At 40.2% G+C, this 144,179-nt stretch overlaps 2 protein-coding genes across 3 annotated transcripts in view; both read right to left on the reverse strand.

Moving 5' to 3' along the window:
- Positions 1-17,149: 17,149 nt before the first annotated feature.
- Positions 17,150-82,285, reverse strand: pdgfra (platelet-derived growth factor receptor, alpha polypeptide). 2 transcript variants are annotated; one of them, XM_069924657.1, is made up of 23 exons: positions 82,030-82,285; positions 68,609-68,684; positions 66,852-67,166; positions 58,298-58,564; positions 57,220-57,350; positions 55,502-55,664; positions 43,614-43,803; positions 40,926-41,041; positions 40,077-40,203; positions 39,661-39,857; positions 38,118-38,212; positions 36,220-36,352; positions 34,889-34,993; positions 34,067-34,177; positions 33,688-33,841; positions 31,978-32,144; positions 29,291-29,409; positions 28,737-28,859; positions 28,043-28,154; positions 26,863-26,962; positions 26,630-26,735; positions 23,275-23,513; positions 17,150-21,714 (listed from the first exon to the last, which is right to left on the reverse strand). In XM_069924657.1, exons 2-23 carry the CDS (start codon positions 68,667-68,669, stop codon positions 21,567-21,569), a joined length of 3,279 nt encoding a protein of 1,092 aa, XP_069780758.1. In that variant the 5' UTR covers positions 68,670-68,684; positions 82,030-82,285; the 3' UTR covers positions 17,150-21,566. The 2 variants fall into 2 exon arrangements, with proteins under 2 accessions (XP_069780758.1, XP_069780757.1); XM_069924656.1 differs by lacking the exon at positions 82,030-82,285 and adding an exon at positions 81,329-81,611.
- Positions 82,286-141,825: 59,540 nt separating this feature from the next.
- LOC138756179 (pancreas/duodenum homeobox protein 1-like) overlaps positions 141,826-144,179 on the reverse strand; it is a 3,713-nt gene continuing 1,359 nt past the window's right edge. The window contains exon 2 of the mRNA XM_069922799.1: positions 141,826-142,252. Coding sequence (XP_069778900.1) covers positions 141,876-142,252 — 377 coding nt within the window. The 3' untranslated portion in view covers positions 141,826-141,875. The remainder of the gene's footprint in view (positions 142,253-144,179) is intronic.

The following is a 144,179-nucleotide window of genomic DNA, read 5'->3' on the forward strand; positions in this document are numbered from 1 at the left end:
GCTCGTTGTAGAATAGAGTTGTTGTTGATTTAAATTGCACGTGTTTTATTCCAATATTATATAGCACTATTTATTTAACCTGGTCAGATGCTGGTTGTATTTCACTGGCTGGTTTACTGGTACAATGACAATAAAGTGAATCATCATCGTCATCAATGCCAGGACATCACGACAGCAGGTTATTTGAGCAGTATCCTAGGCCCATTATCTTCAACTGCGCTATCAATGACCTTGCTTTCAACAAAGTGCAGGGTAAGGATGTTCTCTGATGATCACACAACATTCAAATCCATTGGCTGCTCCTCAGCGAATGAAGGAGCCATTGCCTGCATGCAATGAGATCAGGGCTGTATTCAGGCATAGGCTAAAAAGTGACAAGAAACACTGATGCCTCCTGTTGACATCTTAAGGCAGTGGTTCTCAACCTTTTTTTCTTTCCACTCACATTCCACTTGAAGTGCTACTCCCTATGCCTTAGGTGCTACGTGATTAGTAGGGGATTACTTAAGGTTGTATGTGAGTAGAAAGAAAAAGTTTGAAAACCACTTTTTTAATTGAACCTAAATGACTCATTATGGGCATGGTTTCATAACTCCAAAGGAAATGGGCCAGTGACAATTTTTCTCAAGCAAAATATTTCAGTAACAATTGGGTCTAGAACAGTGATTCTCAACCTTCCCTTCCCACCCACATACCACCTTAAGCAATTCCTTACTAATCACAGAGCACCGATGGCATAGGGATTACTTAAAGTGGAATGTGAGTGTGTAGATCGGATCGAAAGAACCAAAGATTTGTTGATCCAAACCAAGGCTTTTATTAACTAAAAGACTGGAGCATATCACAAGTAGGTCGAGCAGTTCAGAATGACCTGGTCTGGCTAGGAGCAATCCTTTAAGACCTGCCAGTAGGTGTGGCTACACTCTCAGCCAATCACAGTCATCCTACACTACATTCTGTACATATACACATTGGTAATAGAATCTGTACTATCACATTCACCCTTTCTTTGAGAACTGACCCCGGGGTGGATGGAGGTTAGGGGCTGTACCGGTTAGGACGCCTGACCATCCGGCGTGATCGCTATGATGCCGGGACTGGGGTTGCCAGAGTCATGTTGCCAGCAGGCCAGTAGGGTGCAGCCACTGCAATGGGGTTGTCGACAGTTTGGCCTGAGCTGGTGGGGTGGTGCTGGTCCCTCTGTTCAAGCACATAATGTGGGGGAGAAGGAATAGGGTGAGGTTGGGTTAAAGGCACTGCCATGCTTGATCCGGCTTAGGCTAGGTCCCTTACAGAGACTGTGTCCTCCCGCCCATCCGGGTACTCAACATAGGCATAATGCGGGTTCGCATGGAGCAGAGTCACTCAGTCAACCAAGGAGTTGTTCTTTGAATACCAGACATGGCATCGTAAGAGGACCGGACCGGGAACTGTGAGCCACGCCGGTATGGTCGTTCCCGATTCATATTTCCTCAGGAAAGAGAACATCCTTTCATGGGGGGTGGCATTGGTCGTGGTGCATAGGAGGGAGCGGATGGAGTGTAGGGCACTAGTGAGCACGTCCTGCCAGTGAGAGGTGGGGAGACCTTTGGACCAGAGGGCAAGCGTAACCGCTTTCCAGACGGTGGCATTCTCTCTTTTGACTTGCCCATTACCACATGGGTTATAGCTAATGGTCCTGCTTGAAGCAATACCATGCTCCAGAAGGTACTGCCGCAGCTCTGCACTCATAAATGAGACCCCCTGTCACTGTGGATGTAACTGGGGTACCCGAAGATGGCGAAGATGCTGTGCAGAGCCTCTATGACTGAGGAGACAGTCATGTCCGAGCAGGGCACAGTGAACGGGAACAGGAGTACTCGTCGATGGCCGTAAGGATGTAGGTGTTACGGTTGGTCGACAGTAGGGGCCCCTTGAAGTCTACGCTGAGACGCTCAAAGGGGCAGGTGGCTTTGATGACATGGGTGTTCTCCGGACGGAAGAAGTGGGACTTGCACTCAGCACACACTGGGCAGGCTCGCGTCATGGAGCGAATCTCCTCGATCGTGTAGAGCAGCTTGCAAGCTTTGACAAAGTGCGCGAACCTAGTGACCCCTAGATGACAGAGCTCCTCGTGGAGTCTCTGCAGCCTGTCCAGTTGTATGTTGGTGCAAGTCCCCCTAGAGAGCGCATCTGGCAGGTCATTGAGTTTACCAGGCTGATACAGTATGTCATAATTAAAGGTAGAGAGCTCGATTCTCCCCCTGGCGATTTTGTCATTCTTGATCTTACCTCGCTGGGTATTGCTAAACATGAAGGAGACCGCACGTTGGTTGGTCAGCAGTGTAAAGCACCTGCCAGTGAGGTAGTGTTTCCAACGATGTACTGCTTCGACTATGCCTGGGCCTCCTTCTCGACAGAGGAGTGTCGGCTCTCAGGACCCTGGAGGATTCTGGAGAAGAAGGCTACCGGCCAGCTGGCCTGGTTCAAAGTGGCTGCCAGTGCAAAGTCAGACGCATTGCTCTCGACTTGGAACGGAATGGACTCGTCGATGGCGTGCAGCATTGCAGCAGCGATGTCCAATTTGATGCGGTCAAAGGCCGCTCTGGCTTCAGTTGACAGGGGGACGGAGGTGGTCTTGATGAGTGGCCGTGCCTTGTCGGCATAGTGTGGAACCCATTGGGCATACTAAGAGAAAGAGCCCAGGCAGCGTCTGAGTGCCTTCTGGGTGTGGTGGGGGGGGGGGGGGGGGGTAGCAAGTCCATGAGGGGATGCATGCAGTCAGGGTCCGGTATGACTACCCCATTCTCCACCACATAACCTAGAATTGCTAGCTGTGATCCAGAAGAAACACTTGTCGAAAATGTAGGTCAAGTTCAGCCGAGTTGCATCTGAAAAAATTTCTCAAGGTTGGCATCATGATCCTCCGTGTCATGGCCGCAGATGGTGACATTGTCCAGAAACGGGAAAATAGTAGTCAGCTCGTTCTGGTCCACTATCCAGTCCATTTCCCGCTGGAAGGCCGCGACGCCATTAGTGACCCCAAAGGGTACCCTGAGGAATTGATACAGCCGCCCATTCGCTTCGAAGGCCGTGAAAGGTCGGTCTTCTCGGCAGATTGGGAGCTGATGATAGGCCGAACGTAAGTCAATGGTGGAAAATACATGGTATTAGGCGATCTGATTCACCACATCCGTGATCCATGGAAGGGGGATACACATCCAGAAGCGTGAAGCGGTTGATTGTCTGGCTGTAGTCAACCACCATCCGCAGCTTCTCCCCGTTTTTAACAACCACCACCTGGGCCCTCCAGGGACTCAAGCTAGGTTCGATAATGCCCTCATCTAGCAGTCTGCGCACCTCGCTTCAAAACTATATTGCCGGCTTTTGGTGGCCACAGGCTTCCAGCCACGGGTGAGGTTTGCGAAAAGCGCTGGCAGAGCAACTCGGAGGGTGGAGAAACTACAGGTGAGGCCCCGGGGCGTGGAGGCGGGTGGCTCGGGCTGCCACTGGCAGGAGGCTTCCGGGGTGGAGTGGTTACAGACAGAGAGTGGAGCATGAGGCCCCCCAAAGTGCAGGGAAATGGTTTGAAGCTGGCACTGAAAATCCAGACCCAGCAGTGCAGGGGTGCAAAATTGGGGAAGGACTAATAGTTTGAAGTCTGTGAACAAGATGTCCTGGACTTTCAGGGTCACCACACAGTACCTTATACCAGTCTTATACCAGTCTGCAGCTCCCTCAGAGGCTGTAACCCCTCACTGCCTCTGCCAGGGTACAGAACTCACAGTTGCAAGATTTTAATTCAAAACACCATCAGCTCCATTAACAGGCCATTTAAAGCCTGTGCAAGCAGCCGCCAGGAGGACCTGTTGGACCCTAGAGAGTCTCCGCTCCCCACTCCCACTCTCCTAGGCAGCAACACAATTTCCCAGCTTTAAAGTTTCCCAAATTCAAGAGTAAACACTGAGCTGGCCCAGAGTGGTCAAATTTAAATCCTTATGATTTGCCTTCCTATTAAGTATACATCATTGGAATCACTTTATCCTGCAGTAATCTTTTAATTGATTATCACTTTTTTGAATATTTGTTGGAGTGTTTAAATATTTGACTTGATTGTATAACCATAGTGCTACATGCTGTGTTATCTGCTCTCAGTGAAGTTGTGACAAGAAGCAATTTCACAATGAAGAAAACAGCTGTTTACCGTTGACCCTTCTCTGCAGGACAAGGTGCCAGCACCTCACTATTCTTCATGAATAATGGAAAGCCCCTTAAAAGGCATTCATCACAGCTTCATGAATTATTAATCCAGTGCTCTGTTTGAATTTCCACACCTAATTTGCAAATAATTGGTAATAGCCATTCATGCAGGCTGGGTTCAGGAAGTGAACAAACTGGTGCCAGAAAAAAAGATGCCTTGACGAAGTCAACTAGGGCCAAAACTTTGATTATACATCCTTGCCTCCTCTGGATGCTGCAAGTCCCACTGAGTTGAGTCAACACTTATGTGTATTTTCTCACAGCGTCAGACAGACTTTCTGGTTTCACAGGATACATTTGTTACATTTAGACATATTGTCAGGCAGAGTCAAGGCACTTTTAATCTGAGATGAGAGCATCACAAGAACTATGAGCAGACAATTAAATTTTTTTTTTAAACATTATGATACAATGTGGTCAGCACCTCTATTTCCTCAGGAGTTTGTGGAGGTTAGGTGTGTCATCGGAAATCTTGGCAAATTTCCACATATGTGTAGTGGAAATTGTGCTGACCAGCTGAATCATGGCCTGGCATAGGGGCATTAATACTTCTGACAAAAAGTCCTGCAAAAGGTTGTGGCCTCAGCTTAATACATCACAGGAAAAACTCTCCCCACCATCAAGAATATTTACATGGAATCAGAATCAGAATTTATTGTCATAAACATATCATGAACTTCATTGTTTTATGGCAGCATTATATTTTAAAATATTGCTATCAATTATATTTTTTAAAAATAAATTAGTGAAGAGAAGAGAAAGTGAGGTAGTGTCTGTGGTTTCTTGTCCATTCAGAAATTTGATGGCGCAGGCAAAGAAGCTGTTTTTGTTCTATTGAGTGCTCATCTTAAGTCTCCTGTCCCCCGTACCATTGCCATCAGAGGGCAGCAGCAATTATGTGTGCTCAGCCCACTCCTGTTCATGCTACTGACCCATGAATGCATTGCCAGATCGAGCTCCAACAGTGTCATCAAGCTTGCTGGCCTCATCAGCAACATCGAGGTCATGGTGCAAGAGTAACAACTTGAGTGTCAACATGAACAAGATGAAGGAGATAATTGTGGACTTCAGGAGGACCAGAAATGACCACCCTCTACTGTACATCAACAATTCTGTAGTAGAGAGAGTGGAGAGCACCAAGTTCCTTGGAGTTCACCTAACTAGTGACCTATGTGGGCACTCAACATTTCCTCAGTTGTCAGGAAGGCACAACAGTGACTTCAATTCCTGAGAAGACGGAAGAGGGCAAGGCTACTGGGCACCATTATGTCAACCTTCTATAGGAACTCTATCGAGAACATCCTGGCCAGCTGAATCACAGTGTGGTACAGTTGCTGCAGAGAAATTGATCCACAGGACCATAAAAGTGGCAGAGAGAGTCTCCTCCCCCTCCCCATCCCCGTCATCGATGTGATCTACCTGGATTGTTGTCTGAAGAGGGCGCACAAAATCATTGAGGACCCCTTCCACCCTGCACATAGCATCTTTCAGCTGCTCCCATTGGGAAAGAGATATAGGAGAATCAGAGCCAGCACCGCCAGGCTGCGAAACAGCTTCTTCCCACAGTCAGTGAGAATACTGAATGACCAATTGAACTGTTCACATTAACCATTTCAGAGACTCTCACATTCATGAAACAAAATTTATCTATTTATTTATTTATTTATTTGTGTTAATGAAATACTTATCCTGCACATGTATTGTATGTGTGAGTTATGTCTGGCTGTGTCTGAGTGTTTTGCACCGAGGACCGGAGAATGCTGTTTCATCGGGTTATACTTGTCCAATCAGATAACAATAAACTTGATTTGTCTTGACTTGATTATCAAGGATCCACAACACCCAGGACATGCTGTTTTCTTGCTGCTGCCATCAGGAAGGAGGTACAGATGCCACAGGACCTGTACTACTAAGTTCAGGAATAGTTGCTACCCCTCAAATATTAAGACCATTTCAGTTTGGGCCTCCACCTGGAGACTGGCTAAGGGGCAGATCGAAAATCTGGAATTTACCATTCAGTCTGCAGCCCAAAAAGGCTGCTCCAGCGTCCCATTCAAAGAAGAGGCCCCTCGTAGCACCCTCTGGATCCCTGTGGAGGTGGGTCGAAGGATGCCATAGAGCCACCCATCATCAATACTCGGAAGAGAAAGGCCATCTTCCCTACCCATAATCCCCCATGCAGCTGAAACCGCTCTATGGTTCCCAGAACAGTTCCAGCTGCATAGGGGATTTTGGATAGGGAAGATGGCCATTGTTCTGCTGTGTTTTGAACAACAGGGAGTGGCCCCGAAAGCCAAAGCAGCCCAGTGTAGCGGTCTCAGCCCGCACCGGCCGCCCCCCCCCCACCACCAGTCCCTGATGCTCCGACATTCTCCGTTGCTCCAACAGTCCCCACTGCCCCACCTGTCCCCACTGCCCTGATTGCTCCCACTGCCCCGCTGGTAGCCACTGACAGCTCCTGCTGCCCCAACTGCCCCCGCTGACAGTTCCCGCTGCCCCGACTGCCCGAGGGCTCCCCACCCCCCCTGTCTTGGAGGGAGAGGGGAGAGTGGGAAGATAGGTCATGGGCTGACAGCATCATCAGCCCGCGCCTAAACAGCCACCGAGCACAGCTGCCAATACAGATCAATCGGCGAAAGGCTGCGCTGCGGAGATTATCCCTTTCGGAGAGGATTGGAATATGCAGCTCAGAGACCATCTCTGCACATTCAGAGAGGTAGGTGATTATGCGTTTCGGTGGAGTTTCTCCACCTTTATATCCTGACTTTTGGGCTATCTGAAATGGCCTTTATTAGACTCCTGAATAATAGGCTCATTCAGAGACCCATTTAAGGGTTCTTTATCCTATTTAGCACTGACATGAAGGCTGATATGGTAAGTATTCTGAATCGCCAGCATTGCTATCCTTCCCTCCTTATTGAGAGACAGTCAAATGCATTCATTCATGTAGAACTGAGTGAACACTCAGTTATTTTCACCCAGACCAACCCAGTGGCTATAAAATTAATTGGCAGCATGTGATGCTGAGTAGTGACATGTGCCAATTCATTTAGCAAATGCATGAAGAGTACTCATAACATCTGTAAGCTGCAAACACCTGCTGCCACATTAAGAGTTGCTTTGTCAGAGGAGTCACGTGATGGAGTAGTGGCCGGACGGTGAACTCCAGCCCTCTCCAGAAAAGTCGGGAAAAACAAGGGAAAATACAAAGGCACAGAAATAAAAGTTAAAGAAAAGTGAGTATAAAGGTGGAAAGAAGATGGCGACAAAAAAAGAAAAATCAAAATCAACGGTAAGAAGAGAGGAAGAGAAGACAACGGAGGAAGAAGGAGAAGGCCTTACCTGTCCGAAGAGGCCCGCTGTGGAGAGAGAAGCCCGCTTCCTCAGGTCGGTAGAAATAGGACTACAAAAATGGCTTGCTGATCCAAGTAAAAGTGCGCAACCGCGCATGCGCGAGGAGTCGCGCATGCGCGATGCGCATGAAAAAAAAACACACCAACAGGAGGGGGGACCAGCTGGGGAGTCGATCTCCACAGCCGGCAACGACAGCTGCAGAACACCTGCAGCAAGAAGAGACCACAGAAGACAACGGAAACAAGAAAGAAGAGAAGAAAAGGGCAACAAAGAAACAACAGATGGCCAACCCAGAGGAAGAAGAAGAGGAAGAGTACAGTGAAATAGAAGAAGAAGGGAAAGGCAAGATAAAGGATATACTTTCTCTTGTTAGAGGATACATGGAGTCATTTAAAGAATGGCAGACACAGGAATTTAATGATTTAAGAAGAAGAATAAACAACACAGAAGAGAAAATGAAAAAAATAGATATGACCTTAACAGAAATGGGAAAGAAAATGGACAAGATGGAAGAGCGGGCAGTAGCAGCAGAAATGGAGGTAGAAGACTTAAAAAAGAAATTGGAGGAATCTAATAAAAAAGCTATAGAGACACAAGAACTGCTAGCTCAAAAAATAGATATAATGGAAAATTATAACAGAAGAAATAACATAAAGATAGTGGGCCTTAAGGAAGATGAAGAAGGCAAGAATATGAGGGAGTTTATAAAAGATTGGATCCCTAGGATCCTAGGATGTCCAGAACTACAGCAAGAAATGGAAATAGAAAGGGCACATAGAGCATTGGCCTCTAAACCACAACCACAACAAAAACCAAGATCTATTTTAGTAAAATTCCTAAGATATACTACAAGAGAAAAGGTACTGGAGAAGACAATGGAAAAAGTAAGAGAGGGCAACAAACCACTGGAGTATAAAGGACAAAAAATCTTCATTTATCCAGATATAAGTTTTGAACTCCTAAAGAAGAGAAAGGAGTTCAATACAGCAAAGGCGATTTTATGGAAGAAAGGATATAAATTTATACTAAAGCATCCAGCGGTATTGAAAATATTTATTCCAGGACAACAAAACAGACTATTCTCGGATCCAGAAGAAGCACGAAAATTTGCAGAACAATTACAAAAATAGACTGAGGGATGAAGACGGGTAATGAGAGTAAAAATGATCACGATTGATATGTATGTGGGTAAAGAGGTATAAGAGTGAATAGATACAATGTGCATACGTGAATGTATCTGTACTTAGAGGAAAATATAGATAGTATAGACAAGAATTAATAAGGGAAGGTAATGGAATAGAGAGAATAAGGAGGGAATTAAAAGAGTGACCTTTGTTACATATGAAAAGCGAAATCTTTTCTGGGGGGGGCTGGGTGGGGGGGAATAGCGGTCACTGGAAAATCAGTTGACGCTTGCGAGTGAATTCGCAAACCCAAATGGAGAGGGGAGATGTGGTTGTCCGACAAGGGATAAAGGACAACTCAGGAGGGGAAGGGGAGATTGGGGATAAAGAAGATATAAATAGGAGAATAAGGAAAATGTTGGATGTTGTAGGAATGTTGTCAGGTAAAGAGTTGAAAATAAGAAAACAGAAATGGAAAAGGAGGAAAGGTAATGACGGAAAAACAGAAAGAGAAGATAAACAAAGTATAAAATGGCTACGCTGAACTATATGACTTTAAATATTAATGGAATACATAACCAAATTAAAAGGAAGAAACTACTAAATTTACTGAAAAAGGAAAAAATTGATATAGCATTTATCCAAGAAACACACTTAACTGAATTGGAGCACAAGAAATTAAAGAGAGATTGGGTAGGACATGTAACAGCAGCATCGTATAATTCAAAAGCAAGAGGAGTGGCTATATTAATTAGTAAAAATGTGCCATTTAAAATAGAAGAGGGAATAATAGATCCAGTAGGGAGATATGTTAAGATAAAATGTCAGATATATTCGGAGTTTTGGAATCTACTTAATGTATATTCACCTAACGAAGAAGATCAAAAGTTTATGCAAGATATCTTTTTGAAGGTAGCTAATACGCAAGGGAACATACTAATAGGAGGGGATTTCAACCTGAATTTGGATTCAAATATGGATAAAACGGGGAAAAAAATTAACAGAAAGAACAAAGTAACCAAATTTATAATTAAATCAATGCAAGAAATGAAACTTTTGGATATATGGAGGAAACAAAACCCAAAAGAAAAGGAATACTCATACTACTCGGCTAGACATAAAACATACTCAAGAATAGACCTATTTTTGTTATCAGCTAGTATACAGGATAGAGTAAGAAAAACAGAATATAAAGCTAGAATACTATCGGACCATTCACCCTTAATATCGACAGTAAAGCTAGAGGACATCCCTCCAAGAATGTATAGATGGAGATTAAACCCCATGCTACTTAAAAGACAGGATTTTAGAGAATTTATTGAAAAACAATTAAAAATGTATTTTGAAGTAAATACGGAATCAGTGGAAGATAAGTTTATACTATGGGATGCAATGAAAGCATTCATTAGAGGGCAAATAATAAGTTATGTAACCAAGATGAAGAAGGACTATAATCAGGAAACAGAGCAGTTGGAAAGGGAAATAGTAAATATGGAAAAAAAATTAGCAAAGAAGGAAGATACAACTAAAAGAAGAGAATTGGCGGATAAAAAAATAAAATATGAAACATTACAAACATATAAGGTAGAGAAGAATATAATGAAGACAAAACAGAAATATTATGAACTAGGTGAAAAAACGCACAAAATCCTAGCATGGCAGCTTAAGACAGAACAAGCTAAGAAAATGGTATTGGCACCAAGGAAAAAAGACAAACAAATCAACCAGAATGATGAAACACAAAGCTTACCAGATTCATGTAAAACAGCAATAATTACAATAATACTAAAACAAGGGAAAGATCCACTCTCACCAGCGTCATATAGACCAATATCTTTGCTAAACACAGATTATAAGATAATAGCTAAACTATTAGCAAACAGATTAGCAGAACAGGTACCGAAAATGGTAAATTTAGACCAAACTGGATTTATCATAAAAAAACGCACAACAGACAATATTTGTAAATTTATTAACTTAATTCATGCAGTACAAGGAAATAAAGCACCTGCAATAGCAGTTGCTTTAGACGCAGAGAAGGCCTTCGACAGAGTAGAATGGAATTATTTGTTCAAAGTATTGCAAAAATTCAGTTTACCGGAGAAGTATATTAATTGGATTAAAGCATTATATAAGGGACCATTAGCGAAAGTGACCATAAAAGGACATGTATCAAAGCAATTTAACTTAAGCAGGTCAACGCGGCAGGGATGCCCACTATCACCTTTATTGTTTGCGCTAGCTATAGAACCACTAGCAGAATTGATAAGAATAGATAATAATATAAAAGGAATAAAAATAAAAGACAAGGAATATAAAATCAGTCTATTTGCGGATGATGTTATAGTGTACTTAACAGAACCAGAACTATCAATAAAAGAATTATATAAGAAATTGAAGGAATATGGAGAAGTGCCAGTTTACAAGATAAACGTAAATAAAAGTGAAGCAATGCCTATGAATAATGCGGATTTCTCAAAATTTAAGAAGTAATCTCCATTCAGATGGCAAATGCAGGCAATAAGATACCTAGGTGTACAAATAAACAAAAACCTAGGCCAATTATATAAACTCAATTATAATCCACTAATGAAAAAATTACAGGACGATTTAGAGCATTGGAAAGATCTACCACTAACACTAATAGGAAGGATAAACTGTATTAAAATGAACATTTTTCCAAGGATATTGTACTTATTTCAGGCATTGCCAATACAACTGACAGAAAAATTCTTCAAAGAGTTAAAGAAAATAATAAGGAAATTTTTATGGAGAGGGGGGAAACCGAGGATAGCACTAGATAAATTAACAGAATGGTATAAACAAGGAGGCTTACAATTGCCAAACTTTAAAAATTATTATAGAGCCGCACAATTAAGATACCTATCAGATTTTTATCAAACAAGGGAAAAACCAGACTGGACGAGATTAGAATTAGATAAAATAGGGGAAAAGATACCTGAACACATATTATATAAATGGGATGAAAAATTGGTACAACATAGAACTTCTCCAGTATTACATCATCTCCTCAATATTTGGAAGAAGATTCATGTAGAAAGAAATAAAACAAATTACCAATTACCAAAACTAATATTGATGCAAAATAAGCTACTCCCTTTTACAATAGATAACCGTTCCTTTAGAGAATGGGAAAAAAAAGGGATTAAAAGAATAGAAAATTGTTTTTCAGGAAGTAGATTCTTATCCTTTGAACAAATGAGAGATAAGTACAATATAACTGGAGATACAGTGCTGGCATATTACCAACTGAGATCCTACTTGAAGGATAAATTAGGAAGCAATTTGAGTTTGCCAGAGGGAAGTAACCTTGAATATGTGATTACAGATACAATGTTAATCAAAAGATTTATAACAAATATGTATATTAAACTGCAAGAAAAGGAGAATGAGGAAACAAATGGTAAAACTAAACAAAAATGGGAACAAGATTTAAATATAAAGATAAAAAAGGAAACATGGGAGAATTTATGTTCTGGAACGATGAGAAATACAATAAATATGAGGCTACGTATGATACAATATAATTGGTTACACAGACTATACATTACACCTCAAAAGTTAAATAAATGGGACCCAACAGTATCTGATAGATGTTTTCGATGTAAAAAAGAAATGGGAACAACAATTCATGCAATCTGGACATGTGAGAAAGTAGAAAATTTTGGGAAGATCTCAATCAGATATTAAATAAAATAACAGAAAACAATATACCAAAGAATCCAGAGATCTTTCTCCTAAGTAACATAAAGAACAAAGAATTTGGAATTGATTTGGAGGATGCACAAAAAAGATTTGTTAAGATAGCCCTAGCCGTAGCAAAAAAATGTATTATGTCAACCTGGAAATTGGAAGATAATTTGAAAATACAACAATGGTATATAGAAATGAATAAATGTATTCCATTAGAAAAAATAACATATAGTTTAAGAAATAATATTGAAATATTCGAACAAATATGGGAGCCTTACATTAAATACAATAGCGAAAACCTACCGGGGACAAACATTACCTAAGTTGATGGAAGGAGAAGGAAAGAAAAGAATGGACTCAGTAGAATTGCTGGTGTATTTTTGTTGAATGACAACATTGTCTGACGGGTTTAATGCAACCTAGATTGTATACCTAAAATGGATGAGAGGGGGGGGGGTGGCTTGGGAGGAGGGAGGGGGGGGAGAAAAAGTCACTGTATATGTGTGAAAAAGAAATAGTGTATATCATGGCTAATGTGATTTATGGTGTGAAAAATAAAAAATTAAATTAAAAAAAATGTACAAGGTTTGTGGTTAATTTGGGTTTAAGTGGGCAGCCGGCGTTAAATGGAATCTGCTGCAATAAAGAAAAAGCTAACTCCTGGAGCAGCACAAGAACAGCAGATGCTGGAATCTTGAGTGAACAAAGAAAAACTGGAGGAGCTCAGCAGGTCGAGCAGTATCCATGGAGAGAAATTACAAGTCGATGTTTTTGGGTTGAAACTCTTTGTTCTTCAAACAAATTTCAGAAACCTGACTTCATACCAATTTACTTCATGCAGAAGTGACTAGACTGTTCAAATAGAAATATTTTTGGTTTAATCATTTTTGATAAATTAATATTGGAATCGAAAACTTCAATGAACAATCTATCATTATCTCATGAAGTCAGAAGAGACTGCAGATGTTGGAATTTGTCCCTCATCTTCTCCATTGCTATGGAGAAGCCAAGGACAAATTGGAAGAACAACAATTTTTCTCCTGAGGTAGCACATACACATGAACCCTCTCTGGGAAAAAATGTAGAAAAACTCTATATCAATGCAGTGGAAGTGGTGGATGCGGGCTCAATTTCAACAGTTAAGAGAAATTTGGATAGGTACGTGGATTGGAGAACTATTGTCCCAGTGCGGGTCGATGGAACTCAGTGAAATAATAGTTTGGCCTGGATGAGATTGGCTGAAGGTGCCTGTTCTGTGCTGAAGTGTTCAGCGGTTCTACTTTGTATTAAACAAATTCCTTTTCCATCTCCTCGAATTCCACCAACTATTAAATTACATTTTTAATTCTTAAAAAAAAAAGAGTTGCTTTGTCCCTGATAGAAGAAGACAGAGCTGGCAAGTCAAGGCTTCAATCAGTGCCTAAAGTGAATACTTTGACAAATTTGTGGCTAACAGTCTCAGGGGCTTTGTGTCTCCAATGCTGTCTCTGCTATAATCACCGGAGGAGACCTAGAAGAGCAGGGGGCAGAGACATTTCTTCCAGCACTCTCCCAAAGTGTCCTAGCGCCGAGTCAGACCACCACATACAGGTTTAAATCTGCACCATGATGGTGGCACCCATGCTTGGCAGCTCAAACCACAAAGATTGTGGGCTCCAGGGGTTCAGCAGACTGGCGCAGGGCATCAATGTGGGAGAAAACCACCCTTCCCAGTAGAAGCCAGGGAGAAGCAAAGAAACAAAATGCTGGAGAAGCTCAGCAGGTCAAACAGTATCCTTTATGTAGCAAAGGTAAAGATACATCACTGACGTTTCTGGCCTGAGCCCTTTATCAAGATAGATATGTATTTTTACACTTTGATGATGGGCTCAACCCAGGAACGTCAGTGATGTATCTCTACCTTTGCTACATAAAGGACACTGTTTGACCTGCTGAGCTTCTCCAGGATTTTGTGATTTTACTTCAACCATGGTGTCTACGGATTTTTGTGATTTACTTGAAGCCTGGGAAAAGTTCCTTAAGGGTAAAAGACCATAGTAGCAAACCAAGGAGGGGCTCAGTGGCCAAAGGGCTCACACAACAGGCAGCTTCTGCTGGAGACTGGCTTACAGAAACCAGGTATCAAGACCAGGATTGGTGAGGGTGCCCAATGATGAACAGGGCTCCTGAAGGACATTGGACATTGACATCTTCCTAATTGTACCAGGAGGTCAAAACCAGGATAGAGGAGGATGATGTGGATGTCTGGAGATTGGGATCACCACAGGAATGGACAGGAGGCCATGTGGCTATGGAATTTATGGGAGCACAGGAGCTGGTGAGATCCATGGATAATGGTGTCTCTAAAGGGACTTCTCTTTCTCATTACTTGGGCACTGGACTAGCAGGGCCTCTTTGTGTGTCTTTCCAGGCAAACAAAAACATGGTGTATTTATGCACATGGTACCCCCTCCATAAATCTTCGTCCGCGAAGCCAAGCCAAAGAGAAAATAAAGGAACATTAAACCTTGAAGAGGAATCTACCATTTCCAGTTGGTTGCTGATTGGTTTCTAGTCAGTGTAGCTCAATCCAATAAATTAATGGTATTTCCTTAATGATGAACACAGAATGAATGCTAACAGAATTGTCTCAACTTCAATGCATCAGCACAAGCCAATTTCACCCAAACATATGTGAATTAATAGACATCCCCTGGAAACACAGCATGACCAAGAATGGGCAGAGGTCATGTGCAAAGAAGAAGAAGGGATGCAATCAGAAGCTGCACTTACCATGAGCATCCAACCTGAAACTCAGCAAGGAGCCATTCCTGAGACATCCAGGCCAATCACAATGTCTTCACTGAGATCTGCCACATGCTGCAGCCCCAGTGCCAACTGCAAAACCATGGGAGAACTGATGTGACAGTGGCTCTGAAGATCTTGATGCCCTTTAACTTATATATTTTGGTTTCTTCCAGCCTGGCGACGAAAAGTCAACAACATCCTCAATGCTTGCATTAATTATGCATCTGTCACTCAGCATATATCACATGACATTTTTGCACTACAATTTCTTTCCAACTGTGAATATTTGTCATTAATTTTTCCTCTTCCTTGTATATTTTTTTCTCTCTTCTTAAGTGTTGTATGTTTTATGTGCCTGAGGAACTGCCGCAAGTAAGAGTTTCTTTGTGTCTGTAGCTTATATTTACATTATGTATATGACAATAAATAATTAATTAAGTCATTCATTCATTCAAGCTACTTTTATCACAATTAGAAAGTATTCTACTCACTGAGTGACCAGCTGGTGTGTGATTCTTCACATCTTTCAGCTTCCTGGCACCAGTCATGGTTCCAGTCTGCTCTTCCTTCTGCACTTGACAATCCACAACGTAAAAAGTGGCTATTGGATGAGAGGGGCCCAGCGGTATTCTGCAGAGGATTCTTGATGTCTGCCAAGAGCTGCAATTAATGATGTTGGATTCTGCTCTGGAATAGCTTTTAATATTCGGCTCTCGCTGCTAATCACTGACTGCACCTGGCCTCACAGGACTGTTTACTGATCATTGGAGTATGGATTTCTCCCACATTGTTCACATGGACAAACTAATAATGAAATGAGCATCTGTAATTGAGAAACACAAAACCTGCTGCTGCTGTTACGTTGAGAAACAGGGTGGTGGGGGGGGGGGGTTGCAGTTCTCAGCAGGTCAGACAGCTTCTGTGGAGAGAAAAGGTCTGAAAACCTTTCTGATCAGAACTTTTTATCGAGACTAGAGCAGATGTGAATAGGCTCTTCCCCTTGAGGGTAGGTGAGATTGGAATGAGGGGTCATAAATTAAGGGTTGGGGGAAATGTTTAGAAGTAACATGAGAGGAAGCTTCTTCACTCAGAGAGTGGTGGCTGAGTGGAATGACCTTCCGGAAGAGGTGGCTGCAGCAGGGTCAATGTGGTCATTTAAGAGAAGGTTGGATGAGTGCATGGATGTGAGGGGAGTGGAGGGTTATAGAGAGAGAGCAGGTAGGTGGGACTAGTGGAGTTCACTTAAATCAGTGCAGACTAGAGGGGCCGAGATGGCCTGTTTCCGTACTGTAACTAACTGTTATACAGTTATATCTGATTGACTTTCTGAAGGCACTTATCGCTTTCTCTTATTGATGGGAGTGCTGGACTGGGCTACTGATGACTCTTTGTGTACCTTTATGGGAAGGAAAAGTTCACTAATTGTGAATTCATTATACGATAAAGGAGTCTTGAATCTACCTATGGATGCTGCCTTAACCATTGAGTCCCTCCAACTTCTCCTCTGTGAGATTTGCTTTGTAAGAATGAGAGTGAGTGCAAACTCAGAGGTATTCATGTTTCACAACTAGTATTTTTTTTGCTCTCAGACCTGGTCTTATTTCACTGGCATCAATGATGTTCAGATAAATCATTACACTATTATTGATACAGTACCATACAATATTAGCTTTGTGAGCCAATTGACATCCTGTATGAATCCCACTTTCCGGAGTCTACTTTTAAAACTCTATGATCACAACTCCCTGAAGCTGTTTGTAGCAATTACACTTCCATTGCCCAACTCACAACTACTGATCATTGGGTCATTCTCAAGTTCTAAATTTATTTTTAATAATCTGTTCACAGTATGAATTCCTGGAGCTCCAATAATACATTCAACCCCATCCATATACAAATGAGAGAGGGAGAGAAAATACAAAATCAGTCACTAAATTCATCTGAATTTATTGAAATAGAAATTCTGAGTTTAGACATTGTGTATTCGATGTAACATAAAGAAATTATTTTTAAAAAAGTATTTAAAACTGTGTAATTTTATCATAATAAAATGTTTGAGACTTCAACCTTCATACAGTCCAGGCACGCATTAACAATTCAATTCCTTTGTAATCATTTTGCTTTTTTTAAATTTTAAAATATAATTTTAAAACATTCAAAAGTGCAACATGTAACGTTCCTGTGGATAACATCACAGTCAAAAATATAAACGTAGGCAGTGATACAGCTAAACATAAATGTATGGCAGTAACTCAAATGACTACACTGAAATACACATATATATATGTATATATATACAGAAATGATGTATAACATCATCATATATATCCATGGTGTCTGGTAACCGAGTAGAACCATTGGATAAAATTCAACCACATTTTAACATTCAAGCCATTCAAAGATAAAGTCATGATTCTGAGACAATGCTACATCATTTTGACCTGCCTCAGTAACACGCTCATTTAACGTTTAAAATCCCATTTTGAATAGAAATGCTGAATCTAAGGTACTTATTCTTTTCTTTACACTGTACTAAAGAAAAAAATTCATCAGGATTCCAATTGTCATTCTTTACTCTATTTTTACTGTTGGGTATGGAGAAGCGTTTGGTGATTTCCAATGTTCATTGGAACAGGAAACGGTGTGCAGTACCACCAAAGTCAGGATGAGAGAGGTTTTAAAAATGATTCCTAGTCTGTTTCCTGTCAACGTTATTTTCTCATGTTACGCATAATACAATAATTATAAATATGCCATGGAATGTATACTATTTTGCAGCATGTTAATGTCATAACAGTTAATAGTTCTGAGCAAGAAGGGTTGATAATGCATTTTGCTCAATCAAAAATGCAAGCACAGGATGTGGTATTTCAATTGGCAGAAAGAAATAAGCTCAATAGCATCCAGATTGGACACTACTAATACAATCAAACTAACAATATCTAATTGAAGTCATTCATTTGTGAAAGCCTGATGGCCAATGGAAATCAAAATAAAACTCTGCAATAAAACATCCTGGAAGTCTAAATTACATATTTATTTTAAAATTGAACAATGCAGCACAGTAGAAGCTCCTTCGAGCCCATAAAATCTGTGCTGCCCAATTACACCCAATTAACCTAACAACCCTGTACATTTTTGGAGGATGGGAGAAAACTGGAGCACCCAGAGAAAATACATGCAAGTTACAGGGAGAATGTACAAACTCCTCACAGACTGCATTGGATTTGAACCCAGGTCGCCGGCGTTCTAATAGTGTGTGCTAACTGCTACTCTAACTGTGCTGTCCCACAGAAAAGGTTAGAAATAAAAACAGAAAATGATGGAAATACTCAGCAAGTCATGCTATATCTGTGGGAAGAGAAAGAGTTAATGTTTCAGGTCAAAGACACTTCATTGGTGCTCACAGTGTCTTAAGCTTCACCGAGGGTGGGGGCAGCTGATAGACCAAAACTGGCCAATAAAATACTAGGATCAGTTTGAGACTGAGAACAAAGAACTTTGGAGTTGTGAAATGCAGAGCAGGAAGGACCTGCCGGAGAGGTCAGGTTGGGCACATCCTCCACTTCCAAAGAAAAATATTCCACAACTTCAGGTAACTTAATTTCTCTTTCTCTCTGTCGTTCAATTATTTGTAATATTTTTTGCAGTTAGGTTTTTTTGTTTCCCTCTGGGAATGAAGGGCACATTGTTCAGGTCAGAATTCCCTTTCTGCATTCTGAAACTCCTACATTCTTTTTGCTTTGATTCTTTAGTCTGTTTTCTCTTTTTGATGGCTCCCACTCATTCTTTTATCTTAATTTTGTTTTAATTGTTAAATTTAGACATTCAGCACAGTAACCGGCCCTTTCAGCCCATGAGCCCGTGCCGCCCAATTACACTCAATTGACCTACAACCACTGGTATGTTGTGGAGGGTGGGAGTAAACTGGCTGCCCCAGGGGAAACCCACGCAGACACAGGGAGAATGTATAAATTCCTTACAGACAGCACGGGATTTGAACCCAAGTTCTGATCACTGACACTGTTGAGCTATCTGCTACGCCAACAGTGCGGCACCAGTTCTTCTCAATTCTGACAAAGGGTCTTCCACTTTATCTCTCTTCCCACAATATCAACATCACATGCAGAATATTTCCATTTTAACCTTTTGGCTAAATTAAAATTGACAATTTAGGAAGTATTTAAGTTTAATTTGACAAATTTGACTTGATTTGAGTTGACAGGGATTTTTTCAAAAGTTTTTAAGCTAATAACTCGCCTTTATATCTATCTATCTTATCTATCTATATATATATTTATATCTTCTCTGTGGATTGTTACCTTGTCATGGTGGAGAAGCTTGTGTGGTCCTGTAATCCCGAGAACAATGCCGTCTGTAAAGTCGAGGGTGAGATCCCGGACAAAGAACAATCCAACCAAGACCTCAAAGGTGGATGAAGTTACTTCAAACTCAATGGCTGTGAAGGCAGACGAAGACTGCAACAAATCCATCAGCTCCAATCGTCGAGGTTTCCATGATATTGGAACTAGTTAGCTGATTTGTGAAGTATCGTGTGCGTCTTAGAGTGCAACATTAAGTACACGTTAAACTAATACTCACACAGGCATCTTAACTCAGTGGATCAACAGAACGAAGACCATCATCCCTGTCTTGAGGGATAGCCATGAGAAGATATGTAAATATATATATAAATTACAATACATTCCCAGGTTAGTCATTAGTTCAAAACCTTTGAGAAAAAACATCCCTGTCAATTCAAACCAAGTCAAACTTAACATTATATAGAAAATCAGAATGGTTAATCCAGATTGTGGATAAAGGACTTTGCTTGTGGTCCATAAAAGTAATCAATGACTCCATTATATCTGGCATTGATTGTTTGAAAGTGTTAACAAATAATTAACTAGTTTCCAAGGTAAATCAGCAATTCTGATTGCTAGCTAGCTATTACTGATGAATTATCCATTCTAATGCCCTATACCACAAGAAAACCATGCAATAGTAATTCTGTCACTATATGTTAAGCTTAGCATGAAGTTAATATACTGTAAAGAGTTCAGTTTTGAAATACATTTCTTTCATTCCTCCAGCTTGGGATCCTAGAAAGTTCATCATGTACTTTCCTTGCTGGTGATAGGCAAGTTCCATTTGATAGCTCGTTACCACTTCAATCAACAAGTTACCATGCCTCAAAATTAAATGACATTCAGCACATTGGTAAGACTGAATTTATAATATTTACACAATGGATTTCTGTGCTTTGTGACATCCTCCTTAAGTTGCATTAGCATTTGTGGTATTTGGCCCATGAAGTATTGATAGCATTTGTTTACTATTTAACCAGAGCTCCTCCATGACCAGATTCATCCTTCATTTTCTGGTTCAAAAGAAGCCATTTGCTTTTCCTTTGAGTTCACTTTAATGAAAATTTTCTTCAGCAACTCCTCTTCATAATGCTTGGCTTCCCTTCGTCACAGCCCTACCAGGTCACTTACAACTAGTTCAGTCGCACCAGCTATTCAAGCTCAGCAAATCCTTTGATTTTCTTATGGATGCATTTGCAAACAAGTCAGTTCAGATGTTGGCTCAATCCTCTAGGCCTAGTTATTATGGTGGATTCTAAGCTCTTAGCTTTTCAATCATGTAGTTCACGTTTGTAATGTTTTCACGAATTTATACAAACATTTAAAATATTCAAGTGTCAGATCTTTCAAAGATTCGGTCCATTCTTTACATGTAGTTACTCCCAGAAATTGTGCTTTGCAAAAATAGAAGTTCTTTGTGATTAGGAAGTAAGCACTGAAAGAACACATGCTGAAATAAAGGTTTGCACTGGTATGGAAAAACAATGGCAAACAGCTTATTGTCATGAACCTGGAGAATGAGAGTCGTCAATCTAGTGCTGCAGATATAATGATATGATACAACCTTAAGTACATTCTTAGTAATGGTTATCATTATGTGCATATGAAACAGTCTGATAAATGTGGTCAAATATTCAGATATAGAGGCATTCTACCATGTAGCAAAAAGTCTTTGAAACACACAAGTAACTTCGTACAGCCCCATGTTCAGTTCCGAGAAATGGCAGTGCGTACACATAATAAAAGAAACACAATAGAGTGTACCATAGTAGAAAATTAATGCACTGAATTAGACATATGATATGTACTATATAATACAAATCACATGTTGTCCCAGGCTCTATCTCCAAATTGGTCCTGTTTTTAGATGTACCATCAATTTTCCTCCTCAAACTTCTCTCCTTGAGCATGCCTCAGTAAGTGGTTATAGAGAAGGCCATGTCTGGAATAGGTTAAATTCATTTTCACACAATAAAGCTGGTTACAGGAAGCTGTCCTCCACCAAATCTGAGGGATCAATTGCTACATCATCCATCATTTCCATATCTTCTATGGTTTCATCCTCTCGCTTTATAAAAGTTGAGCTGCTGGAACCGGTCTCTATCGCACTTTCTTCAGATGTTTGGGAACTGAAAAACAAAGGGGTGTCTATTTTAAAAATGCCAATGCCCTGGCAGAACAATAATCTGATATGACCTGTGTTGAGTCATAGAGTGACACGAAATAACTAGTAGGTTATGATTCATTCCATAGTGAGCACCAACAAAGAATTAAAGTAAGTCTTCTTGGGCTGCCTTTACCTGTCTATCAACATTGGATATTTAAAAAGGATGGGAAACAGGTTGCTTCCTCCTCTTTAAACCAGAGAATGATGCATGACATTCTGAAAGAAGGGAAAAGTAAATATACTTCAAAACTTGGGTGGCACGGATGCCTCACAGCTCCAGTGAGCCGGGTTTGATCCTGTCCCCTGCTCTCTCTGTGTGGGTGGAGTTTGAATATTCTCCCTGGGAATGAAGGATTTTCCCTGCATGCTTGGTCTCCTCCCACATCCAATAGATGAGCTGGGGAACAGGTTAATTGGTTAATGTGTACTACCCCGAGCATGGGCAGTGATAGGAGAATCAGAGAAGAATTGATGGGAAGGTTTGGGGGAAACAGATTAGAGGACAATAGATGAAGGATCTGCTGTAAGAGCTAGCATGGACTCAATAGACTGAATGGCTTTCTTCTGTTAAAATATGTAAATATATTGAAATTCTACTGACATTTCTAGAGTTGCTTTCTCTGAATATTTTAACAGAACTGGGCAATAAACTTTTCTCCTATTTCTAGTCATTCTTTTCCTGACTATTTCAGTTACATTTCCTAAAAGTTTTTGTGTGAATTTTTTTAGCCGATATCTAACAAATGCAGAACCAATGACACTGCTGTGATGTCTTGTGTATATTAAAGCAAACCCATAATCGATATTTCTGTGATGGGCATCCTGTGAACTTGGACTTGAACTTGGACTTGACTTGGACATATGCATTTTTATCTGCAGATTGCATGCAACTCTACTGTGCACCTCAAAATGTCTCACCTTGTCCACGACATCTCGACAAGTTGACAGATTTTATTTATGGGGTCAGTCGAGACACTTCTGACTTCTACCCAAAACATTTCTGTGCACGTAATATTCCATCTCTTACTTCCTTCACTTGCTTCAGGTCTTCTTTCACTTACAGCTCCTCCAGTCCATTCCATTATTCTACCATGTTGTACGTGACCCATCCCTCAACTTTTATCAGGCTTCATACCATCTCCATTAATCCACCCACTATCCCCCACCACTGCCCTCCCCCCCCCCCCCCCCCCCCCACGGCTAAAAGAAACTCCTTATCTTGAAAATCTCCCAAGTTTCAAATTTTTAAGCATCCTCTCTACTGTCCACCCTCACCTCAACTATTCATTTACCAGGCAAGATTATGAGATAGTTCTTGATATCAACTATTCTGCACTGGAAAAAAAATGCTTCCAGAATGTAGTCTCCCATAGTGGGATTTGAACTCATGTCACAATCATTTATCTGCATTTTTAGTCTTCTAAACCAATTACCTTATTACTTTATGGCCACATCTGCACATCCACTAGGTTAAACCATCTGGGTATTTTCCTGAACATTCAGCATCTCAAGGGAGATTTACCTGTGGCGGTTCCTTGAAGAACCAGGATCACTCTCTGTGACTGGATCGATATCAGGCAATGGGATAATGTAGCCACTGTCAGCACTTAGCCTTTGCTCATCAATTCCGCTCTCCCAGTCCTTTTTCTTATCTTCATTGCTGTAGTTAATTCCAATGTAAGGGTCAGAGGATTCTGACCGCATACGAGCAACGGCTGGATGGTCACTCTTCAAAAAGTCATCATTCATCTGTTTGTAGCTCTGTTCAGTGAGGAAGAAAATGTAATTTAGAAGGTTTAAAAAGAGGGTTTAGTGTGAGCTTGTACACCAGATGTCAATATGGTTCAGATGATAGCACCCTTGTCTCCATGACATCAGGTTATGGGTAAATTCCAATCCAGAGCACCTGAATCCCAAAACTTACACTTACGTTTAAGATGCTCACTTACTAATGAGAACACCATGCTTATAACCATATAACAATTTACAGTATGGAAACAGACCATATTGGCCCTTCTAGTGTACACCGATTTATGTGAAACTCCACTAGTTCCACCTACCCACTCCCATGTCCATAACCCTCCAATCCCATCACATCCATGTACTCATCTAGCCTCCCCTTAAATGACAAAATTGACCCTGCCGCAGCAACCTCTTCCGGTGGATCATTTCACTCAGCCACCACTCTTTGAGTGAAGAAGCATCCTCTTATATTATTCCTAAAGTTTTGCCAACAACCCTTAACTTATAACCCCTTGTTCCAATCTCCCCTACCCTCAGGGGAAAGAGCCTATTCACATCTACTCTATTTATTCCCTTCATAATTTTAAATCAAATCCCCTCTCAACTTTCGACACTCCAATGACATAGAGAAAGACATAAAATATCCTCCAGTAATACATGCAAGGTGAACTATCCTTACCAATATCCAACCCCAATCAACATCATCAATATAAATTATTTTGTAATCATTGCATTACTGTTTGTGGGAATGTACTCAAATTGTTCCCTATGTTTTCTATTTTACAGAATCACTTCAAAAGTGGTTCATTGTTTTTAAATTCATTATGAGAAATGACATACAAATTCCAATTTTTTAATGTTTCCTAATCATGGGAGATATTCAACAATATTTCAGACTGTTACGAGCCCAGGGGACACCAAAATCCAGCAGCAATAGAAATTCACCAAGACAAATGGTTACTTATAGAAAAGTTGCTTTTAATTTTCTTTAAACATAAAAAAGGATCAAACTTTAATTTATTACTATTAACCTAACTTAACCTATCTTAACCCCTTTCTAATTCTAAGCGCACATGTATGTAATGTGCATACGTTCAGGAAAGTTCAATCATTCACTTTTCACTTCTCCAAGTTCACTGGTATCAGGCAATTCTTCTACTGTCCACAGAATTTAACATCTATGAATTTTCACCAGGCTCTGATGCTTAAAGGTAAAAAATTGAGTTTTTCCACAAGCCTGCCAGCTTGCCATTTTGCAGCCTTAATTACAGAACTGTCTTCTCTCTCTCTTTCTCTCTCTCTCTCAGAAAGCCTGTTTGTTCTTTCATCTCTCTCTGCTTTTAAAAAAGCAACTTCCTCCAAAGGCTCCAAACCCAATCCTTGAAAGATCTTTATCAGCATTTGAGCTTGGACTTTTCCATTTGCACCTGCTTTTGAAATTCTTTCCAAAGCAGTTCCATTGTCTCTGTAAAGTCACGAGCCGCAATATCTGGCTTCAGCAAAGTTCTTGCATTTTAAATGAGATATGAAGTGTAAGTATCTGTTTGTGAAGTGACCTACAATAAACAATTTGCAGTGTCCAGATCAAAGATTTGTTTGGGACCAAAATAAAAACCTGGCCTCAAGTGGAAAAATTGAACCCAAGCAAATCTGAGGATTTCTCAGAGTTTTCAAAGCCATTTCAATCCAAACCTGAAAGATGTATCTAAATATAATTTTTAAAATGACACTAGTTCCACCTACCCACTCCCATGCCCATAACCCTCCAATCTCCTCACATCCATCCTTCAGCTCATCTACTCTATGCCAAACTATTATTCTGTTTAGTCCCATTGATTTGCACCAAACCACACTCCCCATACCCCTCCTATCCATGTACCTATCCTCACTTTTCTTAAATGTCAAAATTGAGCCCACATTCACTACTTCAGCTGGCAGCTCATTCCATATGTATCTCCACTTTCTGCATGAAGAATATTCCCTTTAAATATTTCACCTTTCACCCTTAACCTAGCCTCAGTGGAAAATGCCTGCTTGAATTTACTCTCTCTAGACCTTCATAATTTTATATACCTCCATCAAATCTCCCATCTTTCTCCAAACCTCCAGGGAATAAAGTTTACCTTGTTAAACCTGCTTAACAGGTTAAACCTGTTTAACCTTGCCCTGCATTTCAGATTCTCAAGATTATAAATCTTCTCTACGCTCTTTCAATCTTATTGCTCTGTTTCCTATACTTGTAGTTAGGTGACCAAAATTGCACATAATACACCAAATTTTCCCTCAGTTATGTTCTTGCACAACTTAATCATCCCAATACTTTGATTCATGAAGGGTAATGTGTCAAAACCTATCTTTATGACCCTTTCCTCCCACTTCCCAAAAATGTGCCAATTGGTGACTAGCCATCTGTCTTACCCCTCTCCCCTATTGTGCAGATAAGTGGTAAAATCTGAGGATAGTGGGAAAGGGAATAAAATGTGTTTAGGGTAGGATGGAGTTTTGAATTGTCAGCATGAAATTACTGGACAAAAGAGTTTTTATCTGTGCTGCTTGTTTGGGCTCTTTGGGGCTCAGGTTGGTTGGCTAACCCAGTCTAAATTTGGCATTGCTGATGCCCATTAAATCAATATTATTCTTATACATCATTCTACCTGCTTGGCCACACTGCCATCAACACACCTTTTCCCATATAGAAGGATGGTTTAAAATGGTTGCACTTGCTTATACATGGTCTACATAACTCAAAGAACAGGGTAGTCATAAATTTGGCTCATTGGAGAATTATTTTCTTTAATTCTGCATTATAACATACAGATTCTCCATGTGACAAATGAAACACGGCACACAATACCTGCAAAGTAGAAACTGCAAAAACGGAGCCTAGAGGTTCTTTCATATCAGTAAAAGGCAAAAAAAGGACATATATTAGGATGGTCATGCATGAACAAAATACCGAGAACAAAGAAAATGATTTTCACATGGAAAACTGAAACAGGTCTTGAAAGTATTTCAGAAAGTGCTGGGGGTCTTCCAGAGATGTATCTCCCTTGTGATCTGGTGAGCACTCTTTCAATTATAGAAAGACAGCAGTCATAAAATTCAGGTGTCGTGTAACATGCAAAACCACATACCTTCTTATAAGCCTCTGGTAACAAGCCACCTATAATCTCAGCCAGGCGTGTAAAGGAAGGCCTTTTCTCAGGCTCACTGTTCCAGCATTTCACCATCAGGTCGTAACTAAATGGAGGAAGATGGAAATAGAAAACATAAGATTTAACTGCACGATGCAAGACTTGGGTAAATTATTCATGTTAAATAATTTTTGTAGAAGTTGAAAGCTGGAGCGTGTTATCTGCAAACGTACACATCTGAAGAGGCATGTTCTGGTTTAGTCATTCTGTAACCACTCTTTATCTTATTGTAAAAGTTGGAGTCCACCATCATTCCTGGATATGGTGTACCACCTAAAATAGAGAAATTAACCCAGTGAGAAATAGCGAGAGAGGAGCAGAATTTATTTATAGAGAGTTCATATAAAACACCAGAGAATCAATGACCTTTTGAATAACGACCATAGATCATACAAAAAAGTTGCCTTTGCCAGTTAAAACAAGCTTATTAAAAAATCATTTAATTTAATAAATTTTGCAAGATTGCTAAAGCAGGAAAAATCAAATGCATAATGAATAAAAAATTATGGTGTGCTTTTAAAACATAATTACTAAATATCATTTCAGTTCAGAATTTTTAAAAATTCAATCAGGTATCATCAACCAAGTTTTCTGAACTGACCTCTTCATACTCTTTTGCAGTGCCAGCATTTCACTAATAATACTAATGCGGGGTGATAGTTTCCTCACAGTGACATAACTCCATTAATCAGATCCAAGAGAATTGGTGCAGAACAGCGACATGGCATATATATGAGGAAAGTCAAGGCAACATTTCCTGGGATTGGTTAATGATGGGAGTTAGCAATAATTGATTCACATGGATCTTATGTCTCAGGTTAAAACCATGGTCTTTGCTATCAGTTTTCGGTGAGGCCAGCCGTAGGTGCACTACAATTCAACGAGGGTGAGAGGCAAGTAACAAAGAGCAATTCACCAGCCATGTCACCTCCCCAGCAGTGTTCCCTCTAAGTGGTGTGTGCGTGCACAAAGGACATCAATGAGCACACATTTGTGCACATGTGCACCCACGCACCGTCTGTTTTGTGTGAGTGTGTGTATGCACTGCTTAGAGGGAACACTGATCACTCCTAATAATCATTAAGGATATGCACATATGTAATCATGCATGACCTTTTTGAGTTCCCTTCTCAAAATGTCACATTTAAGTCATTTGATCAGGATCCATGACTTTAATTGGCAATTGTTGATATCAAGGTAAGAAACCGCACGATTGGCCCTTCCAACATATTGCTGCTAAAACCATGGATTATGCATTTAATTTTATTCCATCAAACAACTATTAATTCAAAGTAACTTATTGTTGGCTTATAAGAATATCCAGAACGATATAGTCAACATAGTTGCACCAACCCAAGGAGAATATTTCCCACAGAAGAATGCCATAAGACCAGACATCACTTAGTGTTGTGTACAGGTTGTCAAATATGCTCTCAGGAGCCATCCACTTCACTGGTAGGAAAGTCTAAAATTATAAATCAAAAAGAAACAAATCATTTTAAATTGAATATTGTTGAGAAGACACCTTAAAACATGAATACATTGCCAGATCTTGAATTAAAATGAAACAATTACATTCTATTCAATTCTTACACTTGCAGTTATTGCAACCAGAGAGTAGTTAGAGACAGTATATCTAAACATACACTCAAAATGCCAAACCATTGAAGGTCGTGGACAAAGTTCCTGTAAAAATTATTCATAAAGATGGTCAGAATGAACAATGTGGGCCACAGGGCCTTATTCAGTGTTTTATGACTCTGTCTCCATAATAGCAGTACGTTGAAGTTGACTTTTTGATGGCTGATCTGGAACCCAAATGTGTTTGAATGTTCCTGATCTTTTGGGGATGGGGAAGGTGTGCGTGTGTGCGCGTGTGTGCAAGTGTGCGTGTGTGTGTGTGTGCGCAAGTGTGTGTGTGCGAGTGTGTGTGTGTGTGTGTGTGTGCAAGTGTGTGTATGCATGTGTGTGCGAGTGTGTGTGTGTGTGTGTGTGTGTGTGTGTGTGTGTGTGTGTGTGTCTGTGAGATGACTCTTCTAACACTCACGTTGCCTTTAGAAACATAGTTGGAATCATGCATGATGTCTCGAGCCAGACCAAAGTCACAGATTTTGACAATTTTTCCTTGTGCCAAGAGGACGTTACGAGCTGCCAAATCACGATGCACACACTGTGGAAAAGGAAAAAAAAGGAAAATTGAATATTCACCACAAAGCAGCATCAAATTATATCAGATTATGTGCAAGAGTAAGATGTGAGTGTAGCGTTTGCACTACGCGAGCATGAAGAAGAACGACACACACACCAAAGCCTTGGGAAATGAGACTGGTTTATTGCACTGGCCATCACACTTATATGGGCACTAGGTGCTGATGTCAGGGCCCCACATCATTGGAGCACCGGCCTGGGATTGGCCAGCGTTCCCGCCAGAGTTCCCCATCTTCCCACCATGCAGGAGGTTAGCTGAGATGGTGGCCAGTGTCACTCCCAGGCCCGTGCAGTCTTCGCATTCATCGGTCATTCTGTGGGCTGGTCCACAAGCCGCCACATGAGCATCCATAGATCGCAATGTGGTTTCTAGTTAACAAAATGCACACTTACATTTTTAGAAGCCAGAAACTCCATTCCTTGTGCAACTTGAAAGGTGAAGCTGATTAGATCCATGAAAGAAAGCCCCTCTGAATTGTCATCTGAAAGAGGATTCCAAGTTTCTGTTGTTTCTATTGGATGAATGGTAAGTGTTAATTGTGGGACATGATGGTTTCCTACCATCTCTGTTGTTACGGGTTATATTATATATAAATATGTCTTTAAAAGAGATAGATTGTGGGGGTACAGTGTAGGTCACTTTACAGAGTAAAAAAAAAACATTGTTCAAGCTAGACATTGAGGCTCTGAGTGATTTTGCAGAGACAGTGGAACTGCTTTGGAAAGAACTTCAAAAGGAGGTGCAAATGGATAATATCCACACTCAGAGGCTGATAAAATCTTTCAAAGAATGGATTTGGAGCCCTGTAAATAGTCATTTAGTTTTTTACAATCAGAGAGAGGAAAAACCAAACAGGATTCTTCTCTTAGAGAGTGAGAGAAGTCAGTTTTGAAGTCACTTTTTGAGGCTGCAATATGGCAAGCTGGTAGGCTTGATGAAAACCCCATTTTGAAGATGAGTTGTGAGTTCTGAGTTCAGCCTGTTCAAAACTCTTGTAGTCCTTACAAGAGGAAATGGCTGGCTAGAGTGTTTCTCCCGAAATAAGGGAAACAAGAAGAATTCAGTGGTGACCTGGAAGAAGAGGTTATCATTTGGAAAACCCATGATGGGGCAGGTTTTTTCAGCAAGACACGAAAGTGACTGATCAGAGGAAATCAGTTTGTGTGTGTCCAATGAGCAACAAATCTCTCTCTGAAACCAACAAGAACCTTCCTGAGCAGTAACCATTTATTTTTCAAGCACCAGAGCCTGGTGAAAATTCATAAATATTAAATTTTGTGGACAGTAGAAGAATTGCCTGATACCAGTGAACGTGGACAAGTGAGAAGTGAATGATTGGACTGTGAATCAAAGGACTTTCCTGAACATATGCACATTACATACATGTGTGCTTAGAATTTTAAGGGCGTTAAGTTAAGTTAATATTATTATTAAACTTATTATTATAAGTTAAAGTTTGATCCTGTTTTTATGTTTAAAGAAAATTAAAAGCAATTTTTGTTTAAGGAACCATTTGTCTTGGTGAATTTCTATTGCTGCTGGGTTTTGGGGTCCTCTGGGCTCATAACACTATAAATAACAATACAATAAATGTAATTGAATTGAAAAGAAAATGGCTAATGCAGTGACTTGATGCAGGATTTTTCATTTTTGCAGCTGGATACAAATTTAGCACAGACAATTTGTCTCGTGGTAAAAGATGCCCTCAATGAAATGAATTTGAGCATTCACTATCCAGCTAGAAGTGAGCAAATGGGCATGAACATGTACCATGAAGCTTCACTCAATTCAGCACTAAATGGCTATCTCACTTAGAGGAGCCACACACTTGTTTCTGTTCAGAAATCAGTTCAGAGAAGGTTTAGTCTTCATCTAACTGTGACACACCTTATGCCAGAATTCTTGATTCTGGCACCATTTGCCTCATTTCCTTGCAATAAAATCCCCTCCATTAACCAAAAAATTCCAAATGTAATTAAATCCTGAAATACCAAGCCACTGCTATCTGATAGGACGTGCTCACTGAAACCAAACCTTTGGAAATAAGGAAAATGACAAAGTAATGATCTGAAAACAACACTTTTGAAGATATAATTTGCATGTAATTAAGTCATGCTTTTCACAGTGATAAACTTCATGATGTATTACAATTGTAAACAAAATAATACAAAATTGGGAGAATTTTCTTTATTGCCAATGGCCAAATAAATTAGTACAAATTACATTATTTTGTTGTATATATTCAAGGAATAATTTGCAAAGAATCAGTAGCTTGATAACAGCCCTGACCTGCTGCTGAAACATTCTTCCTTGCTTTGCAATCTCCAGATTGGATGATTGCAATGTACCTCTACATGCCTTCCTGTACATACTCTTATTAACTAAAACACTGAAACATCATAACTCTTGTCCATTCACTGGTGCTTGCAGGTCAACATTGATTGGTGGTTATTTCAAAATACTCATTTTAGTTTTCAAATTCCTCCTTCCTTTTTCTGCCAACTCCTCTAGTCCTATACACCACCAAGGTGTCTTCATTGCTCTAATTCAGGCTTTTTGTTTGCCCCTGCTTCCAATTGTTCCACCTTTGGTGGGCACATCTTTAGCTCGCAATGTTCTGAACTCTGGAATTCACACTCCAAACATCTCTTTATATTTCTGTTCCATCTGTTAAGACATTCACCACTTTGACCAACATTTGAGGAAGGGAAGTGAGGGAGAGGATGATGTACCCTAAAATTACTTAACATCTTGCAATGTTAAGAAAAATTTGATAATTCTCCTACGAAGTGCCTTGGATGTTTTACTATTTAAATATCCTTCATCAATGCAAACTCCTGTTCTAAGAAGTTTAAGAGAATCGTTCAGGTAAGAATGGGATGGTATTTCCATCAAAACACCAAAATGTTGCTTCTTATATATTTAAAGATGGTAATTTTTGTTGAATAATTAACAGTAATTCAGAAGACATGAAAAATCCGGTCAATTAATGAATTTTGCTTTTCTCTGCCAAAGTATTCCATAAATTGACCTTGCTTTGACTATCACAAAATAAACGAGAACAAAAGCTAGCTCTTACCTGTCAAGGACTTCTTTTTCTGCGATGGTGGATGATCATATAGGTGCTGCTGGATGTCAGTGTATTTGAAGCTGGCTTTCCTTTCCAACATTGGCACATACTGGGTGCTTTCTGCTTGTTTCATGTCCATGTAATCCCCATTGCTCTCAAATGACAAGATCACGTAACTATAGAAACAATACCATGGAGTTAACATTCAACAAACTAACTTGACTTGGTCTGGAAATTATATTGTCCACTATAGGAGTTTTGTATTAGAAAATGAAGAACCATTGCCTCAATCTAGTTGTCTCGGCAAAACTTTTTATTGCTGATTTTCTGAAATTAAATTGGATTTCTCTATTACCACAAAATGCACAGAGCAAAATATTTTAAAACATGGTCAATTTTCCTTCAGCTGCTTCACTATGAGCATTATCACCAAGAATATGCCTACCCTCAATATATGCTATTTACCCTATCAAGTTAATTTTTTTAAAATTTAGACATGTAGCATGGTAACAGGCCCTTTCGGCCCATGAACCCATACTACCCAATTTACACCCAATTGACTTACAACCCCAGTATATTTTGAATGGGGGAGGAAACCAGAGCCACCAGGGGAAACCCACACAGTTACAGGGAGAATGTACAAAGTCCTTACAGACTGCACGGGATTCAAACCTCTGGTCCTGATCGCTAGTGCTGTAACAGCATTGCCCTAACCACTACATTAACCGTGCTGTAGAAGCCTATCAAATAAGATCTCTTTGCAATGGGGGTTGTTGCGTACATAAGTACAGCTGCTATTTTATGAAAGGCAAGATCCACAAAGAGCAAGCCACACATGAACAGTTAATTGCAATGATTGCTGTGGAACGTTAGCCATGACACCAAGTGAATTTTTCATCCTAGTCTGTGGAGAACAATGATACCAGAAATATTCATTTGAGCCACTAGACAAATAGGTTGATTTTGATTAGCATCTTTCTTAAATTCTTGACACTCCTTCAGAACTGAATGAGACTCTCTGCCTAGAGCAGTGATTCTCAACCTTTTTTAACCCACTCACATACCATGTTAAATAATTCCTTACTAACCACAGAGCGCCTATGGCATCCACAGTTGATTTGTGGTTTGTAAGAGATTACTTAAGGTGGTTATAAAACACGGAAACCTACAGAGACCGTGGTTGAAGTAAAAACACACAATGCTGGAGAAATTCAGAAAGTTAAAGTGTCCTTTTTATAGCAAAGATAGAAATACATAACATACCTTGATAAAGAGCTCTAGCCCAAAATGTCGGTTATGTATTTTTACCTTTGCTATATAAAGGCCACTGCTTGACCTGCTGAGTTTCTCCAGCTTTGTGGATGGTATATGAGTGGGGAAAAAAAAGGTTGAGAACCTTCGACTAATTGTTTTGCATTTAATAACACTTAACATGGAAAGGTTAGATATAACTATTGACCTTAATAATTATTTATAATAATATACTGTACATATTTATTTTGAATATTATGAATTTTAAATATATTTTTAAATATTTTCAAAAACTACAGAATACAATAAAAGTGATTTTGTTCTGACAAAATTCAATAAGTCTACAAGGCTCACTATGAAAGGAAAAGGAATTGAGCACGACTGTGGTCATTTTCATGGATCTACTTTAAATTGATAAATTAATTTGATTGTCATCATAACCAGTAGTAAAATAGACAAAGAATTTACCTTCGTGTGCTTTCATCAGCAGGGTTTATGCCAAAAATATCCACTTCTTTCTTTCCTTTTTCAGAATATCGATTTATATAACTGTCTCTGTTTTTATGCAAATAGTTGACCAAATCACCATAAAAGCAGAATTCAGTAATGATGTAAATGGGACCTATATGTTAGAAAAATAAAATAAAATTAGCATGCTGCATACAAGAATGAAACAAATTTTCCTCAATGTTGGACTGAACAGGGAACATATGGATTACTTGGGAAGGTGTTTTGGAACTAAAACCCTATCCTTTGTTCTGTTTAACAATCCCATTCCACAGATGTTAGTTTCAAACTACAATGAACTAAAAAAGCTGAGCAAGTTAAAAACCAAAAGTAATCTCACCTGCTTTTGTACAAGCCCCGAGCAGATTAACTATGTTTAAATGTGGGCCTAGATGGGTCATTATTTTCAGCTCTGACATCAAAGCCTGCTTCTCACTGGAACGAGCTGTAGCTATGAAAACAAAAATTAGAAAGAAGAATCAATAATAATTGCTCATTGAAAAACAATAATTTATGATGAAATTCAAATCTGTAATATAATTTTTATTCGAACAAATTCTGGAAGTTTTCAATTTCACAATTTTTTAGATCACGTTTAATATTATTTTCTCCCTTTCTCCTCTTCGTTTACCAACCACAAGAACCAAGTTGCTCCTGAGACTCTACCAATCCCATCCTAGGGCACTAAATGAGATGATAAGGTAATACAGCCTCTATTCTTCACACAGTGTATGAAAAAAGGTATGTATTCCATTTGTACTTCTGCTGGACTGATACAACATATTACAATGTTAAGGGTCCTTAAAGGAGGTGATTAGGTAATACTAAATCATTTTATAAATGACATCCATTCAATCATAAGTTGCCACTGGAAAACCTCTGGGTAATATACAATTATCTTCTATGTGATAGTTATATTCATGGCAAAAAGATTTCATGTAAAATGTATTGCAAAATTGACAGGATTTCTTCATGATGCAAGGCCAAGTTTATGGTGAACTTGATCTGAAACGGGCCAGCTGAACATTCTGGAAAAAAAGTAGCTGATGAAATCAGTACCAATGGATTAAATTGGCAGTGTTAGCAATTGAGCTCGACCGTTAGAAATGGTTATTTTCACCATTTGGCCACGCTCAGCTGAACAGTGTGTGAGTAAACTTACGCTTCAGCATTTTCACTGCCACTTTCATGACAGGCTGTGAGCGACTTAATCCGTACGCAGTTCCTTCGACTACCTTCCCAAATGCCCCAGAACCAAGGATGCGTCCTTGAAAAACCAAAAAGCACAAAGGTAATTAGTGTAAGCATTATGACAAAAATGGTGTGGTTTGAGGCAAGTTCACAGAGCAACAGAAAAGTAAATCAGAATGGGCAAATTTCAATCCAGGTTTTTAAATATATTTACATATTTATTTTGAAATATATATGTGCACTGGTCGACTTTATGTAAAGATTTCAATTCCAATAGTATTTTCCATTAATTTGAATAAAATAGTCAAACTTTGTTCATTACAAAGATATCAATCATAAGGTGTGATATACTTGTTGTTTCTTATAATTCTATGGTGATATGGTGATATGATTAGCATAGTGGTTTAGCGCAACGCTATTACAGTGCCAGTGATCCAGGTTCAAATCTGGCGCTGTCTCTACTTAATCTGTGGCTCTGATTTCCTCCCACCCTTCAAAATGTACTGGAGTTGGTGGTTAATTGGGGTACTTTGGCAACACAGGCTTGTGAGCTGGAAGGACCCATTACAACATTATATGTCTAAATTTAAAAAAAATTAAATTACAAATTTTAAAAGTTACAATTCATACTTTTTAGTAATTATAGTGACATTGTCTTGGAAAAAAAAAGAAATTGCATGAATGTAGTCCATTGCAACATCCCAAGACATTCTAACTTGTTTTAGAGCTATGAAAGTATATAAAATGGGGAAAATAGCAGCAAAGTTGTGCACACCAGGGTTTTACAAAAAAGACGGTTACATTTTAGTTTTATTACATTTAGAGATACAGTACAGTATAGGCCCTTCCAGCCCACAAGCCCATGCCACCTAGTTCCAACCTTCAGATCAATTAACCTACTAATCCATGCATCTTTAGACAAACAACCAAAGAGTTTGGTTCAATGGGTTGATTAATGAACTGGGAAGAACTGTAGAAAGGATTCCATTGTTCTTGCTCTAATAATGGTACTGAGTCTTTTCTATCCACTAAAGAAATCAAAAAGAGCCTCATCTTAAACATCTCATTCCAATGACACCACCTTTGACGATGTCATCTTGAATTCTGTACTTATTCTTTGGATGGGATTTGAACACATATGAAAGCTCTCACTGAATCTGGACTGAAAGCATTAGAAATAATTTTTGATGATCTGGATGTTTGCTTAGAAGTCCAATTACCCTTGTGAAATTATAATTTATGGTTAGTGGAATTTGTATCTTTTACCAAAATGTCTCTGAGCTCCAAGAAACAAGTACTTACCAAGGACAAGTCCATCTCTCGGAAACTCCCATCTAGTGTCATATGGAAGTTGCATGGGATCAACATAAATATATTCATGACCATCTGGACTTATTGATTCAATGACTCTCCATCTTATCTCATATCTTGGTTTCTATAAAACAAATATATAATACAATGTTTTATATTACTGAAGAAATGCAACTTTTTCTTAATCATTTAAGATTTATCCACTTTTTACATTAATTATATTAACATCATTGTGATCTGAAAAGTCATCATTTTGAATTAGATTAAAATATTTCTAATAAAACAGAATTATACTGTTGGAGAATGCAAAATGTATGGACAATAAAATGGGAGAGCCGACAGGTATAACTGCATTTACTTCAATACAAAGAGTCTCACAGGTAAGTCAGATGAGCTTAGACTGTGGATCAGCACAAAACTATGATATTATTGCAATCACAAAAACATGGTTGAGGGAATGGCAGGTTAGTCTGCTTAATATTTTGGGGTATAGAAGCTACAGACATGACAGAGGGGAACACTAAAGTGGAGGGAGAGATGCCCTACTGATTAGGGCAAACACAATGATTATACTTAGAGCAGATATACTGGAGGGATATGTAGAGTTTAGAAATGAGAAGAGGGTTATACCATTGGCCTCATAATATTTAGCAGTTATTGGAGGCATGGATAGTTAAGCAAACTACAGAATGGTGTAGAGAGCAACAGGGTTATAGTTATTGGAGCTTTTCATTTTCCCAATATTGACTGGGATTCCACATTCAGACCTTAGGTGGGGACAAATGTGCTAAGTGCATCCAAGAAAGTTTTGCGAAATATGTAGAATGCTGGTAGATACAGGGTAGTACATGACCTAATCTTATTAAATGAAACCAGACAGGTGGTGGAAGTATTGTTGGGGGAACACTTTTGAACAATGAACACAATTCTGTAAGTTATAAAATTGCTACTCAAAGGGATAAGATGGGTGGTCAGGTTAAGGACTTCAATGAGGGAAGGATGATTAAAGTGTAAGTGTGTGTGTGTTTGTCTGCATGTGTGTGAATATCAGAAGGTCAGATACAATAAATGGTACGGAATGTTGATAAATAAATGAACTTGGGGCTCAAGTCCATAGTTCCCTGAAGGTAGGTGAAGAATGTTGATTTCTTAGGTCATACCATATAATATACAATTTTGGGTATTCTGTTGTAACTTTACAAAACACTGATTTGGCTGCCCTTGATGTATTATGAACAGTTCTGGTTGCCATGCAATAGTAAGGGTATGGTTGTACTAGAGAGAGTGCAGAGGAGATTCGCCTCCAATTGCCTGGAATGGTGGATTTTAGTTAGGGAGAAGAATTGAATAGGCTGCAACTGTTTTTACTGGAGCAAAGGAGGCTGAGGAATGACCTGATAGAGATATATAAATTTATAAAAGGCACAGATAGGATAGATGGAATCTTTATCCCATGGTAGAAGTATCACAAACAAGAGGGCTATGTTTAAGGGAAGAGGAAGGAGTTTCAAAGGGGATTTGAGGGAGAAAGTGATTTATATCTGGAACTTACTGCCACCAGAGGTGGAGGAGTTAGATACAATCACAAAGTTTGAAAAACATTTAGACACTCACTTAAATAGGCATGGTCTCGAAAGATACAAACCTCATGTAGGCAAATGGGATTATTGTAGATGGGAAAAAAATATTGTCATGGATGTAATAGAGGCTGAGATCTTTGTGCTATATGACTATAATTAAAATTTAAACTATTGAGCTTAAAAGTTCAAGATTACCTTCATCATGGGTCTTTTGGATAAAGGATTTTTATTTCTGCCAAAGAATACATTGATATTTCTTTTAATTTCAGGAATTCTATGACTTCCCAGCTAGAGCAATTAATTGCTTACCTGTTTCCAAACTACAACGAGCACTATCGAGGAAATTATTACGATAACTAACAGCACCAAAACTGCTGCAGCCACAGTTAATTCAGAATGTAAATCTGTAAATCCAACAGAAAAACAGTCATTGCAAATATGCTCTATTGATTATTTTGATTTGTTTTTAATTTTCAATGATAATTTAAGAGAATAAAGCCTTCTTATGAGGCCTCACTTTCAGTGTGAAACCATTTTATGGCTCTAGTCCTTTACAGAAACAATTGCCAAATTATGAACTTCTCAGAAAGTTCTAGAGTTGGAATCAGAACAGAAGCAAGACTTTGATTGCCACTGAATACTGATACACTCACAGATCAATTTCAATCAATACATCTGCATTAATTTGTTATGTTGCAGTAAGATCATTGTGGCCAATAGAAAAAAGCAAATAATCTGCTGCGTGGATTGTCAAGAAACTGGAGAAACTTCCTGCTGGCAGATGAATGAAAGGCTTCCTCGTTCAATAATTGGATGAGCTAAAGGAGCTGTCCTCTCAACAATGCTGTTGATGGCTAAATCTAGAGGACATATTGTTAGTACATAGCTCATGATAAATCCACTTAAGTCATTTTCATTCCAGAGACTGGGTGAAACTAGATTAATTGTCCGACGGAAAGCCAAACGTTAGTCCAAGTCTCAGTGTGGTCTAATTTAGCAGCAGCCGGTTTGGAAAGGTTCATTCCATGTTTATTCCACCAGAATGATTTTCTGATTCTTGGAAGGTAGTTAAATGGATGTGAAGTCAATGGCTTTACATTATTAAGGAGGTTTGAACTAATTAGCTCTGGTTTAAGAACAGGGCAAACTGATACTTTACTGTTTTCCAAACTATTTTTGGCAGGTACATAAAGTTTATTTTGTTGCAAAAGATGCCAGGATGGTTTTAAGGAATGGTAAGGCACAAGCAAACAATGAGTTGCTGTAGATCAGAAAGAACAGGGGTGATATGTGAATAGCACTTAATGCAACTTAGCATGTGAGCAGCAGAGTTTTGGATGGACTCTATTTAAATACTTGGTCCAGCAGACAGAAAAGACTGTGAAAACCTCATCCTTTGGGGTTTTACCAAAATTTAAATAAATTATTTTCATTATATCAATTACAGAAAACGCTTGAAGTATGTATCGATCGACTGACACTCATCTTGCCTCTCAATAGATATTTTCCATTTAAAATGGGCACCTTCTCTAGATGCAACTAAACCAAGGCCTTGTGTTAAGTCAATCTTGAGATTCATAGTTAATTGTCCCAGATATACAATACAGTACATGTGCAAAAATTTTGCCACCGAGAATTGGACCTTCAATGTTCAATAATTCACGGATCCTTGTTAAGCATCCACAAAGCAGTTTGTAAAGCATGATGTTTATATACTTCATTTTTACACTTGGAATTATTCCAACTCAAACAAATAATTACCATTTATTGGAAGTCATTTTGCCACACCTTGGTTTATACTTTCAGTGAATCTTTTCCTGTCGAAGGGGGACAGAATAAAACTATTACTTACTGTGAGCCACCAGTTTGACTTCACGTGCAACAACTGCAAGCTCATTCTTTGCAATACACTTCACAGCCACTGTATTGTCCACTTTCTGAAAGGTCAGTTTGCTCTCCACGGTGTTTTTCTTTGTCTGATGTGTCTCAATACTTATATCACTTGAATTGCTGTGAAGAACATTCCACAGCAAGGAATCATTTGCGCACCTAAAAAGAAGGCACAAAGGTTATTGAGATTTATTTTCGTTATCTATTAGCAATGCATTGGATCAAAAAAAATGTATTTCTGACTAAAAATGTATTGGGTTCTTAGAGTCAAAAAGAGCTCAGTGGTACATTTTTAAATTGATAAAATAGAACTTGTTATTCAAAGTAAGTTGTTTCCTCACTTAAGAATGCTACATGATTGAATGATTAAGGCCTCACTTTTTTAGATCTGTACAAATTAGCCATTCAACTTCTGGGCTGGGTGTTCCATCTGCAGAACATGAAACAATCTGGCCATTCGCAGAGCCATGGTGCAGGTCAACAAGATTGATGATCTTTGCTGGCACTGGAACAGCAAGTGGAAAAGCGACATATTAAAAAACAGAACCCTTCTCATCTGCCAAAACTATTGAAGTATATCAATATTTAAAATTCTGTACAGGCATCAATGCTTGATATAAGATGTTGCCTAATTTTATACTGAGTTAAATGGTTTTGCTCATTTTTTAAAAAGTTAGATTATTAAATTTCTTGCACGACCATCAAGCCAGAATCTCTAATGTCCATGTCCTTTGTTCTTAACCTGAAAGAGCTTACATCAGCACAGAAGACAATCTGTTTAGCTAATGAGAGTGAAAATGCAAATTGACATCCAATCAAATCTCAAAACTAATCAGGGGATTCACCAAGCCCAATGCTAACCTAACCTTTGCAGTGTCAACGAAGTTAGCTACTTCTTTGCCCCGAAGCATTTTCTTGAAACCTATTATCTTAACCCACAGATTTAAGTGGCAAAGACCTCATGGACTTGTGTTAATCGCATGTTGGACGAAATTACACTTTGGCTCAGATATGATCTCTGTCATTGGTAGTGACTGACCACGACTAAAGCAATAGCTTCTGCTTCATCTTGAGATGTTAGTAGATCTGCTAGATGCTTCAAGAATCTATTTAATATTTGGCCATTCTACAGATTTGCTTTTAATCCTTTAAATTTATGAGCATCACTGGCCCAACATTTCACAAAAACCAGCTAATGGACAAACAACATGGAGCTTGTGGACTTACCTTTCACTTGCAAAAAGAAGGTAAAGATAGTACTATTATCTTCATTTTCAACAATGATGCTGTAGGCCCCACTGTCCTGTCTCTTTGCACGAATCAGAGTTAGATTACTTTGATACCTGGGGAAAGACAAGAAACAAGGGGTAAACTGAGAGTTCGCAAATGGAAATGGCAAGAGTATGCACATAGCAAAGAACAACATTAGGCAATAATTTCAGGAGTCAATGAAAACACTCCAAGAAATATGAAATAGCTTGATGATTTCTGACAAGACCAGTAGTTTGAGAATCTCTCTGCAAAGGGGTTAATCTACAGAATTCTTTGCCCAGGGAATCAGTAGTGCCTACCTCATTGAACGTACCTTAAAACACATACAGATATATTTTTGAAAAGTAGGGGAATTAAGGGTTATGGAAAAAAGGCAGATATGTGGAGCTGAGGTCCATGGCCAGATCAGCCATGATCTTATTCAATGGCAGAGCAGGCTCAATGCCAAATGGCCTACTCCTGCTCCAATTTTTAATGATTTATATTATGTAATTATTTTTGCTGCATTAACACCAAAAACCTTTCACATTACCCTCCTATCAAAGGCAAGAGACAAATGCCTGCCCTTTGAACAGTTCCCTTCCCAGCTTCCCAAAACCCAAACATTTCTTCAAGGTGAACCAATAATTTATGTATATCTCTTCCACTCTGATGCACTGCATTCGGTCCTCATGCTATGGTCGCATTTACACTGATTTCCATCCACCCACCTCCCCCACCCCCCCCCCCCAACAAATGCAGATTGGATGACCACTTTACAAAACTCCTCTGTTCAGTGCATCTAGTGACCCTGGCCTATCACTTTAATTCTTCGTCCTTCTCTCACTCTGACCTCTCTAGGGTCTCCAAATCATTCCAATTAAGTTTCATGTAATCTTGAGGAGAAGCACCTCATCTTCCAATCTGGCACGTTAGAGCTCTAACAACAAATCAAACATTTCAAATAATCAGCCGTTCCAATCTTGTATCTCACGTTTCGCATGTCGAGTCCTTTTTCTCTCTTCCCTTCTGCTATTTTGAATTCTGTTCATCTCCTCCTTCTACAGGTCTCCCAACATATTTTGTCCACTCTCTTGCAGCTGGCACCACCACTTCTTGTGTCACACAAGAAGGACTCCATCCTATTCTGCCAATCCACTTTGTTCTCTTCCCTCCTGTCAGCTTAAACCTGGTTTCATCTCCCAGTTCTGAAGAAAAATCATCCCGTCAAGTGTTAAGTAAAAACAGAAAATGAAGAAAACACTCAGAAAGTCAGGCATCACTTGGGGACATGGGACATGCTTTATATCTGAAATGTTAACTCTTTTTCTCTTTCTACAGATGCTGCCTGATCTGATGAGCCTTTCCAGTGCTTTGTTTGTTTCAGGATTTCCACATTTACAACATTTTTTTTTAAATTTCCAACTTAAAAAGTTGAGCCTGATTCTATTTGCACATTTGATTTTGCTACGTCTGCTTCCAAAAGTTTGATGCTACATTGGTTAAAAAAGTAACACCCAACAATATCTCATGTCACAGAGTTAGAGGAGTGTTCACACTTTTCCTACAGGGGTAGTGTCTTGAATACTTCCAGAGACAAAAACCCAATTCATCCCAGTTCCTTGTCCCTCACTGACTACCAGCTGAATTCTGCCCAAGTAGTACAAAACTAAGTAGAGTTGTCAGTGGTGATGACACAGCAGAATGTGGATCCAGCTGAGGTTATCCATTTCAGCATTGAAAAAAGAAACAGAAAAGATGGTGAGAAACTGGCATTGAAATTAAAACAAACAAGGGCAGCAAGCAGTTAGGCGTACAAACACTATAAAAGCAAAACATTAAAACTGAAGATGCTGGAATATTGAGCAAACAATGAGATGCTGGAGGAACTCTGAGGATCTGTTGGCTTGAGCTGCAAGAGGATTTGAGAACAGAAGTACAATTACTAGGAGCCTTATTGAGATCAATCCCAGAGTAAGGTACACAATTTTGGTTTCCTTACCTAAAAATGGATATACTTATTCTATAGGGAATGCAAAAAAGACTGATTTCCATGTAGCTGAGTCTGTCATGTGAGGAGGCATTAAACAAATAAGCCTCTAATTTCTACAGTTTAGAAGAATGAGAGATGACTTCATTGAAGTACACAAAATGCCTAGATGGCTCAACTATGTAGATATGAGTGGGCACCTACACCTGGCTGAAGAATCTAGATCCAGCAGTGACAATCTTAAAATATTGGGGAAGTCAAGCCAGAGATCAGGCGAGATTTTTTCATCAGAATCCTTGAAATTCCCTACACCAGACCCTTGTAGAGACTTGGACACCAAGTTCATTCAAAACAGATTTCTAAATATTAAAGGAATCATGGGACATGGAGTTAGGGCAGGAAAATTATCAAGGAAATAGAAGACCACCCATGATCTTGTTGATTGGCATAGTCAGTGCGAAGGTGGCTTCTTATATCCTGAGTGGCAGAGGCTATTTTCTCTTACAAAATTAAACATGACATAGCAGCAAATGAATAAAGCAGCCATTGACAATTAATTGGACCCTTGAAGGATCTTAACATATTGATTCTTCTTCATTATGGGATTTCATCCAACAGGTATGTCACACACTATTGATTATATATTGAATTGGAGTTATGGTGTCTATCCTTACCTAATTTCCTGGGTTCTTACTGTGTTGATCATCACTTCATTGTTATCCTCATGCAGAGTGACATTGTTTTTCAGCCACCGTACAGTGGGTTCTGGGTAGGCCTCAATGTTGACCACAAACTGCTTAACTTCATGTAGGTCTGCAAACTCTTCTGTTCCAAAACTGGGATCCAAATGTATAAACCCCTTCTCTAAGAAACAGAAGAAAAGCAAAGAATTACCATTGTGTTAGCCCTTAATTGTAATTCCTGATGTAATAGTTTTGATTTTGGACAAAGAATCTTGTGTAGGAACTATTACTTTTAACAGTAAAATCAGAATTATTGTTAGACATTCAATTAAGAAATATTTGTACTCTTATCCTCTTCAGAAATTCCTAACACCACAACTGCAAAATACTTTGATTCTTCCAAATAGCACAATTAATAAAACATGTGGGTAAAAATTCCACCCACTCACCAAACACTGACTTGCCATTGAAACAAAAATAATGATTTTTTTTAGTTTATCTCATACCTTTCACATTCAAGATACCCAAAATGTTTTAAAGCCAATTATAAACTCTGAAAGAAATCAATATTTTAATACGGGAAAATAGGCAGCTATAGGTTCCAAAGAACATCATGAATGTTTAGTGATGCTATTTAAGGGATCAATATTTGCCAACACATGGTAAAAAATAAAGTAAAATTGAATCATTGTACACTTGTCCAAAAGGACAATCTTAGCCATCATTTCACAACTCATCCAAAATGCAAGCCCAAGCTCCCCAAGTTTGTAATTAAATAACAATCTTGATTTTGTGCTCAGGTCTCGACACCATTGTCTGTTTCCCCATTCCATAGGAAAGTGCTCTGGCTTTCATGGGAACATTTAACATGTTCTTCAAAAATACTGATAAAATCCAAGTTTCTATAGAGCCAAAAAATGTTGTCTTTCCCAGAAAATTGTGTAAGTGGGGGATATATCAATGGAGTTTCCCCTTTTACCAAGCCAAATGATCTTTTCCTGTTTGTCACTTTCATGTTTCAGTACATTTATTGTTAACCAATTTAATGATGGTTCAACAACCACATTTTTAGGCTCATTTTCTGCTCCTGTTTAAAGTGTACTATTTATGACATAAACATACATCCAATCAGACAATCATAGAATAGAATATTATCCAATTCAAATTTTGGTTCTTCCTAATTTCTCAAAGCGATCATATCTCTCTTCCAACAACATCTGTCTCATGAAGTCTTAACTTTATAGTGCAATAAAAAATATTATGCACAGGCAATATTTCCAGTCACGAGACAGAAACCTCAATGAACATACACAGAAGGAATGTCTGGGATTCACCTACATAACCTCAGCGATCACTACCCTAAATTAACATAGGTTTCAGTTCCAATGACATATACAGGTAAATGATTTCAGAAGTTAGCAGCATTGAATTCAGATATGAATTTAGTACAACTTAAATCTGAATCAAACATTTATTGGAACACTGAATGATAGAGTGATCATAAAATAAAGCTTCTTCCATGGCATTGTATCTGTATTGTTACAGAGATCTGTGTTATGTATTGGCCTATGTATTGTGTGGTTTTATGTTAAAAAGTGACAGTTTGCCTTAGAGAGTCAAGGTGAAGGTGGACTGTTGAGAGAGTGGGAGACAGACTGAGCATGTGCCGAAAATGAAAAAAAATTCTGGACTTGGATGATAAACCACCACTGGGTGGTGCTGTGGAGTGGAAGAAGGCCCAGAGTATGAGTGATGGTTTGGAAAACAGTTTAGAATGTTGGGATTTCAAAAAAGATGAACATTCCGAAGGCAGCCAGAAGGATCCAGACCAAGCCAGTTCCTCTCTCTGCAAGCAACACAAGACAACTTTGAATTTGGTGCTCTCTCTCTCTCTCTCTCTCTCTCTCTCTCTCTCTTTTTCTCTTCTCAAAGATCTTTTGGCTTCAGTTTAACAAGCAGACTGAATTTTGTTTATGATCTTTGCTTCAGTTGAGATTGAAGTATCTTGAGTCTTGTGTGTTTTGTGTTTGTTTTGTGTCTAAGTTTTTCTGTGGGCTGGTTGGAAATATAACTTAGACTTTAATTACATATGTTATATTTATGCTGGGGCATATATTAGTTTTACTCTGTTATAGAGATTTACATAGTAACCAGTGGGCATTGTTATAAAAGGGGGGATTTTGAATTAAAGTTTGAAGGTGAATTTTTTTGTTAATAAGGTAATTGTTCATCTTTACCCCTGTGTGATATGCCTTCTTTGTGGTTGCTGGTTTGATCTTGTAACATAATTTGGGGGGGGGGTGGGGGGATTGTCTGGGATCTAACCAATTTGGAAGCTTTAGGGGCAATTGACTTGTGCTTAGTTATTAGTCGTCTGAGTTGGACTCAACCTCCAGTTTGAAATTAAAAATAAACAGTGAGTGTATAAATCACCAGCAGAAAAACCAGCAACTATGAATATTGACCAGTTCATAGCGAACCCTTCAGTGGTTAATTTAAAAATGGCTAAAAAGTCAGAACTGATGGTTAAAGTTGGCAAGTTAAAACTTCTTACAGTAAAAACTGGGATGAAAAAAAATGAAATTGCCCAAAAGATTGTTAAGCACTATGTAGGAAAGTGGGTATTTGAAGAAGCTGCATAAGAACAGTTTCCAAAGGAGAAAACTTCAGAGGAAGTAAAGTTGGCTTTGAGAAAACTAGAGTTAGAGGAAAAAAGAGAGGCAGAAAGGAAAGTTGAACAGGAAGCAGTAAGGCTGGCAGAAATGGAGGAAAGAGCAGCCGCAAGGGAGGAGAGAGAGAAAGAACGGAAACATGAGCTAGAACTAGCTAAATTGAGGCAGACCCTAGCCCAAGGAGAGGGAGAAGCCCAAAACCCACGTGCTGGTCAGGAGAAGAGGTTTCTGGTCGGTAGAGAAGTGAGGTTAGTTCCTCCATTTGAGGAAGCTGAAATAGACCAGTATTTTCAGCATTTTGAGAAAGTAGCTGTAAATTTAATATGGCCACCAGACCAGTGGCACTCCTGCTACAAAGTGTTCTTAAAGGGAAAGCCCAACAGGTATACTCGTGTCTCACTGTACAACAAGCAGCTGATTACGAATTTGTAAAGCAAGCTATACTCCAATCTTATAAACTAGTCCCAAAGGCTTATAGACAAAAGTTAAGGAATTTTAAAAAAGCAGCAACCCAATCTTACCTGGATTTTGCTTATAGGAAGGTTGTGTGTTTTGATCGGTGGTGTGCCGTAATGAAAGTAGAAAATAACTTTGATTTATTGAGGGAAATCATTCTCATTGAGGAGATTAAAAATTGTGTTCCTGATGATATTCAAGTGTACTTGGCAGAGAAAAATATAAAAACTTGGCAAGAATTGGCTAAATTCGCAGAGGAATATGCTTTAATCCACGAGTCGAAGGGAAAACCTTTCAAAGGAATACTGCTGATAATCCAAGTAGAGAAGAAAGAAAATCTAGAAGTGAGGTTAAAGGAAGAGAGGAAGAGAAATGGGTGAAGGAAAAAATTTTCAAGTGTTATTTGCCACTATTGTAAGAAGCCAGGGCACATAATAGCAAATTGTCTTGTACTGAAAGGGAAGAAAGAGAATGGGGTGGTACCAACTGCCTGTGTTCAGAGTGAGAAATTTAGGGATATTTTTAAACCATTCATGACTGAAGGTTTCATTTCAGTTAAAGAAAGATCCAATCAAGTGCCAGTTAAAATCCTGCGGGATACTGGAGCAGCCCAATGGCTTGTATTAAGCAACGTTTTGAATTTTGGTGAGGAGACCGATACTGGAGATGTGAATTTAATTAAAGGCATTGATAGTGAAGTAGAACCTATACCTTTGCATAGAATAGTGATGAAATCAGACTTAGTTAATGGGCTGATTACAATAGGGATAAGATCAAGTCTGCCGGTGGATGGAGTTTCTCTCTTGTTAGGGAATGATTTAGTAGAGGGTAAAGTCATACCTGCAGTGAAACTCACAAGTAAGCCATTGGTTTATGAGTCTGAAAAGGATTTGGAAATCTACCCTGCGTGTGCCATTACTAGAGCCATGTCTAGAAAAAAGGTAGAGGTAGAGAAAGTCTGTGATGATCTTGTAGCGGAGGCAACCATCGAGGACAAACCTAAAGATCCAGCTTTGCTGTTGTCAAGAGAAGAATTAATAGCCAGACAAAAGCATGATCCTGATCTTGTTGGGATAAGAGATAAGATTCTGTCTAACCAAGAAATTGACACTGTGCCAGTAGGTTACTTTGTTCAAGATGGAATATTGATGAGAAAGTGGAGACCACAAGTGATACCTGCCAGTGAAAACTGGGTGGTAGTAAGGCAAGTTGTAATTCCAAAAACTTACAGGAATAAAATATTAAAATTGGCTCATAGTACACCTTTAGGAGGTCATCTTGGATTGAAGAAGACAGTAGAAAAGATAAGGAAACAGTTTTATTGGCTGAAATTAAGAAATGATGTTGTGAACTTTTGTAGAACCTGTCACACTTGTCAACTGGTGGGCAAGCCTAATCAAGGACCACCAGTGGTACCTTTACAACCCATCCCTGCTTTCGGGGAGCCCTTCTCAAAAGTGATAGTGGATTGTGTTGGCCCATTGCCAAAAACCAAAGCAGGAAATGAATATTTGTTAACACTCATGTGCACGGCTTCAAGGTTTCCAGAGGTTATTCCCCTGAGAAACATTAAAGTGAAGATGATTGTGAAGGCTATGCTAAAAATTTTTACCAAGGGAAATTCAATCGGACCAAGGGAGTAATTTCATGTCTGGAATATTTCAATAGGTGGTGTATGAAATGGGAGCCTATCATCCTGAAAGTCAATTGGGCCTTGGAAAGGTTCCATTTAACTGTGAAAAATATGATAAGGGCTTATTGCATGGAAAATAATAAGGATTGGGATGAAGGAATCCATTTCTTATTGTTTGCTCTTAAAGAAGCAACTCAGGAGTCTCTTGGCTTTAGTCCATTTGAGTTGGTGTTTGGTCATGAAGTCAGGGGTCCATTACTATTGTTGAAGGAACAGTGGATACATAATGATATACAATCAAATCTGTTGGATTATGTTTTCAAATTTAAAAACAGATTACATCAGGCTTGCGAGATGGCAAGGAAAAATTTGAAAACTGCTCAGGGAAAAATGAAAATTTGGTATGATCAAAAAGCAAAAATTAGGGACATTAAACCTGGTGACAAAGTATTGGTTTTGTTTCCAATGCAGTCAAACCCTTTGAGGACCATATAAGGTGAAATCAAAAATTAACCAGGTCACCTATGTCATTGAGACGTCTGATCATCAAAGAGAGACACAAGTCTGTCACGTGAACATGCTTAAACCTTACTTTGAGAAAATGACTGAGGAAGAGTCTAGGATTCTAACCAAGGTGCTAGTTATAGAGGTAAATAAGGAGGAGGTAAGTTTTGTGGAAAGTGATAAGCCCCAGCCTGGAAAATTCTATAGTTTTGCATAACTTAGACACAGAGTTAATGCATTTGACTAAATCAGAAAGGGAAGAAATGAAGACATTACTTATGAAATTCAAGGATATCAAACAAACTGAATCTTTGCTTCAGCTGAGATTGAAGTATCGTGAGTCTTGTGTGTTTTGTGTTTTGTGTTTGTTTTGTGTCTAAGTTTTTCTGTGGGCTGGTTGGAAATATAACTTAGACTTTAATTACCTATGTTATATTTAGGCTGGGGTATTTATTAGTTTTACACTGTTACAGAAATTTTCATAGTAACCAGTGGGCATTGTTATAAAAGAGGGTATTTTGAATTAAAGTTTTTTTTTCACACCATAAATCACATTAGCCATGATATACACTTTTTCTTTTTCACATATACAGTGACTTTTTCTACCCCCCCCCTCCTCCCAAGCCACCCCCCCACCCCGCCCCCCTCATCCATTTTAGGTATACAATCTAGGTTGCATTAAACCCGTCAGACAATGTTGTCATTCAACAAAAATACACCAGCAATTCTACTGAGTCCATTCTTTTCTTTCCTTCTCCTTCCATCAACTTAGGTAATGTTTGTCCCCGGTAGGTTTTCGCTATTGTATTTAATGTAAGGCTCCCATATTTGTTCGAATATTTCAATATTATTTCTTAAACTATATGTTATTTTTTCTAATGGAATACATTTATTCATTTCTATATACCATTGTTGTATTTTCAAATTATCTTCCAATTTCCAGGTTGACATAATACATTTTTTTGCTACGGCTAGGGCTATCTTAACAAATCTTTTTTGTGCATCCTCCAAATCAATTCCAAATTCTTTGTTTTTTATGTTACTTAGGAGAAAGATCTCTGGATTCTTTGGTATATTGTTTTCTGTTATTTTATTTAATATCTGATTGAGATCTTCCCAAAATTTTTCTACTCTCTCACATGTCCAGATTGCATGAATTGTTGTTCCCATTTCTTTTTTACATCGAAAACATCTATCAGATACTGTTGGGTCCCATTTATTTAACTTTTGAGGTGTAATGTATAGTCTGTGTAACCAATTATATTGTATCATACGTAGCCTCGTATTTATTGTATTTCTCATCGTTCCAGAACATAAATTCTCCCATGTTTCCATTTTTATCTTTATATTTAAATCTTGTTCCCATTTTTGTTTAGTTTTACCATTTGTTTCCTCATTCTCCTTTTCTTGCAGTTTAATATACATATTTGTTATAAATCTTTTGATTAACATTGCATCTGTAATCACATATTCAAGGTTACTTCCCTCTGGCAAACTCAAATTGCTTCCTAATTTATCCTTCAAGTAGGATCTCAGTTGGTAATATGCCAGCACTGTATCTCCAGTTATATTGTACTTATCTCTCATTTGTTCAAAGGATAAGAATCTACTTCCTGAAAAACAATTTTCTATTCTTTTAATCCCTTTTTTTTCCCATTCTCTAAAGGAACGGTTATCTATTGTAAAAGGGAGTAGCTTATTTTGCATCAATATTAGTTTTGGTAATTGGTAATTTGTTTTATTTCTTTCTACATGAATCTTCTTCCAAATATTGAGGAGATGATGTAATACTGGAGAAGTTCTATGTTGTACCAATTTTTCATCCCATTTATATAATATGTGTTCAGGTATCTTTTCCCCTATTTTATCTAATTCTAATCTCGTCCAGTCTGGTTTTTCCCTTGTTTGATAAAAATCTGATAGGTATCTTAATTGTGCGGCTCTATAATAATTTTTAAAGTTTGGCAATTGTAAGCCTCCTTGTTTATACCATTCTGTTAATTTATCTAGTGCTATCCTCGGTTTCCCCCCCTCCATAAAAATTTCCTTATTATTTTCTTTAACTCTTTGATGAATTTTTCTGTCAGTTGTATTGGCAATGCCTGAAATAAGTACAATATCCTTGGAAAAATGTTCATTTTAATACAGTTTATCCTTCCTATTAGTGTTAGTGGTAGATCTTTCCAATGCTCTAAATCGTCCTGTAATTTTTTCATTAGTGGATTATAATTGAGTTTATATAATTGGCCTAGGTTTTTGTTTATTTGTACACCTAGGTATCTTATTGCCTGCATTTGCCATCTGAATGGAGATTACTTCTTAAATTTTGAGAAATCCGCATTATTCATAGGCATTGCTTCACTTTTATTTACGTTTATCTTGTAACCCGACACTTCTCCATATTCCTTCAATTTCTTATATAATTCTTTTATTGATAGTTCTGGTTCTGTTAAGAACACTATAACATCATCCGCAAATAGACTGATTTTATATTCCTTGTCTTTTATTTTTATTCCTTTTATATTATTATCTATTCTTATCAATTCTGCTAGTGGTTCTATAGCTAGCGCAAACAATAAAGGTGATAGTGGGCATCCCTGCCGCGTTGACCTGCTTAAGTTAAATTGCTTTGATACATGTCCATTTACTGTCACTTTCGCTAACGGTCCCTTATATAATGCTTTAATCCAATTAATATACTTCTCCGGTAAACTGAATTTTTGCAATACTTTGAACAAATAATTCCATTCTACTCTGTCGAAGGCCTTCTCTGCGTCTAAAGCAACTGCTACTGCAGGTGCTTTATTTCCTTGTACTGCATGAATTAAGTTAATAAATTTACAAATATTGTCTGTTGTGCGTCTTTTTTTGATAAATCCAGTTTGGTCTAAATTTACCATTTTCGGTACCTGTTCTGCTAATCTGTTTGCTAATAGTTTAGCTATTATCTTATAATCTGTGTTTAGCAAAGATATTGGTCTATATGACGCTGGTGAGAGTGGATCTTTCCCTTGTTTTAGTATTACTGTAATTATTGCTGTTTTACATGAATCTGGTAAGCTTTGTGTTTCATCATTCTGGTTGATTACATCCAGGAGGGGCGGAATTAATAAGTCTTTAAATGTTTTGTAGAATTCTATTGGAAATCCATCCTCCCCTGGTGTCTTATTATTTGGTAATTTTTTTATTATCTCTTGTATTTCTACTGTTCCAAATGGTTCTGTTAATTTATTTTGTTCCTCTATTTGTAGTTTTGGTAGTTCAATTTTAGTCAAAACTTCATCTATTTTCCCTTCTTTCCCTTCGTTTTCAGTTCGGTATAATTGTTCATAGAATTCTCTAAAGTTTTCCTTAATTTCTTTTGGATTATATGTAATTTGTTTGTCTTTTTTCCTTGATGCCAATACCATTTTCTTAGCTTGTTCTGTCTTAAGCTGCCATGCTAGGATTTTGTGCGTTTTTTCACCTAGTTCATAATATTTCTGTTTTGTCTTCATTATATTCTTCTCTACCTTATATGTTTGTAATGTTTCATATTTTATTTTTTTATCCGCCAATTCTCTTCTTTTAGTTGTAACTTCCTTCTTTGCTAATTTTTTTTCTATATTTACTATTTCCCTTTCCAACTGCTCTGTTTCCTGATTATAGTCCTTCTTCATCTTGGTTACATAACTTATTATTTGCCCTCTAATGAATGCTTTCATTGCATCCCATAGTATAAACTTATCTTCCACTGATTCCGTATTTACTTCAAAATACATTTTTAATTGTTTTTCAATAAATTCTCTAAAATCCTGTCTTTTAAGTAGCATGGGGTTTAATCTCCATCTATACATTCTTGGAGGGATGTCCTCTAGCTTTACTGTCAATATTAAGGGTGAATGGTCCGATAGTATTCTAGCTTTATATTCTGTTTTTCTTACTCTATCCTGTATACTAGCTGATAACAAAAATAGGTCTATTCTTGAGTATGTTTTATGTCTAGCCGAGTAGTATGAGTATTCCTTTTCTTTTGGGTTTTGTTTCCTCCATATATCCAAAAGTTTCATTTCTTGCATTGATTTAATTATAAATTTGGTTACTTTGTTCTTTCTGTTAATTTTTTTCCCCGTTTTATCCATATTTGAATCCAAATTCAGGTTGAAATCCCCTCCTATTAGTATGTTCCCTTGCGTATTAGCTACCTTCAAAAAGATATCTTGCATAAACTTTTGATCTTCTTCGTTAGGTGAATATACATTAAGTAGATTCCAAAACTCCGAATATATCTGACATTTTATCATCACATATCTCCCTGCTGGATCTATTATTTCCTCTTCTATTTTAAATGGCACATTTTTACTAATTAATATAGCCACTCCTCTTGCTTTTGAATTATACGATGCTGCTGTTACATGTCCTACCCAATCTCTCTTTATTTTCTTGTGCTCCAATTCAGTTAAGTGTGTTTCTTGGATAAATGCTATATCAATTTTTTCCTTTTTCAGTAAATTTAGTAGTTTCTTCCTTTTAATTTGGTTATGTATTCCATTAATATTTAAAGTCATATAGTTCAGCGTAGCCATTTTATACTTTGTTTATCTTCTCTTTCCGTTTTTCCGTCATTACCTTTCCTACTTTTCCATTTCTGTTTTCTTATTTTAAACTCTTTATAAGACAACATTCCTACAACATCAAACATTTTCCTTATTCTCCTATTTATATCTTCTTTATCCCCAATCTCCCCTTCCCCTCCTGAGTTGTCCTTTATCCCTTGTCGGACAACCACATCTCCCCTCTCCATTTGGGTTTGCGAATTCACTCGCAAGCGTCAACTGATTTTCCAGTGACCGCTATTCCCCCCCACCCAGCCCCCCCCAGAAAAGATTTCGCTTTTCATATGTAACAAAGGTCACTCTTTTAATTCCCTCCTTATTCTCTCTATTCCATTACCTTCCCTTATTAATTCTTGTCTATACTATCTATATTTTCCTCTAAGTACAGATACATTCACGTATGCACATTGTATCTATTCACTCTTACACCTCTTTACCCACATACATATCAATCGTGATCATTTTTACTCTCATTACCCGTCTTCATCCCTCAGTCTATTTTGGTAATTGTTCTGCAAATTTTCGTGCTTCTTCTGGATCCGAGAATAGTCTGTTTTGTTGTCCTGGAATAAATATTTTCAATACCGCTGGATGCTTTAGTATAAATTTATACCCTTTCTTCCATAAAATCGCCTTTGCTGTATTGAACTCCTTTCTCTTCTTTAGGAGTTCAAAACTTATATCTGGATAAATGAAGATTTTTTGTCCTTTATACTCCAGTGGTTTGTTGCCCTCTCTTACTTTTTCCATTGTCTTCTCCAGTACCTTTTCTCTTGTAGTATATCTTAGGAATTTTACTAAAATAGATCTTGGTTTTTGTTGTGGTTGTGGTTTAGAGGCCAATGCTCTATGTGCCCTTTCTATTTCCATTTCTTGCTGTAGTTCTGGACATCCTAGGGTCTTAGGGATCCAATCTTTTATAAACTCCCTCATATTCTTGCCTTCTTCATCTTCCTTAAGGCCCACTATCTTTATGTTATTTCTTCTGTTATAATTTTCCATTATATCTATTTTTTGAGCTAGTAGTTCTTGTGTCTCTTTAGTTTTTTTATTAGATTCCTCCAATTTCTTTTTTAAGTCTTCTACCTCCATTTCTGCTGCTACTGCCCGCTCTTCCATCTTGTCCATTTTCTTTCCCATTTCTGTTAAGGTCATATCTATTTTGTTCATTTTCTCTTCTGTGTTGTTTATTCTTCTTCTTAAATCATTAAATTCCTGTGTCTGCCATTCTTTAAATGACTCCATGTATCCTCTAACAAGAGAAAGTATATCCTTTACTTGCCTTTCCCTTCTTCTTCTATTTCACTGTACTCTTCCTCTTCTTCTTCCCTGGGTTGGCCATCTGTTGTTTCTTTGTTGCCCTTTTCTTCTCTTCTTTCTTGTTTCCATTGTCTTCTGTGTTCTCTTCTTGCTGCAGGTGTTCTGCAGCTGTCGTTGCCGGCTGTGGAGATCGACTCCCCAGCTGGTCCCCCCTCCTGTCGGTGTGTTTTTTTTCATGCGCATCGCGCATGCGCGACTCCTCGCGCATGCGCGGTTGCGCACTTTTACTCGGCTCAGCGAGCCATTTTTGTAGTCCTATTTCTACCGACCTGAGGAAGCGGGCTTCTCTCTCCACAGCGGGCCTCTTCGGACAGGTAAGGCCTTCTCCTTCTTCCTCCGTTGTCTTCTCTTCCTCTCTTCTTACCGTTGATTTTGATTTTTCTTTTTTTGTCGCCATCTTCTTTCCACCTTTATACTCACTTTTCTTTAACTTTTATTTCTGTGCCTTTGTGTTTTCCCTTGTTTTTCCCGACTTTTCTGGAGAGGGCTGGAGTTCACCGTCCGGCTACTACTCCATCACGTGACTCCTTCCTTGAATTAAAGTTTGAAGGTGAATTTTTGTTAAAGTAATTGTTCATCTTTACCCCTGTGTGATATGCCTCCTTTGTGGATGCTGGTTTGATCTTGTAACAGAATGTCTACACACATGAACCAGAATAAAAACTGAAAGGGAAAACAAATACATTAATTCATACATACCACTAACTGTGATGTGAACCTGTTTCTTACGGAAGGTCTCTTGAGTTGCATGTGATACAGAACATTCATAGGTTCCAGTATCTTCTAGCGTGGCTTCCTCAATTTCCAAGGTCTTCATTATTTTTATGAATGGTCGTTTTACTTCTTTGAGATCTTCCTTGCCCTTTTGAAATGAATCAAGCAATCTACATGAATATTTATGATCTTTCCTATAGTTTGCCATAAATAGTATTACAACAGTCCTGAACTTTCTTTGAACAATAGAACAAGTTTAAAGTCCAATAATATTCCTGCTCTTGCTCCACCTGATGTTCAAGTCCTAGGGGGATGGATGTATCAGATCTCAATTATGATTGGTAAATAGCCTCTTATTTACACCATAAATTTCTATGATTCTATGCAAGTTAGTATCAAGTGCAGATACTTACCCTTGGATTGCAAAATCCAGGTGATTTTGTATGCAATGTTACAATGTATTTTGGAGTTCAGACTTGTGGGCCAGAACCTATGTTACTACTTCACTGTGGAACTTCTTTTAAATTTTATAAGCCAAGTCTAATACCAAGAATCAATACACTTTCAATTTTCAATTTGATTCAAGAAATGATTTAAAATCAGAAAGTCACCATGCAGAAATATACGAATATATAATTGAAATAAATGTTTTGTTATGGCTATCGATTGCTAATTCATAGTTTCTAGATATCCATTTGGTACCAGACCTTGTGCTGTGGTCGGCTTCACTCCATCTCATTTACATCATCGAGCTTACAGTGCCCTGGAAGATGCAGTGGAGGAGGCCTCTGAGCATAAGAAACTGATGTATACTGAGCTTGCAGCTGATGTGCAGCAACTTGGCTGGAAGGCAAAGGTCCAATCGGTTTAAAAGTAGCTTACAGAGGATTTGTAGTCACATCGATGTCAAGGCTACTCCGGAAGTTGGGAGTGCGAGGAAAGATACACCAACAAGCAGTCAAAGGACTCTTCAGACCTGTTGAAAAGGCTAGTCACTGGCTCTGGGTGAGGAGAAAGAAATCTAGGGGGTGAGCCCGGGACACTGGGATTCACTGCTGAATTCTCCGGAGGTGTCGTGGGTCTATCAACAAAACCCTGAGGAAGGAGGGCACCCACTTGATAACCCAGAAGATGCCACCACTCACTCAGCTACCCGCAGAGTCTAGGCAGCAAGTCTCAGGAGTGCAATAGGGATGTTATCATCTAGTTCTACATAACATATCTTGGTAGAATCATAACTAATTTGGTATTTTCTGGTCCATTTTGCTCCTTGAATCCATGCATAAATAGACAAGGTCTACTTATAATTTTGGTTACTTTATATTACTAACATGTTCATGAAATTATAATAGTTTGTATTACCCTAAGAGGAAAGATGTGTATTTACACAATACCTGTTATAAATTTCAGCAGGAAAAATTAGGTGAAAAAGACTACGAAGAGTGGAGGAGGCCAGTTAGAAAGTCTTTTCAAAGGGCACAAAAAAATAAATAATTCCCAGCTTAAATTCATAATAAATCAAAAGCCATGAATTAAATCTTATCCTTAGTTTTATATAATTATAATTCACTAAAATATTAATTTTACCAGCAAAAAATATTACATCATTATAATACTAAATAGATAAAAATGTTTTTCCCAAAAAATATTTTAATTTAATTTTCTGTTATGGAGGAAAGGTAAAAGATAATTAGTTTACTGACATCTGTTCCTGGGTAATTCCAGTTGATGGTCACGACTTCATTATCCATTACCACACAAGTCACCTGAATGCTCTCTCCCACTTTAACTACTGTTTTAGCAGCTTCGATTTCAACTTTTAGATCCTTAGCCACTGAAATATGAACACAAAAAAATATTATTAAATCTCATCTCAGTGAGAACAGATTTAAAATACTTTTTTTTAGAAGTGGAAAGAATTTAAGTTCCATTTTTTAAAAAAGATTATGCTTGTTATTTGTAATAAAGTTGAACAAAATTCAATAATTTATGAATTTACTAAATAGAGAAAAAGTTATCATCAAAAGAATTATCAGAAAGAATACAAACTTTTCAGTATTAGACTAAAATGAGACCTAAAATATTAAATGTTATTTGATACTCTGGCACATCCCCAATTATACAAAAGGAAATAATGACTAGTCATAAATTTCATGATTTGTGCTGGTTGATCATTATTGAATTATACAGGTAAAATTGTTATGTATAATTAAAAATGTTGTACTAAATCAGTGCAATTTTTAAATTGATTTTAATTTTTAAATTTAAATTAAATTACATTTAGACAGTAACAAGCCCGTTCAACCCATGAGCCTGTGCCACTCAATTACACCTAAATGGCCTACACCCCATTACATTTTGAACAGTGGAAAGAAACTGGAGCATCCAGCAGAAATTCATACAGGTTACAGGGAGAAGGTACAAACTCCTTACAGACAGCACCAAATTCAAACCAGGGTTGATTCTGTTGTAACAGCATTGTGCTAACCACTAAGTTATCCATGCCACCCTGTCTTTTAAAAAATTTAAATTGTTTTCATCTTTCAAAGGTCAAGTAAACAAAAAATAAGACGTTAATTACTACCTTTAATTGCCTTGAAATTTAGTCACATGAGAAACATTTTATTTTCTCATTAAGCTTTCATACAATTATTCATAGATATAATGTACTGGAAATATATGCTTTCACCCTACAACCTGGACTGGATACCTAAAGCTCAGAAAATGAGATTCTTTAACTTGCATTGATCTAGTGAAACACAGCATCAAGTGTTGCCATACCTTTAAATGTATAAACAATATACTCCTCTGATCTGTGCTCCATGCCATTTATTGTTGTGATGCAGACATATATTCCTTCCTTGAAGAGTCCTCTGAATCCTTCTTTATTATTATAGTTAACAGAGATCATCTTCTCAGTGTTAAGATACCTCAGGGTGACGTGCATGTCTGGATTGGATACTCGACACGGAATCACAGCAACTTCGCCCTCTGCTACTATCACTACGTTTTCAAAATGCATATGTGGGATAAAAGTATATTCAGGATCTGTAAAAAGAAAAAGCCAAAGTATTGAACAATAACGCCACTTCAACAATATTTGAAAAAAAAATTTCAAGCTCTGCAGTAAACTATCTGGAATATATTTTCCAGGATATCAAATAATTGTAGTGATAGAGTGCTAGTGTCCTCCTGACCACTAGAAGGAGTCATAGGCTAGATTGTTACAGTTCAGTTGGATTCAAGCTGGATGTCTCCATGCAGTTTTGAGTTTGTCCTGTAGCTAATAAAGTATAGTTCTTATAAAAGAATCCATGTTTCTTTATTGCAATAAAAGAAACATCACATGATACCAGGAGTGGAAGAAACACCAGCAGTGTGCAGAGTGTGTATCAGTCATTATCAGCAGAAGTATGGAGAGTGTAAAGTCTCCTGACACTGTAAATTGGACTGGAAATATCAGCCATGAGTGGAGGTTGTTCAAACTAAGAATCATGCTGTGCCTGCACTCATTAGCAAACCTGATGCATGGAAGCTTGTACTGCTACTTATCGTGTTGGGATATCATACACTAAAGATTTTAAATACATTTGTTTTTGCCAAGGCAGAAGACCAGTGAAAGTTCAACAAGGTTATCAAACAGTGTTTACCAAACAAAAATGAAACTTTCAAGAAGTATGTGCTTCACTTGTGCACACAGCTGGAGGGAGTTGATAATTTTTTAATGGACTTGAAATTAAAAGCAAGAACATGCAATTTTGGATTGCTGCAAGATTCAATTATCCATGATCAAATTGCATTCAGGATTAGTTATAAGTAAATGAGAGATAGGTTGCTGTAAGAGTCAGTGCTTACCTTAGCTGGAGCTGTGAAGATATGCCACACCAGTGAATTAGCTCTGCAGCATGCAAAAAGGTTCGGTGAGAGTGCAAAAGCCAGAGAAAATGAAGGCATAACCACAGCCAGAATGTGTGTCCACACACATAAACATAAAAAATGAGATTTAAGAAACAACAAAAATAAGATGTTCAATTGCAAACTATATGGCACTCAACATGCACCAAAACAATGCCCCACCTATATAAAGTTTGTAATAAGTGAAAAGGGCAGAATCACTATGCATAGCAATGTTTTTTCCAAAGGAAAGTAAAAGTGTACAGACTATAAAACACACCACAGAAGAAACTGCTCTCAGTGGTCAAGGTAGTGCAGAAAGACTATAAAACAACAAAAACTGAACACCCAAGCATGACAGAGCTGAGCATGAGAAGTTGAGCATAGAACAAATATTCCTTTCAAGCTGGACACAGGGGCAAAGGTCAATTTGATCTGTGAGCACGACATAAGGGCAATGAAGATAAAGCCATACATTGAGGGTGGCCAAACATCCAGGTTTAGGCTGGTCAATCCGGCTTTTGAACGCTCTGTCATCCATCTGGTGACACCTCAAACCAGGCAGAAAGGGCAAGGGAGGGGGCACTTACTTTATTAAATGCAGCGTCCAAGGGTGCATTTAAAACTTTTTAAGTTTTAAATTAAACAGAAAACATTCTTTAGTATACTGCTATATTTCACACAAGATCTGGACTATGGTATACCCTTCTGCTGCAATGCATAAGAGAACAACATTTAAAAACTGGAATGCAAACACCCATGTTTCTTCTAGCATGCATGCACAAGTGCTGGCTGGCATAGGATGAATTGGACTATTGGGGCTGGCCAGCACATGTGCGGTGGATTTGTTTACTGGGGCCAGTTGATATGCGCACAGGGGGCCCGCAGACGGGGGGATCACATCATTCTGGTGTGATCATCAGCGCTTCAATGTTGAGTGGAGTAGTGACGGGCTTTGAAGGAGGGTGAGTGAAGCTCCATATTCATTTCCTTCAGTTCTTTATTTATGGAATATGCAGAATGATAAATCATTGAATAGAAAAAAGGGTTCTACCAGAAAATCACAGATTTATGTTCACATGGCTAGGTTGTTGCTGGATTTATATAGGCAAAAAAAAAAGTTTCATGCTAGAATTTAAATTTAATACAATAATTAAGGTGATCATCTGCTTGTATTTCTGTTTTTGCACTATGGTTTATATTTTATTTAATTTTTTTTAAACTATGAATGTATGTGTGTGTGTGTGTATATATGGTAACCTATGACCATGTCCTCAGGACCGGCATCAATGGGGGGGGGGGGGGGGGGAGTGGCATTTGTGGGCATGGCCTCCCAAATGAGTTATTGTGCACCCCCTACTTACAGCACTAGCATCACTAGCTTCAGCACACGACATAACCACGGCCCCTCTCGCCACCACTGAGAGTTTTCAAACATCAGTTTGTGTCCCCCTGCTGTTATATTAATGCCACCTATTAGACGGCTCTGACACCAACCCTACATATTCTCCTTTTTGAAAATTTGGAAATGGTGACCCTACATACATCCATGCAAATCTTGTACAGCTTAAAGCCTATAATGGACAGAGCATTGACATGAAAGGCACATGTAAACTTAAGATGAAAGTTAAAGGTAAGGAGCACCACCTCAGGTTCGCAGTAGTCCCAGGTGGACATGAATCACTGCTTGGTGACAAAGCATGCAAAAACTTAAGCCTAGTCCAGGGGGTGTACCACATTAACAGCGCCAATGCACGGAATGGCGTAGAGGAAATATTGGATCAATTTCCAGACATCTTTATGGGGTTTTGAAGTTCCACCATTCACCTATAAGATACAGTTAAAGGAGAATACACAGCCCTGAGGTTGTTCCAGTGCCACTAAAAAAGGTCAAGCAGGAACTTGATGAATTACATCATTAGGGGTCATAAATAAAGTGGAGGAGCCGACCGAATGGGTGAATTTAATGGTATGTGGCAAGAAGAAGAACAGTGACCTATGCGTGTGTATGGACCCAAAAGCCTTAAATGCCAGTATAAAGAGGGAACATTATCACGTTCCAACGAGGGATGAAATTACAAGTGAGATGGCCAGTGCAAAGTTTTCCACTAAATTGGATGCATCCCAGGGCTTTTGGCAAATAAAACTGCACAAAGATAGCATAAAATATTGTACATTTAATACACCATTTGGGCAATACTCTGAGGATGTCTTTTGGAATTTCCTCAGCTCCGAAAGTGTTCCACAGGACAATGGAGCAGTTCATAGAAGGCATAAATGGGGTACATGTGTACACGGTTGACATGATCCTGTGGGGATCCACATAAGAATAACACAACGCCAGTGCTACAACTCATCCAGAAGTATCGATTAAAGTTAAACAGAGAAAAATGTCATTTTGGAATCACCTGACTGGGAGATAAACTGTCAGAGGCAGGTATGGAGCCAGACAAGAGCAAGGTGAAAGCAATTTTAGAGATGCCCAGACACACTGACAAAAATGTGTATTGAAAGTGCTGGCAATGATCAATTTTTTTTGGTAAATTCATACCAAACCTGTCTTCCAAAACAATATACCTAAGGAAGTTGTTACAGGACAAATGTAAATTCAAGTGGACAGACAACCACAAGGAAGAATGGGGATGACTGAAGACCATTTTAACTACAGAACCAGTACTTTTGACATTCTTTGATGCATCCAGAAGGACGAAAATATCTACAGATGCTTTAAAAGATGGAATAAGTGCCGTACTACTTCAGGATGTGGGAGAAGATTAGAGGCCAGTAGAGCACACATCAAGGATGATGATTACATTTGAAAGTCGATATGCACAGATAAAGAAAGAGTGTCTGGGTCTGATCTATGAAATTCTACAGTTATGTGCATGGTCTACCAATATTCATGGCAGAGACAGACAACGTCATTAATAGCAATAATCAAGAAAAATTTCAGTGAAATGTCATCAAGAATCCAAAGATTGATGATGAAGCTACAACGTTATGACTTTGAATTGGTGTATACACCAGGGAAACTTATTGTGCTGGCTGATGGAGAGTGAATGATGGAGAGTGAAGCACACAATGAGAGTTCCACAGAGACAGTTGTGAATCTCCACCTGAATCTGCTCACTGAATCTCTCCCTGTGCCTGACATGAAATCCAAGCAGATGGCAGCTGAAACAGAAAAGGACAGAGTTCTACAGAAGGTCATCCAAAATCTGAATGAAGGATGGCCTAGAGAAGAATGTCCACCATACTACAACATCAGAGCTGAGCTGAGTGTTGTCAATGGGCTTCTACTCAAACAGAGCAGAATTATAATTCTTCAATCACTGCAACCAGAGTTGCTGAAAAGGGTGCACGAGGGGAACCTTGGAATGGAAAATCGTAAGAGGAGGGCCAGAACTACTGTTTATTGGCCAGGAATAAATGCTGACATTTGACAGGATGATTTCCAGCTGTGACACCTGTTTGAAACATCATGAAAAGCAGGCAAAGGAACCCATGATAATAACTGATGTACCATCAGAACCATGGTAGAAAATTGGGACTGATCAGCTCCGCATAGATGGAAACGATTATTTGCTGGTTATTGATTATCTATTGAATTATCCAGAGATTATGCTGCTTGTGTGATCAAATATATGAAATTGATTTTTACAAGACATGGAATTCCTCAAATTGTCTACAGTGACAATGGACCATGATCCAGATGTAGAGAATTCCAGAAGTTTGCAGGAGAGTATTTAGATCGATTGAGTTTCAGAGCTTCACCACCTGAGCATGAGAGTCTCATGGGAGGTAAACCACACACAACAATTCCCTACTCTACAGACCCAAACAGGAACAGAGATGTCAAAGATATTGAATGGAAACAAAAGCATCTGCAATGGAGACAAGTCAGAAAGAAGTTTAGGGCCATTGGCATAACATAACACAGAGATAACAGCACCTGAGACAAAAAGGCTACTGTTCTAGATGAAGTAAATCCAAGATCCTACACTGTCAGAACAGAGGATGGTCAAACTCTGAGGAGGAATCAAAAGAGCCTGCTGAAAATGCAAGAGACATTTAAGGAACAGGCAAATGCAGAAGATCCAGCCTGCACATCCACAGAGGAAACACTACCAGTGGTAGACAGTCATGGACCAGCAGAGCTAACACAAGCCCCTGTGTTAAAAAGATCTACACGCATTATCAAAGTGCCTGACAGACTGAAACTCTAAAAGAAAAAGAACTGCAAATTTTTAAAAAGTTTGTGATGCTGATGTTGTATTTATGTTGGTGTTGAACTTTAAAATGAAATGAGTACTATATTAGTGTGTCACATTGTTAAATATCTCAAGGAAAAGGGAATGTAGCTAATGAGTGCTAGTGTCCTCCTGACCATTAGAGGAAGTTGGATACTAGTTTCTTGCAGTGCTGTTAGATTCAAGATGGATGCCTCCACACAGTCTTATGTACGTTAGCTAATAAAGTATAGTTGTTTTAAAATAACCCAAGTTTCTTTATTACAATAAAAAGAAAGATCACAATAGCCACATCAAAAGGTTCTGTGGAACTCTTGATACTGGAGACTGTTATAATTTCACATTGATTTTTACTGTTCTCTCTGGTTGATTCACATGCTTTAACCTTCCTTCCATTAAGACAAGAATATGGGTGTTTAATTTTTCAATTACAGCTTTTGTGTTATGTCTGCTTTCCAGTTAAAGGCCTTGGCTGAAGTAAATCCATCTTTATTCAACTCAATATGAACTTTTGATTATAAAGGCACACCAGCACTGGATCAAGAATACACCCCCGTGGCTTCGGTTAGAGCTATAATTTCAGAAAACTAGCTGCTCACTGCGTAGCAACTAGACAATCATAAACATCAACTTATTTTTCTTGGTTTGAATAATTTTTTTGGTTTGAATGATTTTCTTGGTTTGAATGATTTTCAGCTGCTCTCAGCCAATTTGCCATAAAGGAAAAAGCGATATCACCCAACTTGCCACTCATATTTTAGATTCAATAACCCAAGCATCAGAACATTTTGGAAAGCTTTTCTTGTCTTCCAGGTGAAGGGGTCAGAGCTAATTAACAAACTATCTGTGAAAAATGCGTCAATCTAATTGGATTTTGAAAAATATAAGAATAAAGGAGAACATCTCAAATCCCTCCATCCCTTTAAAGCTACTGTTGGAACTTTGAACTGTAGTTTACATATTTTTAATTAATCTTGAATATGTAAACTTTAGATGTGTAAAGATTGAATCTACCCAGGAGGGGAACTGTCCTTATATTTAAACAATACTGCCTTTTTATTCTGCACCAGTCACTGGGCCTTCATATACAACTGCTGTATATGTATGTCCAGTGAGGCAGGTGGGCCTGTTGTCACTAGGAGTCATGTTAGCTGCCATTAATCACAGTATTGGGGTGGTGCTGCATAAGGAATTAGCATGCATGACATGATTGGTAAAGTATTTGGGAAGAATGGTAGGGATTAAATATTGTGTAATTTAAAGCACAACTACAAAGATGTGGCTACTTATGCACAGTGGGATTAGACATCATTGTCACTGCTGGCAATAAAGGATTAGTTTTTGTGGCCATTTGTCAATTTGTGGCTTGGGTGAAATGGGAAAGGCAGATTTTTTAAAAAACACAGATAATAAAGATTGGAATCTGTGATTTAATGTCCTCTTGTGTCTCATTAATGTGCATATGATGAATCTTTCTTTGGCTTGGCTTCGCGGACGAAGATTTATGGAGGGGGTAAAAAGTCCACGTCAGCTGCAGGCTCGTTTGTGGCTGACCAGTCCGATGCGGGACAGGCAGACACGATTGCAGCGGTTGCAAGGGAAAATTGGTTGGTTGGGGTTGGGTGTTGGGTTTTTCCTCCTTTGCCTTTTGTCAGTGAGGTGGGCTCTGCGGTCTTCTTCAAAGGAGGCTGCTGCCCGCCAAACTGTGAGGCGCCAAGATGCACGGTTTGAGGCGTTATCAGCCCACTGGCGGTGGTCAATGTGGCAGGCACCAAGAGATTTCTTTAGGCAGTCCTTGTACCTTTTCTTTGGTGCACCTCTGTCACGGTGGCCAGTGGAGAGCTCGCCATATAATACGATCTTGGGAAGGCGATGGTCCTCCATTCTGGAGACGTGACCCATCCAGCGCAGCTGGATCTTCAGCAGCGTGGACTCGATGCTGTCGACCTCTGCCATCTCGAGTACCTCGACGTTAGGGGTGTGAGCGCTCCAATGGATGTTGAGGATGGAGCGGAGACAACGCTGGTGGAAGCGTTCTAGGAGCCGTAGGTGGTGCCGGTAGAGGACCCATGATTCGGAGCCGAACAGGAGTGTGGGTATGACAACGGCTCTGTATACGCTTATCTTTGTGAGGTTTTTCAGTTGGTTGTTTTTCCAGACTCTTTTGTGTAGTCTTCCAAAGGCGCTATTTGCCTTGGCGAGTCTGTTGTCTATCATCAGATGCAAGGATATGGAACAGCAAATAACATATACAGCATCTAAGTGCAACCAGCCCTCTAAACAAAGGGAATTTATGTTCATGATTATGCTTTATGCCTCATGCTTTACTTTGAGGTTAGATGTGAAGGAAGCAGAACTCTACAATGGTTACATTACTAATTGTGGTGACCCTTCACAGCCACCCTCCATAAAACTGCAACAGACACATTTTGGACTTCCAGAAGACAATGAAAAATGTTGTTAAGTCATCAGCTTCCCTATATCTGTGCTGCTTTCCTTTGATATCATTAACAAAATGCTTATGGCACCTTTGCCCTTTCGTAATATTGAATCCTTGCAATTGGATAGCTTCTCTAAACTCAAGGGAGATATCATCTGTTAAACTTTATCCCAGAAAAGTTTAAATTTAAAGAGAAGAAAGGAGGAGAAACTTTCAGTGGAGAATAAAACAATTATTATTCCTAGAGCAAGTACAGCAAGCATAACTTTCTGAGCCAAATGTATCTGGAGACTAAACCTAAAACTGCAAAAGGCAGTCAGATGGCTAGTACTGTATAAGCAACACAAAGGGTAGACATCAGAAATTCCCTTGACAGCTCAGGTAGTAAATGAAATGCCAAATGTGGAACTCAGCCAAAAAGTGTCAACTTCAACTTTCAGTCTGTGCAGAAGATTGCTGAACTCAGCCAAGCTGCTACAGTTATTGGCTATGCCCAGGCTGATGAGGCAAAGCAGAATGCCAACCCAAGTTCCTGACTGTGATCCAATACATGGTTAATGTAGTCATGAGGTGTGGTCATATTGGATCTTGGCCATCACGAGAGTTGATAGACTGCCACACTCTCACTGTGGGCCCACACTTTATCTACAAAGCTGAGGTATCAAAGAGTAATACCACTGTAAGCAAAAATCAGTCACAACATAATAAAAATTGAAGCCATTAGGAGTTAATCTCACACCTATCCACGCACCTGGAACAAAAACATAGATACCCCGACCTTCAATGTCATCATTGATATCGAGATGAAGTGCTGGGTAGTAGCAGATGTACATCCCAGTGTGGATTCCTGTTGCTTTCTGGATCTCAAGTGTTTGTACAAAACTTCTGCTGTTGTTGTTTTCATTTTTTTTATTGACATTCTCTTTAAACTCATAAAACGGCGTCTCCCAATCCACTTCATTCTTCCCCGAGCACTTCAGGCTGAACGTTGAATGCAGAGAAACTCTTATTTCATCCTCATTGGGGGAAACATCTGGTAACTTTTGGCAACAAGCCAGTTGGGGCCCTAAATGCAGGCAAAAGAATAATGATCATTATTCACAAAGCAAAAAGTATCCTTTCCTTGTTCCATGATTCTCTGTCATAGTTGATGACTTCAAGTTCATTACAAGAAAAATTAAATGCAAAGTGAACACTGGAACCTTCAAATGAGATATAATTATTGACACTGCTCCCAGAAATATAATAATAAAGATCATAATTTGTGAATTAAATAACTGTTACATCATCTTTGCAGAATGCTGAATGTGTTTTACACCTTTTCATTTTATGGAATCTGTGACTAGCTCTCACCACCTAAATGGAGGGACAATTGCTTTGGTTCCAGGCTGCTATTTCTCAATTTGTGTATCATCCTTCAAGACAAGTTCTCCACCAGCATGAACATGTGCCTCACATCTACCTCAGTGCCTGACCCAAAGTGGAACATCACCCAGGCATGCCATGAATAGCTTTCCAAACCACCACTAACCTGTGACAGTACCAATATGTCACGGCACCAGATTACAAAGAATAATTTAATTTTAAATTTATTTTTTTACATTTTAGAGTAACTAATTTCACTAAGGAAAAGCAAATACTGAAACAAAACAAGCTACAAAGACACAGACTATTTTCAAAATAAGTGTACTGAGTGCAAAATGTCATATTATTTTTCTTCTTTATCTAAATGGATGCAAGTATGTTCGCTATTTCCTAACATGCAATCTGGGCCCCTATGTCTGAAGCACTATGAATGCATTGGGAAAATTAAATCATTTTTGTATGTTCTGATAAGAGGAACATACTAAATAAGACTAACATCCACAATGATTAGAAGTACATCACTATTGTCTGGGTGAAGATCCTTCTAATATTCTCCGTACTCCATTCAATTCCTCTTTAGTCCTTTGCAATTATCCGTGCATTGCTTTCTACATCACGTGACTCAGTCAAGTTATCAATCATCTGGTGATTTCAAGCATTAAATTACAGAATTAATTTTCCATTTAAATGTGCCTTTGCAGTGACTCTTGCTGAGAACCATACGCTATCTAGTGTGTGAATAATAGAAGTTTGGCATTTCTTGGCAGGAAAAAAAAGGAAAGCTGCAAGTACACAGTTATTTTGACATTGTACACATCCCTCCCCCACCTTCTGCTGACTATCTCCCACCCCCAGTCATTACCAGATGAGGGGATCAATCAGTGACACATGATGTCATGAGCAATGGTCTCAATTCCTGAAATTTGGTCTTTTTTTTAGACCCTAGCCATGTTCCCAACAAAAAGAACAAAGGTGATAAAATCTGCAGCAAGGTGGTTGGCAACTCACTTATTTCGCAGATATTTATTCTGACTCAAGCAACAAGTAACAAATCCCTTTCATGCTAAGATTTTCATCACCAGATTAATATTTTCAGTGGTATTATAAAGAAAAAGCATTTAAGGAATTTTAGCTTAGAGTTACCTTTGAAGACTCCCAGGAAGAAGCAATCCGCAATCAAGAATATCTTCCAAAATATTCCCATGTTTGTAGAAAATTACTGAAAAGAGAAAGTCTGCACATTATTAAAGCAAGTTTAAAGTAGTTTCTAACTATGTATAAGATGTGTTCAATGCTGTCGAGTCCACGCTGCTGAAGATCCAGCTGCGCTGGGTGGGTCACGTCTCCAGAATGGAGGACCATCGCCTTCCCAAGATCGTGTTATATGGCGAGCTCTCCACTGGCCACCGTGACAGAGGTGCACCAAAGAAGAGGTACAAGGACTGCCTAAAGAAATCTCTTGGTGCCTGCCACATTGACCACCGCCAGTGGGCTGATATCGCCTCAAACCGTGCATCTTGGCGCCTCACAGTTCGGCGGGCAGCAACCTCCTTTGAAGAAGACCGCAGAGCCCACCTCACTGACAAAAGACAAAGGAGGAAAAACCCAACACCCAACCCCAACCAACCAATTTTCCCCTGCAACCGTGTCTGCCTGTCCCGCATCGGACTTGTCAGCCACAATCGAGCCTGCAGCTGACGTGGACTTTTACCCCCTCCATAAATCTTCGTCCGCGAAGCCAAGCCAAAGAAGAGAAGAATATGATGTGTTACTTCTCTTCACCATCCATCCACTTAAGAACCTGTGTTTGGCTGCATGAGTTCCCTATCCCATATCACAACCATCTGAGGTGCTGCCATTTACTTGATATGGTTATCTACTAATAGAAAAGCATTAGATATGCAGAGATTTTATATTTTTTTTCTCTTTCAATCAATTCTCTTTTCCATTTCTTTTTCCCTTTCTGTATTTAGTTTGACTCTTATTCGCCGTACCTTCCTTTCTGATGCTCACGGGGCTTCTTCCTCTACTCTTAAATGTCATTGATTTATGAGGTCCCAAATGCCCCACTGGGATTGCTGTGTCATCAGTAGATTGCACTTCTGCTGATGAGCAGTGCAATTATAAGAGATGCCCACCACAAAATGCATCGCTCCAGAAATTACTGAAATGATCAGTTTGCGATTGCAGCAATTAGATTCTAAGAAGATAGGAGAATCTTTAACTCACTAAACTTTATGAACATGTGAGAGGGTGTTGAGAAATTATTTATCTGTCTGGCTATATGAAAACAGTTTGCACTGACATCTTTACCTTTTTAAATTATGGCCTCAACTTTCATCGTCATGCACTGATTTGGTCTTTTGCCTCCAATCAAATCTGATTGCATTGGAACACCGCAGTCTGATTTGATACTCTTAACACTACAGACATGAAAATCAAAGGGAGAACTGCCCATTCCAAGCAATCCTTCAATCAGGAGCTCCGCTGTAGGGATTTTAAACACTGCAGCTGGCAAAGATTGTATACCTTCTGCGGCCATGGTTTGAAAACTAAATAAACTCCTTTGATCAGTTTCACAAGGTGACTCGTTCTTTTTCTCACACCCACACCCTCCATCCACAGTGCCAAGAACACCCACATTCCTAGCGGATGCCAGTGTAGACTTTCAGAGCTGGATTGTTATTCTTTAGCATTCCATGTCGATCATTCACCTGGTCTGATGGCATTTTACTGTACACATTTTTGTGTTTTCTCTCTCCAGCTCCCTGCTTCTCAATATGCACATTTCCAATGCAGATTAGTATCATCCCCAACTCTGAAATTCTGAACTAAAAATTGATAGCAGAGTGCAGCACACAAAAGCATATAAAAACAAATTTGGCTTTTCAGCATGTCCTTCCTATGTTTTGTTTTACTTCTTCCTGCAACCACAAGACTCCACCATTTGCAGACTATGATGTCAATGCTGGCTAAGCCTGCATTGGTTGTAGCCTGCTATAGGGACTAGTGAGGCATGGTCATTTCTTCCCAAGGGCATTCCTCTACGCAGATTTAATAAGTGCAACATTGCACTGCATCCAATGATCAGCTTCGATCGGCAATTAATTTTAACTTGTTTTCCCAATTTCCAGAGTTGAGCTGATTTTACTCTGGTCACATTTTGATAGGCTTGAAATCCAGGGAGACCACAAGTTATATGAACTAAAATCTTTAAAAATGGTACTGAAGCTTATAGTTCTTTTAAGAAGTGAATGAGTGGGAAGATCAAAAGTAAAATCATGGGTGATAATAAATTTTACAGATCTCTGACTGATCTCAGAGGTGCAACTCTGGATACCCATGCTTTAGAAATGATATCAGGACCTTGCCACACTATAAATAATTGCAGCGATTAATGATTTTTGAGAAGGAATAAAACAGGAGGATGTGGAATCAACCTCCTTGGAACAGAACAAATTAAAGTGAAGTGTTATGGTGATATTGAAAGAGTATGTAAAATAAATTGTTTCTGTGTTGAGTTCATCAATATCCAACCAAAAATTTAAAACAATTAACAATGAAATAGAGAAATAGGGGGAACATTTTCTCATAGAAAGTGATTTGGATCCATAATTTACTCTCATGAGAAGTAGATTATTCTCATACAACTCTATACAGTCACCTCTCATCCTTACAAAGAGAAAAGCCCTAGCTCAGTCATCCTTGCTTCATAGGACGCGTTCTCCAATCCAGGCAACATCCTGGCAATCTCCTCTGCATCCTCTCTAAAGCTTCTACATTCTTCCTTTAATGAGGTGACCAGAACTGAATGGAATAGTCCATGAGGTACAACCAAATTTTTTTTAGAGCTCCAACATTACCTCACAGCTCTAGAACTCAATCCCCAACTAATGAAGGCCAACACACCATGTCTTCTTTACCAGCCAATCAACTTGCACAGCAACCTTGAAAGCTCGATGGACTAAGACTCCAAGGTCCCTCTGTTCCCCCACACTGTTATGAATCCTTCCATTAACCACATAGCCTGAAGGCAGCAAAAGCACTTGAAAAGATTACTGCTTTCTTCTTCAAAGGTTTCACCTACTTGGCAAAATGGCCCAGTAAACATTAGCAAAGCCACTTTTTGGCCTCAACTTTCTGGCATCAAGCCTCAGCAAATCCAACAAATTGTTCTCTGAATAAATTTACTCTTGGTCATTCCCCTCTCTAATGGTACATTTCTATGCAACCACAGTAGATGCAACACATGCCTCCTCCCTTCCTACTCTGAAGAATCCTTCGAAACGTGGAAGCGTTTCATTTGCAATTCTTCCAACTTAGTGCCCTTAGTGCTCACAGTGTAATCCCCTGAACATCACAGAAACCCAACACTGACTGATCATCAGCTTTAAAAAAAACAGAGACTTCAGGCACTAGAATCAGGAACAGAAACAACCTGCTGAAAGAACTCAGCAGTTCAAGCAGCATCTGTGGAGGCAAAGGGGTGGTCAAAGTTTCAGGTCAAGACACTATGTTAGGACTGAACATTTCTGTTCATTCTGCAACCATCCAGTTACCCACCATTTTAATTCTCGAACCCAATGTTTCTCTCATTGACCTCTTGCACCCCATTCAAGTGAAGCTCAGCTTGAGGAACAGCAAACCACCTATCAATAAGAGCCTTCCAGATTCAACACTGAATTCAATATTTTGTATCAATCCCTAAATTAGCCTTCTTTCTGATATATTCTGTATTTGGATTTTTCTCCTTTCTCTTCCTCTGGAAAATACAGTTTTAATTTGAAACCCCTGATACAGCTTTCATTAATCATGAGCTTTTCCCATCCTGCTTCAGTCACCACCATTGTTAAATCCCATCTCCCCAATCTCCTCCTGTCATACACCTTTCCTCTTCTCTCCACCACATCTTCCTACGTCCACAACTTAAAATTCATACTTTATCTTAATTTAATGAAGGGACATCAACCAAAAACATTAAGAAACCACAAGACCTGTGGAGACACACCAGAAAAACTGCAGATGCTGGACACCAGAGCAAAACAAAAACTGCTGGATTATCTACTAGGTCGAGTGGGGTTAGCGGGAGAAAAAGAATTGACATTGTTTTGGGTTGGAACCCCTCCAACGCAAAATGTCAACCATTCTTTTCTCCCAAAAGAACTGCAGATGCTGAAATCTTGAGCAAAAGAATCTCGACCTAAAGCATTGACTTTCTTTCCATGGATGCTGCCTGCCCGGTGAGTCCTTCCTGCTTGTCTTTGTTTAAACCTGAAACATTAACTCTGTTTCTCTCCTAACAGATGCTGAGTTCCAGATTTTTCTTTTTTATTTCATATTTCTAGCATCTGCTGTATTGCACTTTTGAAGTTACTCCTGCAATGCCACTTAGGTTTTTTAAATATAACTGACGGTTTTATCCGGTGTGTCCGTTCACAGTGGAATGACCAGAATGCCCAAAATTCAGATCTCACTGTGCATTTACACTAAATCCCTGAGGTGTAGTATTTTCGGTCAACGTGGGATTCCACGGCATCAACGATGACCGTGATGTATAACCTACGTGCAATGTACAGCATCGTGTGTCATCAATAAGATCCCATTGTTGCTGCCGAACGCCCGCAGTTGTGTTTAGACTGTATGCATTCTGTGAAATTCTCTAGGGGTCCAGGAGGTAAAATATCGGACCTTTTACACAGACCTTGTTCCGGAATTTTGGGAACAATTTTCTGGAATGCAGCAGCTGTGTAAAAAAAAATTAACTGAGTAATGATACATTAGGTTTCTCTTCAGAAGGAACCAGCAGCCATCACTCCCCACAAAATGTGAATAAGCAATGTTATTTGCATGAATAAATAATTGAGTTCCTCAAGCAGATTGTTTATTGTTCAGCCTTTCTGTGTACAAGGTAGTGTATGTAAAGGGCCATAGTTGGGTGCAGCAGGGTGGGGGAGGGGGGTGTTAAATTGGAGGGTGAATACATACACAGAGATAGAAGGCCAAACCTAATTCATAAGGGGTGAGAAACACATCTGTGCCTATTATCCTTTGGAATTATCAGTCACAAAAATTAAAATACTGTAAAATCGCCATTATCCGGAATTTAAGCAACCAGCAAAAAATAACTCACAGAAAGTAAATACAGTAGCTAAAGAATACAAAAGTTTAAAATTGGTGCCTCCCCCATACCGCCCCCTCCCCCCAAGAGGTTAGTTTGCCAATCTTGCAACATGCAACCTCAAGCAACCAGCAAAATCATTTTTCCAGTATCTTCTAATTCCCATAGGTTCCGGATACTAGGGATTTTACTGCACATACATTTAAAAGATTAAAAAGGAGTGAACTGCATTTACATTGAATCTTTCACATACCACATGACTAAGCTCTTTCCAGTCCAGAAAATATTTTTAAAGTATAGTTGTTTAACTGAACAGCTGACATAAACAGAGTAAGCTTGCTTGAAGAACTCAGCTGGTCGAACATCATCAGTGGGGGGAAAAAGATTTGTCTTGAAAGACAGCCTTGATGAAGGGCTGGGGCCCAAAACTTTGAACAATTCTTTTTCTCTAACAGTGTGGCACTCATTTAGTATACACCAGAATGTCACTGTAAGTGCCAGTTTTTCTGTGGTTATGTTCCTGGAAGTTTATAAAATAATCATCTTTTACCAAAGTGATAGAATTGTTTTCAGTACATAGAATATAGAGCCATTCATTAGGTTCATTTGTTGATCAATATTTACTTAATTAAATATTTGTAGTAATTCATATTACCTCTTTATTAGCAGAAATTGAAAATACATGAATGACCTGACGCTAAGAAGGGAGAAAATAGAAAATGAGTACAGTCTCAGACAAAGATGAAGATCAGAGAAAGTGTTTCACTTTATTGCAATAATCAATGCTGGATATTCAGCTAAAGCATCAATCAATATTTACTATTAAAGAATGCCCCATGAGTTACATAAAACTGAATTTTTCCTTTATTCATTTTTTGATGTGGGCATCACTGCCAAGGGACAGCATTATTACCTGCCCCAAATTAACTGGTGATGATCTGCCTTTTTAAAATGCTGCAGTACTTCTGGTGATGGTATTCCCACGATACTGTTGGGAGAAAATTCCAGGATTTAGATCCATTGACAGCGACGAACTTGCAATATATTTCTTGGTACAAATTGATGGGTAATCTACAGGTGGGGGGAGTTCCCCTCCAACTACTACCTGTTCTTCTTCGTGATAGAATTGATGATCTGTGAGATGCTATCAGATAGCCCAGGTAAGTAATGACAGACATTACTGCCGTGGCCCAGATGAATAATGACACTACTTTACTGGTGGGAATGAATTTTTAAGATGGTGAGTACTCTGCCAATCCACATGTATTTTCATGTTGTGCTTTTTTCTTGAGCATTAAATACCATTGAAGCTGAACTCGTGCACGTAAGTGGAGAGCATTTCATCATCAACATAATCTGTGCCTTGTGGATGGTGCAAAGGCTTTGGGGTGTCTGGAGACGTCATACCACAAGTTACACATCCTCTCACTGTAGTGATCCAATTAAGTTTCTTGTCAATGTGACTGCTGGGTGACTTGTGATAATATTGAATGTCAAGAGTTGGTGATTGGGCACCATCTTGGGGATGGTCATTACCTGACCCTTCTGTGGCAAAAATTCCACTTGCCATTTCTTCATCCACATCTGAAAGTCATTTAGGTTTTCTGTAACTTAAAATGGAATCACAAATGGGACTGTATATTTTGCAACCATCACACATATTCTCGATCTAACCTTCTATGGAAGGAAGACATTGATGAAGCAGCCAAAGGTGGTTGGGCCTCAGGCACTGATCTAAGGAGCTTCTGCGGTGACCATTTGACCATCTTGAAAATAACAAAATACAATCCTTAAAGCTATTTTTAGTGTGATTTCTTTCATTGTTTTCAGTGACTCAGAGGCAAGATAAGAAAGTTCCAGTAAAGAAATAGTCTGATCAGGAATTCATCTCTTACAGAAGCTTACAGAAAGATGGAGCAAAAGATAGAAAACCAAAGTATAAGCCTTGCATTTCTAAATTTATACTTGTCCCAGTGTTGTGGTCACTTTATCTGAAAGGTATCTCAATTCTAAGAGACAGTCACTGAAGAAGAATTGGTGTATGCTTCTGATGCACATGAAGTGCATAAGGCACCTCCTCTCAGGATGATACTGGGTTGACAGCCATCCTTGATGTTGGGCGGGGGGGTACATGGGGGCACATGTCCCCAAACACTCAATGTGAAATTTCAGGAGGTAGAACCCTCTTACAGACTTCTGTGAAATTTATTAAAAAGAAAGGAGATTTGATCCACAGTGATAGAAAACATAAACATTTGATCCCTATCAGAATGTGTGTACTTTATGGGGGGTTTTTTCCAGATAATGCACTCTAAAGCAACTGCATTTGGATTTATTTTCCCAGATGCATTACAAATTTTAAATGTAGATTTTGAAAATGGTCAATTGAGAAATTGAGAAAACTGTCCCCTTTTGTGTTAAGGGAGTAGAGGAATGTGACTTAAGCTCAAGTGCTTGCCAGTGGGGGAACCATTAACCAATTTCCTCTGATCTGAACTTAATACTAAAAAAGTGTTTTAATCCATTTCCCACTTTCACTAAAAGCATAGAGGAATTATCCCCTCCTGAGGAGTTAAAGGAATTGTGAATTACATTTCATTCTCTTTCCTAATTACCAGCTGGAACTGCTCATCCTTCCCTCCCCCCTCCAAAAACATACAATTGTGTATGAATCCAACTGGTAAACATTCAGAGTCAAAAACTCATCTGTTGTCAGTTCACAGACGATCTTTGAATGCAAAGAAAGTCCCTGTTCATTCAACACTACTTCATCTGGCAACACACTGACCCTTGGACAAGCCCTTATAGGGAAGACAAAACATAACCAGTGTCCTGAGGATATGTGTGCATCTTCTTCAACACACAGCCTCTCTCACTCTCATCTTAAAGCACTGTGATCCATTTTGTTTGCTGCCCCATAGATTAGGGTCTGACGTAGGTAAAATTCAACTGGAACAGAATTAGAATCAATGGAAAATTGGTTTCATCATAAGGTACATTTTGATTCATTATGAAATCAAAAATTCTAATATTTTGAATAATAGTTTGACAGTTCTAAGCCAAGTATAGCATGAGAACATATTTAATGTGCCAAAGGAAAAATTGTGCTAAAACAAACTGGAAAACACTTGCTGATCAAATCTTATTGGTCCAATAAATTTGCTTTCATCTCACCAGTCAGCCCATAATCACAATTAAGGATCTGGGACCAAGGGTTTGATATTGATTTATTAACTCTAGAAGCAGCTGGATCTTTTCAGAATTAGAATCAAAATCAGAATTTATTGTCATGAACAAGTCATGAACTTTGGTGTTTTGTAGCAGCGTCATAGGGCAAACATTCATATTATATCCATCTTACAACATTACTGTGAAAAAAAAATAGTTAAGTTTGTTGATTATTCAGGAGTCTGATGGGAAAAGGGAAGAAGCTGTCCTTGTGCCATAAGGGGTCTTCTTTAGGCTCCTGTACCTTTTTCCTGATGGTAGCAGAGTGAAGAGGACATGGCCTGGGTGGTGGGGGTCTTTGAGGGTAGAGGTTACTTATTTAAGACACTATCTCATCTTCATGTAGATGTCCTCGATGGAGTGAAGTCTGGTGCCTGTGATATTACAGGCTGAGTTAACAACCCTCTGAAGTTTATTCTTGCCCTGAGAGTTGCACCTCCATACCAGGCAGAGATGCAACCAGCCAGAATGCTCTCCCTGAGACAACTCTAGAAATGTATGAGAGTCTTCAGTGACACACAGAATCTCCTCAGATACCTCACAAAGTTTTGCTGCTGCCAAGCCTTCTTTGTGATTGCAACCACATGGAGGCTTCCAGGACAGATCCTCAGAGAGTTGACATCCAGAAATTTGAAGTTCTTGACCCTACCCATTATTGATCCCTCGATCGGGACTGGGTCATGTTCCTCTGACTTCCACAACCATCTCCTTGGTTTTGCTGACTTTGAGAAAAGGTTGTTGACCTTACACCATTCAATAAGCTGATCTATCTCCCTCTTATACGTTCCTCATTGCCATTTGTGATTCTGCTGACAACTGTGGTGTCATCGGCAAACTTGTAGATGGCATTGGAATTGAGCCTGGCCACACAGTCATGGGTGTATTTTAAGTAGAGCTTAATATACACTCCTGTGTTGATAATCATGGAGGTGGAGACGTTTCAATTATTCTAAATTTGCAACCAGCTCACTTACTTACAGATTGGCTGATTTAATTTTTTTGAATATATATTTATTATTTAAGTTAAAAATATTCCAAGTTGTTTCAAAGCGGAGGATAAACACAGAGTTTTCTTTAGATTGTCCACGAGATGGAGCTGTGTCTCCACTGAATGGCAGCTTACTGCTGGGAGTCGCTGGGCTATTAACATTCAGTCTTGCAGAGGACGCAATCACCTCCACTGTACAGACACAATATCCCCATACAATTTTATATTTTGTAGCACGTTAACTTTTATTGCTGTTTAATTTTGTACCCCCCCCCCCCATCGTGTATGGTATGTGTGTTTTTGAACACACAATTCGAACATGTAGTCATTCAAATAAATCTAAACCGAATCAACTCCCATTCAAGGAAGAAAAGCTACAAAGTGTATATTCACATTGTGTTCGAGAACTAAAGATTAATATTCTAATATTTAACAATTTCACGTAATGTTGTTTTTCCAAACGAAATAAACTTCCAACGCAATGTTTAGCATCTTCTTTGATTTGAGGGCTGGAAATAATTGAATCCATTCCTGGAAGTTGGTATATGTGGAAAACGGGTTCGTGCCGGCGAACCGGTGCGACCGAGACCCAGCCGAACGAGCAGAAACTGGAGACAGCTATTTCTGAAAATGCGAGTCATGTTAATTACGCTTAGCCAGAATTCTGGGCTAAACTTAACTCAGACGCTGGTGTCTAAACTTTCCCAGGATTTGAATCCTGCAATTTAGTTTTGATTCAATAAGTATTTAGCCATTTTAAAATATAGGCTTACGGAGAAAATATAATGGGCTATTTTAATGTAAATATACTCTGTGTTCGTTAAATGATGGCGAGAAGGGAACCTAAAAACGGTAAACATGTAATAATCATTTGTGTTTATGAAAACTGCCCCTTTTCTGAGAACGTGGCGCAATCTAACTTCCACCTGAGTCTGTTTAAATTTCCTCAAAATCCAGCAAAGCACATCGATTATATTTTTAAAATGCATTCAATCTCATTAAAATCCATATTCGCGATTCCCATATTCTCCGCGGAATGAACGCATGTACACGTGGACATGGGGGGAAAAGTGGCCAATCTTGAGCAGGCGATGTCACCCCAATAATCCAGAAGTTGTATCTTTTACAGCTGCAACACTTCAGCTGGAGTTGGCTTCGTTTACATCCACGACTAGTCTTTTATGTACCCCTGACCCTCGTGCAATCAGGATACCAACGGGATTAACGAGAGAGTGTGGACGCAAACAACGTGGCGGAGGGTTAACATCACTCTCCGAATGCAAGTAAAATTGCGCTCTGGCCCTACAAATTAAACCGACTGTGACCAACTCGGTCAATTAAATTGCCACTTCTAGAAAACTGGTTATTGTCATTTCTTCCCTGTCAGCGGAGAACAAGAGGTCTGTGGCAACATGAATTTTCTGCCTGTAACAAATACTGGGTGCAATTCCACACAGATCGTGTAGAGGGAGCCATGGATTCCTAGCTCGTCCTCAGAATAACATGTACACCCTGTATTCATATTTATATTTTGCTGATGTTGCGTTCCATAAATAATTCGATCCGAATTAATGAAAACAGAATTGTTTTCTTATCGTGCATACGACTTGCCGACCTATTTATTCAGTCATTTAACGCTTTTCAAGTAGTCACGTTAAAAAAAAATAATAGAACAACCATCTAAATTATTTACCAATTTCCCTTCTTTTCAAACTGAGTGGGTTTTGTGAGAGCAAAACAAGTTTGCTGGCAATTTAATTTTACCCAGGGTACCACATATTTGGAGAGGAACGAATAAGATGGATATGGACCAAATGCAAGCAAATGGGACCAGCCCTCAACGGTCGGCATAGATAAGATGGGCCGAAGGGCCTGTTCCCTTCTGTATGATTCAAGTATCATATTCAAAAATATGCCAGCGACTACATGAATCTTGCAAGATCCATGGCACTCATTTCTTTGGTCACCACAGCCTTGTACGACTTGGGGTTTATTATTCGAAATCCAGCAATTTATATAATTTTGTTTGACTCTTGACTGACAAAAACTGTTCAAGTGAAAATTCGTTTGTGTGGTCATCGGGGTTGGCCCTATGAGTGCACTAGAATGTGTATGAAGTTTTCTTGAGTCTGTGAATGTAAAGCATTACCTTTCCTGCTGTATAAAAGTCAGACATAGGGAACAGCTTTTAATGTTCACCCTCTGGAGTCTATCAAAAAGGGAAGCTGAATCCAGACTGACAGGGCCAGAACCACACCACCCCCAGGATTCAAGACCGTTGTTACAAAAAAATCTTACTCAGCCCCTGGGAGGCTGAGATGCGATTGGGCAACGAAAGTCTCTCTTATGTTGCAAAAGGAGGGAGGGCTGTTTAATGAAACCCCTCTCGAGCTCATTTGAGTTGGCAACTTGCAAACGTTGGGGATAAGCTTTTCTCGTTGGTGCTGAACATCTATCTCTGCATCTGAGAAAAGCGGCCAGCGTCACTGCCCGATTGGTATTGGCACAAGAAACCTTTCCCGATACGGCTACAAGTTAATAAAAGATTGAATTCCCTGCGCGGAATATACCAACATACCAATAGAATCACCTAACAAAAATAAAGAGTTTGTAATAGTTTAAAACAGTCGCCTCGAATTTGTCAATTAAAGGGATTAATCTGAAGCGAATAGAAGAGAATTCCCTGGGATAAAATTGTTTTATCAAAAGATTGTCTTACAGGGCCTCCATTGTGTGAGACTTTACATAACTAAACGCAACAGCAAGGCGCCACTTTTTCAAGTGCCAGCTACCGGCCAAGCTCGGATGCCCACTCTCTCTCTGCGGTTTCTGTAAGCGTCTTGGCTCACGTTAACCGTTTCAATGCCACCCAGGACATCTGCCTCCCTCCTCCCGCTGGGTTTTGGCACTTGGTTAAAGAGCTGTGATCGCTTCGGGGCCAAATGGTTACGTGACCGCCCGCCTGCTGCTTTTCAATCTGCAGTGTGAAAATTCGGGAAAATGTTGGGGTTGGAGGGTGAGGGCTGGGAGCGAATGACAGAAGGGATGATTGCACCGAGAAAGAAAAGGGGGAGACGCATTAGCTGGATGTGCGGTGTTGGGGAACGGCGAGTCCCGTGCCTCTTAGAAAAGACCAGAGCTTTTTTTAAAAAAAGGGAAACATAATAGATTACAGATGTAAAACAGAGAAGTGTGTGTACGGGAGAGCGAGTGGGGGAAGGGGATGGAGAGAAAGTCAGTGGGCGAGAGGAAAAAGATAAGAAATTGAGTGAGGGACAGAATAAAGGAAAATGTAAAAGAAAATGAGGTAGAAAGAAGAGAAAAGAAAGGGACAAAGGAATAGACAGTGCCTCAGAAATGCGAGGAAAACGCTTTACTTCATGGGGAGCTGGACGCGGACAAGAACTCAAAAGATGCAGCGAGAGGGATGTGAGGGCAAACTGGCCAAAGGTGGTGGTGGGGAGGGGGGGGAGCAGAAACCTCCAAGACAAAGAGTGGCATAACCAAAGGAACACTGTTCTCTTCCTACCTCTGCCACCTTTCCTTTGCGCCCAGCGAAAGTCCCGCTCAAGTCTCTCGCCTGCCTCACAGACGATCAAACTGTTCTGGCACCGTTCTCCTTTCCTTCCTGTTTATGTGATTCATCCGCATGGCAGGACTCATGAACAGTCCAAAAATCTCTCCCTCCTCCACCCTCGATCCCTAGACAGCAGAATATTCCCGGAGAAAAAAAAAGCTAGTATCTTGTTCAAAATTCCTTAAATCCCTGACGCAGGCAGCCGATGGGTTCTACGTCCACCGCCAATGTGTTTGTCATTATAGAATTTGCGCACTGGAGCCATCAACACTAGTTGTGTCCAAGTGAAATGCAGCGAGCGGGCTGACGTGACACAACACCATCCAAGGGAACCGTTCACCAACCCCCTCTCAACGACAACACAGCAAAAAAAAACATAACGTAATGCCAACCAACCTCAACTTCAAATCTCAGCCCTCGTCCAAAACACACTCCCGCACACTTTTTTTAAGACAGAAATAACAATCTTCCGAGAATATCCATCGCAATCTCTCAGAATAAAAATAATCCTTTAACTGTGACTATGCGGGAGAAGGTAACAGAGAAACTGCAAGCTCCGTCACGCATCGGGAGTGCGAAGTTTCTTGCGAAATCCGTTATCAGTGATGATAAACACAAATCAGCGTAGCCTTAATAAATTTGCATCACCTTACCTTGAGCAGAGGGGTAAATCCACAAACTCCTCTTAAAACGGGGTGGGGGGGGGGGGGGCACCATGTAGTTTTAACGTTGGAATCGGACCCTGGTTGTTCATGGGCGCTCAGAACAGCGTCTTGTAATTGATTCAATGCTGCAGTCCATCCTTCCAAAAAAACCAATCATTTGCTTTAAGTAAATAAATGTCAGGAAATGAAACCCCTGTAGCCGCTTCAGAATAAGAGTCTCGACTCTCAGTCAGCGCCGGGAGTCTTGCTGGCCTCGGACTGTGGAGGTTGGGCTTCTTCTTCCACGTAGGGTACAGTCACATCCAGGGCTGTCTTCTTCAGAAAGTAGCCATATGTGCATTCTGAGGAAAACGTGAAGCAGAGGAAAATTGCTTTGCTGTTTTGATTTGCTTCCCGGTCTTTGTGTATAGATTTTCACGTCAGGCGAAACCTAAATATGTGGACGATGTCTCTGCGAAGTTATGAAAGGGCGAAAGACCGACCCTTAGAGGGAAACAAGTATTTCAGTCACCTAAATCTGCACTCAACTCAGCTTTATGTGCAGAGCCCAACCTATGGTGAACCTGAGGAGAACTGGACGCTTTTTTTGTAGCGGGAGAGAAAGCAGTTCAAAATACTTTTTCTTTACGTTTACGATCACTATAAAACCCCGGGGGTGGGGGGGGGGATATAAGATTTTGCAAAGCAGAGCAGGTTTCCTAAGACTATAATCATATTGCTGTGCGATGAAATGCTCATTCTGAGGAACGACTCGAAGCAACTCCCATCATTAAAAGAAGGAGGCGCCCTTGCACTGTCCTACTGAAAGCCTGCACGCTTGGAGGTGTCGCTGACCACATAGCCTGTTGAGTGCAGAATTAGGTGACTGAAATGTTTGTTTGCCTCTAAGGCTCGGCCCTTCGCCCTCTTCATTATTTGGGCAGAAAGCAGCGCGAGACTTCTGGGAGTTTGGAGGGGGGGGGGGTGAGTATTGAACAAGCCCAGGAGTTGTACCCGTGTGTCGGACGATAGTTCTTGGGGGGGGGGGGGGGTTGCTTCGTGCTGTTCCTCATCTTGCCTCCAGCCGCTCGCTGAAGTAATATATCTTCAGTGCGGTGAAGCTACAGGCGAACTATTACTTCCACATGTGTTTTAGGAAATCGTTGGGAGGCAACGCCAGCCCGGGCAGTCCCTTGTTTGCGGGTGCTCGAGAATACGGCGTTGCCCTCAAAGGCACCGTGCCGGGACACTTGAACCTTTCAGATGGAAACAAGAGCCTGTTATAAAGGGGTGGCGTGGGGGAAAAAAAACTGTTCAATTCCCGGTGGGGGGGGGGGGGGTGGGCTCAACATTTGCATGGTCACCTTTGCATTTCACCCTCTTGTCACTACTTTTTATCCCCGTCTATCTCCCTTCCCTTTGTCATGTTGTTCTCGCCCTCCTTCCGCCTTTTCTCTTCATGAACACACGTTTGCTCCTCGTTCGCTTAATTGTCACAATTCTAGCATTGTTGACCATCGATTGATGCCGCTGAGCCACAGTGCTGAGAATTAGACGGTGGTTACCCGACTCTAACAAGCCTCGGGCACTTGCATGGGTGTGCTGAGCTGGAGAGGCGGAGTTATTTTGAAAACTTTTGCTGGCCCTGGGAAACAAACTGGTCACGCACGGACTTTGACGCGGCGATGTAAATATCAAGGTCAGAGTACAAGTAAAGTGTGCATGTGCTAGCTGAGGAGGGGGTTGGGGCGCGAGAAAGAAGCGTCCCATGCTGGACTGTTTACACCGAACAATTTCGCTGGGGTGTCGACTCAAATCATACCCATTGGTTTGGAATAGGATGGAATAATGCCACACCCAATGGCCCAGCTCATCACTCTAGACCTCACTGGCCGATTGGTAACTCCTCATCACTGACGACTACAGACTTGCATGGATTGGGTCAGAGTGTCGGTGTCCCATTGCTCAACGTGGAATTCTCGAGCCCATTCAGCGCTTGATCAGCACAATTGACATCAGCTCCCCAACTTTAACTCCTCTTCCACTCTACACTTGGAATGGGCCCAGTCAGGTCGGAGCTGGCAAGCCAGGGGAATCCATTTGCTCTATGGCGAAATTCGACCAGATTCCTCGGGTCCAAACGCGCTTATCCGCTGCAGAACCTCTGGCATCAGTCGTGAATGGGAAGGAATAGTACAAAATCCCACTTGTTATTATTATGCTACCATCTAATTCACGAACTATCCTTCACTTCAGTGAAACTGTAAACGAGATCCTTCGTTTATATTTAACCTGTTAACATTGCATTCGATTGTGGTAGATTGTTTTCTTCGTGGGTCCAAAAGGAGAACCAACGATAACGTGCATGGAACCAGTCGAGATGTGACTCCTTACGCAAACACCCAGCACAATCCCATAGTTTAGAAGATGGCCGACCACTCATTTACAGACCACTCTCGTGCAATTTTATTTCACTTCAATGTGTATTCCTAAAATTGAAATGACAACCATTGCGGTTACAGGTATGGGCGGGTCAATGGGCTGAGGACTCTATTTGAAGTATAAAGGTGCAATTAGTTTCACAGCACTTCACAATCCAGAATCCAGTGATTACTTGGATTTTCTTTTCCGTTTGTTTGGTGACCTTATTCAAAATAAATGCTTTGATGTGCATTTTAAGCAAGCAAATATTATTCCAACCACCAGTGTCACAGGACGGAAATCAAAGCATGCCCTGTTTATGATCATGCAGTTGATGAAGCTTCAGTGCATCCGCGGGACGACTGCCAAGCGAACGGAGCATGTCACCCGCTGGAGAATGAGGAATAACCCCAGCTCCGTTTGACCATCTTACTGTAATTACCAATCTCATTCGAGTTATCTCTAATGGGCGCTCATTAACAAACATTTACCAAAAAAAAAGTTCCCTTGTGTGAGAATTTATTTGCGAATCTTGGATTCTGACGGGAGGAGGGGACAGACTGCAGGACGAGCTCTTCGCCTGAATGGCAATTTCCCTCACTTTGCAGCTAATCTGAGAGACGAGTAACTTCTCATTTGATTGCTTCGAGTTTAGTAGACTGGCCTCGCTCAGTGGGGTGTTATTTGCGAATACCAACATGTAAATCTCCGTCAGACCTTGAGTGTCTTAAGCCAAACGTAGGTCTTTAAATTAGGCCAGATGGGCCCTCTTCCTTGCATGGGGTGATCTGCCGGGGAAAGGTAATTAAACAAACTACCCGACAATCTAAGTGGATCTGTGTGGTCCTAAAGGGTAGGATGGTTCAAAAAAAGTCTCCCAAATTGAGAGGTCTGTTTGTTTATTTGTTTCTTATCAGGCCATGCGTCTGATAGAAGACTTTAAATGCTCACCATATGTTTACGTCGATGGTTCACTGAAGGTCCCCTTCACCTCAATGCCACCTTCCCTGGCCATATGCCATACGAAGAAGTGACGTGTCACAATGATAAGTTCTTTCCTCAGTTTCATAATGCGATGAATATTGAATAAAACATTCGCCTCTTTCTGTCCAAAAGTTGAATATGTTTACAATGAACACTAATAAAGTCCAGGCTCTGTGATATGACCACAGACCCACGCAGTGAGAGCGATTTGTCTCTAAATGATCATTACTCTATTTCATATGAGTGATGGCTAAAGTTTTTTTGTTCTTTTGGGTGGGAGGGAATGTCTATATTAATTTTTGCGTGATGCTTTAAATGTAATCTCTCGGGACCGAGTCAGTGTGTGTGTGAGAGAGAGAGAGCATGTTCAGCGAATTCACTCTAAATGTAAACTTGCTGTGGCTTTTGATCCCATTACTGAAACCTGATTTTACCAGTTGATGTTCAAACACTCTTACCACGTGTAACAACGAGCACAACTGGCTTCAATGTGCAATCTTAGTTTGATTACTTTAAACCTTAGGATTTGTTTTGGAAATTATTTGAGGGTTTGCGGGTATCCGGAAATGTAGGAGCACATTGTGCCTTCAGCCTGAATAACAGAGTTTACTAATTTCCAATGCATTATCCCAATAATTTTCTCCCCGGTAAATCGTTCGCCAGTGGACCACTTCTACCGGCTGCCCATCTTATTGTATTTTCAAAGCCCTTTTCCGGAAACTAACTTGATTGGGTGAAATTCCATTCGAACAAAGAACACGAGGGATAGAAGTAAGAGTAAACCATTTGGGCTCTGCAATAAGACCAAGGATGATTTTTCTCTCGGCACCACCTTCTTGTGTAAATCCCTAAATGTTCCAAGATCTATCCATCCCTCTCAACAACGGATACTCCACTCCTGTCCTGGAAAAGGACAGGAGTATTCACTGCCCTCATCTCCGTCCTAAAGGTTTGTGATTGTGACTTCAGTCTCTGGAGAGCCTATCTAAGGAAAATAATCATCTGAGGGTCGACTCAGTCAAGCGAGATGATTAGAACTCTAGAAGCTCTGGATTCTCCAGTCTGCTTAATCATTTCTCAGAGGTAAACTCCACCACGCCCCATTCAACAAATCGTCTGAGACCTCCTATCGCATTTCTACCACAAAAGCGTCCACACACGCGAATGAAATACTCGTTTCTTCAAAATGCGAAGTGTTTTGATGTCAAAGAATATCAGAATAGACCAGAATTGTTATCATTCTATTAATTAACTGAAGAATGAGGTACGGTCATATCCCACTTGACCTATCTAATTTTACTGTGATTGACCGCACAAGCCAAGTGTTTAACATTAACAAGTTCAATCTACCTCTCTCCAACTATTACCATATTTTACAAATTCATTATTCAGGCAATATTTTTAGGCACCTGCAGATGTGCTGCAACTTGATTTGGCCTGTGCATTTGGGATAATCAATAAAAATAATCCAAGAAGTAGAAATGAAATCTCGTTCAAGTGTAAAAGCTACTATCCTCGCCCACTTCTACATGGAGTATCTCCTATTGGGCAGAGGAAAATGAACTGCCATTTCCTACAAAAGGTGGTTTAAAGCATGAATCGTCTCCTTTGGCCGTCGATGTTCTACCTACCCATATATTCCTTGTCTTTCTTTGGCTTGGCTTCGCGGACGAAGATTTATGGAGGGGGTAAAAAGTCCACGTCAGCTGCAGGCTCGTTTGTGGCTGACCAGTCCGATGCGGGACAGGCAGACACGATTGCAGCAGTTGCAAGGGAAAATTTTTTGGTTGGGGTTGGGTGTTGGGTTTTTCCTCCTTTGCCTTTTGTCAGTGAGGTGGGCTCTGCGGTCTTCTTCAAAGGAGGCTGCTGCCCGCCAAACTGTGAGGCGCCAAGATGCACGGTTTGAGGCGTTATCAGCCCACTGGCGGTGGTCAATGTGGCAGGCACCAAGAGATTTCTTTAGGCAGTCCTTGTACCTTTTCTTTGGTGCACCTCTGTCACGGTGGCCAGTGGAGAGCTCGCCATATAATACGATCTTGGGAAGGCGATGGTCCTCCATTCTGGAGACGTGACCCATCCAGCGCAGCTGGATCTTCAGCAGCGTGGACTCGATGCTGTCGACCTCTGCCATCTCGAGTACCTCGACGTTAGGGGTGTGAGCGCTCCAATGGATGTTGAGGATGGAGCGGAGACAACGCTGGTGGAAGCGTTCTAGGAGCCGTAGGTGGTGCCGGTAGAGGACCCATGATTCGGAGCCGAACAGGAGTGTGGGTATGACAACGGCTCTGTATACGCTTATCTTTGTGAGGTTTTTCAGTTGGTTGTTTTTCCAGACTCTTTTGTGTAGTCTTCCAAAGGCGCTATTTGCCTTGGCGAGTCTGTTGTCTATCTCATTGTCGATCCTTGCATCTGATGAAATGGTGCAGCCGAGATAGGTAAACTGGTTGACCGTTTTGAGTTTTGTGTGCCCGATGGAGATGTGGGGGGGCTGGTAGTCATGGTGGGGAGCTGGCTGATGGAGGACCTCAGTTTTCTTCAGGCTGACTTCCAGGCCAAACATTTTGGCAGTTTCCGCAAAGCAGGACGTCAAGCGCTGAAGAGCTGGCTCTGAATGGGCAACTAAAGCGGCATCATCTGCAAAGAGTAGTTCACATGGTCTTTGCCCTCAGACAGCTCCAAGAAAAGTGTAGAGAACAAAACAAAGGACTCTACATCACCTTTGTTGACCTCACCAAAGCCTTCGACACCGTGAGCAGGAAAGGGCTTTGGCAAATACTAGAGCGCATCGGATGTCCCCCAAAGTTCCTCAACATGATTATCCAACTGCACGAAAACCAACAAGGTCGGGTCAGATACAGCAATGAGCTCTCTGAACCCTTCTCCATTAACAATGGCGTGAAGCAAGGCTGTGTTCTCGCACCAACCCTCTTTTCAATCTTCTTCAGCATGATGCTGAACCAAGCCATGAAAGACCCCAACAATGAAGACGCTGTTTACATCCGGTACCGCACGGATGGCAGTCTCTTCAATCTGAGGCGCCTGCAATATTCCTTGTAAAAAAGTACTAACCCCCATCCTATCCCTTAATCCTTTAGTTTTCTTTCATCCATGTGTCTAAGAGTCTCTTAAATGCCGCAAATGTTTCAGCCTCCATCACCATTCCTGGCAGGGCATTCCAGGCACCCACAACTCTCTGTGTAAAAAAAACATATTCCTGATGTCTCCCCTAAACTTCCTCCCTTCACTTTGTACTCATGTCCTCTGGTGTTTGCTATTCCTACCCTGGGAAACAGCTGCAGGCTGTCCACCCTATCTATGCCTTGCATAATTTGGTAGACCTCTAACCAGTCTCCCCTCATCCTACAACACTCCAAAGGGAAAAGTCCCAGTTCTATTAACCTTGCCTCATAAGTCTTGTTTCCGAATCCAGGCAACATCCTGATAAATCTCCTCTGCACTCCCTCCATACTTCCACATCCTTCCTATAATGAGGTGACCAGAACTGAACATAATACTCAAAAGGTGGTCTCATTAGAGATTTGTAGAGATGCAACATAACTTCTCTACTCATGAACTCAGTCCCCTATTAATGAAGCCCATCATCTCATAGGCCTTCTTAATTATCCTATCAACCTGTGTGGCAACCTTGAGGGATGTATGGATTTGAACCGCAAGGTCCCTCTGTTCATTCACTCTCTTAAGTAACTGACCATTAACCCTGTACTCAGCCTTCTAGTTTGTCCTTCCAAAATGCATTCACCTCACTCTTATCCAGATTGAACTCCATCTGCCACTTTTCTGCCAAACTCTGTATCCTGTCTATATCCTCTTGTAATCTTTAACAACCTTTGACAACTCCTCTAACCTTCATGTCATCTACAAACTTACCAGCCCATCCTTCCTCCTTTTCATCCAGGTCATTTTATAAAAATTTACAAAGAGCAGAGGTCCCAGAACACATCCTTCCAGCACACCAATAGCCACTGACCTCCAAGCAGAATGCTATCCTTTTACTACTACTTTCTGCTTTCTTCCTGCAAGCCAATTTTTTATCCACACAGCCAAGGTTCCACTGATCCTATGCCTTATAATTTTCTGGATGAGTCTGTTATGGGGGACCTTGTCAAATGCCTTGCTAAAATCCATATGGACCACATCTACTGCCCTACCCTCATCAATTTCATTTGTTACTTTCTCCAAAAACTCAATTAGGCTCATGAGGCACAACCTTCCCTTCACAAAGCCATGCTGACTATCCTTGAGTATTCTGTTAATTCTCCAAATGTTCATGCATCTAATCTATAAGAATCCTCTCCAATAGTTTGCATGTTCATGTTTCTTCATTCCTACATAATAATGATTTCCTATTTATTGGTTTGTTCTGGAATCACAAGCCCCAGTTGTTACACTCAAAGTTAAAGCCTTGTTTTCTTTTCACCTCACGTAACAAATATTTGTGTTTTTTAATGTCATTGGTAGGAGAGGTACAGAAAAATACAAACTTGACTGCTTCACAAGGAAGGGGGTTCATAAACACTGAGCAGATCCCAAGGGGCCCATAGCCTAAACAGTTGAGAATGGCTGCTTTAGAGAGCCAGTGATCATTTCCAGGGATGACTTTTTGCAAGGATTAAATATTTTCAAGACCAATGAAAATTATTCTAAACATACTTGCATCATTCATATTCTAACTAAAGGAAATGAGAAAACAATTAGCATCATATAATTCAAACATTGGCCTCATCAAATAAATGAGTGTGGAATCTGTACGTCAATGCTTTATTTGCACCTGTCTCAATTGCTGACTGCTCACGGGCAGCAATTTTGCTGGTCAATTGCACAGGCTAGTATGTCAGTCAAAGTATTATGTACGGTTGTATAGTGACCCTTCGACCAACGTCACAAAATAATTGATTATGAAAACCAAATGCCAAAAGCAGTTTTTATATTTCTGCTGGTACTTCGACAAGTGAAAAACGTTGTCATGCTTGGATGTTGGAAAGCATTTAGATGCTGACTGAAATATTTAAATGTTCGCAAAGATAAACATTTAAAGGGTTGTGACCCTTTCCTTGGAATTGTTCATTTTCGGAATCAGAATTTATTGCCACAAACATGTCGTGAAATGTATTGTTTTGTGGCAGCGTCACCAGTACAAACATTTATATAAACCACCCTACAAAATAAATTTTAAAATAGTGGGAGAAAAAGTCAAAGTAAGGCAGTGTTCATGGTTCATTGTTCATTCAGCAAATCTGATGGCAGTGGAGAAGAAGCTCTCCTTGGACAACTGAGTCCTTGTCTTCAGGCTCCTGTACCTTTTTCTCAATGAATAACAGAGTGAAGAGAGCATGGCCTGGGTGGTGGTGCTCTTTGAGGATTGAAGCTGCTTTCTTAAGACACAGTAGATGTCCTCGATGAGTGAAGTCTGGTGCCTGTGATGTTACAGGCTCTGTGAACAACCCTCTGGAGCTTTTTTTCTTGACTTCAGCATTGGCGCCTCCATACCAGACAGTGATGCAACCAGCCAGAATCCTCTCCATGGGGCACCTGTAGGTTTTTGAGTCTTTCGTGACATATCAAATCAACTCAAACTCCTCTTAAAGTATAACTCCTGGCGAGCTTTCTTTGTGATTGCATCCACATAGAGGATCCAGGACAGATCCTCAGAGATGTTGACACCCAGAAATTTGAAGTTCTTGACCCTCTCCTCCTGAAGTCCACAATCATCTCCTTGGTTTTGCTAATGTTGAGTTATTGTTGTGACACCATTTAACTAGTTGATCTATCTCCCTCTTGCACAATTCCTCATTGCCATTTATGATTCTACTGACAATCGTGATATCATTTGCAAATTTGTAGATAGCATTGGAATTGCGTCTCGCAACATAGTCAAGGATGTATAGTGGGTTGAGCAGTGCGATCAGTGCAGTGCACCTGTGCTGATAGTCAGTGAGGAGGAGACATTATTTCTAATTAGAAATAATTAATGAAGCCCATCATCCCATAGGCCTTCTTAATTATCCTATCAACCTGTGTGGCAACCCTGAGGGATGTATGAATTTGAATCACAAAATCCCTCTGTTCATCCACTCTCTTAAGTAACTGTGTTCTTCCAGTGAGGAAGTCAAGGATCCAGAGGCCCAGGGTTCGGAGCTTGTTGACCAGCACTAAGGAAATAATGGTGTTGAAGGTTGAGCTGTAGACTATGAAGAGCAGCAGAATGTCTGAGTTGTTGCTTTTGAGGTGATCCAGAGTTGAGTGGAGAGCCAGTGATATTGTGTCTGCTCTGGAGTGACTGTGACAGTAGGGCAAATTGCAGTGGGTCCAGACCTTAATTCAGGCCATGACCAACCTCTCAAAGCACTGATACTGGACAATAGCATTGAGATAACTCACTCTGCTGTTCTCGATGCAGTTTTGAAGCAGGTTCTGAGTTGAATTTCAACCCTTAACCAAAGGCAGTATGTGCATAAATATGCGCTAGCTTTGTCTCAAAAGGATGTCAATCATTGTGTGGCTCAATGCTTCACTTTTGCCTCAACCCATTGCTTGATCTAACCACACCTACATTTGTACCTAGGCTGGTAGGCCTCGCGCAATTCCCAGACGCTGAGTAAAATCAGTTCTAATCTGTGACTCTCCCATCTCACGGTGACAGAAAAAGCAGATCGCCTGTCTAATCAATGGGCCGAAATGAAACATTACAATAACTATTCTAATTTGTCGAAAAACAGCAGATCGAACACCAAAATGTCCTCGATAGATAGGTAGATCAGCCAGAAGTAGACAAGTTGCAAGAAGCACCAGAAAAAAAGGGCAAGTTATAGGTAATGTCTAGATAAAGCTAGTCGACTGAAGACCGTCAAACCTCACAAAATTAGCAATATTTATAATACACATTGCCCACATTACATAATGTTGCCTCATGTCGATTTACCTGTGTTTGCAAAATGTTTTGTGAATGTGCTCACAAAGCGGGGCTAGGTTAAGAGAGAGCAGCCACTATAAAGTCGAGAGTTTAAGTGAGCACCGATAAGAGAATTACTTCGCTGACCATGGCACATTTCAGGGGAAGAAAAGGGGATATTCCTGCGGCTGCTTCCCAGAACCGTGACATTCTGACCTTCACGCAATTGGTTTGTTTAATCTGGCATTTTCCAATGAAAGAATTCCGGATGGAAACCAACTTTTCTGCCCTGCAGTTGAGCAACACTCATCACAAAGTCTGTGAATTCTGGACTAATGATGTAAACTTGGCAATGGCTTATTGTCAGCTCGCGGTGATTTTTATACGAACTGAAATAATTAATGGACATGCACAATGTGTGAATCCATTTAGAAATCATGTTTACTCTGGTGCTTTGCAGGGTCAAATCCTTCAAAAGAATGAGATGAGGCCCCAGACAGTTGATAAGGTGTTGAGGATTATTTCCCATCGCGATGTGCAGTGTTAAAGAGATTGCAAATCCGATTTGAACCTTTTTATCAGTCACAAATACTAAATTCTATTCAAAAAGCTATTAGAGTCGATTCATGAGCAGAAGATGACGTACAAACTGTATATCTCGAATTAAAAACCAACGATGCAGAGAAAAGAGTCTAAGGAGACCTGCTGAGTGAGCTTCTCCAGCATTTTTGTATCTTAGTTGTATCTTAAGACAGACGTTGCACATCGTTATACATTTTTTTGCAATTCTTCGATATCATTTTGTTTTGTGAATTTTATTCTTGCTTTCCTTCTATTTGTAAACGCTTGACTTCCATCCCTCTTTAACAGTTAAAACTTCGCAGCGGCTTCCTACCTGTGGTGAAATATCAGCTGCAATGACAACGTTCCACAATCGACGTTACTTTTCGTAAAGGCTGGGTGAAATCGACCCACATCGGAGCCCAGGATTCCCACTGGAACTCCCTTGACGACGGGTTCGGTCTTCCAGGCTCGCCGATTGCGCACTGACGGTCACGCAGACCCTTCAATGCACAAGGTTACTGCCAGTGGAGGGCGCGAGAGTCCGCCTGAGAGGAGTGCAGAGTGAGGACGGGCAGAGTGACGTGCACCGCCGGGCGGCCAGTCCATTCCAAAAGCCCACCTGTGCTTCCAGGTGCTCAACAGATCCGGGAACTTGTGAAAATAATGGCATGGGAAGGTAACCACTAAGGAAGTGTTGCAACTATCCCTGTAATTAGTTTGCATAATGAGGGTCAGAGATGCAAGTAACCAAATCATGAATTGTATCGTTAAGAATCAAATATGTAACCCTATGTTTGTTGAATTCATAAGGCAGAAACTAGGGGAGTCAAGAATTGGCTTCGTCGGACGTATTCGTCAAACACTGGTTTAAAAAAAAATTGAAGACCTGCAAGATTGGATCTGTTGGAATCCGGAGCCAAAAAAACCTAAAAATTCAGCGGGGCGACCCGTTATCAGTGGGAGAAAATGAATCGTCTTGATCAAATGTTCCGACTTGAAGGGGCGCCACTTATTTTTCTCCCATAAAAAGAAGCATTTCAGATGTCAAACATCTCCTTGAAACTCCTTCATCAATTTTCACCGGATATTGAGGATATTGCTCCATCTATGCGGCCTGTGGGTTATACCTGCGGACCCTGTCCATACTCCACTCGCCTGCGCGGCTGTTTACGCAAATGGATATCTGGGTGACTGTTAGGAGAGGGGAGGGGATATCTGGGTGACTGTTAGGAGAGGGGAGGGGATATCTGGGTGACTGTTAGGAGAGGGGAGGGGATATCTGGGTGACTGTTAGGAGAGGGGAGGGGATATCTGGGTGACTGTTAGGAGAGGGGAGGGGATATCTGGGTGACTGTTAGGAGAGGGGATGGGATATCTGGGTGACTGTTAGGAGAGGGGAGGGGAGTAGAAAGTCAGCACAGGACACCATTCCCTTCAACAATAAGTATACTGTTTTGGATACAATCTGCAATAGAAAGCCCTAGTAGTCAGGTCTCTGGCACATTGTCTTAATCCTTCAGAAGGGAGAGAAGAGAAGAGGGGAGCGATAGTAAATGGGGAATAAACAGGAGGTTCTGTGAACAAGATCGAGGCTCCAGGGCCAGATACATCGCCTATCTTCAGTATTCTTAAACTGAAGGCTGAACACCCAGATGTCAGGGTCCATCTTGGTACCAATGACATTGATAAGAAAAGGGATGAAATCCTGAAGGGGGAATATTAGGAATTAAGCTAAAAAAAAAGGATGACCTCAAGACTGGTATTGCTGCATGTGCCTTGCACCAGTGTGGGCAGGAATAGGAAGACTAGCAGATGAATGTGTGACTGAAGAGTTAATGTAGGGGGAAGGGGTCCACATTCGTGGATTATTCAGATTTCTTCTGGGCAAGGTATGACCTACAGAAAAAGAACAAGTTGCATGTGAACAGGAGAGCAACTAATATCTGGAAGGCAGGTTTGCTAAAGCTGTTGAAGAGGGTTTATACTAGTGTGGCAGGGAGATGGGAACCAGAATTAGAGAGCAGTGAGTAGGGTAGAAGATACACAAGTAGATACACTGTGTAGTGAAATTGTGAGGAAGGAGAGGCAGTCAATAGGGCAAAATTGTAAGTGTAAGATTAAGGATTTTATTTGGTGTACATTGGAATACAGCACTGAAGGTCTTGTATTTAAATATCCACTGTATAAGAAATGAGGTTGATGATCTTGTAGTGCAGTTGGAAGTTGGCAGGTATGACATTTATGGCCATTACTGTGTGGTGGCTGAAAGAAGACCACAGCTAGGAACTAAATATCCAAGGATACACAGAGTATCAGAAGGACAGGAAGTTCTGCTGGTTAAAAATGGATTGAAAGCTCTGGACAGAGGAGACATTGGATCAGAAGATATAGAATCCCTGTGGGTAGAAATAAGAAACTGTAAGAATAAAAACGTGCTGATGGGAGTTGCATACAGGCCTCCAAACAGTTGCCAGGATATGGCGTGCAAACTGCAGAGGGTGATAGAGAAGGCATGCAAAAAGACAATTTTACAATAGTTATGGAGGATTTCAATATATACGGTTGATTGGAAAAACAAGGTTGTGTCATGAACCAGAGTTGATGAGGGAGCTGAAGGTCAGAGAACTCTTAGGAGCAGTGATCATATGATGGAATTCATGCCGCAGTTTGAGAGGGAGAAATTAAAATCCAATCTTTCATAAAACGTACTCAGAACAATTTTGCTGCTAAAACATGTTCTCCTGTTTCCTGAGGCTACAAGCTTAAAGCAAATAACCCATATATTTGGATATATGAAGGTCACAAAATATTTTTATGTTTCCCAATTTGCAATTTAATGCATTTTTTAAACAAGTAATTTCTCCCAGGCATAGTCTGTCCTTATATTCATCTGTTTCTCTGAATCTATTCGTTTTTTTTTCCCAGTGTAATTATTTTACGTAACAAATTTATACCACCTGCATTGAATTCACCCATCGTTATTGAATGAAGATCCACCGGGACCAATGCCTGAAGAGGGCGCACAAAATCAGTGAACCGGTGCGGACTCGAAAGGCCAACATGGCCTGTTTCCGCTCTGTAAATGGTTATATGGTTATATGTGTCAGTATACTGGTGGAATAAAGGGGACTACAGAGGTGTGAGAAAGGAACTGGCCAAAGTTAGTTGGAAAGGCCCATTAGACACAAAGAGGATGGCACAGCAACAATGGCTGGAGTTTCTGCAAGAAGTAAGGAAGGTGCAGGACAAGTATATTCCAAAAGATTAAAAAAAAAACATTTGAATTGAAAGTTGGCACACCAGTGCCAGATAAGAGAAGTCAAACCCAAAGTAAAAGCAAAAGAAAAGGCATGCAAGGAAGCAAACATTAGTGGAAGACACAGAACTGGGGAGGTTTTAAAACATGCAGAAAACAAGTAGGAATGTCATTATAAGGAAAAGATGAACTGCGAAAGGGAACTATCAAATAATATCAAAAATGATACTAAAAGCTTATTTAAGTATATTAAGAGTGAAAAAAAAATAGGCAAGGGTCTATATATATATATATATATATATATATATATAGGAAAGATAGAAAATGATGCTGGAGAAATTGTAATGGGAGTCAAGGAGATGACTGAGGAACTGAATGTGTATTTTGTATCGTTCTTCATCGTAAAAGACATTAGCAGTGTATCCAACTTTCTATGGTGTCAGGGAAGAGAGATGAGTGCATTCATAGTCATGAAAGAGAAGATGCTTGGGGGCGCTGAATGGTCTAAGCATTGATAAGTCTCCTGGAGCAGATGGAATACACCCTCAGGTTCTGAAAGAAGTAGATATAGAGACTGTGGGGATGTTGCCAATGATCTTCCAAAAATCAATAGATTCTGGCATGGTTCCAGAAGACAGAGAAATTGCAAAAGTCACTATGTTATTTATAAATGGAAGGGGGCAACAGAAAAAAAAATTTTAGACCTGTTTCCCTAACACCAGGATTGGGAAATTGTTGGAGTCCTGAAAGTGCATGACAAGATAGGCCAAAGTCAGTATGGTTTCCTTAAGGGAAAATCTTGCCTAACAAACCTCCTGAAACTTTTTGAGGAAACCAGAAGCAGGCTAAACAAGGGAGATGCAGTGAATGTAGTTCTGTATATTTGAAATCCCAGAAGACCTTAGGCCGCACATGAGGCTGCTTCATAAAATGAGAAACTGTGGAAATACAGGAAAGATACTAGCATGGGTGGAGCATTGGCTGATTGGCAGGAAAGAGAGTAAGAATAAAGAGATCCTATTCTGGTTGGCTACTGGTTACCAGCGCTGTTTTGCAGGGGGTAAATGTTTTTTTGTTGTACAGAAATGATTTGGATTATGGAATAGATGGGTTTGTGGCTACATTTACAGATTTTACCAAAACAGGTGGTAGGTGCATACTTCTTGTACGTATCTGTAATTCGTTCTTAAATTTGTTTCTCTATCTGTAACGTAATATTTTGAGGCCTGAAAAATTCTCTTCTTGGTGCCATCATCTCATTTTTGCTTCTGAATGTTAACTAAGTAGATTTTGTTCCCTCAAGAACCATCTCTTTCTAAATGCCACTCCTGAAAAGTGCTGTCACCCCATCTCCACTGTTTTCCTTCCAATTATTTCTAAGCACTCCGTATCTGTGAATATTTAGCTCAAAGCCTCATTGTTGTTCAATCATGTGTCTATTTTTGCCATTAATTCATATGCTGATTAAACCTTTGACAGGTTGGATCTCACCATCCTTATTAACCACATTTGGACATTCACATGTATGCTTCCAAAGTGTGTCTTTGCGTTCCCTGCTCCTATCAAATATAATACCACTTCCTCCTCAGGTACAATCCAACACTGTCACTCCTTTATGTATATGATTCCCCCATTTAACTCCTTTATGTTGATGTTCTTTAGTTTCCAATTTAGTTTAAACCTCCCTAATCAAATAATGGACCTCCCTGGTAAGACATTGATCACAGCCCATTGAGATGCAGTTTGTTTTTATCTCTTAGATTCAGTCCCAATTTCCTTAAAATCTGAAGCTACCCTCCCACAATATTCCTCAAGCCAAGAATTGATCCTCCGTACCAGGGATGCAGAGCTGCCGGAGTGCTGGTTCGGCACCTCTGTAAAAAAAACAGCCAAATTAAACAAATGGGCAATTTTAACTAGTGGGGAATTTAACAGCAGCCGCATATTAAATACGGAAGTGGATGTTGGGGTGGGGGCAGTGGCTGGCAGGGGAAAAATACCACAAATAACATCAGGATATTTGATCGTTTTTGTTATGGGAACATGCATGCATGTGTGACGTCAGGTACGCAGAGTTTTGTGGGAATGCGCATGCATGAGTGACGTCAGGTATGCGGAGTGTTGTGGGAATGTGCATGCATGCGTGACGTCATGTACATGGTGCCATCTTCAAATGAATAAAGACACAAGTAAAGTCTGCCTCAATTAATGTTATTTTCAAAGGGAAAATACCCGACGAAGTAGCAATGAGGATAAGCTCCAGATGAAGGGATCAACAGGATCTCGGGTGGAGGTGGAAGTTGAGTGAAAAAAAGGAACAAATTGAGCTACAGCGAGAAGGAAGCGCATCCTCGGCTGCAGAAAGAAAGTTAAAGGGAAGAAACTCAAGAGAAAGATGACAAAAGGAAATGAGAATAAATTCTGGATTTACTTTGTTACTGAATAATAAATAGTTAAAATGATGGAAGGACAATTTGGAGAATATAAAGAAATGGAAAACTAGTACAGGTGACTAATCTTTTATAACCATATAACCATTTAACAATTACAGCACGGAAATTTTGGCCCTTCTAGTCCACACTGAACTATGTTCTCTCCTCTAGTCCAACCTACCTCTACCCTGCCCATACCCTTCCATTCTCCTCCTATCCATATACCTATCCAATTTTTCCTTGAATGACAAAATTGAATCTGCTGCCACTACTTCTCTCGGAAGCTCATTCCATACAGCCACCATTCTCTGAGCAAAGAAGTTCCCCCTCCTGTTGCTTCTAAACTTTTGCCCTTTAACTCTTAACTCATGACCTCTTGTTTCAATCTCTCCTACTCTCAATTGGCAAAGCCTAGCCACATCAAGCCTAGCCACATCAACTCTATCTAAACGTCTCATAATCTTAAATACATCCCCTCTCAACCTTCTATGCTCCAAAGAATAAAGATCTAATTTGCTCAATCTTTCTTTTTAATCTAGGTACTGAAACCCAGGTAACATTTTCATAGACCTTCTCTGCTCTCTTTCTACCTTGTTGATATCCTTCCTATAATTCGGTAACTAGAATCATCCAGGATCATCGGGACCAGATGCCTGACATTGTTTGGAATCTTCTGGATTTCAGAATCATTTTGATTTCCATCCCTTTAAGCACACCCAAGTCGTGCTGCCATCTCCACCCTCCACCCCTCACCCCTGCCCAAGTTGTGCTGCTGTCTCTCCTGCTCACCTGACTGAATCACACTGCCAGCACTCTCACCTTCTCGCCCATCCAAGTCACACTGCTACCTCTCCCCCCTCACTCGACTGAGTCACGCTGCTGTCTCTCCCCTTCACCTAATCGAGTCATGTTGCCATCACTTTCTGTCCCCCTGCCCCCCACTGTACCAGTGCCAAGAGAACACCCCCCTTCTGGGTTACACTGCGCTGGTGCTGCTACAGCAAATTCAGCTGCCTGGAGGGAGGGGGTTTATGGGTAGCAATGACGGCCATTGAGCCACCGTCGGGTCGAGTGAAAGTGCTGCGACGCTGGACATTTATCAATATAGGTGATTCAGAGGCATTTATAAAGTAATGGAATGTGTCAGGATACACGGAAGTTGAGGCAGGGTCATGTCAGGTTATGTTTGTGCCAAACTTCATCTTTGATGAGCAGATGGCATCTACCGAAAAAAGTGCCTGTTTTTGGAGGTTGCGGTGTTTGTAATTCTATGTCTATGTGGACAGGTTCAATATATAGTGCATTGCCCCATGATGTGAGGGATATAGAAACCTGTTTTTAAGCAAAGTGGGGAGCAGAACATACAGTCCGATCAAGACCCTATTGGCACTGGCAAAACCAAATACCAAGTCTTATGAAGAGTTATGTGACTTGGTTGGAGAGCATCTGTCCCCAAAACCAGTGGTGATCACAGAAAGATACAATTCTACACCCAAAAGCCAAAAGACAAATGAAATGATGAGCCAAATATTTTGCCAAATTGCTAAATTGTTGGAGATGTGTAGCTTGGGAAATTTTTTGGACAGGCCCTGAGAGACATGTTGGATGACTGCCATGCCCAACAACACTTGGTTTTTTTTTTAATTTTATTTTGAAATGTTTAAGTCATATTCAAAATTCATTGTACAGTATAGACATAAAAACTATATTTCATGTTGACTTTAAAACTCAAATCTATCCTACCCACCCACTTCCCCACCCCTCCCACCCAGCCCCCAATCCTCACTCCTTTCAAAAGTCATTTCACTTCTCTCAAAATAGGGCCCACTAATAACAACACTACAGAAAAATAAATATTATTATTAAGAATAGAAAAAGATCTTAGGACTAGTATCAAAACAAAAGTGATCTTGTTCCCTTTTTAACAGATATAAAAAATATCAGTGTGAATTTCAAAAATATAGAAAAGTAACACAGAATTTGTAACATTACTTAAAATCTTTAGTCATATTCCACACGAGAGAAAATCCTTATTATTATTATATTTGTTTCACACCTTTCCTTCTATCCCCCAACACCACATGCCTTTCAGAAACCAATTTCACTTCTCTCAAACATATAGGATCCAATATCAACAATACTTTTCCCCCCAAAAAGTTGGAAATCTCAAGAAAAAAATATAAAATAAGGAAAAAAGTGAGAAACTTTCCCTTTAGTGTAATTGCAAAATTACACCCCCCCCCCCCATCTATTTTACGGGTTGTGAGAAAACTCATTAACAAACACTTATGTATGGATTCCAGAGGCTAACCTCCTAAACTTCCAGGCAAAACAGTTTCAAAATATTTTAAACTCTTTTTTTTATCAAAAGGATTAATATTAAACAAATACAGATACACAAGAAGAAATAGGATCATAATTCAGATTTAAAGAATCAAGTTTAAAGAAGTTCTCTCATTTTATTTCAATTGCTTCAAAGTTGCTAATTTGTTCACAAAATTCTTTGCTGTTTCAGTATCAGTAAAAAACTTATTTTATCCAATTGGCATATCACGATTTTCAAATTGGCTGGTTGACGCAGCACAAATTTGTAACCTTTTTTCCAAAGGGTGCTCTTCAGTGGATTAAATTCTTTTCTGTGCAATATTAGCACAGCAGTTACCTCAGGATAAGAAAATATTTTCTCGCCTTCAACTTCCTGTGGTTTTCCTTCTCTCTCCTTCATCTTTTTTGAGCAGCTTTTCATATTTTTTCACAATCATTAAATTTCATACATCTCATTAATATAGAGCGTGGTTTTTTTATTCATTCCTGAATATGGATAAGGAGATCTATATATTCTCTCAATTTCTTTCTTTGCTCCAGCAGTTTATATTCCTAAGACATTTGGTAACCATTCTTGAAAGAAGCAGATGAGATTTACCCCCTCCATTCCCTCTTTGAGTCCCACTATTTTAACATTGTTACATCCAGTAACGTTTACTAAAGAATCCATCTTTTCCAATATTTTTGCTTTTTCTGTAACCCATTAAATTAATTATTTGCCACTTTAACCACTCTTTCCGTACTTTCATCCATTTTTTCTTTCACTTCTGTTACTCTTTCATTTAAAATTCCAATTTCTGTTTCTAGTCTGGTCACTACTTTGAAACTATGATCCAGTTTCTTGTAACAATAATTGTTGAGCAGGAATGTTTGGACATTAAGTCCACCCATTAAGTTTCAAAATGGCCAGTTGTAACATTGATATTATACAAGAGATTGCACTGATGAGAATGCTTCTGCTGTGATAGGAATAGCCACCGCCCTGATAACTATTATCACAAAAGGGACAAGGGCTATTAATGTTGCAAGGAGGGACATATCAAGTCAAGGTGTCCAAGACAGGAAGTAAATAGAGAAAAAGAGGGTCACCAAGGGAAGAAAAAAAAACAGAAATTGAAATATAAACAAACAATCTTCCAAAATAAATAATCTCAAAAGTTCCTGCAGTGAGCCAGGTTACCAAATCAAGGATGACAGAGCATTGACAGTAAAGTAGAATAGTTGATGGCAAGTCAGAAATCTTTGTTCGTATTGAAGATAACAATGAAGCGGTCCACGTGGAACGCAACACAGGGCTATGTCATTAATGTCGAAAGACCTGAAAGACAAATTACTGCCCAAACCTGAAATGAAATGTACATAGTGTTAAAGACGATTACCAGAGAGAAAGTCAAAGTGCGACGAAAATGTAAAGTAGACATTGAGTATAAGGGACAGACAAAGAAAGAATTACCCCTTTACATTGTAGATACCCTGTTTTTGCACATCCAACTGGATTGGATGGAAATTGTTGTTGTGAAGAATGTACAAACTGTTGGCAAAATTAAATCAAAGCTGAAACAGGTGCTTCATCAGAAAGTGTTTGAGAAGGACCTGGGAAATATTCAGGGAGTCCAGGTAAAATTGCAGTTGGGACCAGAAGCCAAACTTAAGTTCTTCAAGTCGAGGATAGTCCTTTTTGTAATTAAAAAAAGGAATTGAGACAGAGCTCAACAGATTAAAAAAAAGAAGGAATACTCGAGAAACTCAAGTACAGCGACTGGACAGCTTCTATTGTGCCAGTCAGAAAACCCAAAGATGAAATTCAAATTTGTGGGGACTATAAAATCACAATTAAACAAGCGCCGCAACTTCTCAGACATCTCATTCTGAGAATGGAGGAATTATTTCAAGCTCTGAATGGTGAGAAAAAAATCACAAAATTGAACTTATCACAAGCATAAAAACAAGATGAATTAGACCACGAATTTAGGAACGATGTGGCTATCAACACTCACCCGGGATTGTTCACTTAAACCAAGATGCCATATGATATATCATCAACTTCAGTGATATTTCAAGCTGACATGGACAAACTATTGCAAGGACTATTGGATGTTACCTAGATGGCATCATCATAATGGGTCGGGATGACACAGAGCACCTAACAAACCTAGAAATGAATATGAAAAAGAAAAATAGGTTATTTGAAATGTGAATGAGGAAAGGAAGTTGATCCCCATTGTATGTTTTAAGATCTAATTGAACTGCCTGATCAGAAGGTTACAACTATGGCTAAGCATCTATTAACCTGTCTCAATAACCATGGGTTTGATTATTCTTACTTTTTTTTTTTTAATTTTTTTATTTTTCACACCATAAATCACATTAGCCATGATATACACTATTTCTTTTTCACACATATACAGTGACTTTTTCTCCCCCCCCCCCTTTCCTCCCAAACCACCCCCCCACCCCCCCCTCTCATCCATTTTAGGTATACAATCTAGGTTGCATTAAGCCAGTCAGACAATGTTGTCATTCAACAAAATTACACCAGAAATTCTACTGAGTCATTTCTTTTCTTTCCTTCTCCTTCCATCAACTTAGGTAATGTTTGTCCCGGGTAGGTTTTCGCTATTGTATTTAATGTAAGGCTCCTATACTTGTTCGAATATTTCAATATTATTTCTTAACCTATATGTTATTTTTTCTAATGAATACATTTATTCATTTAAATTTGGTAGTTTCTTCCTTTTAATTTGGTTATGTATTCCATTAATATTTAAAGACATATAGTTCAGCGTAGCCCTTTTATATTTTGTTTATCTTCTCTTTCCGTTTTTCCATCATTACCTTTCCTCCTTTTCCATTTCTGTTTTCTTATTTTCAACTCTTTATAAGACAACATTCCTACAACATCTAACATTTTCCTTATTCTCCTATTTCTATCTTATTTATCCCCAATCTCCCCTTCACCTCCTGAGTTGTCCTTTATCCCTTGTCGGACAACCACATCTCCCCTCTCCATTTGGATTTGCGAATCCACTCGCAAGCGTCAACTGATTTTGCAGTGACCGCTATTTCCCCCCACCCCGCCTCCCCCAGAAAAGATTTCACTTTTCATATGTCACAAAGGTCACTCTTTTAATTCCCTCCTTATTCTCTCTATTCCATTACCTTCCCTTATTAATTCTTGTCTATACTATCTATATTTTCCTCTAAGTACAGATACATTCATGTATGCTCATTGTCTCTATTCACTCTTATACCTCTTTACCCGCATACATATCAATCGTGATCATTTTTACTCTCATTACCCGTCTTCATCCCTCAGTCTATTTTTGTCTTTACCCACATACATATCAATCGTGATCATTTTAACTCTCATTACCCGTCTTCCTCCCTCAGTCTATTTTTGTAATTGTTCTGCAAATTTTCGTGCTTCTTCTGGATCCGAGAATAGTCTGTTTTGTTGTCCTGGAATAAATATTTTCAATACCGCTGGATGCTTTAGTATAAATTTATACCCTTTCTTCCATAAAATCGCCTTTGCTGTATTGAACTCTTTTCTCTTCTTTAGGAGTTCAAAACTTATATCTGGATAAATGAAGATTTTTTGCCCTTTATACTCCAGTGGTTTGTTGCCCTCTCTTACTTTTTCCATTGTCTTCTCCAGTACCTTTTCTCTTGTAGTATATCTTAGGAATTTTACTACAATAGATCTTGGTTTTTGTTGTGGTTGTGGTTTAGAGGCCAATACTCTATGTGCCCTTTCTATTTCCATTTCATGCTGTAGTTCTGGACATCCTAGGGTCTTAGGGATCCACTCTTTTATTAACTCCCTCATATTCTTGCCTTCTTCATCTTCCTTAAGGCCCACTATCTTTATGTTATTTCTTCTGTTATGGTTTTCCATTGTATCTATTTTTTGAGCTAGTAGTTCTTGTGTCTCTTTCGTTTTTTTATTAGATTTCTCCAATTTCTTTTTTAAGTCTTCTACCTCCATTTCTGCTGCTACTGCCCGCTCTTCCATCTTGTCCATTTTTTTTCCCATTTCTGTTAAGGTCATCTCCATTTTATTTATTTTCTCTTCTGTGTTGTTTATTCTTTTTCTTAAATCCTTAAATTCCTGTGGTTGCCATTCTTTAAATGACTCCATGTATCCTTTAATAAGAGCAAGTATATCCTTTACCTTGCCTATCTTTTCTTCTTCTATTTCACCATACTCTTCCTCTTCTTCTTCCTCTGGGTTGACCATCTGTTGTTTCTTTGTTGCCCTTTCCTCCTCTTCTTTCTTGTTTCTATTGTCTTCTGTGGTCTCTTCTTGCTGCAGGTGTTCTGCAGCTGTCGTTGCCGGCTGTGGAGATTGACTCCCCAGCTGGTCCCCCCTCCCGTCGGTGTGTTTTTTTTCATTCGCGTCGCGCATGCGCGAAGTATCGCGCATGCGCGGTTGCGCACTTTTACTCGGCTCAGCGAGCCATTTTTGTAGTCCATTATTTACCGACCTGAGGGAGCGGGTTTCTCTCTCCGCAGCGGGCCTCTTCGGACAGGTAAGGCCTTCACCTTTTTCCTCCTTTGTCTTCTCTTCCTCTCTTCTTGCCGTTGCTTTCGATTTTTCTTTTTTTGTCGCCATCTTCTTTCCACCTTTATACTCACTTTTCTGTAACTTTTATTTCTGTGCCTTTGTGTTTTCTCTTGTTTTTCCCGACTTTTCTGGAGAGGGCTGGAGTTCACCGTCCGGCCACTACTCCATCACGTGACTTCCCCGGGTTTGATTATTCTTACTTGAAACAGAACCTTGTAACATTTGCTAGTGATGGGGCGAGTGTAACGCTTTGTGTCAAATCTGGTGTTGCTACAATTCTCAAGAAATCTATGTGATAATTTAGCACAGTCTTATTTACAGTTTAGAACTTGCAGTAGGTGATTTGTTGGGAGAAATTCATGGAATTAATTGTTTTCAATCATTTATGGACAAATTGTACTCTGTTTACAGTACTGGGTAGATCACCTCTAAATCAAAAGGAACTGTCTGAATCTGCCTCTCATCAAAACAACAAATTTGCAAAATAGGCCATGTTCTGGGCACCAGATGGGTAGCTAGCTCATTTCAAACAGTTTTTGCAGTGTGGCAAAATTGTGAAGCACTGTGTTCTCATTTTAAAAAAGCAATGAAGGATGAAACAAGATCTGGGAGTGACAGATGATTTATCTACCTTTATTCTCTGTAAGGCAACAAGCACCTCTTCATCCTTAATCTCCATCTGTTCCATGACTCTTCAATTTGTTTCTTTTCCTTCCTTATGCACTAAGCCAGTCTCCAGAGTAAATACTGATGCAAAAAAAAAATGATTTAAGATCTACCCATTACCAGAGGCTCCACACATAGATGACTACCCTGATCCTCTAGGGCAGGGGTGTCAAACTCAAATTCACAGAGGGCCAAAATTAAAACTTGGACTAAGTCATGGGCCAAACTAAGTATTTATTGAAAATTTTCAACAACATCTGCATGTTTTCTCTTCTTTCAACATGTGTAATGTTAAACTTTTTCTTATTAAAATAAATGTTTAATAATAGTTTTGGTTAAACTCTTTCCAGAAGAAGCATTAACAAATGAGAAATAAAATATTCAATAAATAATATTTCTCTAATGCCTTTAAGCTCCTTTTAAATGTATTTTTTTTTCACAAGCCAAGAAGTCAAAAAAATAACAACTTGCTTCAATGAAAATCCAATCTTTCAACTATGAACAGTCCAAAGTTGACCGAAGAAAATATGAATCCAAGCTTAGCTTGCTACACTGTGATTTACTCTGATGCACCTGGGTCTAAACCAGATACTTGGCATCTCTTCTTAGATGCAAGTTCATCAAACTCTGGGGTCAGAGTTTGCCTCCCACCTGTCTTGAAAGGTCCTGTTTTCTGTCTTTGGTTTGGCCATTTTTCGTAAGGGGTTTATTACGTGTGAGTTCGGCGACAGGTCGCAGATGCTAATGAAAGTAAAGAGAGGAGGTGGGGGCGATTAGTGGGCTGACGGGCTGGCACCAACGCATTTGCAAAGCATTCTGGGATTTGTAGTATTAGCTGTGCATGCGCTATACTGGCGTGGTGGCCAGCGAGCCAGCTCTAATACATATTTGATATGATCTTGCGGGCCAAATATAATTATATCACGGGCCAAATTTGGGCCGCGGGCCTGAGTTTGACATGTGTGCTCTAGGGTATCAATTTTGTCCCTTACAATCCTTTTACTCTTAATATATTTAAAGAAACCCTTCGGGTTTACCTTCATATTATCTGCCAGAGCAACCTCGTGTCTTTTTCTTGCCTTCCTGATTTCTTTCTTGAATATTTTCTTGCTTTTTTTGTACACTTCAAGTACCTCATAAGCTCCTTGTTGCCTATACCTGCTATATGTCTCTTTTTCTTAACCAGATCACACTTGAAAACCAGGGTTCTATATGCCTGGTAACTTTGCCTTTAATCCTATCAAAAACATGCAAACTCTGCACTCTGAAGGCCATTCACACCCTTGCCATAAAACAACATATCACAAACCACTCTTCCAAGATCCTTTCTCATTTCCACAAAATTTGCCTTCCTCCAGTTTAGATTCCCAACAAGAGGACCAGACTTATCCTTTTCCATAAATAACTCAAAACTTATGACAATATGGTCACTGGATCCAAAATGTTCCCCTACACATAAATCTGTTACCTGGCCTGTCTTGTTCCCTAATAGGAGATCAAGTATTGCTTTCTCTCTCTTTGGTACCTTTATGTAACTTTATAAAACTTTCCTGAACACATTTCACAAACGCCAAGCAATCCAGCTCTTTTACAGAATGTGAGTCTCAGTCAATATGTAGAAAGTTAAAATCTCCTACTATCATAACGTTCTGCTTCTTACATCAGTCTGCTATCTCTCTACAGATTTGCTCCTCCAATTCTCTCTGACTACTGTATGGTCTGTAATACAACCGTATCAGCATGGTCACACTTTTCCTGTTCTTCAACTCCACCCATTATGGCCTCTGTAGACAAGTCCTCCTAGCTGTCATGACTTCATACAACTGAGATATTTTCCCTGACTAGCAATGCCACTCCTCCCACTTTCATCCCTCATCTTCTATCATGTCTGAAGCAACGGAATCCCAGAACATTAAGATACCAGTCCTGCCCATCCTGCAACCAAGTCTCACTAATAACCTCAATGTCATAATCCCACATGTCAATCCACACCATAAATTCATCAGCCCTTCTAACAATACTCCTTGCATTAAAAGAAATACACCTGAAAAAATTTCTATCATGTCTCTTTGATTTGTCAACTCTTTGTCACCTTTGATTTTTGTCTATATGTGCAATCCTTGCATGATCTTTATCCTCCTCCTTTTCACTAACTGCTGTAACATACTGGTTCCCCTCCCCCTGAAAATCTAGTTTAAAATCATTGGGACAAAACTAGCACATCTATCCACTGTCCTGAAAGTACAGATCCCACCTCCCCTGGAACACACCCCAGTGATCCAGAAACTTGAAGCCTTCCCACCTACACCATGTCCCCAGCCATGTGTTAAGCTACCTTATCCTTCTATTCCTAAACTCTTCTTCAACCTAGTGCCTAATTCCCTGAACTATCCTTGCAGGACCTCCTCACCCTTTCTACCTATGTCATTGGTCCCTACATGGACCACAACATCTGGCTGATTACCCTCCCACCTAAGAATGTTATGAATTTGCTCTGAGATATCCCGGACCCTGGCATCAGGGAGGTAACATACCATCCAGGATTCACGATCCACAAAACCTTTCATCTGCCTTCCTAAGTATGGAATCCCCTATCACTACAGCCCACCTCATTTTTCCCCTTCCCTTCTTGATTCTCATGGCTTGTACCCAGTAGGTCATTCCCCAACAACAGTATTCAAAATGCTATACTTGTTTTTCAGGGGGACACCTACTGGGGGCCCTGCTCTACCTGCCTGCTCCCTCTCCTAACTGTAACCCAACTACCTCCTATGTGTAATAGTGTCTCTGTACCTCCTGTCTATCACACCGTCTGCCTCCCAAATGCTCCAGAGTTTATCAACCATCTGCTCCAAAGCCTCGACACGGCTTGACGGGAGCATCAGCTGCAGGGTCGGCTCCAGAACGAGTGATAGAGGAGGTCGGCATTAGAGTAACCTGGGGGGGGGGAGCAGTGGGAGACACACATAGTCCGACACTCATAAACTCGCTCAGTGGGATGGATGCTGGTGCCTACCTGCCAAAGAATGTTGTAGTCCTTCTTCCCTCCAACATGGCAGATGAAAGCACTGCTTTTATTGCATGGAGACGCAGGTAGAGAGTCGCTGGTGTGCATCAAGCGAGACGCTAATGATGCTTGATGCATGCTAGTGACAGGCAAGGGCGGGTCATGATGAGCAATGGCCACAAGCGTATTCCCCCTTGCTTGGGGGAATGCCCATGAATGCCCCCTTTGGCACCAACCCTGATCAGCTGGATGCACTTCTCGCATTTGTAGTCATCAGAGAAACTACCGACTTCCCTAACAAACCACATCATACAAGAGGAGCATTCCACTGCCCTGGGCTCCATTCTCACACTCTCTCTTTCTACCCTGCTCCCTCTACCCCGCACTCTCTATCTCACTCTTTCTACCCCACTCTCTCTATCTCATTCTCTTATCAACACAACACCACCACTCTCTGCCTATTCATGCTGGTAGTGTGGCTCTCCTGGGGAGGCAAAAATACAAAAAAAAACCTGTGGCCAATTATAGGAAAAAAACTTTGGAAAATTCCTCCCCAACTCTCTAGTGGCAACCAAGCAAAGCTCCAGGAGATCACTGAAAATAGTGATATACTACCAGCAATGCTACTTTTAATATTTTATAAATATTATCTTCTACAAGAAAATTAGACTGGGTCCGCTCGCCCCACCAGGTCTGAGCTCCACGTCACTCTTCTCATGCAGACCACTCGATTCTGCCTCAGCCGCTGCCACTGCTGGTCTTAAAAATATAAGAACATGTTTCTTGGAATTCCCTTGGGATTCATGTAATAGCATTGTGTCCTTTACCCAGTGGTTAATAGTCTGTTACTGTCTTAGCCAAATATGGAGCTGTTCTTCTTCAACCTTGCTGAATTATCAAAACATACCATGGAATGTTCTCTGCTATATTATTTTGGTTTCTTCTTTAAAACTTGCATTCACATTCCCTCCTTTTATCATTTCATTATAATTTATAACTGAATACTAATGAAATGGCAAAAAGCAACTTTACCTAAACAATGAAGAAGTATTCTCCCAAAAATGGCTAATAAAATGATAAATCATTTTTCAATCCAGTGTAATCAATGTGTGCCAAACCATCCCCCAGTGGGATTGGTGTAATAATTATGCATGTCAGCCCCAATGTTCTTTAAGTCATCCATATATTGTTTCACATGTCCCGCATCGGACTTGTCAGCCACAAACGAGCCTGCAGCTGACGTGGACATTTACCCCTCCATAAATCTTCGTCTGCGAAGCCAAGCCAAAGAAAGAGAAGAAGAATATTCTCAGAGCTATCCCAGACGAGTCCCCATGATATGCATACAATATTCCTGACCTATAATAGCGCACTTACCCCTATGGTCAGCAAGCAGAAAGTCCAATGCTCTCCAATTCTGAATTACCAGTATTCTCATGGCAACATATCAGCAGAAAGCTACCTCATTGGTTCCCCTGTGTCCTGAAACCTGTAAGCCATATCATTGGCCAGCTGTTCCATGACTGAAGCAAAGTGGATGAGTTCATTTGATACTTTACTATAGAAGGGGAACAGGATCATAATGACTTGCCCCACTGTGCAAACTCCATGTTTGGTTCTGTGCCTCCGAGGCGAGGCCAAATGGTCATCCAACTGGATATCGGGGAAAACATACCCAAGATATCATGTCCCTGTCCAATTTACCAGTAACCAGGAGTATGGTAGGATTCCCTAGTAGGGAATTCAACCTGGGTCTCGTCCATGACAGGTGGGGATAGAGCAAAGGTACTGTGGTCCAACTCAGGGACAGAGATTTCACAGCATGGTTGTCCTTGTATCCCCTCAAAACTGGTCAAATTGATTAACAGCAGTGGTTGTGTGGTGGTACACCACTGACCTACTGCAGGGGGCAACCTCTGTACCTGCAGAAGAGCATGGGGACAAGACAACACCTGGCCGGCTGTCAATCCTCTGGGATACAAGCCAGAACCGGCCCTTTGAAGACACTCTCAAAGTTTACAGCAGCTCTCCTCACAGCTGGTTCTGTGGAAGTTTACATTGAATAAAGCCTGTTGTACAGACTTTAGGTTTTGCGTGTTTCCTTCAGTCTGATAGTGCACCGCAATTTATTCAACATGAATCTTAAAGTTGCTATGGAAAAGGTCCTGAGCTCTGGGAGCCTCGAAATCGACCAACGCCACCCAGAAGTACAAACACGCTTCGAGATCTGGAAGCACATAATCGAAGCGATCATCGAGGCACACACCGACAACATCCTGGACTCCAATCGAAAGAGGCTCGTCTTATTTTGATCAAAGCTGGGTCTCCGAACCTTCCAGGCACTCAAAGACTGCACCAGGTATTCGGAAGCAATAAACACTCTCAAGACCATGTATAAACCTCCCATGAATGTGGTCTTTGCAAGGTACCTCCTGAGTATCCGTGCCCAGCTGCCCAGGCAGAAGCTGCTGGAGGACAATATCAACTCCCTGGCCAAAAGAATGGAGGTAGTCAGAACCCTGGAGGCAGCAGTCCTGCACACCGACTCCTGGCTTCTTCAGCCCTCCACATGGTCAGCACATTCACCTGCTGTGGCCCAAGATCAGGCTGGGGAAGAAAACATCGCTGCTGTGGGCATCCAGTTCGCTTGTAAGTACTGTCGGTCCCGGAATGGGTCTAATCGTCGGTTGCGCCAAAACTGCCTGGCCAAAAACCAGTACTGTTCAAGATGTGGCAAGAAAGGCCATTTCATCAAAGTATGCCTCTCAAAGCCCGCCGACAGCTCAACGGCCCTCTATGACCTCCCCCCCCCCTCCCTCATGATCCCCGCCATGTGCGATTGCAAGGTGACACCATTGCCCCCGCAGCCACTTTCGGCATCCCCAATCCTGGTGGCCTAACTTCCGGCCTCACCAGCAATGATCACTGCATGCGTGCCATGCGCCCGGAACAGCCCTCGCTCTAGCTCCCGAAGACTACAATGACATCATGTCTGGTCTATGGACCGACATCACTTCTACCACCCATGATGACGTCGCCCTCACCGGCAGCCAGCGGTGTGACATCAACTAGTGCAGCCGGGGTAGATGGCCAGCTATACCTCATCCTCTCACATGGCGCCATTATCTTGGGCCAGTCAGGCACGGGCGCCACCATCGGCGAGGCCCTCCAGGCCTCCAACAATTACAACGTGGTCAACACGGGCGCTGACCAGGCTGCCCTACCGACACACCTCATGCCTCCAGATGCCACTAACCGCCACACACCGCACTCCACGACTACGGAGAACACCACCAGACGACACTCACCTCTCCTGATGCTGGCAAAAGATACCGATGACCACAACTTGCCTCCACCATCAGGGAATGATGACTCAGACCCCGAGATGGTCCTAACAGCCTCCACCCTGACCAGAAACGTTCCCCATGACCTCGGGTGCTCCATGATGGATGTAAAAATCAATGGGCAGTTAACAACTTACCCGAGCATTGCCCACTCCTTAAAGCTAAAATTCCACCCCACCACCTTCTCTATCACCTTCACTGCTAAGGACCAGACTATCAATACCCTTGGGTGCTGCTCAGCCGATCAAACTGTGGGGACGGAGACATACACTGGGTTCAGGCTCCTGGTCATGCCCAAACTCTGCGCCCCAGTTCTCCTGGGCTTAGATTTCCAATGCAACCTGCAGAGCGTCACCCTCGCCTTCGGGGACCCCTACCCCCACTCATGCTCCACAGCGCGCCATCCAACCAGCCCCAGCCAATCTGCAGCCTCTCCACGCTGCACCTCAATCCCCTCCACGCTCTTCTCACACCTCAAGCCGATAGCCACCAGAAGTAGGCGCTATTGTGCCACGGACAGAGACTTTATCAGGGTGGAGATGCGGTGGCTTCTGGTGTAAGGTGTCATTGAGCCCAGTAATAGCCCTTGGAGAGCCCATCCTAGTGGTCAAAGGGGGAAGCAAGCCAAGGATGGTCATGGCCAGACCATCAACCGGTACACTCAGCTGGATGCCTACCCCTTACTGAGGATAGCTAACATGGTCAACTAGTTAGCCCGCCACTGGGTCTTCTCCATGATTGACCTGAAGTCGGCCTATCACCAACTCCCCATCCACTCACGTGACAAGCCCTATACCACCTTCTAGGTGGACAGGCGCCTGTACCACCGAGTTCCGTTTGGGGTCACGAATGGGGTCTCCACCTTCCAGCGGGAGATGGATAGGATGGTAGACCGGCACAAGCTATAGGTGACTTTCCCATACCTGGATAATGTCACTATCTGCGGCCATGACCAGCAGGACTACGATGCCAACCTAGAGAAATTTCTCCAGACAGCCGAGAAGGTGAATCTCACAACAAAGAGAAGTGCGTGTTCAGCACCACCCACGTTGCCATCCTGGGGTACATCATGGCACATGGTGTCATTGGCCCAGATCCAGAACGGATGCACCTATTAATGGAGATGCCCCTCCCCACCCCCCCCCCCCCCCCCATGCTGATCTGCAGGTGCCTTGTCTTATTCTCTTACTACTCACAATGGGTTCCCTGTTTCTCAGACAAGGTCTGCCAACTGGCCCAGGCCACAACTTTCCCTCTCCCACCCAAGGTGCAGGTAGTCTTCATATGCATCAGGGAGGATATCGCAGATGCCACAATGCAAGCCGTGGATGAGGACTCCCCTTTCCAGATGGAGAGCAATGCCTCCGATGTAGCCCTCGAGGCACCCGGTCGCCTTCTTCTCCAGGACCCTCCACGGCTCCAAGCTTGGGCAGAGAACAACAAGATCTTGCACTGGAGAGTCAAGCTGGCGACATACAGCTATGACATCCAGTATCACCCGGGGAAGCTTAAAAATTCCACTGACACCCACTCCCGGACCTGTGCGTCACTCCATGACAACCAGCTGCAGGTACTGCATGAGTCCCTCTGCCGCCAGGGCATCACCCGCTTATACCATTTCATCAAGTCCCGGAACCTCCCGAACACCTTCAGGGACATCAGGACCATGAACAAGGAGTGCCTGATCTGCACGGAATGCAAACCTCATTTCTTCCGCCAAAACCCAGGCTCGTGTCGCAAAGGCCATTCAGCCCTTTGAGTGCCTCAGAATGGACTTCAAGGGACCCTTGCCACAAATCGGAACTTCTATTTCCTCACGGTCATAGATGAGTACACCCACTTCCTTTTTGCTATCCCTTTCCCAGACACCTTCACAGCCACCATCATCAGGGCACTGACACAAATCTTCACCATGTTTGGCTACCCCCACAATTATCCACAGCAACTGGGGGTCTAGCTTCATGAATGAGGAACTACGCCAATATCTGACAGCAAGGGGCATCTTGACAAGTCGCACAACTAGTTACAACCCAAGAGGTAATGGGCAAGTGGAACATGAAAATAGGGTGATCTGAAAGACAGTTCTCCTGGTCCTTAAGTCAAAGGGGTGGTCTGTAGAATATTGGCAGGACGCTCTTCCTGAGGCACTCCTTGCCATTAGGTCAATCCTGTGCACGGCTACCAATGAGACCCTTCACGAACACCTGTTTTCATCCCCCAGGAAATGGGTAACAGGAATGTCTCTCCCAGCATGGCTCACATCCCCAGGACTGGTGCTCCTGTATAGACATGTGTAGGCACACAAGGCCGAAACCCTGGTCAAGCAGGTGTTCCTCCTACACGCGAACCACAACTATGCCTACATTAGATTCAGCAGCGGCAGGGAGGACACGGTCTCAACCAGGAATCTGGTGCCAACAGGAGCACCCACCACAGCACAGCATCCTCCAGCCCAAGACCACGCTGGTCTGACACACCCCCCTGATCCCGGACAGCTATGGGGCACTCAAAATTTCCTTGGGCACCAAGGACTCACTACATCCGTGGGGGACAAATCTGCCCCCCCCCCCGCCCATCCGATGCAACACACACACACCTCAATCCTGCCCCCATGGCCACACCTCCATGCTGCACCACATCAGCCACCCCCAGCCCCCACATACCCACACTGACCAGTGACCAGGAGTCAGTCCTGTGATGGTCACAGAGACTCTGACAGCCCCCGATCCTCTCCACTACAGAACTCTTGATGAGGACTGGATCATGTTCTCCTGGCTTCCTCCTGAAGTCTACAATCATCTCCTTGATTTTGTTAATATTAAGCACAAGGTTGTTGTCATTACACCATTCAACGAGCTGATCTATCTCCCTCCTGAATGTTTCCTCATTGTCGCTTGCGATTCTGCCGACAACTGTAGTATCATTGACAAATTTGTAGATAGCATTGGAATTGTGCCTGACCATACAATAATAGGAGCATAATGAGTAGAGCAGTGGGCTAAACACACATTCTTGATGTACTTCTGTGATGATAATCAATAAGGAGGAGACATTGTTTCCAATACAGGCTGACTGTGGTCTTCCAATGAGGAAGTCAAGGATTCAGATGCAGAAAGAGATGAAAAGACCCAGGGTTTGGAGGTTGTTGGGCACCACTGAGGGAATAATAGTGTTGAAGGCTGAGATGTAGTCTATGAAGGGCAGCAATATGTATGAATTGCTGTTTTCAAGGTGATCCAGAACTGAGTGGAGAGTCAGTGATATTGCTTCTGCTGTGGAGTAATTGTGACAATAAGTGAATTTCAGTGAGTCCAGACCTTTGTTTAGGTCCAACCTTGTGTTGTCCAACCTCTCAAAGCATTTCATCACAGTAGAAGTTAGTGCTACTGGGACATAGTCATTGAGGCAGCCCACACTCTTCTTCTTGGGCACTGGGATGATTGATAGCCTTTTGAAGCAGGTGAGAACCTCTGGCTGCAGCAATGGGAGGTTGAAAATTAACATGAAAACTCTGGCTAGTTGGTTAACACAGATATTCAGTACCCTGCCAGGTATGCCATCAGGGCCTGATGCCTTGAGAGGGTTCACCCTCTTGAATGATGCTCTGACATTGGTCTCAGAGACAGATATCACAGTTTCCTCAGCTTTTGCAGGAATTCTCATAAATACTATTGGGTTTTCCTTCTTAAATTGGGCAGAGAAGGTATTCCGCTCATCAGGTAATGAGGCATCACAGCCAGCTAGGGTGTTCACCCATGCTTTGTAGATTGTAATGGCCTGCACTCTCTGTGATAGCTGGCATGTATCTATCCCTATCTCTATCTTCCTCCAGTATTGCCTCTTTGCTTCAGAGATAGGGATCATACCTGGACTTCTTGAAGAGGTTAATCAGGTTAGGACTTTATTCCCTGAAGCATAGAAGAATGAGGGGAGATTTAATAAAGATATACAAAATTATGAGGGGTATAGATAGAGTAGACATTTTCCACTGGGGCTAGGTGAGATACAAACCAGAGGGTTAAAGATGAAAGGGGAAAAATTAGGAGGGACATTAAGGGAACGTATTCACACAGAGAGTGGTAGGAATGTGAACAAGCTGCCAGCTAAAATGGTGAAGGCAAGCTCAATTATAACATTTAAGAAAAATTTGGATAGGTACTTGGAAGGAATGGAAATGGAGGGCCATGGCCTGGGTGAAGGTGAGTGGGACTAGGCAGAATAATGATTTAATACAGACTAGAAGGGCTGAAGGTCATGTTTTCTGTGCTACAATGCTCCATGGTTCTCTGTCTAAATCCATTCTTACAGGTATATTCAGCTCAGCTCCCCAAGAGGTCCATAATGGTCATCTGTAGATTATCACTGCATCTGATAATCCGGACTTGTTTTGCAGAGTAACCTCCATCTAAAATAAAGCCAGCAGTAGCACATTTTGTGAATTAAGCCCAGTTTCATCTGTTAATTTAGTGATTTCGCTCCATAATTCTTCATGTATTTTTACAACGAAGTGCAGATCATTGACCAAACTTAACATTTCAGGCAGATCATAACATGGGATAATTTGTCATTACAAGATTTTTACATCATTAATGCAATGGTAGGTATAACATCAATCCACCAACTAAACACAAGCACATTTACCAAACATAATTTGTTGCAATGTACAAACAGTAGCTCAAAAAAAAATCAAGCTGCAAACATGAAAAAGGTCCACTTGGCAAGAGGGGTCTTTCTGGTGGAACATGACCTTCCCTTTCCAACATTGTGCTCCTGGTAAATAAGACATGTTTTTGCCCTGTTCTTGGCAGTCTGTTGGAATTTTGGGTGCCACCAAGTTTGTAAAAGATAATTAACCATTCTCTCCTTGCCAAGGTGGGTATAAGAATGTATATAATCGATTAACAGTGATAGAAATTAGGTGGGAATACAAACCTGACTGGCAAGTGTTACGCACAAACTTGTGGTGCGGGCACAGGGTTCAACTCTTTTCAGTCTCTTGTTGGTGCTCCCCTTCAGAGGTGTCCCACTGAAAATTACATACTGCTTCCATGTCTGCCAAACCCTTTGCTGGAGAGGTGGAGGGGACCCAATGCGCACTGTAAGGTTAGGGTGGAAAGCTACTTTCCTTGCTGTGCCGTCACCCCGTTTGTTATCCACTGATACAGGATCAGCACTGGTGTGGGCAGTATACTTAGGCAGAGCCAGAATGGCAAGGAGCTGCAGAACTTTTAATAGATTTATGACAAAAGAGGTGTTACATATATAAGTATGAGTAGAAATGTTCTCTCTCGCTCGCTCTCTCTCTATCTCTCGCACACACACAAACACATACGTGCACAAACATGCATGCACACGTACACACACACACACACACACACACACACACACACACACACACACACACACACACACACACACACACACACACACACACACACACACACACACACACACCGTGATTCCTATCAAAAGGTTTAATTATAATATATCACTCTGCAATGAAACAATTTGCATGAAACAATTTATACAGTGTCTCTACTTCCCAGGTATACAGGACCAACCTTTTTCTATATTAATGCCAGATTATATCCTATTTATGGTTTAGTTATGTTGAATGATTAACTGTTTTATTTCCTAATCTACAACTATTGTTTATGAACATTGAGATAGAACAAATATGAATGAAATGACAAAGCAATGATAGGAAAATAAAGAAATATTTGGGAAAGTTGCTAACTCTCTCTATGCGGAGGGGTATCAACTACATTGGGATGTTGTGGGGAAGATCCAGAGGGTAAAGAGGGTGCAGAAGGGGAAACAGAAGTGGAAGTCAGGGAATCCAATCATTGTCAGTTTATTCATAATCCTCAAACAACATCATGGGGTTGAGATCCTACAATGTTTTTTCCTGCTAGCACTTCATCTTTCCAAATTTTTCCACTAGGTACCTCTATTCTTTTCAATGCTAATTGTAAAACTTATTCACAAGCCGTTAAGTCCCTTCCACGGGCCATAATCTTTAGTCCAAACATTTAGGCACTTCTGTGTTTAAACTTAAATTTCTCTCTTTATCCAGATTTTCATCATACATTATCTGCACTAGTGAACCTCCTCCACTGTTATCCAAAGACTATTCCATACTTCTTATCATAATTTACCAAATAGTCTGAACTCACGGATCAATGATCCACAATTTACCTGTGGAAATTAATGCTGGAACTCACTAACCAGTTATCCCTAATTTACCAAGTTCACACCAGATCTCACCAACCAATTATCTCTAATTTACCAAGTTCATATTTCACCCAAATAACATATAAATTTAGTGGTAAATATTCATTAACCTCGTCCAATCTGCATTCCTTCCTGCGGGTCCTTTTTTAAAATCTAATCAAGGCAATCTGGTAAACCTCAGGAGAGGGACTCTGCCACCAAGGGATTGACGGAGGGAGATCAAGGTAAATTTACCTTGTGAGTCCTATCTCCCTCTGTTTATCTGATGCTGGCATGGCTACTTATTCAGCCCAAACTTGATCCTTGATTACTGTCTTGGGATCCTGCTGACTACACCAAATGTTTAAGTGGACCTGCAAACATTTGACAAAAGAACATAAATACAGCTGCCAATGCTTTATTTTTGCTTTGCAAAGCATGAGAACTCTGTTATTGCAAAAGGCTCTGCCACCTGCAGCTAATCTCACCACAAGAGAGTCTGCCTCGTGGCTCACAAATTGCATATTTATACAGATAAATTTCCATCCCTCCAGAATATTTGAACAGACTTCTCTATTTATGTACATTTTTTTCAGAATTCTCTTGAGAGTCATTTATCAGGGAAGTGACCCTCACCCAAAGATTAAAAATCTTTTCCTGCCTTGGTCAAATATGGAGTTGTTGTTCTTTCACCTTGATGAATTATCAAAACAAACCATGCAATGTTCTCTGCTATATTATTTTGGTTACTTCTTCAAAACTTGCATTTGAATGGAGATGTTAAAAGAATCATGGATGTAAGAAAAATTGATGGTTATATGCTGCGAGGAAGGGAAGCAGTGGCGTAGCTAATGGGGAGCAACCACTCCCTCTGAGCACATTTATTCAAAAGTGGCGCCTTTTAGAACTGTGTGCTCACCAGTAGCAGATTAACCATTAGCTTAAGATGAGTAGGCTCAAGCCTATGAGCCCAGAAGGGAGGGGGGGGGGGGGGCAATAGCAAATTAGTTACAGCAGTTGCTGATTAATGACAAATGTTATTTTGGACCTGTCATTGATTGGAACCCCAGCTCGAAACATCAACTTTTTTTTATCTCCTGCTGAGTTCCTCTTGAAATTATGTTCTACTTCAGACCACAGCATCTGCCATCTCCTTTTGTAACTCTAGTTGATTGGATGTCAACAGTGTAAGCTCCCTGCTGAAGGGTACATTCAGCCCTTCAGCTATTAGCATGCCGTGCTTGCTTGAATTGCCGCAAACCCAAGGCACGAAATGATATTCAATTTATGTTCAAAGAAAATCGGAGAGCTATAAGTAAAATGTTTCATTTAAAAACTGAATTGATTAGATATAAATTGTGCCCCATTATTCAGGTAGGCCTAAGGGAGGGTTCGGAGTTTAGTGTCATGCATTATACAGTTTCTTCAGTGCTTCAACCAACCAGTGGGAAATACTTGTGGGTCACTGGGATGTATCGAGCTCTGGCAAGAGATTGGCTGCACGATAAGTATCTAAATTCATACATTTGCTTTAGAATTTATCTGTCCTTAATGATCACTAACTGTTCAGGTGAGTGTTCATTTTTGGCACTGAAGAGGATTAAAACCTATTTGTGCTCAACAATGAGCAATGAGAAACTTAGCCATCTGGCACTCATGCACAATGAATCAGATATGCTTCGATCTGTTAATTTTCATGCTGTATCGACACTTTTGTAAACCAAAGAACATAGAAGTTGTTTAAGTACAAATGTAAAGAAAATGAAAAATAAATGAATTACAGGGCTGTAATTGATTCATCTAACTTTATGATGTTATACATGTAGTACATTATATATATTGGAATAATGCAAGTAATTTAAAGTAAATTAATGTCTCTTTATTCTATTCAGCAAAGGGTTGGGCAGGTGGGCAAGGTTGGGGAACCTTACTAAAGCTCAGCCTAGGGGCCCATCACTGGTGCTCACGAGTGACCCACCAGTGCATCATAGGAGACTGAGAAGCAGTGAGCACACAGTTCAAAAAAGCGCCATTTTTGAACAAATGTGCTCAGGCCCAGGAAATTCTCTGGCAACTGGCAGCAGGGGAGGAATAGCTCTGAAGGTATTTATTTCTCCTTGGATTTCAAAGTTATAATAAGTTAGTGATAAAAGATGAAAATGCAATAAAAATAATATAATGTTGGAAGAGTGGACAGAACATCAAATTATAGGCAACCTGCAAATTTTGTGTTGTTTACAAACCAAAACAATTTGGCACCCATAGTCTAGCCAATGCACTTTCCTTGCTCTCCTACCATGGGTGCAATCATCATTCCCCTGACATTTGGTACTATCACAGAATTTTTTTTCTGATAAGGAATGCCATGAACAAAAATACTAAGAAGAAGAAACTATCTGGATGGGACAGAAAGAATATGAAAGAAGTTGAAAATCGAGAAAAAGAATCATCAAAATGTCAGATGTTGGACGCCAACTTTGATTCAGAGGTGCACCAGAGGTGGACCCACTGAAGACTTGCTGCCTACTTTCAACCCAGGACCAGGAGATGGAGACAGTGTCCAGGCCGATGTGGTTGCACCTGAGGACTTGTTAGTACCTACTTTTGGCCTAGGGGCTAGCGACAGCAACCTGGCTGCTGCGGCTGCACAGGTGATAGAAGTGGAGCCCCTAGAAGATGTGGCCATTTCAGCAGACTATTTTCCAGAGGACAGATGACACAGTAAGACACACAAATGGAATACCCAACAGATCCCTACCTGTTTTGCGAAACACCTGTAATACCTGATCTTTTCTTGAGTAAGGCCCTTGTCAACCACGTCTTAAAGAAATTTTGACAGTTTTCCAAAAGATGAAGCTGAATGTTGTTTCAGTGGAATTTGGTACAAGAAACAAGTTAAAAGTAGTTGTGAAATGGACAGACACTGGCCGGTTTACTCACCAAAAGGAAACACTCTGCTTGGGTTTTGCTTGTTGGCATTTTGCAAATTGGCCAGAAGATTGGAGTGATCCAAAAACTGGTTGCAAGATTTTTGTTAGAAGTATACACAAGATTGAAAAACAAAAAAACTAAAAGTCACTAAAAAGCAGAGAACACTCTTTTCCTTACCACATTTCGATAGTTCAATGATAGAACTGTCTTTGCTGGCTTTGTAATGGTGGAACAGAAAGAGATGAAGAAAAATAGGATGATTCTAACCTGTGTTATAGATATGATTCTCTATTTGGGAAAACACGGATTGGCATTCTGTTGAAACGCAAGTATCAAGGTTTAGGTTCCCCAAGTACAAATGAAGGAAATTATTTGGGACTTATTAAAGTGTTTGCCAAAAATAATACATTACTGGAGCAACGTTTATTACAGAGTGATCAAAATGCAACATAACTCAACCCTAACAAACAAAATGTTGGTGATATAGTCTTTATCAGCCCAGGTTCTATCAAAGATAATAGCTGAAATCAAGGTGGCTAGATACTTTGCAATAATTGTTAACCCTACTATTGTTATCGGCAGACATGATCAATTTTCTTTATCCTTCTGATATGTAACAATAAATGATGATGCAATGAAATGATTTATACAAATCAATGAATTATCTGGAGCAAGGGCTGAAGATTTTTTTCAACATTCTTCTTCCAGCAATCAAAAACTTAGGCCTGTCAATAACTATGTGTTATGGTTCATCTTAAGATGGAGCAAGCACATGTCAGATGAAATATCTGGTCTCCAAGCAAAGATTAGGGAAATTGCTTCAAATTCACTCTTTACACATTGCTGTGCATTTAATTTAAATTTGGTTCTAATTGATGCAATAAGCTCCAATATTCAAACCAAGTTGTTTGTGGAACTCGAGAAAGTGAATATACCGTTTTTTTCTGGCTGTTTACCTTGTCTTTGAATACTAAAAGAAGAGCAACAGAATTATCAAATCTTTCGTACTGACTCTAAATAAAACTTACTGATACCAGATGGGCATCCAGAAAGCCAGCAGTGGAGGCAATCTTGCAGAATTTACCAGGACTAGTAGTTGGTCTGTAAAGAATTCTGGATGGAGAGATAAAAAAATTCAAAATGGTCAGGATAGGACTATTTCAGATCACTTGTATCAATGTTCAAACAACAACACTGAACCCCAACACGCCCCCAACACCGCTGTCAATTACCAAGACCTCCTAACGGCCACGGCCGATCCCCGACACATCCCCACCTCTGCCACTGAGTCCCTGGGTGGTTTCCCGGGCCAGTGGAACACTCACTGGCGAGTCGGTGGGCTCCTGTCTCCCCGTGGGCTCATTCTGGCAGGGGCTGTTCGGCTTTGTGTACTGATTCTCAATGTTGGAGCCCGACATAGACCCAATCTTCGCCTGTGCACACTCCCCTCCCAACCGCCACCGGCAATCCCCGACTCGAGGTCCCCGCTCCTGCCCGGGAACCTGATCTCCTGCTCTTGCCTAGGAGGTCGCTATCCTTGATGATGCCGGGAGAGAGTGAGAGAGAGAGTGGCACACAGTTTGAGAGAGAGAGAGAGTTGGAGAGAAAACTCAATAAAAGTAGGTAAAGAAGAAATGGAAAGAGAGAGGGAGGACAGGATATCTCATGTCGGGTGATTTCTTTTCAACCTGTGAAGTCCGTCCATCTCCAAAAAAAAATCAGATAAATGTCTGATTGTTTCAGATATCCTCATTTATCCAATTTTGTTTTGGAGGCAATCATTTAACTTCTGGTTAAATGGGGATTTTGGATAATCTGATTTTGAATCGTCGGAGTTGTACTGTCCTAAACAGCTCTCTGAGCCAAAGGGTATACTGGAAACACTCAGTACCTACGAATTCTTAGTTGTTCTTATATTCTGGAGTAATGTGCTAGACAAGGCTTTCAACTTATCCACATATTTACAGAAAAGTAGCTAGATCTGGAAACGGCTTTTTGAAAAAGATACAAAAACCAGAAATGATTTTGAATCTCCATTCAACCCGATGAAAATGAAACAAACCAGTTGGCGAGAAAATGTGATATTGATACAGAATACTGGCAGCAGAGAACGTAAAAGAAAAGTTCCATGAATAAATTGCAGAGGATGACGGAATATTTGAAACCCGTAAGAAATTATTAGTTGAATTCTACTTTATGTCCTTAGATTCTGTTATACATAGCACAAGTAAAAGATTTGAGCATTTTAAAAATGTGGCTTCCAAATTTAGTGGTTAAAATCCAAAGAATTTTGACAATGCAAATAATGTGAACAAATTAAAATTTTTAGCAGACACGAACTCAGACATCATCGACAGTCAAACTGAAATCGTAGAAGAGTTTCTTTCATTCAAAGACACGTACAAAGAGATAATGAGCATTAGCAGAAAGGTAAGTTTAAGTGCCAAGAAACTGACCATCAACAATGTACTAAAATTCATGATCGCCAATGACATGTGTTCCATTTACAATGTCCACATTGTACCACATTTTTTTCTGACATTACCAATAACTGGAACAGTTGTAGAACGATCCTTTAGCCGGCTCATATACATAAAGACCTGCAATGAGCGAAGTTAGATTGTCTGGCTTAGCATTGATCCCCATTGAAAGATAGTTGGCTACTGAGGCAGATGATAAAGTGATAAATAACTTTGCTTGAAAATGAAGCCTAGATGAGAGGCTGTTGTAGTTGCTTCGTACAATTTTCATATTGCTTCGTTTTGTTTCCATTTTATGTTTAAAATGCTAGAGTTAAATAGTGTTTTATTATGTTTTGGTTTTAAATACAAATAACAATTATGTACTTCTTTTAAAACTATTTTGCTTAAGTTCCTTGTGTTTCGATGTTAAATACAAAATAAAAATGAATAATGAATTTAAATTTTTTTGGTATACACACACACACACACACACACACACACACATACACACACACAGGATTAGTTCAAGTTGAAGTTTATCATTTAACTGTACATCTACAACCAAATGAAACAGTGCTTCTTTGGACCATGGTATACACACATACACACACAATATACCATTAATTATAATCCCATTCTGTATATAAATAAAGATATAATTTAAAATTAATGTATATGTATCAATATTTTGGGATGATTTACTTATTTACAGGAAACTTTCATCAGTCCTGTGGGAAGATGCAATTTCCTCGCCTGACAATCCTGAATTTGTTGATCCTGTTGATTGTAGTGGGTCAAAGGTACTGTGTGCTGGGTTGAAAGGGTTCTCTATAGTTCTTTCAGGCCTATTTAAGCATTTATCCTGGTAAAAGTCATTAATAGAGGAAAGGGAGCCCCAGTGATCTCTCAGCCATTTTGATGATCTTCCATATTGACTTATGGTCCAATGCTTTGCAGCTACCATACTACACAATGATGTAGCCAGAAAGGATATTCTCAATTGTGTTCCTGTAAAATGTTGCCCAGTTAGGGGCCAGTAGCTCTCAACCTCCTGAGGAAGTGTAGGTACTTGCAGGGCCTTCCAAACTAGCGAGGAGGTGTGTGGGTGGTCCTTTATATACTGTACACACCAAGGAAAAACTTTGAACTCTCTACAACAGATTTTTTAATTATTTATTTAGCATGGTAACAGGCCATGTTGGCCCACAAGCCTACACTGCCCAACTTACACCCAATGAACCTACACACTGATATGTTTCAAATGGTGGGAGGAAACCAGAGGTGTCAGAGGAAACCCACTCAGATATGGGGAGAACATACAGACAGCAAGGGATTCAACCCCCAGTCCCGATCACTGGTGCTGAAAAGGCATTGCACCAACAATAATGTTAACCACGTCACCCATTGAACGATTGATGTGTAATGGAGAATGGTCGACTTTCATCCTCCTAAAGTCCACAGTCATTTCCTTTGTCTTTCCAAGTTAACACTCAGGTTGTTATTTTTGCACCATTTTATGAGCCGCCCAGCCCCTTCTCTGTGAACTAACTCATCATTGATTGTACGATAGGTTTGCATAGGTTAACTTAACATCATGATATTTCTTTGGCTTGGCTTCGCAGACGAAGATTTATGGAGGGGGTAAATGTCCACGTCAGCTGCAGGCTCGTTTGTGGCTGACAAGTCCGATGCGGGACAGGCAGACACGGTTGCAGCAGTTGCAGGGGAAAATTTGTTGGTTGGGGTTGGGTGTTGAGTTTTTCCTCCTTTGTCTTTTGTCAGTGAGGTAGGCTCTGCAGTCTTCTTCAAAGGAGGTTGCTGCCCGCCGAACTGTGAGGCGCCAAGATGCACGGTTTGAGGCGATATCAGCCCACTGGCATTGGTCAATGTGGCAGGCACCAAGAGATTTCTTTAGGCAGTCCTTGTACCTCTTCTTTGGTGCACCTCTGACACGATGGCCAGTGGAGAGCTCACCATATAACACGATCTTGGGAAGGCGATGGTCCTCCATTCTGGAGACGTGACCTACCCAGCGCAGTTGGATCTTCAACAGCGTGGATTCAATGCTGTCGGCCTCTGCCATCTCGAGTACTTTGATGTTAGGGATGAAGTCGCTCCAATGAATGTTGAGGATGGAGCGGACACAACGCTGGTGGAAGCTTTCTAGGAGCCGTAGGTGATGCCGGTAGAGGACCCATGATTCGGATCCAAACAGGAGTGTGGGTATGACAACGGCTCTGTATACGCTTATCTTTGTGAGGTTTTTCAGTTGGTTGTTTTTCCAAACTCTTTTGTGTAGTCTTCCAAAGGCGCTATTTGCCTTGGCGAGTCTGTTGTCTATCTCGTTGTCGATCCTTGCATCTGATGAAATGGTGCAGCCGAGATAGGTAAACTGGTTGAGCGTTTTGAGTTCTGTGTGCCCGATGGAGATGTGGGGGGGCTGGTAGTCAAGGTGGGGAGCTGGCTGATGGGGGACCTCAGTTTTCTATAGGCTGACTTCCAGGCCAAACATTTTGGCAGTTTCTGCAAAACAGGACGTCAAGCGCTGAAGAGCAGGCTCTGAATGGGCAACTAAAGCAGCATCGTCTGCAAAGAGTAGTTCACGGACAAGTTGCTCTTATTGTCACATTTGTGGCCCAAAATGTGAAGTTAATAAAACATTAAACACAAGTTTTATCAGGTAAACTTCTCAGTGGCTTTATTGTCCCATTTCCTTTGTTCTCCTGCTTGTGTTCTTATCTCTCTCTCATACCACGTGACTTCCGGTACATCTCATACATATTCATTATCATGACATCCCTCCTTTAATCAGAAATAAACTTTACCTTCACTTATCAATATCCCTCGGAAACATACAAACATCGTAACTAATGGTAATACTATAACTCAACTACATAAAATTTACTTCCTACAGCACTCATACATGCACTTTATGATATAAGATTAAATACTGTCCCAAAGTTCTTATTAAATCTATGGCACAAAGTCTTCGTATCGTTTGGGCGGTTTCCGGTTTCAATTCGGCCTGCCTGCGATATTGTCGTCGCTTCTCGGTTGTTCACTCTCAGCGTCAGCAATACTGCTCGCCACGGCTTCGGGTGTTTCTGGCGCTCTAGTCACTTCATCAGGAGTGCTGGTAACTGCCTCTGGAACATCATCAGGTCTCTCAGTTTCAACATCTCGTATTGGCCTTTCAACCTCTTCACTCGATGTGTCTCTGGACTGGTACCTTTTTACACCTGATACATTTCTCTTATACAGGACTCCAGTCGGAGACTTGACTGTCACCATACTACCACTTCTGGATACGACAGTATAGGGTTGATGGTAATAAGGTGTGTCTAGCTTACCACCAGTTTCATGCCTCACTAGAACATTATCTCCTGGCATGATGTCTGAGTACTTGGCTCCACGTTTCGAATCTGTGTACAGCTTTGCTGCACCTTTATTTTCAGCATCGTGGTCCGTCATCTCCTGGTCGTCTCGGATTTCCTTTATTTCTGGCATTTTTGTGCGGATTTTTCTCCCAAAAAATGCTTCTGCAGGACTTTTTCCAGTGGTTGCATGAGGCGTTGCTCGATAGACAGCCACATAAGATAGCAATGCTTCTCGCCAATTTTGTCCTTCTGCGTGTGCAATTCTCAATCGTTTTTCAATGGACTGATTTTGTCTCTCTACTTCTCCGTTGGCTTGCAGCCATTTCGGAGTTACTTTATGATGGTGGATACCTGTGGTCCTCATGTATTCCGCAAATGTCTCTGAAATGAATTGTGGACCATTGTCAGAGTATAATGTAACAGGTAATCCATATCTTGCGAATATCTCTGCTAATGCTTGTATTGTTTTTTCAGTGGTTGTGGACTTTAACACCACGTACTCATAGTATCTGCTGTAGTAATCTATCACTACCATAATTGATTCACCCGTAAAGGTCCAAGAAAATCAACAGCTACGTCGATCCATGGTCCTGTCGGGAGTTGCGTACTCCGGATCGGTTCTGGCGGATTACTCCTACTTGTGATTTGACATCCGTGACAAGTTTTAACAAATTTCTCTGCATCTTTATCACAACCTGGCCACCATACCTTGGTCCTGAGGTTTTGCTTGGTACCAACAGTGCCTTTTGTCCTTCATGCGCTAAGGATACGATCTTCGGTCTCAATCTTTGCGGTATCACCAATCTGCAACCTCTTAATACACACTGTCCGATGCAACAAAGTTCGTCTCTAATGGGAATGTAAGCCTTGTGAGTACACTTGTCCCATTGTCCACTCTGTATGCATTCTCTTACTTCCATGAGTTCTGGATCACGTTCGGATTCTCTCTCGACTTCCTTCGTAGTCACAGCTTTCGGTGTCACCTGAATAGCTACGAAGCGTACAAAGCTCTCTGTTTCTGTTCCCAATTCTGACTTGGATTGTGGACCACCATCCTTCACCAATTTGGACAGCGGATCAGCAATGTTTGTTTTCTCTGCAATGTGGATTACTTTATATTTGTAGGGTTGTAGTCTGAGTACCCATCTCTCTATTCTGGCACATGGTTTGGATCTAGGTGCATAGATCACCTCTAATGGCTTATGATCTGTGATGAGTTCAAATTCAATGCCGTATTAATATGCATGGAACCTCTCACAGGCCCATACAAGTCCGAGTGCTTCTTTCTCTGTCTGAGAGTATCTTCTTTCCACATCAGATAACGATCTGCTGGCATAGGCAATGATTCTTGGTCCTCCATCATGCATCTGGACCAACACAGCTCCTAAACCAACCGGGCTGGCATCCGCTATGACTTTGGTTGATGCCGCCGGATCGTAATATCCAAGAGTTTTTGCATCTGTCAGGCTTTGCTTCAGCGCTGTGAACGCTTTCTTCTGCTCAGATCCAAAATGAAATGGTACACCTTTCCTGGTTAGTTTCTTTAGTGGTTCTGCCACTGTAGCGAAATTAGGAATGAACTTTGCACAAAAATTGACCAATCCCAGGAAACTCCTCACCTCTGTTGCGTTCTGAGGTGCACGTGCCTCTGCAATAGCTTTCACCTTGGCCTCTGCAGGGTTTAGTCCTTTCCGTGTAAGTCTGTGTCCCATGAAGTCCATTTCTGACACACCGAACTGGCACTTGTTTTCATTCACGGTAAGGCCTGCCTCCTGTAGTCTAGATAGTACACGCCTCAACCGTTTGTCATGCTCTTCCTTCATTGGTGCATGGACTATGATGTCGTCAGAAATGTTGGCAACTCCAGGAATGCCTTGAATCACTCGATGGATTTCATACTGGTAGATCTCCGAAGCTGCATTAATTCCAAATGATAGTCTCTTGTAACGATACAATCCACAGTGAGTCACAAATGTTGTCACATCTCGGGAACCTGGATCCAGCTCTAATTGATGATAGCCCCATTTCAGATCAATTTTTGAGAATACCTTGCTGGTAATTAGTTCTTGAAGTATTTCCTCCACTGTTGGTATAGGGTGTCATTCTCTAATTATAGCTTCATTGGCCATTCTCATGTCAACACATAGTCTTGTGTCACCCTTTGGTTTGGGCACAATCACTACTGGGCTGACCCATTGGGTCGAATGTTCCACTGGTTCAATAATGTCTTGTTCCATCAATTCTTTAATTTTGGCTTCGACTTTCCCACGAAGTCCAAACGGAGTTCGGCGCATTGGTTGTGCCTTGGGTTTGACCGTTTCATCTACTGCTAGCTTCAATTGTCGACCTTTCAGCTTTCCTACTCCTTGGAAGACTGCGGGGAATTCTTGCTTCATATCCTCATATGACTGAATTGAATTGACACAAGCTCCAATATGAAGTATTGCCAGGTCTTGCGCTGTGCTTCTACTCAGCAATGGTTCTCCCCTCTCTTCTATGACCATAAACTCTGCTTCGGTGTACTTATCTCCAGCTTCAACAGTTGCAGTAAAACATCCAATGGTCTGCAATGGCTTGGTTGCTGTGTATGGATACAGTTTCTTGGAACACTTCTTTGAGGTACAGATAATCTTTTTCCTTTTCAACTTCTCCCATAAATGTCGATCAATCACATTACTGTCACTGCCTGAGTCTACAATGACCTGCACTGTCACTCCACCAATGATCACTGGGACCTTCTCATGATGTACTTCATTCAACACCTCTGTTCCTCCTGGGTATCATCATCGTCACCGTCTATCTGGCGAATGGTATCTTTCTTTCCAGGATACTTTCCTTTCCCCCAGGCTTTGCCTTTGGAAGTTGTACTCTTCCTCTTCTGGTCTGCATTGGACTTGCTTTTGCACTTCTTTGCAAAATGGTCCTTACCTCCACACTTTCTGCAAACTTTGCCTTTGGCCAGGCAATATGGGTCTTTTCCAAAGTGACCTCGGTTTCCACATCGATAACACTCCACGTCATGTGTCGGCGCATATCTTGGCTGATTATGGCGATGTGAGAGCCTCTTAATTTGCTGGCTTGAGTTGTCTTTCAGGGTCATGGTATGAAATTGCCCTTCAACAGCCTCTAATGCAGCAGCAATGGTTAAAGCATCAGTGAGTTCCAACTCACTCCCTCTTTCCAGTAGACGTCTTCTGAGTTTATCTGATCTACAGTGCTGTACGACTTGATCCAATAATTGGTTGTCCAAATCAACTGGCATGTAATTGCATCCAACAGCTAGCTGGCGTAGTCTCGTCACGTATTGAGCAATTGTCTGGCCATCTTCTTGTCTCGTTCTCCGAAACAAATGGCGTTGAAATGTAGCATTCAGTGTCACTACATAGTGTGCATTTAATGCATCTACCGCTTTCCGGTACTCATCCTTTCTTCCAGTATTTAAAAGTGTCTTAAATGTTTCCCGAACTGCAGGTCCAGCAGTGAAAAGAAGTAACGCCCTTCTCTGCACTTTTTGTTCAACTGTACCAGTATCTAGAAATAGGCCACCACTGTCGGCATAGGATTCAATTTCTTCCAGCCATGCCTTCCAATTCACACTTACAGTGCTTGCATCACCCGTTGGGTCAAAATGAGCAATCCCACTATGTGTTAGAAAGTCACCGTCTGCCCCAGCCATGAGGAAATATTCCAGCCCCAAAAGTACTGAGTCAAAGAGAAAATTCTTATCATCTTGAAGTTGTCTGTAATCCTCTGTAATCTTGTTTAGTCTTTAATTTTCTTCAAGCTTCTTTCATCCTCGTCGCCAATGTCACATTTGTGGCCCGAAATGTGAAGTTAATAAAATTTTAAACACAAGTTTTATCAGGTAAACTTCTCAGTGGCTTTATTTTCCCGTTTCCTTTGTTCTCCTGCTTGTGTTCTTATCTCTCTCTCATACCACGTGACTTCCGGTACATCTCATACATATTCATTATCATGACACTTATGTCTTGGTGTGAGCTTGCAGGCTTGAAGAGACTGCCATCTGTGCGGTACCGGATGTAAACAGCATCTTCATTGTTGAGGTCTTTCATGGCTTGGTTCAGCATCATGCTGAAGAAGATTGAAAAGAGTGTTGGTGCGAGAACGCAGCCTTGGTTCACGCCATTGTTAATGGAGAAGGGTTCAGAGAGCTCATTGCTGTATCTGACCCGACCTTGTTGGTTTTCGTGCAGTTGGATAACCATGTTGAGGAACTTGGGGGGGGGGGCATCCGAGGCGGTCTAGTATTTGCCAAAGCCCTTTCCTGCTCACGGTGTCGAAGGCTTTGGTGAGGTCAACAAAGGTGATGTAGAGTCCTTTGTTTTGTTCTCTGCACTTTTCTTGGAGCTGTCTGAGGTAAATTAATGATCCAGTAGATGGAATGAGTTTTTAATTAGACAAGTAACAGGATGTTTACTGTTAGCATGTCCTGAAGTGCTGTGTTCTTATTATCTGATTAATCCTTATCAGTGTATTTGCATTCACTTTTACTTCCTTACAGCTTGACTGTGGTAAAGCATAACCAAGTAGTCAGCTCTGTGAACCTAATCATGGGAGGCATTGCATTAAACTGGAGTAAACAGAAGGCCAAGTGACTTCCCAATATCTGGCACTGGAACCTCTTCAGAAGAGTAGACAGTTTTTGGATCCTGAAATATGAATCTTTATCATAAATTCATGTAGTCAGAGCCATGCCCTTTGACCCACTGTATCTGTACTCACCATCCAGAGATCACTACAGTTATTATCTCAACCATTGTAAGCATTATTTACACAATTACAATATTTCAACGCTTGGCCTGTAGTTGTCTATGCCATGGTATTTTAAATCTTTATTTAAATACAATTTAAAAGTTATAAGATTATCTGACTCTATCCCCTCTGGAACTATGTCCCAGATTTCAACCAGGCTCTGGGGGAGTGGGGAAATAAACATTCTCTGGTCAAGAGAAAAAGTTGCTCACTATCTACTCTCATAATTTTGGGTACCTCCAATCCAAGGAAAACAAACCCAACCTAACAAGGCCTGAGCAAGAGTTCCACCACCAATGCTTGCAGTGCACCACTGCTCCTAGACTTCCATTCACAAAAACAACCTCAGCAGCCATTACCCTGTCACTTCTATTTCCTGGTTAATTACAGATGCAATTTATCAAATTGGCTTGGATCTTTTACCAGGATGGCTGTTACCCTTTGATCCAATCTGTCATTTGACACTTTGTAAAAATTCTTCTTGATGTCCATGTAGACTGCAAAATTGTTACCCTAAGTTGGAAAAATATAATTAAATTAATTGGGCAAGATATAACAAACCCTTCCTGACCATCCTTCATTACTCCCTATCTTTACAAATACAGATTAATCCTGTGCTACAGAATTTTTCCAGTAATTTCCCTACCACTCATGTTTATCTTGCCAGCCTCACTGTCTAATGTCTGTACAGCACCCAATCCCAATTATACTTTTGCCAAGGGCTGTGCTTTAAGTGCATTTATTGGAGATCTATCCAGGATGAACAGCAATGTTCTTTTGGCACAGAATGCCCAGGCATCTACCACCAGCATAAACCTTTTGGAACTATTTTATTCAAAAGTATGTTCCATGATATTTTCTTTTCATGAATAATTCCACTTATAGAAGATTCTTTCCCTTGTTGCGGAGAAGCACCATCGACACAAAATCAAAATAACACTTTAAGTAATGTACTGTATATTTCAGCATGTAAGTCGACTGGCAAAGAGGGTGATCCTCCCCCTTTTTTAGCCTCATTTTATGGTTTTATGGTATATCTAGCCCCATTTTTTGGGCTGTCTGGGCCTCCCAGAAACAACCCAAAATTGTTTAAAACACCCCAATCGCAAGTAACAAAGCTGTAAATTAAGTAAGTAAAAAATAATCGCGGCCTACCAGGCAGGAGCAGCAATGTCAGGGTCCCAGGTAGGAGTGGATATGGTGGTGCCCAGCAGTGGGGAAGTGTTAAGGAGCGGCGGCAGTGGTGGTGGGGAGGTACTTCCAACATCAACTTATTTGCCGAATCAACGTCGATCTTTTTTATTCAGTGAATATAAGGTCTCAAATGTATATCTGGTGTATAAGTCGACCCCCATTTTTTGAGAAATTTTTGAGGGTTTTACAACTCGACATGTACACTGAAACATACGGTAATTATTTATGGGGGTAGATTGCTCTGTTGGAGCCTGATATAAAGCACTGACTATTGCTAACACTGTCGCTAACCTAAAGCCAGTCGTTAACTTGACTCCCTAAAAAAAATCACAAGAATTTATTTTAAAAAAGTAAAGTCTACAAATTCATGCTTTTGTGGAATGATGGACAGAATCAACCTCAAGGCAGGATTTAAATTTAAACAGTAATGGAATGTAGGTCCTGGTGAATCAGCAGCGATTTGATATCTTATGTTGTTTTATGTCCTTTGATTCATCAAAAATGCAAATGATCAGCAAAGGAAAATATATAACCCATAAAATCCCAGCAAAAATCCTTTCATGTGTTTTATTATATGAATCAATAGTTTCTTCAATAATTATAACCTGCAGATGTCTTATGGAACTGTATGAAAAATGATGGCACAGAATCTTTTGTTTCTTAGAAGTGGCAAAAATCCCTGTGATTTTTTTTTACCTGAGAAATATGAAAACTGCAGTGAATAGAGAGTAAAATATAACATTTGTTACTTTCTATAAGCTCCAAAAATCTGACCCATTGGAAACATGCTCACATGACCCATTGTCATTTATGTCCATATAATAGCCAAATTTCTATGCAGTCACAGGCCTATTTCAGGTATACAAGAAGCGGCTGCATGGCCTAACATTCTGATTTCATGGAGGGAATGGTTCTGTAATTTTGGATGCATACACCATTAACAGGTGGAGCTGTTAACTGGAGAAATTTTCACTTCCCATATGGAAATGAATGGCATTCAATTCTTGCTGTATACAGGAGCTTTTTTAATGAACTGAATGTGTACAATTGATCCTTCCACATTAATGTACACTGCAGTGTATTTAATTCATCAATAAATAAAATATTATGGTCTTGATTAATGAGACTGAACAATAAGATTTTTCTTTGTATAAAAGGGACAACTAGTAAAATCCTCTGTTTAAGATATGAAATCAACATTCCCCTCAAAAACAATCATTAATTTATAAAATATTTACCCATCTCTTAAAAATGAGAAAGTAATCATTTTTTCATACTGTCAGGGTATCCAAAATATAACATTGCCCATATACCTTTTTCTGAATTGATATAGCATAGACAAATATAGTGACATATAGAGGGGAACCACAAACAACAAGCTGAGCAATAAAATTTCTTTAAGAATATCCAGTGACCACCCAACCACTCCTCAGTCAGTTCTATTAACATGGCCATCAACACAGCAGCACCCCAAGACTGTGTTCTTAATCCCTTACTTGTACACCCGTGACTATGTAGCCCATGTTCTGCTCCAACTCAATCTACAAATTCACTGACGACACCACAATTTTTGGCTGAATAACTGGAAATGAGTCAGAATACAGGGTGCAGATCAAGAAAACATTTTTGCACTAAACATCACCAAGACCAAGGAGTTGATTATTAATTTTAGAAAGGGAAGGCTGAGGGACTCTTGCATCTCCCCTTGGTTCACTAATCATAGACTGCTCTGATACCACAAAAGGACTATTTGCACTATTGCAGATCACTTTTTTTCCAAGAATTATTGTGAATAATTATATCCACTCAGTGTATTTATAGTGTCTTTTAATTTAGTTCGATCAGTTCACTATTATAGATTTTTTAAATCGCAAGTGAAGCATTTAATTTTGTCCCTTACACATGAGTTATGTGATTGTCTCCATCCATATGTAATGATCTCTGTTGAATTGAGGGTATTTAGTTTAAAAAAAACCTGGCAAGCAAGCTTGTAAAATTGTCACTAATGTTTGGGTAAACAGTGAACGATTTATTGTAATATGTTAGAGTGACAAATTTCAAAATGAAATCCAACCTCAGGAATTTCTTCACAAATTGTCTCATTTCAAAGCTGTTGCATTGATTAAAGTGATGCATAATTGCCACTGATGCTTTGTAAATATAATTATGCTGTCCTTTTGGAGAAGAACAGACAAGAAGTATTTAAACTTTAAACTCATTAACTAAGTAACCGTGAAAATACAAATTATTAATCAAATTGTTTATTGCAACATGCTTCGAGATAGATTGGAAAGTATACAGGTAGGTGGCAAAAAGTTGCCACACTCCAGCATTATTTGGATCCACAAAGATCACGAAACATAGTAACAAAATTAAAAATCATAGTAACCGGGAATCAAGCATGGTCATCGCTCCAGTCACAGCCATAACTGACCTGGCTGCAATCTGTTCCTTTCTCTTCTTGTAGTCAGTTTCCACTGATCACACTGATCTCTGCCACCAAAGCTACTCCTCTTGCACTCCAAGATTGCCACCAGCTTCCCCACAGCTCATTCAGTATAGTCCCCTGGATAGATGAAGTGGGAAGCCCAACGCCAATCCATACACCACTACCACTACACTGCTGCTCATGCCCTACTCAAGAACCGATCCAAATGCCAATCAAGATGGTGCTGACATGGAGACAGAGCTTGAACCATACTTTCTCATTCACAGGGACTAAAGTAAGACAATCAAGCATGCATATAGTCATGGAGAAATCTGTTTCTTATTTGCATCATAATAACAATTCCCACAGTGCATATTATTCAGGTTCAGAGAGCAATTCTGAATAATAATCCTTGTTTAAGAATTTGAATCAAAGGAAACATATCATTATCACTGAAAAAGATTGTACAAAAACTGTTAAAATCTATGTCATTTAATTTAATGTTTTATTATGATAATTAAATGTCTTCAGCTTTGCCTTAAAACCCCAAAACTGCAGTGACGTTCAGGATAAAAGTTGTATCTCAAATTATGTGCACAGATTTATTTCTTTACAAAGTTGTACATTAACTTGTTCTTTCCTGCTGCACCAGGAAGCTGCAATAGAAGTGAAAATTGTGGGTCACAAATCTATCAGTAACTGGTCTTCAGTGCTAACTCATTAGAGTTTGAAGAGCAATGGGAAATCATTTCATCCAAGCCATGCCCAGGGTAGACAACCTTGCTGCCATCTGGGAACCTGAAGAAGAACCGCTTATGCACCTTTACTTTAAACTGCCATCAGTTCCTCATCAATCTCTGTGTGACCCTTTGCCCATTCTCCTGATTCATCCCTGTTAAAAAAAATGTCACCTTGTCATCTTTTGGGCTTCCAGGGGCAGGTTTTCTTTTCATTTTAATTTCCCCAGTTCGGCAGCAAGATCCACTGACTTGGATCCACCAATTATATCTACTTATCAGATGCAGATTCATTTTGTCCAACTAACAAAACCTCAATGCCAGTTTGCATTTGACCAGCTTCATACCTGACCAGCTTAATTCCGCTGTACAAAGTCCAATGCTGTCCTTTCCCAAGTAGGTCTCTCTGCATATTGCTGTAGAATGTTCTCCTGGACACACTTAACAAAGTTCACTCCATCCAATCCCCTAACTCTTTGGCATTCCCAGACAATGTTGGACAAGTTGAAATCACCTAAAATAACACCTTTACTGTTTTTACAAGCCTCAAAAATCTCTACATTTTTGAATGTTGATGTATTTATTTAAACCCAACAGTTACATTGTAGGGAAATGAATTGTTGTGCGATCTTATTTTTGTTGACTTGGACAAATCTTGCTGTATACATTCACAATGTTTGCGTAACAGGAGGAAATGGTCTATTTCCACAATCCAAGAATGTGCAAACCCTTTAATATGGTGATCAGATAAAATTAGTTATATCTTCAAGATATTTAGAACATAGAGCATTGAACAGTAGAGCACAGAGCAGGCCCTTCAGCCCTCAATGTTGTGGTGATCTATATTTTCCTTCAAAAAAAAACTGAACCCTTCCTCCTCACAACCCTCTTCTTTCATTTATGTTCCTGTCTAGTAGTCTCTTCAGTGTCTCTAATGTGTCAGACTGCACCAGTACCTCTGGCAAGGCATTCCAGCCACCTAAAAAAAACTTAGCCCTGATGTCTCCCCTAAACTTTCTTTCCTTCAAGTGTCCTCTGGTGTTTGCTGCTTCTGCCCCAGAAAAAAAAAGGTGATGGCTGTTTATCTTATCTATGCCTCTCAGAATATTGGTAGATCTCAATTAAATCACCTTTCCAAAGAGAAAAGTCTTAGTTTTGCTAATCTTTAGTGCTTTAGTGTGTTTTGCTGGGTTACCACGTGAAACAGAATATTTAACATTATATTTAGCTGGACCCCAATGGCTTTTACTGTTTACACAAGATGGAAGGGCAAAGGTCATCTTTGTTTTGCAACTTTTATTGGGTGACAGCTTTCAGTTGCTGGTAAAGTCAGTTTTCAGATATAAAAAGTAAACCCTGAAATGAAAATCACACAATGTGTTTATCTTGTTTCATGAATGCTCTAATTTGCCTTTAACAATCGTCTACTGTTGGCAATAATTGATTGATAAAGTTATTAGAAATATCCTGTTTAACCAAGCCCGCCCTTCCTGCTTTACAATGGCACCACATTTTGAAGGCGAATATGTAATCTTGAATATCACAATATTCCAGCGGTGCGTAACCAGTTATTCTGTAGTTTTGCCTGAAGTTCCATATTTACGTGTGCTCTTTGGTTTTACTTCAGTAATTCAAAGACTAATTGAATTCCAGAATACTCAAAGTATGTGAAATCAAGTCTCTTTACTTTATGGGAATAAATCGAAACGGATCGCAGACAAGCAGATCTCGGACACGGTTGCGCTAAGTGTGTGCAGCAGAAACTAGCCAATAACCCACCTGAACCTCTGACATTGGACTAAGACCTCCCTCTATCAATCTTTGCCGGTGCCCAAAGGCCACCCATATGAGAAAAAGCTACGGATCGAAATTTTCCACCTTCGAAAAGGAAGTCAAAATGACTTAGTGATTTTAAAAAAACACAACCTTCCTTCCCCAATCTCAGTGTACACAAGTTAAAGTGCTCAGTTTGGTTATCACGGGAAACAATTTTCATGGTAGGAATACTGAAGTGAAAACGTGAGCTAAGGATAAAGCAGAATACAAGCGGGACTGTGGAAAGTATCTGGAAATTATAAATGGACCAAATCGATTCCAAGGGCTTGTCATTTGTCCAAAGATTACAGAATGTCGATTCAAGACTTTGTCGAGTTGGAAGTGGGTCGAAATATTCAATTTCTTCTTTTGAATGTCGAAACGATGCTATTAATAAATCCTTGAAGTGTTGATTATTTATGGATGGAGGTTTTATCCTGTTGGGTTTTTCTCTCTCGCGCGCGCTACCTCCAATCCTCCACCGCCAGCCCACACTCAGCCAATGTGAACAGATATCCACGCAGATCCCAATGATCCCAGATCCATCTCTGGATGATATGGAATCGGTGGATCTCATCGAAAGGAGGTGCTTGTTACCAGATAACCTTTCCCGATTACCATCGCGTTTCTTTTGGAAGTGAATTGAGCACAGGGGCAAAACGGACTGCGTTCCTGTCAAATGTTCCAAGGGTCGAGTGGAGTGGGACTGTACAACGAACGGCTACAGTTCATTTTGTTCATGCACATTGCTGCTTGCGATGGAGTGGCTAGGTAATCGCGGATTGACGCTGGGGGTCAGGAGGTACGCTCTGGAGATCTACGCTCTCTAGAAGCGGGCGAAGAGGAAGGGGGTTCGATTGGTTTTGTGCGATGGAAAACTTAGATTTGCAGAAATGTATCGATATTGAAATCACCCAAGTATGTATTCAATCCAAATGTTTAATTTGACGGTCGAAGTTTTTATTTTTAAAAATTTTTAAAAAGTGGCTCTTAGGCCTATATCCATGACCTCTATAACACTTTGACTTTCTGGTCACCCCACTATTACAGGAAAGATTCTGAAAAGGGAAAAGACAGGATCTTCTCTGGACGAGAGGGCATGAGCTCCAGGGAGAAGTTAGAAAACCTCCAGTTTAAGTTCCACAATATTTTGGAAGATCAAGACGAATAACCAAGACTGAGGGAAAACCTGATAGAAGATTATAAGATTACGTGAGGCATAGATGGTGTAGAAAAACCAGAATATTTTCACAAGGTCAAAATATCACGCACAGCCATGCGTTAAAGTGAAGCATAGAAATCTTAAAGCAGATTAACAGAGCAGGTTCTCAGTTCTAGACAGTACGTGCAATATAACACAGTTCAATGATTGACTGCAGTAATCAATATATCTGAAGATCCACAACTTGGGTTCTAGAGCAGTTTTTGATCAATATTCCGACAGTGACATCCTATCTCTAAGCTATTAAATTAGATTAAATTGAACTTTACCTCAAAATGTATTATGTCAACCTGGAAATCAGAAGATAGCCTGAGAATACAGCAATGGTACATAGAAATGAATAAATGTATTCCATTGGAAAAAATAACATATAATTTAAGAAATAACATCACAGTATTCGAACAAAATTGGGAACCCAAAAGAGACGTCCTACCGCGGACCTCCACCACCTAAAATGATAGAAGGAGAAGAAGACGAAATGAACTGACCCAGTATGTAAAACTAGATGTCACAATTTTCTTGTTTATTTTCATTGTGTGATGACATTGTTTAATGGGTTTAATGTATCATATATGTTGAACGTTGAGTGGGTGGGGTGGGGGGGGGGGTGAAGGACAGAGAGAAGGGAAGGAGGAAAAAGGGAGAAAATGACACTGTGTATATTCAAGAGGGAAATGTTTGTCTGTATTTTGGTTAATATAGTTCATAGTGTGAAAAAATTAAAAAAAATAAAAAAGAGAAGTATTCGCAATTGTTTCTTGATGGATTGTATTGCAATATTTATTTTTTTATCCAATTGCTTCCGCGTTTACAGATCGTCCACGTTGAAGTTTTGGTTTTAGACGCAGACTCACACGACTAAAGCGATTGGAAAATATGCAGTAGTGCATAAAATTAGCATGGAGTTATTGAAGTTAAGCGACACAGAATACATTAGATCATTTGTTATTGTTGATTAGGGACATGTTCATTTGAATTTCCATTGAGCCGCTACAATATTAAAACGGGATGAGCTTTCAAATTACAAGTTACACATTTGTAGCAAATATTGTATATTGTTTCTACGTGGAATAACCCACTGAATCGTCAGAGTTTAGACTTTGATGCACGTGTGGCCCTCATCAACATTACCTTGTCCTTTCCCCTTCGTTTCAATTAATGCTAATTCACCCTACCCACAACAGCTCGTATTGTGCAACATCAAGTGCCCCACATCAAATATTCAACCCTTGATAGAGTTGACGTGTTTACTACTGGTATATTAGTGTGGATTATTAGGGAATGACGAGATCAAAAAATAATTATTAATAGCCCCGACCGTCTGACCTTATCTTGCATTATAATATTTTGTCAATTTTAATAAATGATACACAAATCCAATGACATATAATAATATTTTGTCAATTTTAATAAATGATACACAAATCCAATGACATATAATTTTGACATAGAATAATGTCATGAGATTCAATTGTGTATCTGGTTTAGAAAATGCAATTATTTATTCGCTTAAAGTGCGTTTGCGAATTCTGCTATCTAAACATGCTTTTTTCTATCACGTTTATATTTTAAACATTAAGAGAGGGTTTGCCCTTCAGTATGCACCAGATCACTGGTTAATTGAATCGAATCCTGTTTCCACTTTGGTAAGCCCTTAATTGATCGTGAGAAACGCTCAAATTTTTCCATGAATTTTCCATGAAAATAGTAAATGTGTAAATTAATAATAGTAAATTAATTGTGAAGACATCGGGCAAGTTGAGTTTCATTCCCCAAGTTATTTGAAAACGAATGCGTCCTGAATAAGTTCAAAAGGAACGTGACTGCGATTGAATTATGCCATGTAAGTCGGCCTCACTTCTGGTGATCATTGACGATTAACTTTGAATAATTCCCCGACTGTTTTATAATATTTGTGTGCCAGCAGCCAGAAATCCACATTTAAACGAAGTGTTTACATTCTTATTGCCAATTAATCTTGTCTTGGTGGTTGTTGGTTGGGTGCGCTGATGTTTCATTTGAACTGCTATCTGTTTAACATTTCAAATATGCCAACGGGACCCAGGGTCATCGCCACTTTCAGATAATAAAAAAACATAACACATTACGTTCAATTAAATGCTCCATTTATTTCTTGCAATATATTAAATATGTAACATGTAATACATTTACCAGCATAGAATATCAATAACCGATATATTTTAGGAGGATATGTTTTTTTAAAAAACTATGTCGATAGTAGACGTTCAATTTCGTTGTTGATTGTCGAAACAGAAAAATCATTTTTTGTCTTTTTGTGGGAAACTTCGGAGTAACTCGCTTCCGACTCTTCTGCGTAGCTTTCGGGTAGCGTGGCCTTTGGTTTGCATGTGATATCTTTGGCTTGCTCTTTCGCCTCTTCCTTCTTCCACTTCATCCTTCTGTTTTGGAACCAGATTTTGATGTGTCTCTCGGTGAGATCCAGCATTGCTGCGAGTTCAACGCGCCGAGGCCGAGAGATGTACTTGTTGAAATGGAACTCCTTCTCTAGTTCCAATAGCTGACTTCTGCTGTAGGCCGTTCGGGTCCTTTTGTTTTCATCGGCGTCCACTGGATGGTTGTTGCCTGGAAGAAAACCAAGTATTCGCTGAAAGCAACTGGTTTAATGGCACGTACATTTGAGGTTTTAATCCCCCAGTCTCAAGATCTACTGACCATTCACGAAAGTCAAATCTCAGGAACTTTAAAAAAAAAGAGTTTATTCGCTGTCTATCCCATTCCCCTCCCCTGACAGATTTCAGGGGGGAAAAAATTGAGGGACTTGTTTACTCTCAAAGCATTCTGAAAATCGCTTGATTTACTTTGAGCTTCTTCTCGTGACTATCTACTCGTGTGTCATAATAACAATATATTTAAAAAATGCTTCTGAGCAGAGGGGCCGTTTCACCTTCAGTGTGGAATCGGACCTATTTGGAAACCATACACAGTATTAAACAATAACAGCATCAAACCCCGTTCTGAAACACGATCACAACCAAGAGGGCTCGACCGCGAACTTTGGATAGTCAAACTACCCAGAGCGCCCAGGATATGCTGTGGACCCTGATAGACAAGTTCCTTTCTTTACGAGATATAAAATTACTGAAAATTCCTCCCAATTGAGGTTGATTCCCCCCCCAAAAAAAAAATTTTCAATTTTATTTTTCTTAAACAAAAGGGTTTGAAGTTCTCTTGCGCTTTTAGAATCGTTAATCCATTCGAGTGAGGCGATTCTTCGTTTCTCTCTTTGTAGCAGGTGGCGTATTGGTTCAATTATTTTTAAGAAATCCACGGAAACTCAAGGATTTCAAATTTTGCTCTGGAAAGGATATCGTTTTCAGGACAATTGTGGAAACCCGGACGATTTGAAACACCGGGTGGCATTTCTATTGTTATAGAAAGCCTAAAACCAAAATTCCAAGTGACGAAAAGTTAACAATGCATCCATTGTTTATGACAAGTTCCTCCTCATAAATACCTCTGAAAGCTTGGACAATATGATATAAAATATAGAAAATAGGAGCGAATTTAGCAACTCAACTCCTTTTTGTTCACAATAAAGTAAAATCGTTGTAGATTAGTAATCTAACTCAAGCTACCTGACGTTGCCCATATTCCTTAATATCTGGGTTTAATGGAATCTATATTTTAGGTTTAATGTTACCATTGTCCTAGAAGTCATTACCGTTTACTAAAGAATACCAAGCTTCTAAGGCCTTTGGCATGTCATACATTGTTCACAATTCTGCACAAGTATACCGTGAAATCAAGCTATTTTAATAGAGTCTAAAATACAATCAGACTATTTTTTGCGCCATTAAATTTTCTTGTATAAAGTACCAACATTCATTCATTTGGAACCGAAAAACTGCTTCCTGTTACGTTTCGTACCTGTTCAGATATCGGTGAGTAAATAAAATGATTTCCTTTCAGTGAATATTGTCAAGATATTTGATTTGTAATATATATAAAGTTTGTATTTTCTGGACGCCTCTGTCAAGGTTTCAAGAACTAAAAGTAAAAACGAACATTATTGTCAACTGTGGAGTAGTGCTTGGATTTATTTTTGCAAACCTTTGACAATTGAGGGGTCCATTGAAAGATGGTGGGGTCAATTTCTAGCAGAAATAATGTTATCTTAATCATCTGAATTTTTACACTTGGTTCAGTAATTTCGCTACTTTAGGACTATGGTAGGTTAGTTGCGTCCCTATGCTTCGGATAACAATCACCAGGAAATACTGGAGCAGGTGTGTTGCTGAGCAGAATATTTTCTGTTAGATCATTCATAAATCCCATATAATAAAACACGGGAATAAAAATACGAATAAAATCAGGAGACGAATAGATTTCTAGAAATTGTGACATTTCTTTAAATTGTGTAAAGGCATGGGGTAAAAAGCAATATGAATTCAACAGAATGCGTCCCTATTAAATTATGCTGTATTCTGTTATACATACAGGTACTTGATGTCGACATGGGTATGCTGGGCCTGTTTCTGTGCTCTTTTAA

Source organism: Narcine bancroftii, chromosome 3, assembly GCF_036971445.1.
Source record: "Narcine bancroftii isolate sNarBan1 chromosome 3, sNarBan1.hap1, whole genome shotgun sequence".
NCBI classification, from domain to species: Eukaryota; Metazoa; Chordata; class Chondrichthyes; order Torpediniformes; family Narcinidae; genus Narcine; species Narcine bancroftii.

Bases quoted from the DNA above. Each gene is read 5' to 3' on its own strand.
- pdgfra (XM_069924657.1), bottom strand. From the start codon at position 68,669: ATGGGAATATTTTGGAAGATATTCTTGATTGCGGATTGCTTCTTCCTG. The intron at 36,353-38,117 runs GTAAGCAATTAA...TTTGTTTTATAG, and splicing joins TCGTTGTAGTTTGGAAACAG to AAACCAAGATATGAGATAAG. The intron at 32,145-33,687 runs GTAAATTCTTTG...TTGTTTCTATAG, and splicing joins GCTGATGAAAGCACACGAAG to TTACGTGATCTTGTCATTTG.